The sequence below is a fragment of the Rhinopithecus roxellana genome, chromosome 11 (genome assembly GCF_007565055.1).
Source record: "Rhinopithecus roxellana isolate Shanxi Qingling chromosome 11, ASM756505v1, whole genome shotgun sequence".
Lineage (NCBI taxonomy): Eukaryota > Metazoa > Chordata > Mammalia > Primates > Cercopithecidae > Rhinopithecus > Rhinopithecus roxellana.
In genome coordinates, this window is record NC_044559.1 from 138,480,245 (window position 1) to 138,623,534 (window position 143,290).

Here is a 143,290-nt window from a genome sequence, read left to right on the forward strand (position 1 = left end):
AGTTGTCTTTCCGGTTAACTGTACTGTGAGATCTTGATCCTTCTGTTGTTGTAGCATCATAGTGCTCATTTGACAAGAATGGGATGCAGTGGAACAACATCAGGACCACTATGACAGAAACAAGAGCAACTGTCCCTATGACACGCTTAGAACGCAAACCTCAGCTGACCAATGCAGGCAAAGAGCAAATCCCATATAGGCCATGAGGATCAACCTTAGAAAGCCAAATAGCTTTTGCCTCAAGGTGATCTGTGGCCTGTTCTACCTTTCTGTTTCACTGGTCCAGGTGCAGTATTGGCAGTGGCAGAGGCCTTCACCAACCAACAAGAAATCTACAGCAATGAGACTGTCCATCACTACTCATGCCAATGAGTTGAGACTGATAGGTGCCCCATCTAGTGAAGAAGTGGCATTGCTAATGACTTCTGCCAGGGTTAATGATAAGTTTATGACAACAGGATTCCCACAGATGAGAACATTGCTCTGACTGTTTGCATAAACAATGAGTCAGTGACTCCCCAGTTAGAGTGCTGAATAACCAAGGGTGATGTTACGGTTTTTGTAGTTTTACACCAACCAGTTTGTGGTAAATCATTACAGCAATCCTAGGAAAACCAACGCACCATTTGTATGTATGGTTAATGCGTGGCAGGTGTTTAAAGGTATTGCAGGATACTGGTGCTTTTCCTTTCCCCAGTGCACCTCATTGATCTGAAGTGAGGGATTTTTCTTTTTGTCTTGATTTTTGTTTTGCAAGATTGAACAATCTTTTTTCCCAGTGTCCCTTCTGTTTACAGTATCTATAATTGCCCTTGTCAGTAGCTGACTGGTTGGGTAGGGGCCACCCAGCAGTTTGATCGGCAGGGCCACAAGTTAATTTTGAGTCCTGTCTTATTTTTGTTCTAAAGCACTTTTAAAATGTCTGCCAGGTGTTGTAGTTCAGGTTAAGGGGTTATTTCCCATTCTCATTTCTGTTTTTGATTAGGTCTCCAATTTCAGGTTTAGCTCCTTGAAAACAAGCAATGAAAGGGTTAATTTCTAGACTCCCAAATGGTACAATGTATTTTCTAGCCTATCCCAAAAAACATACTGTAGGTTCATTTTTTTTTTTTATTTGCATGACACTGGATTATGGTCTAACCTTTTTTTTGTGGGGGGGATGTTTGAGGTATGGCTTTTAGAAGACTTTGCCCTGTTTTGAGCCTCTTTGTTAACTCTCAGTTTTATTGTGGACGGTGCGATCCTAGGATCCCTTTTGGGGGAGTCTGGTCAACTTTTGCCATTCAGGATTTAGCATGCAAGGTTCTGGTCAATGTGTGTACAAGTTGATATGGGTTAGGTAACACTGGGTCACATGCTTCCCCAGCCACTTTTTTTGAGATAGGGTCTTGCTCTGCCACCAAGGCTAGAGTGCAGTGGTGCAATCACAGCTCACTGCAGCCTCGACCTCCTGGACTCAAGTGATCTTCCCATCTGAGCCTCTCGAGTAGCTAAGACTACAGGCACACACCACCATGCCTGGGTTTTTGTTGTTGTTGTTGTTTTCCATAGAGGTGGAGATCTCACTATGTTGCTCAGGCTGGTCTCGAACTTGTAGGCTCAGGCAGTCCTTGCTGATTCACCTTCCAAAATGATGGGATTACAGGTGTGAGCCATAGTGCCTGGCCAAAGTATTTTTAATTATTTTATGAATAGTTGCTGATCTTGCCCGGGTTTGGGGAAATCCTTAATTTTGGTTATTAATTTAGCTTGGGTCTAAGGTTTAAATTCCACAGTTGTCTGTATATGGGGCTCATGGAGGGATAGGCCTTCAGAGAGGCAGCTGGCATTCTGGGGTCATAGGAGGGTTGTTGTGAAAGGGCAGGGATCTGGACAAGAGAAAGAGAAGGGAAGTGTGGACAGATGTGTGGAAGGAAAGAGATCAGAAGGATAAGGGGGAGAAGAGGGAGAGCTGTATTAGGGAAGCAAATGGATGACAAGCAGGAGAAGGATTTACTAGGAAAATGAGTCTAGGTTGTTGCTGCTTAAATTTGCCAAATCGCTCATTAGCTTTAGCCAAAGAGTCTTTCAGGGAAGCACTTTTGAATCAGAATATCATTTGGAGACCTCTGACTACCAATCAAAAAAGGCTGCTCACTGGGCCTGAGAAATCTTATTCTCTTTCATTTCTTTTTTTGTTTGTTTGTTTTTTGAGAGGGAGTCTCACTCTGTCACCCAGGTTGGAGTGCAGTGGTGCGATCTCAGCTCACTGCAAGCTCCGCCTCCCAGGTTCACGCCATTCTCCTACCTCAGCCTCCAGAGTAGCTGGGACTACAGGTGCCCGCCACCTGGCCTGGCTAGTTTTTTGTATTTTTTAGTAGAGACGGGGTTTCACTGGGTTAGCCAGGATGGTCTTGATCTCCTGACCTTGTGATCTGCCCGTCTCGGCCTCCCAAAGTGCTGGAATTACAGGCAAGAGCCACCGCGCCCGGCCTGCCTTTCATTTCTAAGGTATCTCTCAAATGAGCAATTTTGTTCAAGTTAGATGTTCTCCAAATAAGATCTTCACCAAATCAACCTTGGTGAAGTTAATGCTTTTCAGAGATGGGCATGAGAATTGGAATTGTTAAGAGAGTATATGTAAGAAGCAGGAGTTTTTCCTGGAGGAGGAGAAGATTTAAACTTAGACAACACCATCAATGCTGGGTGGTGAGGCTGGCAAGAAATGGAATGTTTGTGTCTCTCAGGACATGAAAGTGAGATGGAAGAACCTCATTCAGTTTTACCGGAAACCCACAGCAAAGTTTGTCCAAGTAGGGCCGGTGTGATGAGAACTGCTAACTCATGGGCTGCGAGGCTGGCTCAAATAAGAGGCTTATGAGCCCCATGCCTGTGTCTTTTCCTATGGTTTCCTTATGACAAGCAGCACTTTTTGACAGCACAACACTAAACACTAACACAAAATACAGTGAAAAGGGATGAAAAAGAATGGCCTGATTCCACTAGAGATGCCAGACAAATGAGAATCAGTAACAACCAGAGTACAAAACTGAGAATAAGCCAGAGACCTCCACGAAGAGTGAGGTTAGCCCTAGTGCTGACCACATCGGTGCACTTGATAGGCCGAGAACATGGAGGCATGAGGGGCCTCTGGGTGGCACAACGGTTGGAAGCCTGGGGACCTCAGGTACAAGCAGTACAGACTTACCATGGGATCACCAGGAAAACTGTGGAAACCAGCAAAGGCTATTTATTCACAACTTGCTATAGCAGGGGAATCAGCCAGCATCACTTGCTTTTGGTAGAAATTTAAAAGGCCCGAAAGGGATGGGAAACTTTTTATAGTTTTTTTTTTTTTTTTTTTTTTTTTAAGTATCAGATTGGAAGTCGTTGGGAGGAAGAGGAAATGTTTTTAATTACATTTTTTCTGATATTAAGCCCAACACAGTTGTACTTTAATATTTTCCCTAGGGGAACTACTTATTTTACAACTATATCCCAGTGTATCACTCATGATCAGCCACATAATTTGAATCATGCATTATCTTCTCTCCACAAATTACATACATTAGTATTTGGCTACTTAAAAAAATCATTAAAAAGTAACAACGTAAATCCATTGATGCGAGAACCTCAGTTTAAAAACAACTGCCAGACGGGGTGACTCATGCCTGTAATGCCGGCACTTTGGGAGGCCGAAGCTGGAAGATCGCTTGAACCCAGTAGTTCAAGGCTAGTCTAGGCAACACAGGGAGGCCCCATCTCTACCAAAAAAAAAAACAAACCTAAAAGTTAGCCGGGCGTGGTGGCATGCACCTGTGGTCCCATGCACCTGTGGTCCCAGCTACTCGGGAAATTGAGGCGGGAGGATCTCTGGAGTCCGAGGTGGGGAGGCTGCAGTGAGCAGTGATGGCTCCACTGCACTCCAGCCTGGGCGACGGAGCGGGACCCTGTATCAAAAAATAGATGAATAAATAAATAAAAACAATTCTAATGGAAGATTCGAAGAGCAATTTAAAACATGTGGCAACTAACCCTGACCCTGCGGCTTCAGTCTGCTCGCCGCTAGCTGAGGGCTGTAGCCGCTGCACAGGTGCTTGGGAGGATTCGGGGATTCAGGCAGCGCCCGCCGCGCGTGTGCCAGACGTGCGGACACAGGGTAGGAGTACTAAGACGTATCCAGAGAGAAAACAAGTCCATGAATGAGAAAGGAAACCCAGCGTTTGTAGGACTAGGAGGACAAAGAAAACAATGCTGGCGGCGGAGTGAGAGGCTCAGCTGTGCGTGGCAGATGGGAATTTGCTCGGTGGCGGCTCCTCTTTCTGGAGGGCTTCCCAGCGTCCCCTCCCCCGCCAGCCCGCGGTGACGCGCCCGGCGCCCACTAGAGCCGGCTCTCGGCGCTGCCGCGCCTTCGCTCGCCCGCTTAGGCCGTGCTCGGGGTGGCGTGGGAGACAGAGTGCCCGGAGAGGACCCTGGAACACGCAGTGGCATGGAAGACGCCTAGAAAAGGGCTTCTCTTCCCACTCACGAAAATCAGTGTGTGAGCTCGAAGCCATTTCCCAGCGTGTCCGCCTCAACTCCCTCCTTTAACAGATCAGGGAACTCCTCCAGGGAAATGCTGTGATACGCCCACGGCTGCTGGCGGCCCAGCGCCAAAGTACGTTCCACAGCCCCGGGGCCCGAAGTCCTCGGCTCGGCTGCCACGCAGGCCCCGCAGCCCCGCTCGGGCTCCCAGGATCGGCTCCCGGACAGGGACAGCGCTGCGGTCCACGAGTCCGGGCAGTGGCGCCTGCAGGCCGGAGCGGTTTCCTGCCTCGGGCATTCTGCTGCCTACACAAACGGTTTTTGGAGGCACACACACAGATACTTTAACACGTCGGTGATGAATCGGCACCCAGCTGCCAGTAGCGGAGCTTCCTGGGCGGGGCCGCGGGCGCGCGGCGGTCTCATTTCCTCGCGCGCGCCGGAAGTGGCCGCTCTGGCGCGGCGGCGCGCTCGGGGGGTGGGGGGGCTGAGGCGTCGGCGGCGGCGGCCTGCCGCCCGGGTGTGCCCGCGGCGCAGGAGGCGGTGGAGCGCAGAGCGGGCGAGCGCGGTGAGTACCTGGCCCGGCCTCGCCTGCCTGCCCGCGACTCCTGCCGGCTCGAGCCTAGGCGGTGCGGGCGCCCGGGCTGCGGGCTCCTGTCTGGTCGGGTGGGGTCGCCTCGCGGACGGGTCCTGCGGGGGGGCCCTGTCCCTCAGGGATGAGCCTGCCGGAGTAGGCTCCGGTTTTGGGGAGAGCGCAGCCAGAGACGGTTGGTTCGCGTGTCAGTGTTGGTCTTTTTTTTTTTTTTTTTTTTTTTTTTTACCAACTCATCACCATCTCTGCTCCTCTCAGTGGATAAACTTTAGTCAGCGGTGACCTCGTCATCGCGTTAAAATAGTTCTGCCCGCAGCCCCTCTTTATCTGTAGATGGTAGAGCGAGGGCCGGTAAAGATGCTCGGTCGTGGAGGGCTCAGTGGGGTGGAGGAGACGGGAAACCTCTGGTGTTGTCGGAGAATGCACCTTAAAAATGACCCTACCCTTGAGCAGCGCAGGAAGCACGACAGTGATACTTCTGTTTGTGATGATGGTATTGGCGGTATGATAGTTTGATTATACATCTGAAGCTTTTCTTCCTGAGCCCTTGGCTTGTTAAACTTGGAGACATTTTCTAGCGTGCTTTTGAGATAGATGTGGGATGTCGTGACGTTTCACCGTCATTCAAGGCTCGCAGGAGCAGGGCCGTCATGTCTGGTAATTAATGTTGTTTTTTGAATGTTGTATTAAAATAGTATTTTCGATCTTGGAAGTAAAAAGCCGAGTATTTTAGGACTGAGTGTTAGCGTTCATTTTGTACTATTATTCTTGTACCATTTGTTTAAAGTTGTCCTGTAACTAAAAGAATGAAAAAAGATGTTGGATTTCCAGTATTTGTGGCTCAGAGGATTTTGGCCTAACTAAGCACAGTTCCAGCCAGTTTAGAAGCTGCATTTTTCTCTTTGTTTTTGTTGAGGTATACAATACATATGAAATCAGTAAGAGCACGAATCTTAATTGTACAGCTCAATGAATTTTTACTTACTTATTACCCTGTGGAACCACTAGATATATCAAATTATAACCGTAGAACATTTCCATCATCCTGTTTGCCTGTGCTTCTTCCAAGTCAGTTATATCCTTGTTTTCCCATCTGTATTCTAACTTCTCTTGTCAGCTTTTAGTTTTCTCTGTTTTGAGCTTCATGTTAATGGATTGCATAGTATTCTCGGCATATTGTTTATGAGACACACCCATGCTATTTCATGGTATTATATTATTATTGTGTAATAGTTCATTGAATAATATGTGACTACTCTTTAGTTGATGGACATTTTTGTTCCCAATTTTTGTATGTGATGTATTTTGGATATTAAGAATACTGTGGGCCCGGCATGGTGGCTGAGGCCTGTTATCCCAGCGCTTGCAGAGGCCAAGCGGGTGGATCACTTGGTCAGGAGTTCGAGATCAGCCTGGCAAATATGGTGAAACCCCATCTCTACTAAAAATACGAAAATTAGCCAGGCGTGGTGGTGGATGCCTGTAAGCCCAGCTACTGGGGAGGCTGAGGCAGGAGGTGGAGGTTACAGTGAGCCAAGATCGTGCCTCTACACTCCAGCCTGGGCGACAGAGCCTGACTCAGTCTCAAAAAGAAAAAAAAAAAGAATACTGTGGACATCCTTGTAAATTAAATGTCTTGGTGAGCATCTGTATGCATTTCTGTCAGCTGTAGAATGACTGAGTCATGACATAGGCAGAAAATTACCAACATGGAGTCATTACCAACCATACCATCACGAACCAAAGGCAGAAAATTTAACCAACATGGAGTCATCTTTTTTTTAATGTAATAGAATTAGTTATTTTAACTAATATAACATTCAAGATTGGTTTAAAAAAAAGCATAACTATTAAGAGTTCAAGATGTAAGTGATTCATTCATTACCATGTTATTATTTACCCGTTGGATTGCACATTTATGACCGTCTTCTGTCGGACTGTCATTGTTTGTTTAACTGTTAGACAAGTCTGTTAGAGCTGGTGAGGATCTGACTCTGAAGTTTAGCATAACGTTTACGTAAGAAAGAACTGTGTTACTCAAGTTAGTGGTTTTTTAGAGGAAATGAAATACCAAAAGGATATGACTGAAAGTGGATTGAAGAAGCGTGGGACTGCAAGTCAAAGAACTTAACATTGTTATTGTCATGCTACACAAGCACTAGGTATAAGTGTAAAATTGAATTATAAGGCTAGTTGCAAATGTGAATTTACAGCAGGAGTACAGTGATTTTCATATGGACTGAGATATTTACTAGCATATTTATAATGTGAACACACAACAAAAATCACTAAAAATTTGTGGGAAATCAGTAGCATCTAAGAGAAGCTTCAGACCAAACAAATACAAGAACTAGGCACTGAAGCAGTGGAGCTAATGTAAGACAAAAGAAAACTTTAAAATAAGTGTTAGTATCTTCAAATTTGTTAAGGTATTATGCCTACTGAACACATACAGGGTGACATGAAAAAAAGCAATCAATGCTTGAATATTTAAACATGGAAAGTAGGAAAGAGCCAGGTGTGGTGGCTCATGCCTGTAATTCCAACACTTTAGAAGGCCGAGGCAGGAGGATTGCTGGATCCCAGGAGTTTGAGACCAGCCTAGGCAACATAGTGAGATCCTGTCTCTACAAATAATTTTTTTTTTTTTTTTTGAGACAGAGTCTGGCTCTGTTGCCCAGGCTGGAGTTCAGTGGCATGATCTCGGCTCACTGCAAGCTCCGCTTCCCAGGTTCACGCTATTCTCCTGCCTCAGTCTCCTGAGTAGCTGGAACTACAGGCGCCCGCCACCACGCCCGGCTAATTTTTGTGTTTTTAGTAGAGATGCGGTTTCACTGTGTTAGCCAGGATGGTTTCGATCTCCTGACCTCATGATCTACCCACCTCGGCCTCCCAAAGTGCTGGGATTACAGGCGTGAGCCACCACGCCTGGCTACAAATAATTTTTAAAATTAGCAGTATGGTAGTGCACACCTGTCATCCCAGCTGTTCAGGCAGTGGAGGCTGCCACTGCACTTCAGCCTGACAGTGAAACTGTCTCAAAAAAAAAGGTAAGAAAGAAAGAAAAAGAAAGTGGGAAAGACTAGCCGTGACATGCAAAGTAGATCTAGAAGAGCCAATATACATCTAATAGGAGTTCCAGGAGGCGTTAGAAATCGGAAAAGAAGAAATAACCACAGAGATAACAGAGATCCTGAAGGTAGGAGTGTCCAGGCAGAGTCTTGGGCAGCCTGAGCCAGGGAGAAATAAGTATCAGGACAAAGGACTGGCAAATATAGATCAACCCTTCCCTCTCTGGTCTTCTTCATCTGTACAGTGGGGATGATCAAAAAGTATGCATTTTTCTGAGAGCTTATGGAAGGATGTGTTAGATTTGCTGACTGTTCCCCACTCTTCTTCCCTACCAGCTCACAGCAGGGATTGGGGTTGTGTGTCCTTATATGATGTTTAACCTTTTTATCACATGTATTTATTTTGTGAAATTTTTAAAGTGTAACAATTTTTTAGAAGTTAAAGCAGGGATTGCCAGTATGGCTGGCTACCTATTTTAGTATAGCCTGTGATCTAAGACTGGTTTTACACTTTTTATTTTTTTTATTTTGTATTTATTTATTCATTTATTTTTGAGACAAAGTCTTGCTCTGTCGCCCAGGCTGGAGTGCAGTGGTGTGATCTCAGCTTCCTGCAACCTCTGTTTCCTGGGTTCAAGTGATTCTCCTGCCTCAGCCTCCTGAGTAGCTGGGTTTACAGATGCACTCCACCATGCCCGGCTAATTTTTGTATTTTTAGTAGAGACAGGGTTTCATCATGTTCCTCAGGCTGGTCTTGAACTCCTGACCTCGTGATCCGCCTGCCTTAGCCTCCCAAAGTGCTGGGATTACACGCGTGAGCCACCATGCCCAAGCCCTAAGCACTTTTTAATGCTTTGGGGAGAAAAAGAAAATAATGCTTCATGACCCATGAAAATTATATGAAGTTCAAATTTCAGTGTCCCTTGGAACACAACTATACTCATTCACTTACATATCATCTGTGACTGCTTTTGTGCCACAAAAGCAGAATCAACTGGTTGTGACATTTACTGTCTGACCTAAAATATTTGCTGATTCCTGGTTTAGAGGTCAGAAATGGACTTATGCATATATAGGAATTTTGCTAATGATAAAGGTGGCATTTCAAACTAGTGACAAGAGCATGGATTACATGATAAATGGCAAGAATTAGCTATCTATTTGAGGGAAAATTTACTTTTATTAGGATTACTTCGAGTAGGGAAGCTAAAATCAAGAAGTAGGAAAAGATTGATAGATTTGAGTCTATTACCACTACCACCACCAACAACAAAACTTTGCTTAATAGGAAATAATACCTAACACTTACTGAGCACTTATGCTTGTCATGTTTTACTTGAATAAGTGTTATAATTATACTCTAAGGTAGGTTCTGTAATTATTCCCACTTAACAGAGGAGGAAACTGAAGTTTACATATATTATGGAATTTGTCTGTAATGAACAGTAGGAAACCATGATGCAGATCTTTGAATTCAGACCATCTGGCTCCCAAGCCTATTGTAGACAAGACAAACTGAGAAAAAATATTTGCAACATGTTAACACCATTTTGTAGGTATTATCTACATCAGCACATAAAGATGTATCTAATTCCTTTAAAATATTCTGTTGTATAAATGTCTTCAGTTAATTTAACCTTTCCTCTATTGATGAACTTTAAGTTGCTTCTGTTTTTATTTTGCTCTTACATATAACACTGATAAACATCCTATGTATGTGACCTTATATAGTAGTATGGATACTTCTGTACTATAGAATCAGGAAAGTGGAATTGTGAATTGCTGGATTAAATGGCCTGTGCATTTAAATCAAGTTTTCTCTACAAAAATTGTGTGTGTGTTGGCGGGGGGGGGGGGGGGGGGGGGTTAACTAAAGGAATCATAATATCTTGGAAGGGACATTGACTGTTCAGGCAAAACTGCCTCATTTTTTAGAGGAAGCCCCCCCGAGAGGTAAAGTGTTATGCCTAAGGTTACATAGCTATTAAGTAGCTGTTAACACTTGACTCTTTAAGTTGTTTTTACTGTGCCACAGTTTGGCACCTTTTTCTCCTTTGTCTTGCTGAAATCCAGGTGCCATGAGTATAGTTTTCTCCAGAAACACGCTGTCAAAAGGATCGATTTGATATTACTTCTCCTTGGTACTCAGCACAGTGCCTGACACACAGTAGGTAATCAAGTATTTGTTGAATAAGTGCTGCTTTCAGATGATCAGTACTTACAGATCACTTATTCAGTAACATATTGACAACCCATGCATCACTGTAATACTCATCAAGTAATCAAGAACTTACCAAGAAATAAAACATTCTAATCTCCTGCTTCCTAGATATTTACATTTCATAATGGTTTAGTTTTCTGACTGGTTTATGTTTTCCAAATAATTGTGTGACTTTGTTTTTGCTTTGTAAAAAATGAACTCAAAATTATAAATTTAGTTTTTGAAACTTTAATGAGAAATTGTTCTTTGCAGAAAATTTGGGAAGATTATACAGAATATGTTTTATAATAGACTCAAATGGATTGTATCCTTCAGAGGGCAGTAGATTAGTCTTGCAGGTTAGCTTGACATACTGCAATGTACATGTCCTGGAAAAGACGTGTAACATTTGTGTTCGTAGTAACAAAAATTGTGTATAATGAAGATTGAGTAGAAACTCCTTAAGGGTCATATTATTATGTAAGGGACTAGTGCTGTAGAATTAACTATCTTGAACACTTCTCTTGTCTCCAAGTCACAAGGCAAAGAGAAAAGATATGGTAAGACCTTTAGAGAAATATGTAGTACTCTACTTTTGGGGAGATGAGGGGCTTAGTTTTGTTTTTTAAATGCAAACTTGTAATCAATAGATCTTCATACCTCAGTAAACAAACTGGAGGATTTTTTTTTTTTAATTTTTTTTTACAAATGCCTTTTTGGCACTACTACTAAATCTGACTTGGCTTTATTTTTTAAACAGCTTCATTGAGGTATAATTGACATAAACTACACATATTTAAAGTGTGCAATTTGATAAGTTTTAACGTATGTGTACTCCTGTGAAATCATCACTACAACCAAAGTAATGAACAAATCTATTACTCCCAAAAGGTTTTCCATCCCTTTTTATAATTCCTTCTGGTACCACCTCCCACAGGAAATCATTGACTGATTTACCTTCAGTTAACCACAAATTACCTTGCATTTTCTAAAATTTTATATAAATAGAATCATATAGTAAGTACTTCTGTTGCCTGGCTCCTATTACTCAGAGTAATTGTTGATATTTATCCATGGTGAAGCATGTGTCAGAGTTTATTCCTTTTTATTGCTAAGCAGTGTTCCATTGTGTGTCTGTTTTACATTTTGTCCATTTACCTGTTGATGGACACTGGATTGTTTCTGCTTTTGGGCTCTACACATATAAGTTGCTATGAACATTTGTGTACAGGTTTTGGTATGGTTAAAATATAAACTGAGGCAGAATAAAATTTTAAAGAGTTTTATCTGAGCAAACAGCAATTCATGAATCAGGCAACAACAAATCAAAAGTGATTTGGGACTTCACCGAAGGAATGTGAGCGGAAGACTTCCATAGGATGAACAAGGAAGCAAGGCAAAGACAATATTTGATTAAAAGGAAGCAAGGCAAAGACAATATTTGATTAATTGCATTTATATAGTTGCCTTGTTTAGTCCATCCTATTGTAAAGGCCCTAGTTATATAAGTTAGTTGATGGCTTCTAATTGGCATAACATAAGTTTGTTTGTTTCTTTTTTTTTTTTTTTTTAAGAGACAGGGCTAGAGTGCTTTGGTGTGATCATAGCTCACTGCAGCTTTGAAATCCTGGGCTCAAGTGATCCTCCCACCTCAGCCTCAAGTAACCAGGACAACAGGAACTACAGACATGCACTGCCACGCCTGGCTAATTTTTAAAATTTCTTATAGAAGCAAGGTCTCGCTAGCTATATTGCCGAGGATGATCTCAAATTCTGGTCTCAAGTGATCCTCCTGTTTCAGCCTCCCAAGGTGCTTACAGGCATGAGCCACCATGCCCAACCTAATGTTTCTTTAATATAGGCACAGCAAAAAATAACCAAAGTTTACATTTGCAAACAGCCCAAATTAAGTTTTGCTTCTATTGCTTATATTTGCAAGGTCAGCGTTGTTTTAATGGCTTAACTGGCTTTGTCTGTTCAGGAGATTTACAGACCTAGTCTCCATCTTATTTTAATAGTATAAATATGTGCTTTCATTTATTTTGGGTAAATATCTAGGAATGGAATGGCTGGATCATATGAGTAGGCTTATTAACTTATTAAGAAACTTGGCCTGGACTACATAGCAAGACTCTCTCTCTAAAAAAAAAAATTTTTTTAATTAGCAACGTGTTTTAGGGTTCTCTAGAGGGACAGAACTAAGAGGATATATGTATATATGAAAGGGAGTTTATTAAGGAGAATTGACTCATTCCATCACAAGGTGAAGTCCCATGATAGGCCATCTACAAGTTGAGGAGCAAAGAAGCCAGTGGTGGATCAGTCTGAGTCCCAGAAGTAGGGAATCTAACAGTGCAGCCTTCAGTCTGTGCAGCCAAAGGCCCAAGAGCCCCTGGAAAACCACTGGTGTAAGTCCAAGAGTCCAAAAGCTGAAGAACTTGGAGTCTGATGTGCCAGGGCAGGAAGCATCCAGCATGGGAGAAAGATGAAGTCTGTAAGACTCAGCAAGTCAGCTCTTCCATCTTCTGCCTGCTTTATTCTACCCCCACTGGCAGGTGATTAGATGGTGCCCACCCAGATTGAGTGTGGGTCTACCCCTCCCAGTCCACTGACTCAAATGTTAATTTCCTTTGGCAACACCCTCAGAGACACACCCATGAACAATACTTTGTATCCTTCAGTCCAGTCAAGTTGACACTCAATATTAGCCATCACACCAGATGTAGTGGCTCCCACCTGTAATCCCAGATACTCGGGAGGCTGAGGCAGGAGGATCACTTGAGCCCAGGAGTTAGGCTGCATTGAGTTATAATATGATAGAGGCACTGCACTACAGCTCTGGTAACAGAGCAAGGTCCTGTCTTTTTTTTTTTTTTTTTAATAAGAAAGAAAATAATCTAACTTGTTAAGTTCATAACTTATTAACAAAACTATTTTATATTCCCATCAGCAGTGTATGAAAGTTCTAGTCCTTCCACGTTAACAACACTTGGTATAGTCATTCTTTTTAATGTTAGCTATTCTGTTTTTAGCCCTTGTGTGTAGTGGTGTCTCATTATGATTTGATTTGCATTTCCCTAGTGACTAACAATGTTGAGCATCTTTTTCAAGTGTTTATTTGAAGTGTTCAGGCCTTTTCCCACATTTTAATTGAGTTTGGTTTATTATTTCATTTTGATCATTTTAAAATATATTCTTGGTACAAGTCCTTTACAAGATGCATGCTTTGCCCATATTTTCTCCAGGTCTATGACTTGTCTTTTCATTCTCTTAACAGTGTCTTTGAAAGAGCACAGATTACTAATTTTGATGAAATTCAATTTATCATTTATGCTGTTAAATATCATATCAAATAAATATCATATGAGAAATATTTGCCTAACTCAGAGTGACAAAGATTTTATCCTATGTTTGCTTTTAGTTTTATAGTTTTAGGTTTTCCATTTAGGTCTAAGATTCACTTTGAATTACATGCTAGTGAATGTGGAGTGGTATCTAATTGTGCTTTTAATTTGCATTTCCTTTTTGGCTAATGGTGTTGAGCATCTTTCATGTACTCATATAGGCTGTTTATTTATCTTTACAGAAATGTCTGTTCAGATCTTTTGCTTGTCGAGTTATCTTTTGTTTTCGTTTTAAAGTAAAACAGACAAATGATTTACAAATGTCCTCTAAGTCTGTGTGTTATTTCTTCACTTTGTTGATGATGTCCTTTCCAACACAAGTTTTTTTATTTTGATGAAGTCCAATTAATATTTGTTTTGACTTTGGTTTCGTATGTAAGAAGCTGTTGCCTGATCCAAGGTCACAAATATTTACACATAGGTTTTATTCTAAGAGTTTTATAACTTTGACTCTTACATTCAGATCTTTGACCCATTTTGAGATAATTTTTGAATGTGGTGTGAAGTAGGAGTCTAGTTTCATTCTTTTGCCTGTAAATACCCAGTTGTCCCAGTACTATTTATTGAAAAAACTATTCTTTCACCCATTGAACTGTCTTGCCACTCTTGTTGAAAATCAACTAACCATAAATGTGATGATTTATTTTTGGGCTTTAAGTTCCATTCCATTGACTATATGTCTATTTTTATGCCATACCACATTGTCTTAATTACCTGTGGCTCTCTAGTAATTTTTGGAATTGGGAGGTGTTTTCCTCCAATTTCATTTTTCTTGTTCAATATTGTTTGGGTTATTCTGGGTTTCTTGAATTTGTATAAATGTTAAGATCAGCTTGCCAATTTCTGCAAGAAGTCCACTGGGATTCTTGAAGAGGATTGTGTTTAATCTGTATATTAATTGGGGAACGTTACCCTTTTAGCAATATTAAGCCTTCCAATCATGAGTGTGGTGTCTTTCTGTTTATTTAAATCTTAAATGTCTTCCAACAACGTTTTGTAGTTTCTATGGATACAAGTCTTACAGTTCTTTTGTTAAAATTATTACTATTTTATTCTTTTCAATGCCATATTGTATACAGAATTGTTTTTGTTAATTTCTTTTACAGATTGCTTATTGCTAATATGTAGAAATACAATTGATTTTTGTAGAGTGATATTGTATCCTACAACCTGGCTGAACTCATTTATTAGTTATAATAGATTTTTAGTGAATTCCTTAGGATTTTGTGCATACAGATCATATCATCTGCAGATAAGGATAGTTTTACTTCTTCCTTTCCAATCTGGATGCCTTTTATTTCATTTTCTTGCCTACTTGCTTTGGCTAGAACAATGTAAATAGAAGTGACAAGAGCAGACATGCTTGTCTTATTCCTGATCTTGGGGAAAGGCATGCAGTCTTTCATCATTAAATACAATGTTAGCTATGGGGTTTTTGTAGGACCCTTTTCTTATATTAAGGTCTCTTCTAGTTTATTGAATGGTGTTTGGTTTGGTTTGGTTTGGTTTGGTTTTTTGAGATGGCGTCTCGCTGTGTTGCCCAGGCTGGAGTACAGTGGCGCAATCTCGGCTCACTGCAACCTCTGCCTCCCAGGTTCATGTGATTCTCCTGACTCAGCCTCCTGAGTAGCTGGGACTACAGGTGCATGCCACCACCACACCCGGCTAATTTTTTTGTATTTTTAGTAGAGGCAGGGTTTCATTGTGCTAGCCAGAATGGTCTTTATCTCTTGACCTCATGATCCGCCCACCTCGGCCTTCCAAAGTGCTGGAATTACAGGTGTGAGCCACTGCACCCAGCCCCTATTGAATGCTTTTTATTAGGAAATGGTGTTTTTGTCCAATGCTTTTTCCATGTCTGTTGAGATGATCAAGTGAATTTTGTCTTCTGTTGATATGGTATATTGTATTAATTGATTTTCAGATGTTAAACCAACCTTGCAGTCCTGGGACAAATCTTAGTCATGATGTATGATTCCTTTTATATATTGCTGGGTTCGTTTTGCTAGTATTTTGTTGAGGATTTTTGTATTTATATTCATATAGGATATTGGCCTATGGTTTTCTTTTAATGTCTTTGGATTTGGTAGTAGGATGATACTGACCTTATAGAATGCTTCCTCCTCCTCTGTTTTTTGGAAGAGTCTGTGAAGATAATTCTTATTTAATAATAATAATTCTTATTTAAATGTTTACTAGGCTGGGTGTGGTGGCTCACGCCTGTGATCCCAGCACTTTGGGAGGCTGAGGCGGGTGGATCCCCTGAGGTCAGGAGTTCGAGACCAGCCTGACCAACATGGAGAAACCCCATCTCTATTAAAAATACAGAATTAGCCAGGCATGGTGGCGCATGCCTATAAGCCCAGCTACTTGGGAGGCTAAGGCAGGAGAATCCCTTGAACCTGGGAGGCAGAGATTGCGGTGAGCTGAGATTGCGCCATTGCACTCCAGCCTGGGCAACAAAAGCACAACTCCGTCTCAAAAAAATAAGAATAATAATAAATAAATGTTTGGTAGATTCCACCAGTGAAGCCTCTGAGCCTGGACTTTTCATTGTGAGTAGTTTTTTTTTTATTATTATTAATTCAATCTTTTGTCATGTAAGTCTATTCATATCCGGTATTTCTTCTTAAATCAGTTTTGTTTCTATCTTTCTAGGATTTTTGTCTATTTTATTCAGTTATCTTTTGAAGAGATTTAGATAATAATGAGCAAAAATCTTATGTTACCAATGTAGTTTAACATTAATGATGTTTTCCATTGCTTTGTATAAATCCATATTCCCTTCTGGTATTATGTTCCTGTGCCTAAAAGACTTACAGTACAGGTGTGATGGTGATGAATTCCTTTAGCTTTTTATGTAGGGAAAGTATTTTGCCTTTTTCAAAGATAATTTTTCTGGGTATAGAATTGTAGGCTGGTATATTTTTCTTTTCAGTTCTTTAAAGATAATTGTTCCACTGTCTAATTACTTGCAGCTTTCAAGGAGTAATCTGTCATTATCTTTTGTTCCTTGTATGTGATGTGCATTTTTCATGTGGCCAGTTTAAAGATTTTTCTCTTTACATTGGATTTGAGCAATTTGATTATCATGTGCCTTGCTACAATTTTCTTTATGGCTATTTGGGATTGGTTGAGTTTCTTATGTGTGTTTATAGTTTCCATCAAATTTGGGAAATTTTCAGCCTTGTTTATTTATTTCTCCTGACTCCTTCCCCCTTCTTTGGGGACTCCAATTACATGTATATTAGGCTGTTTGAAGTTGTCACAGAGCTTATCAATGCTCTGTTTAAATTTTTCATTCTTTTTTCTTTCTGTATTTTGCATAGTTTCTGTTGCTATATCTTTAGTTTACTAATATTTTCTTCTAAAATATCTAATCTGCCACTAATCCCATTCAGTGTATTTTTCATCTCAGACACTGAAATTTTCATCTCTTGAAGTTTAACTTGGATCTCTTTTATGTCATTCATACCTCTACTTAAATTTTTGAACATAAACATTTTAAAAATACAGTTATGATAGCTGTTTTGGTGTGCTTTTTCTGCAGACTCCCACATCTGTCAGTTCTAATCATTGGTCAGTTTTAATCATCGATTTTTCTCATTATGGATCATATTTTTTTGTGCGTGGTAATTTTTGTTGAGATGCCGGATACTGTGAATTTTATTTTGTTGAGTACTGGATATTTCTATATTCTTATTAATATTCTTAAGGCTTGTTGTGCTATTACTTGGAAATAATGTGATCCTTTCAAGTCTTGCTTTTAAGATGTATTGGCAGGATTAGTGCCATGTTTAGTCTGGAGCTAATTATTTCCCACTACTGAGACAAGACTTTCTTGAGTGCTAGTCTACCCAGTGCCCTGGGAATTTTGAGGTTTTCCAGTCTGTCTGGTGGGAACATGCACTAATCCTGGCCCTGTATGAATGCTGGGTTCTGTGTCCTCTAATTTTGTGTGTGGTCCTTTTCTTAGCCCGTTTGTTGCCTCATAAGCCTTCACTGATCAGTGCTCTGCCAAATACCCATGGGATATCCTATTCAGATTTCTGGAGTTTTCTCTCTCTGCAGCTGTATCCACTCTGGTACTATTTGCTTTAATCCTAGATATCTTGGTCTCCTCAGACTGTGAGCTGCATCCCATCAACTCAGGGAATCTGCTGGGCTCTGCTTAGGTTCCCCTCCTTGTGTGGCTCAGAAACTAAAGCAGTAAGCTGGCAACCACTTGTTTCTTGTTTCTCTGGGGATCACTGTCCTTTGTTACCTGATGCTAAATATCTTGAAAATCATTGTTTCATATTTTGGGTTTTTTGGCAGGAAGGGTTGTTTGTTTTTGGTTGTTTCAAGACAACCAAAGAGAGCAAATCTGAGAGTGAATCTGGCCCATTACTTCATCTTGGTTGTAAGAGGAAGTCAGTTTTTTAGTCAGTTTTAGAGAGTTAGAATTGATGGCTTGTAAGGTTTCTTTCAATCCTGAGATCTTTGGTTTCATGTTACATACGTTTAACAGCTTATTTTCCCATCTTCACGTTCGTTATCCTTTTCTCTCCTCAAAACACTTAACTATCTGCATTTGTGCTTAGAAGGCTTGTTGGGATTAACTCTGGGCTGTGAATGAACCGTATTCATGATCCAAACACATTTCATAGAATGATGACAATCAAGATGTAACAACAGAAAAATGTTTCCTATAATATTCTTAACATAATTTATATGATAGAACAGTTATAATGTAATCTTCTAGATTATGGCCATAGAGTTCCTTTCAGGAACTAGGCAAATAAAATTTTAATTGAAATCTTTCATTTTTAATAACCACAGAATTATGCAACTAACATTTACATTCTGAAGTAATTACAGTATCCTTTCATTTTATTGGAAAATATTCAACTGTAATATTAAGTAGGATATCTCAAAACCTGTATTTCCCTTAAAGGGAAGAGGAAGAAAGATGACCTTAGCGTTAACACTGCCACTGATATTTTCCATTCTATTTTATTGAAAAGTAAACCTTCAGTAGTGACCCATTGTGTGAGTTATAGCTCATTGTCTAAAATACATTGTGTATATAAAGAAAACATATGAGGTACCATATTAATAAAAGATAGTGGTAGTTCTGTTCTAGTTTCACTTCAGTTTTGAGTATAGTATGCTTAAGTATGTGTATCTTTATTAATTAAAGTATGTATATCTTTATTATACAACATTATGTCTCCACATTTTCAGTTCTTTTTCCTAATAAATGGACTAGTAATAATAGTTAAAACAGATACTGCTAGGTTTTGAAATTCAAGTGTTTTCTTATGCTAGGGATTATGGTTTTGAGGTATGGTTAAGTCCTGGAAATAATATTAGTTTCGTGTTCTTATTTTTTAATTAGATAGTATTTCTTAAAGCCAACTATTTTTTTCTGTTTTTCTCTACATCACTCAAACAAGATTTATAATCAGTAAGAGAGATGCTGTCATAGTAAAAGACTCCATTTGGCCGGGCGCTGTGGCTCATGCCTGTAATCCCAGCACTTTGGGAGGCCGAGGTAGGCGGATCACGAGGTCACGAGATCGAGACCACGGTGAAACCCTGTCTCTACTAAAAATACAAAAATTAGGCGGGCGTGGTGGCGGGCACCTGTAGTCCCAGCTATTCGGGAGGCTGAGGCAGGAGAATGGCACGAACCCGGGAGGTGGAGCTTGCAGTGAGCTGAGATCGCGCCACTGCTTTCCAGCCTGGACGACAGAGCCAGACTCCGTCTCAAAAAAAAAAAAAAAAAAAACAGGCCGGGCGCGGTGGCTCAAGCCTGTAATCCCAGCACTTTGGGAGGCCGAGACGGGCGGATCACTAGGTCAGGAGATCGAGACCATCCTGGCTAACACGGTGAAACCCTGTCTCTACTAAAAAAATACAAAAAACTAGCCGGGCGAGGTGGCAGGCGCCTGTAGTCCCAGCTACTCGGGAGGCTGAGGCAGGAGAATGGCGTAAACCCGGGAGGCGGAGCTTGCAGTGAGCTGAGATCCGGCCACTGCACTCCAGCCTGGGCGACAGAGCCAGACTGCGTCTCAAAAAAAAAAAAAAAACTCCCTTGTAGTGAACTAAATTTTCCAAGATACTTGGTTATCATTTGGTTTACTAAAATAATAAATGACTAAGGAGAGTTAAGACCATTATTTGTGGTATATTGGCCATAAGAAGTTTTCATCTGTCCTGTGTTTTATACAGACATGTTACCAAAAAAAAAAAAAACAACAACAAAAAAATATATTGCAGCATTTGCCACAGAAAGCATCCAGGTTTTTCTACTCATTAAAAAAGTGGCTAGGACTGATAATCTGTAGTGATCTTCCAGGTTTTGCTGCAGTGAGAAAACCATTACTGTTAAAAGCCTGCTGTCATATCACATTATCCTTCTCAACAAGCACTTTGTTAGGATGGAAGTTCTCTTTGCAGTGGAGGCCTCCTTGCCTCCCTTGTCCTAAGTTAAACCTCTATTTCTAGAGTTAAGAATCATTAAAGACATGGAGGAGTTTGCACAACTGGTTGTGGCATGAACGATGGCATGTAATTTTATAAATGTATAAATGGTTTTTGAATTTTTTTCTCTGCTGATAAGGATGATTAAATTCTTCATGTTTTTTCTTTGTATAGACTCCAAACCTTTCTAGACTTGTAGGAAATCTATTGATGCATAATACAGTGGAAAAATTATGTGATCTAATGTGCAAATAATCTACTGGAGGACATTGGATATAAAAATGTTTTCTTAATGTGTTTTTCAGATGTCTGTGAGCTTATGAAATTGTTTTCCCCCACTTAATTTTAAGGCTTCTAGATTGGCTGAGCTGAGCAGTAGAAATTAATGAGGTAGAATGCTTGAGTTGAATAAACTGGAAGAAAATATCTCCCCAGTAAATCATTATTACTATAACAGAAACAATTTCTATAAACTCAGTTCCCAAATGGTCATAACCTTTAGTTGGGAAATGGTGCGGTAATTGAAATACTATGTTAATAAAGAGTTATAGGCAATATAATTTTCAAAAAATTAGAGAATAGTAGAATATATGTAATACAGACTATGCTGAACGTAATTTTAATGTTTCTTTGACTCAAGTTATAGCCGTGTAGACATACTAGTTAAAAGTATTATACATAATTTATTGTTTTGTAAGGTTTTTTTTTTTTTTTTTTTTTGAGGTGGAGTCTCGCTCTGTCGCCCAGGCTGGAGTGCAGTGGCCGAATCTCAGCTCACTGCAAGCTCCGCCTCCCCGGTTTACACCATTCTCCTGCCTCAGCCTCCCGAGTAGCTGCGACTACAGGCGCCCGCCACCTCACCCTGCTAGTTTTTTGTATTTTTTAGTAGAGACGGGGTTTCACCGTGTTAGCCAGGATGGTCTTGATCTCCTGACCTTGTGATCCGCCCATCTCGGCCTCCCAAAGTGCTGGGATTACAGGCTTGAGCCACCGCGCCCGGCCAGGTATTTTTAAAAATTCTCCCAGGCCAGGCTTAGTGGCTCACACCTGTAATCCCAGCGCTTTTGGAGGCGAAGACAGGCAGATCACCTGAGGTCAGGACCAGTCTGGCTAACATGGTGGAACCTCGTCTCTACTAAAAATACAAAAATTAGCTGGGTGTGGTGGGCAGGTGCCTGTAGTACCAGCTACTCGGGAAGCTGAGATGGAAGGATCACTTGCACCCAGGAGCCAGAGGTTGCAGTCAGCCAAGATCGTGCCACTGCGCTTCAGCCTGGGTGACAGAGTGAGACTCCATCTCAAAAAAAAAAAAAAAAAAAAATTCTCCCAGTATTTACCGAATATGCTAAATTATATTAATACCTCTCATAGTTCTCTGCATGTAGTAGTCACGTAGCTAAGTTCACTGAAGCCACAAACAAATTTGATATCCTTAAGGGAACAAAATTCTGATTGATTCTGATCTGTGTCTTTCAGAAAAATCACTACCAATATAATGGATTTTATATATCAGATTGCTTTATTCTGGATATCATGGTAACAATACAGAAAGTATACATAACTTCCCATTTCTGCAAGTAGTCATGACTGCTGAAGAAAGAAAAACTTAAAGCTACGGCAGAATTATTTGGGTACCTTTTATGGAAATTCTGATTTTGTTTTTAATTTTTGATGACTTTTTACTAAAGGTATGAACACACAAAGAGCTTATTTTGTTAGGCAAATACACGTTAATAAGAATGTCTAGAAGAGGACTGATTCTTCACACCCGGACCCACTGGTTGCTGTTGGGCCTCGCTTTGCTCTGCAGTTTGGTATTATTTATGTACCTCCTGGAATGTGCCCCCCAGACTGATGGAAATGCATCTCTTCCTGGTGTTGTTGGGGAAAATTATGGTAAAGAGTATTATCAAGCCCTCCTACAGGAACAAGAAGAACATTATCAGACCAGGGCAACCAGTCTGAAACGCCAAATTGCTCAACTAAAACAAGAATTACAAGAAATGAGTGAAAAGATGAGGTCATTGCAAGAAAGAAAGAATGTAGGGGCTAATGGTGTAGGCTATCAGAGCAACAAAGAGCAAGCACCTAGTGATCTTTTAGAGTTTCTTCATTCCCAAATTGACAAAGCTGAAGTTAGCATAGGGGCCAAACTACCCAGTGAGTATGGGGTCATTCCCTTTGAAAGTTTTACCTTAATGAAAGTATTTCAATTGGAAATGGGTCTCACTCGCCATCCTGAAGAAAAGCCAGTTAGAAAAGACAAACGAGATGAATTGGTGGAAGTTATTGAAGCTGGCTTGGAGGTCATTAATAATCCTGATGAAGATGAGGAACAAGATGATGAGGAGGGTCCACTTGGAGAGAAACTGATATTTAATGAAAATGACTTCGTAGAAGGTAATGTGAAAAATACGTTGGTCAATATTATGTTAGTAAGACAAATGCTAGAATTATATGCTGGTAACATAAGTCAGTCATTATCCACAGTATTAAAACACTTAAAGTTTTCGCACTTTATTCCACCAAGAATTTTAAGTGGCCTTTTGGAAAAAGGTATAATGAGATCATAATAAAATTGGAGAATAAGGACTAGGGAAATAGAATAAAACAGCTCTTGTTGCATGTGTATGATTTATATTACACACTTATCTGATCTTGGTGTTTTTTATGTTTTTAAAAATGTGTAAACTAAGACTCAAAACTTGAAAACGGTTTGATAAAGAAAATATTAGTAGACTCTTAGCTATTTTTCGTATTGGAGGAAGGAGAAGTGCCTGTCTGAACAAGGGGTCATACATAATTTAAAAAGCATATTTGGCATTTGGAAAAGTAAGGAAATATCTCTTTTCCTCATACATATTTCAGAAAGGGTATGGGATTTTTATGTGTCAAGATGGGATATGACTCAGAGGTTGAAGAACACTGCTATAAAATTTAAGATACTTATTGGTTGATATTAACAGTAATAATTCTGTATCCCTACCCATCTCCTTTACACCTTTACACTCACTGCTAGACATTTAATTGCTGACTTAAACCATTTTGAAAATAAATGTTTCTTGAAAGTTCTCTTTGCTTGATTCTATAGACTTTGTATCACAGTGGTCCCCAGCCTTTTTGGCAACAGGGACTGGTTTCATTGGTGACAGTTTTTCCATGGGATGATGAGGATGGTTTTGGGGTGAAACTGTTCCACCTCAGATCATCTGGCATTAGATTCTCATAAAGAGCGTGCAGTGTAGATTCTTTGCATGCGCAGTTCACAACAGAATTTGCGTTCCTTTGAGAATCCAATGCAGCCACTGATCTGACAGGAGGTGGAGCTCAGGTGGTAATGCTTGCCAGGCTCCTGTCACTCACCTCTTGCTGTGCCGCCTAGTTCCCATCAGGCCGCGGACCAGTAGCGGTCTGTGGCCTGGGGGTTAGGGACCCCTGGTATAGCACATGTAGACTTTTTGACTCCAAATCATCGTGGCCATCACTTGCTGCACTGTAGCATTATTATAATACACCGAGGCCTTTGGAGGCCATCAGGGAGGGCATTATGGTTTGCAGTGGCATTGCAGCTGCCTTTCCTTGTGGCTTCCTCTTTTTTCTGCTGTCACTTCCTGCCATTTTTGATGGATTATTTTTCTCAAAACTCTTCTGATTTTTCTGCAAGCTCAGCTTTTTGTCTTCTCACTGTATGTTTGTAGCTTATGGCAGAATTGGAAGCTGCGGAGGAAATAAGATAACTAAGTAACATGCGTAAAATGTCCTCACATCAGCTCTACCTAAAAAGAAAGGGAGCTGTGCCAGTTTTATATTCTGCAGCTCCTGCTTTTGTCTTATAACTCTCCTTGGATTCTGATACTTCAGGATTTTTCTCTACATGGAACATATTCTGTTCCTCACCTTTCCTCTACTGTGCCACTGTTTGCCCACTGCAGGGAGAGTAATTACTAATAATTAGTGATGACAACTAATTCCTATCCCTCTTCTAGACTTTAGCTCAGATATCACTCTTCTGAGAAGTCATCTGCAACCTCAAGTCTAAGACAGCAGTACTTCTGTGTGCTTTTCTCACCTGTACATTCATACTGCTTGTCACAGTATGTGGCGTTGACCATTTCCTGGCTTGTGCTTCCTACTAAACTGTAAGCCTCAGGAGGGTTGGGACCAAGTCTAATTTATTCACCTTTTTATACCCAGATATTGACTGAGTGGCTCACACATCTGTAAGTGTAACCTTCACTCTCCTGAGTGCCACACTTAAAAATCAGATTGCGACTGGGTACGGTGGCTCACGCCTGTAATTCCAGCCCTTTGGGAGGCCAAGGCGGGCAGATTATGAGGTCAAGAGATCAAGACCATCCTGGCCAACATGGTGAAACCCCGTCTCTACTAAAAATACAAAAATTAGCTAGGCCACGTGGTGGTGCATGCCTGTAGTCCCAGCTACTCAGGAGGCTGAGGCAGAAGAATTGTTTGAACCTGGGAGGCGGAGGTTGCAGTGAGCCAAGATTGCACCACTGCACTCCAGCCTGGTGACAGAGTGAGACTCCGTCTAAAAAAAAAAACAATCAGACTGCCTTGTAGATACTCATGCTTTTCTCTCAAAGACATCTCAAATCACTGTGTTTATGTCTGTACCAATTTTTCTTTGTCTGACTTCACTCTAGTCAGTGATTTTATATGTGTGTATGTATAGACACATATATATACAGATATATATATCACATAGTACTCTATTGTTATTATTTGTCTATTTTTCTGTCTCCTTCACTAGATTGGCCCTGTCCTCAAAATTGAGACCACATGGCACTCTTTATATCACATAACTGACATGAAGGCACTAGATTTCTTTTAGTTGACCTAAACCAATAGAAATTTTGACGCTTGGGTCTAGATTTTAATATTGCTAGAAGTAATGTCTTTCATGGTTACCATATTGATAGGCTTTAGTATTTTTAAAAAGTCATATGTAAAAAGAAATAATTGTCATTTATAGTATATTTTATAGATTGAATAAAAGAACAGAACAGTGAACTTTTTTTTTAACCTTTTCTTTTAAGGGAGTAATTGTTACTGACTGTGCAGTGGGGATAAATATTTTCACAAATAGGTGAAAATCCTGCAGGTCTGGTTTAATAATCTTGATGTTTAAGTGAGTAAAATCTGTCTTCCCATTGAATTTGTAAACTTTGACATGGAGATGTCTTTGTTCCTAACCTTTAGGTTATTATCGCACCGAGAGAGATAAGGGCACGCAGTATGAACTCTTTTTTAAGAAAGCAGACCTTATGGAATATAGACATGTGACCCTCTTCCGCCCTTTTGGACCTCTCATGAAAGTGAAGAGTGAGATGATTGACATCACTAGATCAGTTATTAATATCATTGTGCCACTTGCTGAAAGAACTGAAGCATTTGTACAGTTTATGCAGAACTTCAGGTAACTGTCAGGGCTTTATGATTCAGCTACATTCTCCTAAAAAAATCACATTTTACTCAGATTTCCTTAATTTATCTTCACTGATTATAATTACTTAGAATAATTTTATAGGCTTTAGGGGAACTTTATTTTTTTATATTCTCTCTTTTTTTAAAGCATGTGTAGTGTATTGTGTTACAGACAATTTGAACTATGAAATAAATTGAGTGACACCTATTAGAAACTAAATTTGATGGCCTTGATAATTGTGAATTCATTTTAAGACAAGTTGAATTTTTAAAAAATCAACTTTACTAAGGTATAATTTACATGCAGTAAAATCCACCTATTTTAAGGATATAGGTATCATGACTCTTTTTTTTTTTTTTTTTTTTTTTGAGACAGGGTCTCACTCTGTCACCCAGGCTAGGATGCAGTGGAGTGAGCATAGTTCACTGCAGCCTCAACCTCCTGGGCTCAAGTGATCCTCTGCCTCAGCCTCCCAAGTAGCTGGGACCACAGGTGCATGCCATCTTTTTTATTCTGTACAACTTTGTAGAGAGGGGGTCTTGCCATGTTGTCCAGGCTGGGATTTAATGTCTTTTGACAAATGTACACACTCGCAAACCACCACTCCAATCAAGACATAGAATACTGGTGTCTCACAAGAAAATCCCCTTGAGAATGATTTCAGTTTTTTAACTGAAATACATTTAGAAATACAAACATTAAACTAAAAGTTGGAGAAAGTTATTTCATCTTGCAAAGCAGAGAATTTCTAAAGGTTATTTTTTTATTTTTTTATTTTTTTATTTTTTTTTTATTATTTTTTTTTTGAGGCGGAGTCTTGCTCTGTCGCCCAGGCTGGAGTGCAGTGGCCGGATCTCAGCTCACTGCAAGCTCCGCCTCCCGGGTTTACGCCATTCTCCTGCCTCAGCCTCCTGAGTAGCTGGGACTACAGGCGCCCGCCACCTTGCCCGGCTAGTTTTTGTATTTTTAGTAGAGACAGGGTTTCACCGTGTTAGCCAGGATGGTCTCGATCCCCTGACCTCGTGATCCGCCCGTCTCGGCCTCCCAAAGTGCTGGGATTACAGGCTTGAGCCACCGCGCCCGGCCAAAGGTTTTTTTATGTTATCAAATTTGGATATTTTAAAATGCTGAAGGGTTAAATAATTATCTACACATTATGAAAACTGTTTGTGGAAAATGCTGCTTTTTGATTTAACAGTTTCCATGTTTTTAATACTTTAATATTTTTAATGTTTTAGATACTTCGATATACTAGTTTTAATGCTTTGTGATCCTAGTCTTTTTTCTCATATTGAAATTGTTGGATTTAAAGGTTAATTAAAACTGTTCTGCAACTGAATGTCTGGCAGTCATACTTCCAAGTGAGATTTACTGTTCCAAATAGCTCACATGAGATCTGATTTCCTAAAGCATTTTTTTATTGCCTTTCTTGGAATTACTTTCAAAGGCCACATTATTTACAGTAAGTAATCTCAGTCATGGCAAATATTATTCCTTAATGATAGTTATAATTTTTGGAATTAGCCAGTCTGAAGACAAAATGACTCTTAATCCAAAAGGTCACTATTTATTTATTTGGTTTTGAACCAATTGAGTTTATTTCCTTGGACAGCTTGTGATTTGCTTCTGAAAGCAATCCAAAAGCAAAAGTTCAAAAAATGTTTTGAAATATGGCAACAATGTCAGACTGCTTCCATGGCCCTCCAAGGGGTGCACCCATTCAGGCATAGATCTTGTGCCTTCCATAATTCATCAGTATTGCCACTTTTATGTTTACTACTGTGTCAGTAATGCCTCATTTTCTTGTTAAAGCTTCATGTGGTTGCTTTCTGAATAAATAGTGCCTCGTGTTTTCTTGAATAAACTTTATTTTTCACTTCTGTTAGGGATGTTTGTATTCATCAAGACAAGAAGATTCATCTCACAGTGGTATATTTTGGCAAAGAAGGACTGTCTAAAGTCAAGTCTATCCTAGAATCTGTCACAAGGTTGGTGAACCACATCCACAGCGAAGTCCTTGATATATAATATTGCTAAAAGAGAATTTCAGATATGTAATGAGTTAATAATTTTTAGTAACTATTATTTAAAAGTTGGCTGAGCATGTGGGTGGTTGTGGTGATGATAAGTTCCTCATTTCACATGCAACCCTACATGACTCAACTTCCCTTCACTGCTTACAGGCAGCTTGGCATGATCAGGATGCTCTCTCTGGCCCACTCACCTTCTGTGTTTTTGCTGCTGCTTTCCCTTTGTTTAAATCTAATTCCTTCACTTTGACATAATCATCTTCTGAACTTGTCTCTTTTTTTGTCACCTTTCTTTCCTTCCATTTCCTCAGGCTCCTTCTTCTCCCCCTGCTAACAGTGCCAAGGTCTCCCATATCCTTAAGAAACTCCCACTCAACTCTGAAGTGCCCAGCCGCTACCATTACATTTCTGTCCTTTCACAGCTCAACATCACAAGACAGTAGTTCATAACTAAGCAAGTCATATAGTACTTGGCACATAGTAGATGCTCAGAGGTTTGAATGGATGAATTAGTAATCCCTTAGTACTTAATTATTATTTAGCTTCTCAGTCTTTTTCTTTCTAAATCATGGGCCCAAAAATACGACTTAACTGCCAAATTCTTTTCTGTTATTCTTTTTCATTGCTTTTTTACCTTTGACAACCTAACCAGTATTTCCATCTTAAAATGTTCTTCTTATGTTTGTAAAATGTAACTATTTTGTAAATGTAAGTATGATGTAATGTAAACTATTAGGTTGATCATCATCTCTAACCGGTAACACCAGCTCTATATCCTTTACTTGCTTCTTTACCTTTCTGCCAGTTGTGGCCATTTGCCAAGAGCCCAGATTTGATCAGCCGTTCTTCTCAAATCATTCAACTAACATTCATTGAGTCCTACCCACTGTGTTCCAGGTACACTGCTTGGGAGTCTGGGGTAGTTGGAAGAAGAGTGGGCATAGATGGGTGAATCTGAGTCCCTGACCTGCAGGGATTCTCAGAGCCTTGATATATATAGACACGACTCACTGTCTTCCCCTTCCATACACCAGCTCCTCCTCCTGATGGCCCTCTTTCAGTTCAGAGTAAAACCATTTTCACCATCCCCTGGGCATGACTTCTGAGAGCCACAGTCTTTTACTTATTCTTTGCCTCCAATTACCTCTAATTAGTTAGTTCCTACTTACTTCATAGGACCTCTTCTGTATCTCTTCCTTGCTACTGCCACCACCCTAACCCTGGCTCCCCATTCCTCCATTTCTTCCCTTCCTCTCCCTCCTTAGTGTTTTTAGATCACCTACTAAGTGCCACGAGCTCACACTGGTAATACTGAAGTATTGTCAAGACACTTCTGTGGCAAATGGTGTAAACCTACCTTGAGCTCACTTAAGGAAAATAGGAGCAGTATTGAAGAATCTTGCATACCTCCCAGAAATAAAGGGATTATTACAACCAAATTTGGGGAAGAAAATCAAAACAGCTCTGGTTTCTCAGGGATTGGAACCAGAGACTTGAATACCATCAAAATTCTCTTGTCTCCTTGTCTGTTTTTCTCTGCATGTTGACTTCATTCTCCTGTTGCAGATTGGCTTCTTCCACATGGTGAGGGATATGACTGTTGGCGGCTCTGGGCTCACATCTTCTCAGCTTTGCCATCAGAGAGGAAAGAGCTTTCTCCCAGCTCCAGTTGAGAAAATCCCAGGGAAGAACGTTTTGCCCACTCTTGAGCCAATCACTATGGCCAGGTGGGGTGGGGGTATTGGGACTGGCCCAGCTTAAGCCTGGTCCCCACCCCTAAGAAATTACTGTGGTTGGGGTGGGCAGAGAGTGAGGGGTATTCTTTGATCAGTGCCTCCACTTGATGCTGAGTATGTGGGGTGGCAGTGGGCAGTTTTCCCAACAGAGGAGAGATTTATAGTCCTTAAGATGGGGGAAGGAGTCTTAGGCACTCAGAGCACTTGGAGTCCACTCCATGTACTATTTGAGCCTTTTTCCCATCTCTCCATTACCCATTCTGTACTGTTGTAAGCATAATCCTCCTAAAATGTTACTTTTTTGATTAGGCTGCAGTAAGTGGTTCTTCAACTTCAGTGCCAGAGTTACCAGGAGGACTTGTGAAAATGTAGAGGCTTGGCTCCAGCCCTAGCATCTGATTCAGTGGGTCTGGGTATAGTCTAAGAGTTTGCTTCTCTAGCATGTTGCCACGGGAAGCTGATGCTGTGGGTTTGGGGGCCTCACTGTGAGAACCACTGCCCTAGCAGAAAAGCCCTGCTGATTCTCTTTACCATTAGGATACTGACCGATTTCTTTAACCTTGCATGGGAGGTACTCTTCTGTCTGACTCTTCTCTCATTGTTCCCATTTTAAGATTCCTTTGACCCTTATCTCACTGTTCCCATTTTAGGGTCCCTTTGTACCAATCTGATTTGTCTGATCCCTTTTCTCTAAAATGCTTTCTACATTCTTACCTCTTTGCCTTTGGGAATAATTTTCTTGAATGACCTTTACACTCACCACTGAATTCAACATTTTAACCAAGGCATAACTCACGTTCCACTTCTAACATCTTTTCTAACTACTCCAGACATGAGCGATGTATTTTTTAGAACTGCTGTTCATTCATTCATTCAGCAACTATTTATTGAACTCCTACTCTATCAGGGGACACTGTGTCCGTAGTAACAAACAAAACAAAATCCCTGCTCCCATAGAGTGGAAGAGACACTGGAACAAACATGTCTGACAATATAAAGGAAAACAGCTGAGGAAGAGGATGGAGATGAAGGACTGGGAGGTCGGAGCTGCTTCTCAAGTAGTATTAGGGAGGATCCCTCTGATAAGGGGACATGTGGGCAAAAACCCAACAGATGCATGAGGAGAGTGATCTTTGTGTGTGTTATCCAATTAGAATGCATTATTTATTAACAGACATTACAGCTATTTTTCCATTTGTGTATTTTTCATCTCCCCAGAAGGTGTTTAAGATTCCAAAGGGCAGTGGCCACTTTAACACTTTTGGAGCCTCATACCACCAAAATGTGCCTCAAATGTGGGCATTTGGTGAATATCTCTCCCTGATGATAATCATACACATGAAGCTGGGATTTTCTTTCCCTGTGTGAATGTAGAACCAATATAATCAAATATTTGAAGTGTAAAACATATTTTGTAAGCTGTGTTGAAGGAAGAAAGTTGGTAACTTTAAGTGGGACTTATCATTTGTTGTGTGTGCTTTCCTCATAGTGAGTCTAATTTTCACAATTACACCTTGGTCTCATTGAATGAAGAATTTAATCGTGGACGAGGACTAAATGTGGGTGCCCGAGCTTGGGACAAGGGAGAGGTCTTGATGTTTTTCTGTGATGTTGATATCTATTTCTCAGCCGAATTCCTTAACAGCTGCCGGTTAAATGCTGAGCCAGGTGCGTAAAATGTTGGTAGATGAGCTGACTATAGAATTTAGAACAGTGTCAGTATGTCCTGTAGTTTGAATCAAGTGATTTTGAGGGAGAAGTTTCAGTTCACCCCAGTTTTTTTTTTTAAGTTATATTAGGCATAATTTAACTGAAATACTAAATAGGAAATTGAAAATCTGACCCTTTGAAATTCATATCCTTTGTTCTCTTGGGTCCAACTTCCAGTGACTACATTTGAAGCCAAATAAAGAAATGCAGAGGAACAGGATATCTACAAATTGATGAGGCAGGAGCAGTGCAGGTCGAAAAAGAGCTAAGCAGATGGTATGGAGATGTATGTGAGAGTCTGAAGCACTCAACTTTGGGCATATAGTGTCCACACATGCAAACATACCCCCATGCATGTGTGCACACACACTCACATGGAAGTCTGGATGCAGATAGTGCTTGGTCTCCAGACTGCATTTTGAGGTGTTTTACTATATTTTGCTTTAAGTTGTAGATATTTTTTGAAAATTAATGAGATAGCCAGGTGCAGTGGCTCTTGCCTGTAATCCCAGCACTTCGGGAGGCTGAGGCGGGTGGATCATGAGGTCAAGAAATTGAGACCATCCTGGCCAACATGGTGAAACCCCGTCTCTACTAAAAATACAAAAATTAGCTAGGCATGGTGGCACACGCCTGTAGTCCCAGCTACTCAGGAGGTTGAGGCAGAAGAATTGCTTGAACCTAGGAGGCGGAGGTTGCAGTAAGCCAAGATCGCGCCACTGCACTCCAGCCTGGTGACACAGTGAGACTCCGTCTCAAAAAAAAAAAAAAAAAATTAATGAGAAGATGACATTTTTTTAAATCAAATTTTAAATGCTTTTTAGTTCATTTTAAAAAATTTAAAGTATTAAAGAGGCCAGGCGCTGTGGCTCACGCCTGTAATCCTGCCACTTTGGAAGACTGAGGTGGGCGGATCACGAGGTCAGGAGATCGAGACCATCCTGGCTAACACGGTGAAACCCCGTCTCTACTAAAAATACAAAAAAAGTTAGCCGGGCGTGGTGGTGGGCGCCTGTAGTCCCAGCTACTCAGGAGGCTGAGGCAGGAAAATGGCGTGAGCTGAGGAAACGGAGCTTGCAGTGAGCCGAGATCGCACCACTGCACTCCAGCCTGGATGACAGGGTGACACTCCATCTCAAAAAAAAAAAAAAAAAGCATTAAAGAATCTCAGCAGGATGAGTAAGTTCAGGAAATCTATTATACAAACGTGACTATAGTTAATAATAATATATTGTATACTTACAAATTGCTAAGCCAGTAGCATTAAAAAAATGTTCTTACCACCAAAAAAAAATGTTAATTGTGTGAGGTGATGGATATGGTTATTAGCTTGATTTAGTCATTTCACAATATATGAATGTAGCAAAACATCATGTTGTACACCATTTTTATTAGTCAATTAGAAAAACATTGTGGGGGCGCTGCTGAGCACAGTAGGTCACACCTTAATCCCAGCACCTTGGCAGTCTGAGACAGGAGGAGCACTTGTGCACAGGAGTTCAAGACCAGCCTGGGCAACATAGCGAGACCTCATCTTTAAAAATAAAATTTTTGGCTGGGCACAGTGGCTAAATGCTTTTTAGCTCATTTAAAAGAATTAAAAGTATTAAAGAGGCCGGGTGTGGTGGCTCATGCCTATAATCCCAGCACTTTGGGAGGCCGAGGCAAGCGGATCAGCTGAGGTCAGGAGTTCGAGACCAGCCTGGCCAACATGGTGAAACCCCATCTCTGTTAAAAATACACAATTTGCCGGGCGTGGTGGCTTGCTCCTGTAATCCCAGTACTCGCAAGGCTGAGGCAGAAGAACTGCTTGAACCTGGGAGGCGGAGGTTGCAATGAGCTGAGATCGCCAGCCTGGGCAACAGAGCAAGACTCCATCCCAAAAAATAAAAATAAAAAATTTTTTAAAAATCTAATAGCAAATTTTTTTTTAATGTGGAACTATTCATATGCAAATGATTGCCTTCTTATTAATTAGATTAGAGAGAGTTTTCAGGAACTCTCTGAACCTAATGAATAAATGAAGGTTAGGTTTATTTTACAGCATGAAATGCAAAATGTGAAAGTTGAAGGAGACATATTTGCTTAGTTTAAAAGAAATATTTTATATCCAGAAATAGATTTGCCTCTGGAAAATTGAGCTCCCCATCCCTAAATGTATTTGAACAACGGTAGAATGAACATCTGCTAGGGATCTTGTAATAAAAAGGTTGCCATGTTACTCCCACACTTCCTGACAATCACTGAACACTTCATGTGATCACATGTGATTGAAGCCAGCCATACTCTACTGAGGGAGATGGTCTAGTTAGCCTTTATGGTCCTTTTAGATCAGTCAGTTTGAATGCTGATGACAGGGTCTTCTCCAAGGGCTATTATATCAAGTAATTTTAATCCTTGTCTTCCTGACTGTTCCAGATTTTGGTTCAGATTTTTTCTATATTTTAATTATTCTCTGCATGTCTATTCATTGTACAGTATTTTTTGAATTTACTCTTTCTAATGATTCATTTTTGAAGGGTGGATTTAACAGACATTTCTAAGTTTCATAGTGATTGTCAGAGGTTAATCTACATTTATTACTACTGATTAGATGAAATAATGAGTAATAAATGACTCAGGTAATGAATACACATCTCCCCAAAGTCAAAGGGAATAAATGTGAAGCACCCTTTAGTTTGTTTTTTCCTCTGTTCTTTTGTAAGGTTGTAGTTAACCTACTGATATGTTACAAAATCATCATGATATTCATCAAATTAACATGATGTTCTGTAGCCTGAATATTTAAAAATATAGATAAAATCATCTTCTATGATAAGAAAGACTTTGATAAAGCTTAATAGATATTGCAACAAGGAACAGTTCTTCGTAACTTCTTTGTATGTTACAAACCTATATTTTAATTTGTAGGTAAGAAGGTGTTTTACCCTGTGGTGTTCAGTCTTTACAATCCTGCCATTGTTTATGCCAACCAGGAAGTGCCACCACCTGTGGAGCAGCAGCTGGTGAGACTTTCACATTTTCAGTTATGAAAGACTCTAAGATCTTTTCTAGATGTTTGTTGTGTAAGTAGAAAACAAAGTTTCAGTAAAAAACTGTATTCCCATGACCAAAGTGTTAAAGAAAAACTGTAGTTATTGTAAACACATTTCCATAGTTCCTCTTTATACCCCCAATAAAATGCTTTTCACATTTATTGCTTCAGAATTAAGTGTAAGGGGAGCAGAGTTTAGGTCATAAAGGAAAACCTCATGTCCCAGAATGTGGAAATGGTACAGTCATTTCTGCCAGCTTATTTTTACTAATACTAAAAATTTGATTTTAAAAACTCTACTAACTAGAAATATAAATCTACTCTGCTAAATAAGAGGGAATAGTATACTCTGGTAAATTACTTGGAAAGTCATGGAATATAAATGCCATGTATCAAAACTTACAGTTATTGCCAAAGCTAATCTTATGTAAGCTTTTTAAAATGTTTAAACATATTTTGTAATAATTTAGATTTAGAGAAGTTGCAAAGATAGTATAGAGAGTTCTATACTTCACCCAGTTTCCTCTAATGCTAACATCTTATGTAACCATGGTGCATTTGTCAAAGTGAAGAAATTAATATTGGTAAGTTACTGCTAAGTACTTAGGATTACACCAGTTTTTCTACTAACGTCCTTTTCTGTTTCAGAATCGAGTCCAGAATACCAAATTGCTTTTAGCGTAATCCTTTATTGTTAATACTAAGAAAAAGTAGAAAGTGATTAAGAAGTCACTTTAAGATGTTTAAAAAAAACGAAAAATAACTTCAAGGAACGCAATAAAGATAAAGCAGAAGTTAATAAAACAAAAATAGATTGAGAAATATAGAAACTTATGTTTATGTACAAAAAATTTAATCATAAGGCAGACACATTTTGGGTAAAAAGGAAAACATTGGAAATTAGAATGTGAAAACATTGAGATAAATCAATTTTATAGGGTAAGTTTTCTAAATTCTAAATAAAATGAAAGATTTGAAAATTTACAAAATATGGACACAGGCTAAGTTCATGTTAGTATTTTATGAATAAAAGAGGTGGAAGTGGGCCGGGCATGGTGGCTCACGCCTATAATCCCACCACTTTGGGAGGCCAAGGCAGGCAGATCACAAGGTCAGGAGTTCGAGACCAGCCTGACCAATATGGTGAAACCCCATCTCTATTAAAAATACAAAAATTAGTCAGGCGTGGTAGCACAAGCCTGTAGTCCCACCTACTCGGGAGACTGAAGCAAAAGAATCGCTTGAACCTGGGAGGCAGAGGTTGCAGTGAGCCAAGATCACACCATTGCACTCCAGCCTGGGCGACAGAGCGAGACTCCGTCTCAAAAAAACAAAACCAAAGAGGTGGAAGCTCTGAAGAAATTAAGAGCCATTTAAAAAACAGTTAACAAAAAGTTACCCTGTAGATACATAAATACAATATTTTAATTTATGAGCTTTTCCAAACTCTCAAAGAGCAGGTAATATTAGCACCATATGATGTACTTAACATATTTTATGAGGCCACCATTATCCTGATATCAACACTTGGCATAGTACACACAGACACACACACACACACACCCCTCTATCTTATCTGTAGGCCAGTATTATGAATATAAATATAAATAGGTTCAAAATGGCAAACTGAGCAACCACATGTGCCGTATCTGACAGTGAATTATTCTGAAGAAAAGAGTACATTAGTACTGGAAAATGAGAGAAGGTGTTAGCAGCCATAAGTTTTGAGAACTTTCTGTAAGACGATAGCAGCATAAGATTTCTGGAGGAGAGAACAGACTAGAATGTGTTCAAGAGAACAGTGAGTGAAGATGGGGCTGCTTTGTATCCTCTGAGCTCATGGCAGACAGAATGGAGGGAGCCTGGAGTAAACATGCTTCACTAGGTGTGCTGAGAAGCAGACATCACAGGGATTGACCCTCAGTCCAAGACAGTGTGTGTGGTCCCTGGAGCTGGAGAGGCTGGTCGGGGTGGCTAGGGAGCCCCTAGACTACAAAAGTGAGCTACTGTTAGCACCTTCCCCCTGAGACCCTGTTCTGCCTTCCTTGACTGTGACTGGAGATAGGCCATTTTAATCTTAGCTAACAGCCGTGAACTTCCGAATAATACTTGAAACAAAAATGAGTAGCAATTAACCAAGACTAACCAAACATTTGAGGAAAAACAATAGTGTGAAAGAGGGACCAAGTGTTAATACACAGAAAAATTAACACATGAGTGTATGAATACAGACAGAAAGCAATTTTAAAATATATCTTTAGGGAGATTAGAGAAAATGTTAAGTTCATAAAGCAGGATTTGTTGCTTTAAAACAGAATTTGGGAATTGTGAAAATATTTTAAAAATCAGTAAATGGTCTGAATAGCAGAATGGTTACAGGTGAGCCAAATTTGTAAACTGGAAGACAAGCCAACTGAACACGTAAAGTTCACGAGACAACATGAGAGAAAAATTGAGACAAGGAGAATCAAGCCAGAAGCTCCCAAATTATTAATAGGAGTTCAGAAAAGGGAGAATATTGAGTGGAGGAAATGGAAGAAAAGTTTCCAGAGCTAAGCAGAAACAAATCTTCTGGTGTTTGGAGAACAACAATAAAGGGACAATTCTAATAGCTTCCAGAGACACTAAAAATATCTAAACCCAGCTTGTTCACAGAGGAGTAACAATCAGATTGACATTCGCCTCCTTTTTGACAACACTGGTGTTAGAAAACAATAAAGCAATACTATGAAAATCGTGAGGAAAAGTAACTTTGATTCTAGAATTAATATTTGACCTACTATTTTAGGACAAAATAGACATTTTTGAGCTTTCAAGGACTCAGAATTTATTTCTCACAGATCTTTTTAATCAAGTCCAGCAAAATGATAAATGTATACATTGAGAGAGGAGGACTTGAGAATAAATAGTGGTGAACAACAAAAAAATTAAGTCTAAACATTTGTTGATGTAATAGTGTAAATAGTTATGTTGACATAATAAAAAGGCAATTAATAGCAATTTGGGATTAAGATGTCAGAGGGTTATGTGCATGGTATACTTATGTGTGTATTACCTAACTGTCAGCTGAAAGGGCCTAGAACCAGTGACACCCTAATAGTAACAAGCACACTCAGCTTCCAGATCTTAGTTTCTAATACTGTTCTCCAATCAAAGGAGCCAGAGGTCCACGGAGAAATGGTTGATTCCAGGGCAGGGGCAAAAAATATACAGGAAGACCCTGGAGCATCTTACAGCGCCAGAAAGTAAGAAAGCACTCAACAAAAAGACGGGAGTGTGTCAAAGGGGTACAGGAGCCAACAGAAAGAGCTCCCAGTGCCCAAACTGAAACAACCTGAATAATGACCTGGATTATAACCCAAAGCATCAAATAAATAGCCATGAGTCTATACAGATATAAATGAGTAAGTGAATGAGCAGATAAATATTAAATGACTAGACTAGATAGGAAAGAAAAGATAAATCTTCCTTACAGAATTCCATTTAACTTCCACCTCTTCCAGTAGGTGGAACTAGGGGACTCACTTTCAAAGAATATAGTATGGAAAGAAAAAACAAACTTTTCAAAGGAGAAACCCAGCAGACACCTTAACCAAGTGATACCATGTACCCCTGACATGATATAATGAGAACACTTTAGCTCGCAGTCCTCTTCCAAAAACGTAGAACCCCAGTCCAGTCACAGGGAAAGCTACAGCAAGCCCACATTGAGGAGCATTGTACAAAATACCTGACCATTCTTCCTCAAAACTGTCAGGGTCATCAAAAACAAGGAAGACCGAGGAACCATCATAGCCAAGAGGAGACTAAGGAGACATGACAACCAAATGCAATGTGGTGCCCTGGACTACGTCCTGGAATAGAAAAAAAGACAGTAAAGGGAAAGCTGGTGAAATCCAAATAAAGTCTGGAGTTGAGTTAAATAGTTAATATAGCAATGATGGTTCCTTAGTTTTGACAAATGTACCACAACAGTGTAAGATAATAACATTAGGGGAAGCTAAAACTGGATTAGGGGTATACGGAAACTCTCTTTACTGTTTTGCAGCTTTTCTGTAAATCTAAAATTATTCCAAAATAAAAGGTTACATATTAATTGAAAGCAAACAAGAAGAGGTAAATAAAGTCAACATATAAGTGTGAAGGGAATGTAAAAGCTTGCTAATACTTTTTTTTTGGAGACAGAGTTTCGCTCTTGTTGCCCAGCCTGGAGTGCAGTGGTGCGATCTCAGCTCACTGCAAACTCTGCCTTCCGGTTTCTCCTGCCTCAGCCTCCCAAGTAGCTGGGATTATATTCACACACCACCACGCCCGGCTAATTTTTGTTTTTTTAGTAGAGACGGGGTTTCACCATGTTGGCCAGACTGGTCTCTAACTCCTGACCTTGTGCTCTGCTGGCCTCTGCCTCCCAAAGTGTTGGGATTATAGGCGTGAGCCACCCCACCCGGCCAAAGCATGCTAATATGCTTGCCTGGCTTGGAGGGTTGTAGGAGAAGAATGATTTGAATGCCAATTCATTCTAGGTGTTGCATAGCAACTTAAGTTTAAGCACTTCAAGTTCTAGTTTCACCACATTTAAATAGTCAGCCTTATTAGGAATAAATTAAAACAGCAGTATAATGCTTTTTTTCTGCTGTTAGGTCACTGCTTTCAAAAAGGAAAGCCATGCGAGCAGGGCTGGGGGATGGGAGCTCCTCCATCGCTCCTGTTGGGGATTCAGGCCAGTTGTCTGGGTCGAGTTCTAAACAGATTCATCCCTCCGATCCAGTAATTTCCACTCCCAGCAGTCTCGTGGGGAAATAATCAAGCTACACAATAGTAATATGCATAAATTGATAACATTAAAAGGAAGCAAAACTAATAATAAAAGGATAAATTGAATTCTGGTGCATTCTGTGGTGGATATTGCATATCGAGGAAAATGTGAAATGTAAATACAGCAATGTAAATGTAGAGGAAACTGTAAAGCTAAAAAGTGGGAAATAGCTTATCTATATTTTAGGTAACATTTGAATGATGATAATAGCTAATATTTTTATGAACCCCTTACTATGTGCAGGGTACTTGTTCTGTTTTGCCTACACATTAATTCATTTAATCCTCCTAACAACCTCTGAGGTATGTACTATTACTGCCCCCTTTGTCACAGCTGTGCTGCAGTCAAGTGCCTGTCCCAAGTGCACACTGACCTGGGTAGGCCCAGGAGCCCGGGTGATATGGCTCCACAGCCTCCACTCCTGTCCACTGCACACACTGCCTCTGTTATATTAATTCATCAAATATTGAGGGTCCCTTTGATGCCAGGCATTATCCACCACTGGCACCCTGACATCTAGACCCTAACAGATACGGCTATTGCTCATGAGGACCTTTATTTATTAGGAGGTGACAGAAAGTAAAATCAGATAATACGTGCCATATGGATCATTAAAACAGACTGAGTTGCCAAGACTGACTCCGTGGTTTCTGTGACTTGTTTGGTCAGAAAGGCATTTCTGAGATGAAGCCGAGCAGAACTGTCCAAAGAACAGGAAAGAACCAGCTAGGCTGTGATTGGAGGATAGTGGTTTCAGGCAGAAAGAACAGCTACTGGGTTTCCTAGGGTGTTTGGAGCACAGCCGGTGAGGGGCATATAGCTGGGCCAGGGCATGTAGAGCTTGTTAAGCCTCTAGAAGGCGTTGGGATTTTATGCTAAGTGTGTTGGAAAGCCTTTGCAGGGAGAATGGATTGTGTATTGCTCTGGCTGGAGATGATTGTGGCTTGGGCGACAGTGTATTACAATTACGGAGAAAGGTTTGGATATGATTCAGAGATAGGGCTGACAGAGCTTGCTGTTGGATTAGATGTAGGAAATGAGTAAAGGAAAGGAATGGGAGAGGAGAGATCAGGATTCAACTGGAGCCATAGTAGGCATGTGTTGTTTATCAAACATCCAAGGGGAGGTGCCAAGTGGCTAGTTGGCTTCAGGGATCTGGCATTCTGTGAGAGGCCAAGGCTTAGGTATCTAGGTTATGTGTGGATAACTGCATCTCCCACATGCTTAGGAGGCCAGATAAAACAGTGCAAGAAAATATTAACAATGAGGATTATGGACAATTTGAGTTTCCTTCTACTTTCCTCTGTGAAAATGTGTTACTTTAAAAATCAAACAAAACCAATGATTCCTTTCTCCAAGTCTGATAATATTTGAAGAATTTTTAGAGAAACTAAGTTACAAAGTTATAGTACTTATAAAATCAGAATTGGCATGATGTAGAGATGTCAAAGTAGGTGTTTTGCTTTTTAATACTTTGTATCACAGTTATATTTTAACAAAGAGATAAGAATATTAGAGACAGGAGTGGTGGCTTACATGTGTAATCCCAGCACTCTGGGAAGCCGAGGCGGGTGGATCACCAGAGGGCAAGAGTTCGATACCAGCCTGGCCAACATAGTGAAACTCCGTCACTACTATAAATACCAAAATTAGCCAGGTGTGGTGGCGCACACCTGTAATCCCAGCTGTTCAGCAGACTGAGGCACAGAAATCGCTTGAACCCAGGAGGCGGAGGTTGTAGTGAGCCAAGATTGTGCCACTGCAATCCAGTCTGGGCAACAGAGTGAGACTCTATCTCAAAATAATAATAATAGAGTCTAGTCATAATTTTGCCACTAAAGTTTTGTCTCTCTCTATATTTATTTATTCAACATGTATTTATTGAAAGCTTGCCATGTGCCTTGCATTGTTCTAGGTGCTAGGAATACAGCAATGAACAGAATCCACAAGTCCTCCCCTCAGGGAGCTTTACATTCTAGAAGGGGAAGAAGTTCTCCCCCTCAGCTCAAAGAAAAACAAATGGAAAAGAAAAATGCCAACCTCATCCATCAGCTCCAGTCTGAACTGAGCCCTCAGGGCTGCCTGGTTCATTCTATGTTTTCCTGTTGAGTCTCCTATTCTGTACAGCAGCAATTTCAGGCTGTGCCCACTCTTCTCAAAATTTGTCCCCTCTACAGACCTTGATATTCCTGCTATCTGCGGGAATTTCTGTGTAGGGGCCATACAGATCACTCAGATTCATTATGGCCAGAACCAACTCCATGTTGTTCCTCTCTGGGCTGCCCCTTCCCCTGGGCTTCATCTTGGTGATGGCACCATTACATACCCACTGTTCAGGACAGAAACCTGCTGTCATCTTGGTTGATCCTTCTCCTTCACTCCCCACTCCTGCCCATTCAATCACTTGGGGACTTCTGTGAAGTCTCTGACCTAAATCTCTTCCACATTCCACATCCATACACTATTTTGCTTTCTGTACATACCACAGTAGCATACACTAGCAACTTTCCATCCCTAGTTATAGCTGTTGCCTCTTTTCTTTGTAGCATGTATCACCACCTAAAATGTATATTTATTTATTCACTATTTTCCCACCCAAACAAAGGTGGTTTGATGGCAGGGACTTTGTCACCTCTGTTCACTGCTAAGCCCCAGTTACTAGAACCATATCCAAAAGATTAAACACTTGTTGAAAGTATGAATAAAATAAAAGAGGTTTATCAGGCTTCAACTTGTAAGTAGAAGTGATTCCAAGGACTCAGTGTCATCAATGCCCTGGTTTTATATTTCTTTCTCTACTTAGACTTCAGTGGTGACAGCTTCATATTAAAGCTGGTTTCTCGCATGGTAGAAAAGGACTTTGGCAGTTCCAAGCTTCATAGCTGCATCCTGCACTAGAGGTCAACAAACGTTTTCTGTAGAGAGCCAGATAAGAAATATTTTAATCTTTATAGGCCATACAGTTCTGCTGCAACTATTCAGCTCTGCCACTGCACTGTGAAAGCACCCATAGACAATTTATAAACAGATCAACACAACTATGTTCCGCTAAAATTATTTACAAAAGCAGGCAGCAGGCCAGATTTAGCCAGAGGACATCGTTTGCTGACCCTGCCCTACGACCAAGTGTCCTTTCTAGGGAGCTTTGTTTTCCAAAGTTCCCAACAACCCCCCTGGTTTACCTACTTGGCCTGATTTTTTTCAAATACCTATTAGTGAGCCAGTTCCTATGGTAAGTGGGGAAGACTGTCTCACTAGTAGTATAGAGACTCATGGCCCACTCTGAATCTACTGGTGACAGCAGCTTCCCAGAATTCATGGGCTGCCCAGGGCCAGGTAATTACCAGAACAAAACTATACCAATCAGGAAGGGGGCTGGGGGAATGGATGCTGGGTAGGCACCAGAAAAGGTCTACTGTGTAAGGCTGATCATGTATGTTACAATTTGTTTATACAACTGTTGTCCTAGAATGTAAGCCCCTTGAAGTCAGGCACCGCACTAATTATTAGTAACCTCAGCTTGCACCTTGTACAGGCTTTGAGTTCTATTTTTATTTGTTTTGTAAAGATTTAATAACATAAGTGCATGTGATCCTTAAATCAGTCACATAAATGACAGGAAAAAAGTATACATTAGAAAATAATGTGTTTCATCATTGATTAAAACTTCTGCTTATGGAATTAAATTGATTTTTTTTTTTTTTTTTTTAACTAAGGTTCATAAAAAGGATTCTGGCTTTTGGCGAGATTTTGGCTTTGGAATGACTTGTCAGTATCGATCAGATTTCCTGACCATTGGTAAGTATACTTTACATTTAAGGATAGGACTTTATTTATTCCAGACTTAATGGTATTTTGCTAAAAGTTCTGAGATCTGAGTGTTTTCCTACTAAATTATGAGTGTCTAAGGTTAGCTGAAAAGAGAAACTGGATATACAAAAGGCAAAGTAAGTTTATAATTAATGTTTTGACTAGGAAAAAAGGTCATAAAGTATAATATTGTGCTTTTAAAATCAAAACATTTGTTTTTAAAAATACCTGTTTAACTTGTTACCTGTATTTGCAGTTGTTTAGAGTACTCTTACAAAAGCTTTCTCTATAACTTTACTGTTCTGCCCATGGGTTGTTACAGTTGGAAGTAATCTTGGTTGTCTAAACCAAAGACTTTCACAGTTTTTTGAGATGAAACCTCCTTTACTTGTCTAGTGAACTGTTACACAAAATCCCAGTATTTAATACAAATGAAAGAAGACCTGCTCTCTCTAGCACTGATTGGAGTTAGCGTCTTGGAATCACACCTTAGTCGTGCATTCCCCTAAGTCTAAAGATGGCCCATGAATCATTTGTTCCAACCATCCTCCATGCCAGCTTCAGTCTTTCTTTCTTTTCTTTTTTCTTTTTTTTGAGACAGGGTGCTCCTCTGTTGTCCAGGTTGAAGTGCAGTGGCGCGATCTTGGCTCACTGCAGCCTCTGTCTCCCAGGCTCAAGCGATCCTCTCACCTCAATCCCTAAGTAGCTGTGACCACAGGCATGCACCACCACACCCAGTTAATTTTTGTATTTGTTTTGTAGAGGTGGAGTTTCATTATATTGCCTAGGCTGGTCTTGAACTCCTGGGCTCAAGCGATCTGCCCACCTTGCCCTCCCAAAGTGCTGGGATTACAGGCATGAGCCACCATGCCCAGCCCCCAGCTTCAGTCTTACCCATCAAACAATAAAGTGTCAAAGAATAGTTTAATAAAGCAGGCTGAAACCTAATTCCATGTCTTCTGATTCATTTAGGGCTAGCTACCTTTCTACAGCATAGAAGTCATAGAATGTATTTTATATACATTCTAGGTCCATATCACATTCGTTTTTATAATCAACCTTTTGTTTTGGAAATTCCCCCCACCTTGTCTCCTTATCACTCACTGTAACACGTGAATAATGGAAAATCAGGAAATAACAATAAAAGGGGCGTTAAATTAAACTGATGCTTTTTTCCTTGATTTCTTGCTTAGTTAAGCAAGAAGCATTTCACTATTCCTCAAAAATAGATTTGTGTACATTTTTTTCAGCAGTATCTTAAATGCTTTGAGTTTCGTATCTCTTTTATGACAGTTTTATTGAGATATAATTTTCATATCATAAAATTTACCAATTTAAAATGTACAGTTAACCAAGTCATGTAGCTATCACCACCATCAAATTTAGAGCATTATAACCCCAAAAAGAAACCCCATACCCATTAACAATCACTCCTCATATCCCACCAACCCTCTTTTCCCCCAAACCTAGGCATCTACAAGTCTACTTCCTATAGACTTGCCTCTTCTGGGAATTTAATAGAAAGCAAATTATACAATATATGGCCTTTTATGACTGGCTTCTTTCACTCACATAATGTTTTCAAAGTTCTTCCATGTTGTGACATGTGTTAGGTACTTCATTCCTTTTTATAGAAAATGTTCTATTGTGTGGTTATACCACATTTTGTTTCTCCATTTGTCAGTTTATATGCATTTGAGTTGTTTCTGCTTTTTGGCTATTATAAATACTGCTGCTGTGAACATTTGTATTTAACTTTTTGAGTGGACATAGATTTTCAATTCTCTTGGACATATATCTAGGAGTAGAGTTGCTGGGTAATACGGTAACCCTGTGTTTGACCTTTTGAGAAATTGCCACACTGTTTTCCAAAGTGGCTACATCATTTTACATTCCCACCAGCAGTGTTTTAAGAGTTCCAGTTTCCCCACATCCTCATTAATACATGTTGTTATCTGTCTTTTTGTTTCTAGTATCACCCATGATAGTGGATGTGGTATTGGTTGTGACTCTGATTATAATTTTTCTTATGATTAATGTTGTTGAGCATCTCTATCACTCCTATTAGACTCCACTGACTGTTCACTAAGTGCTGTCTTGTTTTTGACAATGCTCTGGGGTCATAAATTGCTCCATAATCTACCCCTACTAAATTGGGCCCTCTTGCAGGGATAGTTTTTGCAGCAAGTCTTTGATTTGTTCAGACCCTGGGAGGTATATTCTTACTGTCTCTCTCTGTGGTTCTCTCTAGTAAATTAGCTGGCCTACAGTTTAGCTGTTGCCCTCCTGGAGTTACCAGCCTCCTCTTAATTGCTTACTACCAAAATCTCCATTATTTTCAAGAGGCTGGAACTTCTCTAAACTCTGAACTTCTCTACATTCTATTTTAAATAAAGTCAATTCCTTAGGGAAGAACTTTGGAGCAGTTTGTTCTTACGGACTGCCTCTCCCCCTGGGAAAAAAAATCCATGAGGTTTTGCCCTGAGGATGGGGACAGTGACATACTTATCATTAAGCAGAGTGACCACCTGTGTCCTAATGAGCAGGACACTGGGTAGGGGCAGAAGGACCCCCAGTATTCTCAGCTGGCCACACCTGGAAGTGGAACCTCCACCCTGTTGCTGTGGGCTGGGTGAAAAAGAGCTGTACCTGTTTGGAACTTAGACTCTTTATTTGGAGCTTCTGTTCCTTTCTCTGTTTCCTTTCCTCCTGGTATTCCCATTATGTGTATGTTACATCTTTTATAGTTGTCCCACAGTTCTTGGATATTTTGTTCATTTTAGTTGCTGTCTTTTTCTTTGATTTTCTGTTTTGGAAATTTTTATTGTTATATCCTCAAGCTCAGAGATTGTTTCTTCAGCTAAGTCTGGTCTACTAATAAACCCATCTAAGGCATTCATTTATTTTGCAGTGTTTTTGATCTCTAGCATTTTTTAAAATTCCTTCTTAGAATTTCCATCTCACTGCTTATATTACACATCTTGTGTGTTATCTGCTCTTTCCATTAGAGCCCTTAGCGTATTAATCATAATTGTTGTAAATTCCCAGGCTGATAATTCTAACATCCCTGCTGTATCTGAATCTGGATCTGGTACATGCTCTGTCTGTTCATACTGTGTTTTTCTTATCTTTTAGTATACCTTGTCATGTTTTCTGTTGAAAGTTGGACTTGATATACTGGGTAAAAGGAACTGCAATAAATAGGCCTTTGATGATGTGGTGGTGAAGTATGGAGGGAGCGGAAGTGTTCTGTAGTCCCATGAGTCTCAGTCTCTTAGGGATCCTGTATCCCAAACGCGGAACTTCACACATGCTTCTCAATCTCCCCTCCTCTCCTGGACAGGATGACTAGAAGGGGCTGGAGTTGGGTATATTTCTTCCTCCAAGTCAGTTAGGCACTGATAAAACCCCAGCAGGTTAGGCTCTAGTTAAATAACTTCTCCTAAGGACAGGCCTTGTTAATAATGACAACATGCTGTGGCATGCTTTAAAATGATTACCTTTTCCCCTTCCCCACTGCTGGACGCATTAAGAGATTTTTCTCTGATCTTCACCATCGAGGACCTGGCAGAGCTCCTAGAGGTAAAACTCACATGAATATGGGGGTCCCAATATGACTGGGTCCCCCTGGAGTTTTTAACTCTCAGACTTGCCTCCCCTGAGCCTCCAGCAATTTGTCAATTACAGTTCGGGTCTTCCTACCTGGGTACTGGTTCCCACAGAGATTTCTGCTCCAGTAAGTTGGCATTCTTTGTATCTGCCTGTCTCACCAGTTTTGAGGGCAGCGGTTTACCCTGTGACCTCACTTCTCTGTGAGAGACCTAAGAGGAGTTGTTGATTTTTCAGTGTTCAGCTTTTGACTTGTTAGGATGGAGTGATGACTTCTTAGCCCCGGACATACCAGACCAGAAACTGGGAATGCCCCATTTGTTTTAAGTATATGTACCATCTCTAATATTCTAAGAGCTTATATCTACAAGGAAGAAAAGCTGATATGTCTCAGACATAGCATTTAGTAAAGCTCTGATTGTTTAATACTTTTCAGAGATCTCCGGATTATTGTCCATCCTGTTAATGTGAAATTAAGCGGGATAGAATTATTTGACAGGAGCCAGGCATGGTGGCTCGAACTTGTGGTCCCACTTACTAAGGAGCTGAGGCAGAAGGATCACTTGAGCCCAGGAGTTGGAGGCTACAGTAAGCTATGATTATACCTCTGTACTCCAGCCTGGGCAACAGAGTGAGACCACATCTCTGAAAAATAAAAATTATTTGACGGACCAGGCACAGTGACTCACACCTGTAATCCCAGCACTTTGGGAGGCCAAAGTGGGTGGATCACCTGAGGTCAGGAGTTCAAGACCAGCCTGACCAACATGGTGAAAACCCATCTCTACTAAAAATACAAAAATTAGCTGAGCGTGGTGGTGCATGCCTGTAATCCCAGCTACTTGGGAGGCTCAAAAAAAAAAAAGTTGTTTAACAGATGGCAGGGCATAGTGACTAACACTTGTAGTCTTAATGTTTTCAGAGGCCAAGACAGAAGGGCTTAAGGCCAGGAGTTTGAGACCATCCTGGGCAACATCGTGCAAGCCTGTCTCTACAAAATTTTTTTGTAATTGGCCAGGTGTGGTGGCACACACCTGTAGTTCTAGCTACTCAGGAGGCTGAGGCAGGAAGATTGCTTAAGCCCAGGAATTTGAGGTTACAGTGAGCTATAATCATCCTACTTAACTCCAGCCTGGGTGACAGAGACCTTGTCTCTAAAAAAATAGAATTAATTTGGAAGCCTCACTCTTAAAGAATTTTTTTCTAGGTTTTTAAGAATCAGTTTTCTAGCTCTTCAAAAAAACTCTGGTTTGCATTCTCCCTGCATCTTTAAAATGTTAGTCGTTTAGCTTGAACCTGGCTTGAAAATAGTCTCAACTTTGTCTCCCGTTTTATGGGTCTGCCCACTCCAGTTAGCCTTCTGCCCCATCACTCTATCAAAATTGTTCTGGGTAAATTTGTAAGTAACATTTAGGCTGCCAGGTCCAGTCAGTTCTTTTTAAATTCTTCACTGAATAGCACACACTTGACAACTTCTTCCTCAAGACACTTTCTTCACATGGCTACTCCAATGGCACCTTTTCCAGAATTTTCTCCCTCACCTGGGGCCACTTCTCAATCTCTTTTCCTGACTTTCTCTACCTCTATTTAATCTCTAGAAATTGGCATTTCTTAGTGTATAGACCTAGGCCGTGTTTTCCTTCCCAATTCCTTCAGTAATTTCATTCATTCCTATAGCTTTAAATAATCTATGGACCCATTCTCAAATTTCTATCTCCAGCTTGGCCCTTTCTTCTTTTTCCTCTCTGGGGAGTTTTTCTATAGCCCAGAAAAGCATGTGTCTCAAAGGATAGAAAATGTGGCTGGTCTCAGTGGCTAAAGCCTGTAATCTAGCACTTTGGGAGGCCAAGTGGGCAGATCACTTGAACCCAGAGTTCGAGACCAGCCTGGGCAACATGATGATACATCTCCACAAAAAAAAAAAAAAAAAAAACCAGCCGAGTATGGTGGCATGCACCTGTGGTTCCAGCTGCTTAGGGGGCTGAGACGGGAGGATCACCTGAGCCACGGAGGTTGATGCTGCAGTGAGCCATGATCACACTACTGCACTCCAGTCTGGGTGACAGAGTGAGACCCTGTCTCAAAAAAAAAAACAAAAGAAAACATAAAAATTTAATGGTGGTGAGATTATAGGTGACTTGTATTTTCTTCTCCTTTGACTTTCTGTAGATTTTCTACAGGACTGTGAAATTTACAAAGTGTTCTTATATATTTAACCCCATTTTGATACTCTCAACAACCAATCTTGAACTCCTTGAGTCCAAGTGTCAGCTCAAAACTGAACTTCCAGTGATTGGAAGTCACTCCTCCATGCCAGGTGTCTCATGCTATCTTTGTGTCAAACGATCCCATCCCTTTTGAAGCAGAACATTTAAACATTTATATATATATCCTTGTGCTCTGGCTAATAATAGGCAGATATTTATAGTGTCAGTTTTGATCTTACAGGTGGATTTGACATGGAAGTGAAAGGTTGGGGTGGAGAAGATGTTCATCTTTATCGAAAATACTTACATGGTGACCTCATTGTGATTCGGACTCCGGTTCCTGGTCTTTTCCACCTCTGGCATGAAAAGCGCTGTGCTGATGAGCTGCCCCCCGAGCAGTACCGCATGTGCATCCAGTCTAAAGCCATGAATGAGGCCTCTCACTCCCACCTGGGAATGCTGGTCTTCAGGGAGGAAATAGAGACGCATCTTCATAAACAGGCATACAGGACAAACAGCGAAGCTGTTGGTTGAAATCATAATTAATGTGTTACTGTGTGAACCACAAACCAGCACTATTTATTTAGCCTTACTTCTACTTCCAGATACAGTGCCTCTTTTGGAAAAGACTTGTTTACATTTTCATATTCTTTCTGACATTACTTTAGCAATTCAACTTGATGTAAGAAGAAAAAGCAGATGTTTCAACACAAAATCTCTGTTTCGTGAGAATACTGCACTATGGAATAATTGACAAATTGAAATCTCACATTTGTCCCAAAAGTTGTTTTGAGTTCTACCTGGTGCCCATGTTCTGACTGTGTGTGGGATTGCATGGTGTCCTGATTGCATCTAGGTGGAGTGGATGGAATGTGCTGGGCCGCTGTTGGGTGGAGAACAGCACATTCTTACAGAGGAGATGGAGCATAGTGTGTGGACAGGTATCTTCACCTGCCACCCCTGAGTCAGCCTGCTTGATTTGATAGCTCGAAGAATCCTTTTCCACTGAAGTAGAGGATAATTAATTGACACATCTGAAATCCCCAATCAGTCAGTCAAGAGAAAGGTAGAAATAAAAACTCCTTAACTTACTGTTGCTTACACCCCTGAAAGTCTGTTTTTAAGCAAATGGGTAATAGTAGAAAATAGGTTAGAATCTATGGCTTGATTAAAAATATAATGTTATTACATTATCATTTTCAGGATTAGTAGTCAGAGTTGCTGTAAACTATTTTGAACAAACAGAAAAGAACATAGAAACATTTTTAACAGAGCATTTAATTATGTTGGAGTACAGGATCCTAGCTGTGTCTGGGAACATTAGTTTATGTTAGCCATCTACATCAGGGTCTTCCCATGGTGGGTCAGAATAGATGAGCATAGCATGGTTTTGTTTGTTTTTGCTTTCAGTTTTCTCATTTGGCATGGATCCATATGTATTTACTATCCTTTTTTCTAATGTATTAATATATGCTACATTTCTATTTGCATTACTATAATACTTTGAGTTGAAAAAGAGTTTCATCGTGGAGAGAAAAAGCAAATGTATGCCACAAGATCACTCTGATTTGAGAAAAGGGAGGAGGGGAAGATAGTCTGAATGGAAATCTGAAATATGGAATGTTTTAGAGAAATATATCACTTGTATATAGAATGTTTTAACTGAGGTATAAATTAATGAGACAAAGTGAAGAAGAAATTATATTCACATAGGACTGCACTACATTATTTGTCACACATGGATCTGTTACCATCAGGTCAATTCCTAGTATGCATAAATTTTTTAACCTTTGACTTTTAAAAGAGACCTATGTTGAAAACCCCTGAAAATTCACTGAAGAAAAATCATTATTCTTTTTCTCAGTAAACCATATAATCTGAAATATTACAAATTTCAAAATTCTAGGTGCTATATTAATTCAATATTACAATAACTCTTACCCATTTATTCTTACAGATATTAAGTTGTGGTAGTTTAGTGATTTTTTTTTTTTTTTTTTTTTTGATACGGAGTCTTGCTCTGTCACCCAGGCTGGAGTGCAGTGGGGCGATCTCGGCTCACTGCAAGCTCCGCCTCCCGGGTTCACGCCATTCTCCTGCCTCAGCCTCCCGAGTAGCTGGGACTACAGGCGCCCACCACCTCGCCCGGCTGGTTTTTGTATTTTTTAGTAGAGACAGGGTTTCACCATGTTAGCCAGGATGGTCTCAATCTCCTGACCTTGTGATCTGCCCATCTCGGCCTCCCAAAGTGCTGGGATTACAGGCTTGAGCCACCGCGTCCGGCCCGTGATTTTTTTAAAGATATGTGAAATGTTCTCTGCAAAATAATTCAGGCCACTGTCTCCTTTTATGTATTATTATAATTATTTATTATGAAAACCATTGAATTATGATATTTAAAGTGAGAGAACTTAATTATTTGCAAAGGTAAGTTACAGCTTGTTTTTTGAGAGAATCAAATGAGTTTACTTTCGTTCCTGTTGTTTTTAAACTAGCTTGTAGTTTAAAGATGGAAGCTAAGCAATGGAAATGTTATATGTTTTTGACATTTATTAAATGGTACCAATAAAGTATTTTATTATCAAAAGTTAAATGAAAATGTGATAAATTTATTTCTGTTGTAAAGTATAAAGACAGAACATTACACATGTAATTGTGTACTTTAAAAATAAAACAGCAGTGCCGCAGCTGTTCAGGTTAAAATATGGGGCATTACCAGGGGACAGGTCCCTTGTGCCCCTTCTTGATCACCTGCACTCACCCTCTCCATAATAGTCATGCTCTGATTTTTGTGATAGTTTTTACTTGCTTTTCTTCATAGTTTTCCCAGTTACGTATCTCCCAACAGACTGTTTTGCCTGGTTTTGAATTTATATACATTATTACTTCATTATATATTCTCTTTCATTCAGTGTTTCTGAAGTTCACTCATGTTATTCTCAGAATTAGTTAATTTTTATTATTGAATAGTATTTCATTGTACTGTAGGGAGGGGGAAAACTCCTTCCCATCTTCTCAGGGTCCCAGCTGGGCTTGAAGATTAAATTGGCATAGGATAGATTAACAAGAGAAAAGCATATAAATCTATGTAATACAAATTTTATGTGGCGCAGGAGCCCTCATAAAGAAATAAAAAACAAAAGAAGTAGAGTCAGTTACTTAAATACTGAATTGGGACAAAGACTAGTAAACTGTGAAAATGTGACTATATTTTGTGGGCGGCTTAAAAAATAGTTATTCTAACAAGGTCTATACAATATTCTCCTGGTCTCAAACTTCTTGTCATTGAAGGTAAAGATGTTTGATGCCTTTCCTTCTAGTATAGTGTCTTTCACACTGGAATCCATCTCCTGCTCTTAAACAGCACGAAGGTCAGTCACCTTTTTGTACCTGCTGTTTTTCATGTGTCTTTAATTTAAATAGTATGCCAGAATGGCATACTTTAACCCCTTCAGTATGAATGTACTACTATACTAAGATACTTCGGTTGTTTCCAGTTTGTTTTTATATTCTCTTGTTGGTAACTCTTTGGGTTCTGTGTAGACTTTTGTGGTTTGCTTTTGCTGTTAACATGAGTGTTATCGTGAACATCTCTTTTAAGTGTACCAGAATTTCTCCAGGAGTAAAAATGCTGAGCCATCAGTTGTGTGCATGTTTAACTTTCCAAAGTGGACCACCTTCCAGCACTGGGTGAGTTCATTTTGCATCCTTGACAGTACTTAATTTTGTTGGGCTTATTAATTCTTGCCAATTGAGTGGGCTTTAGGCATGAACTGTAGTTACGATTTATCTCTAGTCTTTTTGTTCATTTTTACCAGTTCCTAGGGATTCTTCATGTATTCTGGATACCAGTTCTTGTTGGTTTAATGTTTGCAGATACCTTCTCCCATCAAGACCAATGTGGTTTGTCTTTTCCCATTTTTGGTGGTACTTTTTGATGAATAAAAAACTAACTTTATTGTGACTATCTTTTTTCTTTATGATTTCTGCTTTTTTCAATAGAATTTATTTTTTAGAGCAATTTTAGGTTCACAGAAAAATTGAACAGAAAGTACGTGGAGTTTCCTTACGTCCCCCTGCCCACACACATGCACAGTTTTTTCCATTATCTACATCTGCCACCACAGTGGTACATTTGTTACAACCAGTGAACCCACATTGACACAAAATAATCACCTAAAGTCCATAGTTTACGTTAGGGTTCATTCTTGTACATTCTATGGGTTTAGACAAATGTATGATGACATCCAGTGTTACAGTATGATACAGAACAGTCTCACTGCCCCAAAAATCCTCTAGGCTGACTATTCATCTCTGCTTACCCTCTAACCCCTAGCAATCACTGATGTTTTCACTGTCTCCATAGTTTTGCTTTTTCCAGAATGTCATATAGTTGGAATCATACAGCATGTAGCCTTTTCAGATTGACTTCTTTGACTTAGTAGTATGCATTTAAGTTTCTTCCATGCCTTTTTATGGCTTGACAGCTCATTTCTTTTTAGTAATGAATAATATTTCATTGGATGTAACCACAGTTCATACACCTATTGAAGGGCATCTGGGTTGCTTCCAAATTTTGGCAATTATTAATAAAACTGCCATAAACATCCATGTGCAGGTTTTTGTGTGGACATGTTTTCAACCTTTAAACAAATAACAAGGAACACAGTTGCTGAATCATATGGTAAGAGTATGTTTAGCTTATTAGCTTTGTGGAAACCTGCCAAACTGTCTTCCAATGTGGCTGTACCATTTTGCATTCCCACCAGCAATGAATGAGAGTTCCTGTTGCTCCACATCCTCGCCACCATATGGTGTTGTCAGTGTTTCAATTTTGGCCTTTTAAATAGGTGCATAGTAGTATCTCGTTGTTTTACTTTACATTTATCTGATGACATATGATGTGGAGCATCTCTTCATATGCTTATTTTCCATCTGTATATCTTTTTTTTTTTTTTTTTTTTTTTTTTGAGACGAGGTCTCACACTTGCCCAGGAGGCTAGAGGCTGGAATGCAGTGGTGCTGTCATGGCTCACTGCAGCCTCAACCTCCTGGGCTCAGGCAGTCCTCCTGCCTCACCTCCTGAGTAGCTGAGACCACAGGCATTCACCACCTCCCCTGACTAGTTTTTTTTTTTTTTTAATAGGAACAGGGGTCCCCCTATTTACCCAGGCTGATCTCAAACTCCTAGGCTCAAACGATGTGTATCTTCTCAAGTGATGTGTATTTTCTTTAGTAAGGAATTGGTTTCTACTTTTCATTGATTTATGACCTCATAATAGGGAAGGATTTCTTTAAAAATACTGTTGTATAATCTCAGTATCTCCCATGTAATTTCGCTTTTCTCAGTTCTTTAACCTAAGTGGAAGAGATTTTTGTGTATGATGTAAGGATTGCATTTCACTTATTTCCAGCACTATGTACTTTACCTGCTGATCTGCAAAACCATTCTTATATCCCATCAGATGTCCCTGTATGCATGAGTCTGATTCTATGCTCTCTTCTGTTCTGTTAGGCTACCACTCTATCACTGACCATTAGCATTGCATGGTATAAGTTATTGTAACTTTATGCTAGTCAATATTTGGGACATGTAGTCCACTCAGCTTGTTCTTAAAGATTGTCACAGCTATCACAGGCTTTGTAATTTCATATAAATTTTAGAATATACTTATTAGGTTTCATGAAAATGTATGCATTTGATTAGAATTTCATTGAATCTGTAAGATCACTTTGGGGAGTCTTTATGATACGAAGTCTTCCAATCTGTTCTATTTGGCTTTATTGTCTTTCAATTACGTTTTATAATTTTTCACACTGTGGACTTACATGTGCTGTTTTTCAGATTCTTCCTAGTTACTCTGCATTTTTGATACCATTGTACCTTATCTTTTGTGTTACTGGTGTTTAGAAATCATTGATTTTGCATGTTAATTTTTGTGTTCAGAAACTTTGCCAAAAACTCTTAATTCTAGTAATTAGAATTCTTTTGCATTTTTCGTGTTTTACATCATATCATACATATGAATAGTGAGTTTTGTTTCCTTTCCATTTTTAGGTCTTTAGTTCTTTTTCTTGTCCTCCTATGCTTGGTAGGATTTGTTGTGCAATGCTGATGGAAGTGGTAATAGTGGGCTCCCTGCCCTGTTTCTAATTTCAAGGGCACTGCTTTCAGGGTTTCATCAGTAAGTGTGATGTTTGTTGGAGGTGTTTTCGTAGATAACCCCATCAACTTGAAAAACTTCCCTTCTGTTATTACTTAGTGAGTTTTTATCCACCTAAGAGCATTTATCAGATACTTTTACTACATCTGTTGAGATGTTAATATAATTTTTCCGCTCCTTTAAAGTATTAAATTGATGAATTAATAGATTTTCTCAAGTACTTTTGCATTCTTGGGACGAATTTCAGTCGTGATGTGTTATTTTTATTTTACATTGTTTGATTTGGTTTGCTTACATATACACACATGTAAGTATTCACATTTACACATCTCATATGTATTCATGTCGGGGGTGTGAGTATGTATATACTTCAGGTATTTTTAATCTATGTTCATGAATGAGATTGCCTATGACTTCCCTTTCTCTTCCTTGTCGGGCATTTTTGTTTATTTGTTGTTTTAATTGACAGGATCTTGCTCTGTCTCCAAGGCTGGAGTGCAGTGGGGGCGATCATGGCTCATTGCAGCCTCAACCTCCGGGCTTAAGTGATCCCCCTTCCTCAGCCTCTCAAGTAGCTGGGACCACAGGCACACACCCCTGCACCTGACTCATTTTTGTTGTTGTTGTTGTTGTTGTTTGTTTGTGTGTACAGACAGGGTCTTGATTTGTTGTCCAGGCTGGTCTCAAGCTCCTGATTTCAAGTAATCTTCCCACCTTGACCTCCCAAAGTGCAGAGATTACAGGTGTGAGCCACCATGCCTGGCCCTCGTTAGGCTTTTTTCTGTTGAGGTTATACTAGCTTATAAACTAAGTTACAAGTGTTCCTTCTTACTCTGTTTCTAAAAAAGTTTTGTAAAACTAGAATTCATTTCTTCCTTGAATATTTGGGACTGCCTGGAAGAACTGCCTGAAAGCCACTTGGGCATGAACTTTCCTATCTGGGAAGATTTTTGATCAGTTGTTCAATTTATTTAGTAATTATATAAGTATTCAGACTTTCTATTTTTTGTAGAATAAGCTTTCATTGAGTTATTTTGGGTAAATCATAATTTTCTAGGAATTTATACTGATAAATTTGAAAATTCAGATGAAATCAATATCCTCCTATTATCTCTGTGATATGTATAAGATCTATAGTGATATCCTTTTTTTCTCATTCCTGATATATTTATGCCTTCTATTTTTTCTTGATCAGCTTTGCCAGGAGTAGGCAGATTTTTTTCAATCCTTTTAAATAACCCTTACCAGCCATGTATGAGAGATCAGTTGCTTTACATCCTCCCCAACACAGTATTTCCAGTGTTTTTAATTTAAACTCTTTAATTATAATTTCTAATGGGTATGTACAGTTCTTTTCATCTTAGTTTATAATCAGGGAATGATATCAAGTACCTTAGCATATACTTATTGGCCATTTAGATATCTTCTTTTGTGAAATGCCTGTTGAAGTTTTTCTGCCTTTTAAAAAAAAAAAAAAAAGTTTGATTTTTTTTTTAGTTGATTTGTGGGGGTTAATTCTGAATTTTGAATTTGAGTCCTTTGTCAGATTTGCATATTACACATACCTTCTCCTAGCAATGGCCTCTCTTTCACTATGTTAATGTTATCTGTCAGTAAACAAAAGTTCTTAATTTCAATAAAAACCAATTTTATTTTATGGCTAGTGATTTTGGTGTCCAATTTAAGAAACCTTTCCTACTCTAGAATTTTTTAAATTCTTTTTTTGACACTTCATTGCATTGCTTTTCATATTTAGGTCTGTGATCCATCTGGAAATCGTTTTGTGTATGAGTTGCAGTAAGAGTCAAGATCCATCCTTTAGTTTTTCTTTTAGGGAAGGTCTGTGGATAGCAAACGCCATTGAGTTTGTCTGTAAATATCTTTATTATCTCTCATTTAGTAAATAGTTTTAAAAAGTAGAGAATTCTAAATTGGCCATTATTCGTCTTTTTAGCACATTGGAGTTACTACTCCACTGTCTCTTGGCTTCAGTTATTTCTGCTGTGAATCATCAGCGTAACAGCCATCATCCATTGAAAGTAATCCACTCTCTTCTTTTCTATTCTGTGTCACTATGATACATCTGTGTGTGGGTTTATTTTTTTTCTGGTCCTGCTTGAGATTCTTTGGGTTCCTTGGATTGTTACTCTGAAAAATTCTCAGCTGTTTTCTTTTCAAAAATGATTTCTGTCTCATTCTCTCTTTGCTTCTCTAACTCTGATAACATGTTAAAACCGTTGTGCCCTCCATGTCTCAACCTGTTTCTTGTTTTCCAATGCTTTATGTGTTAGATTCTGGTAATTTCTTCAGAATTATGATCAGATTTGGAAAAGAACCAAATAGAGCATCTAGAAATGAAAACTACAATAATTGAATTTTTTAAATACAACAGATGGGTTGAACAAAATTAGACACAGCTAAGGAGATTTTTTTAAAAAGCTGGAATATAGGTCAGAATGTTTGTTTCTACTGGATGTTTAGGGGCAGTACAGGTTCAGGGCCAGTTCAAAGAATTCTCAGCTTAAAGTTTGTTGGACCAGTGTTGATTTGTGCTGCAAAATTTTGTGAAGCTCACTGATTCATCGTTATCAATTATCAAGGTAAAATTTTCCTGCCTCCATTCAGTGCTGAGGTTCAAATCAGGGAGCTTTTCCTAGCTCCCTCTGTGGGGTTTGGATGGAGCGCCTTACGGCTGCACTGAGGGGTGGTTCTTTGAGATGCCAGCTTTATGGGCTGGGGTCTCCTATTTGGTTCTTCATCTTGAGGCAGGCCCTGGACGTTTTTCTCTACCCCTGTGGACTTGAAAACAGAAGTTCATGGTCCTTACCCTCAGGCAAAGCAGGCTTCAGAGCTTCCCTGACTTCTCTGGCTTCCTGCCTTCACTTGGATTTTTAAATTTGGTACAACTTTATCTATCATTTTCAGTGGGCACACACTTCATCTCTCACACTGCCAGAAATGGACAAGTGGTGCAGTTTACTTTCTTACACTCTTCCCTGCACTGTTGCTGAACCACTCAGCCCTGCTGCTGTAGAGTCGTACCTGAGCGTCTGCACCTGAGCATCCCGGTGCTGTGGGGTAGATACTTGTGAGGTGTTCAGTCAGCCCCTCACCTTCCTCACAGTATCCTGACTTCCTTGTTGGGAGTAAAGATTGAAATTGTGTTAACATCATCTAAACTGGCCTGCAGTTTAGTTTTGCCTCTTGAAGTTTTGAATGTAAATTTGTGGGAATTCTTTCCCATTTATATTTCTGTGCCAGTTGGATTGAACAGTGACTATGGGGAATGCTAACATGCTTCGTATTGACCAGGACCCCAGGTGTTCCTTTGAGAAGGGAGCCTTTGCTTCACTTTTCCCAAACGGTGCTGTGGCCTTTTGCAGAAGTGCTGCTTGGCGTCCCGAGCACCAGGGCCAGTCCACAGCAAGTACCGACTGTGCTGACAGTGGACCAGGTGCCTGTTCTGTCTGCCTTTGCTTCTTAGAAGACTTTGCTTCACTTTTCCCAAAAGGTGCTGTGTCCTTTTGCAGAAGTGCTGCTTGACGTCCCTAGCACCAGGGCCAGTCCACAGACAGCACTGACTGTGCTGACAATGAACCGGGTGCCTGCTCTGTCTGCCACCACAGCCCTGCAAGGGAGATCAAATGAGAACATGGAGGCTATAAGGTGAACAGTTTGTCCAAGCTTCTCCAGCTGGGGGCTGAAGACCAGCACTCACTCCAGGTTCCCCAGCTCCTTGCTCCCTCCCTGCTGCCTTGTGCCTCCCTGAGTAGCAGGGCCTATGTTCACGTATGGGCATAGTAGGTGTGTGTCACAAGCAAAATGTGTCACAGAAGTCTCCATGGCTTAGTACAGATCTTTAGCTTATTCTGCTACATCTGACACTCTGACATCCATTTGTTCCTGAAACATGTTTGAAGGGTGACATTCAGCCATCACACAGGGACTGTCACCCACTGAGTGCTTCTCGCACGTACTGTGCGGCCCAGGGCTTGGACTAGGTCCCCACCATGTTGCCAGTTCAGGAGGTGTGTGGAGGGGCCTAAGAATGGACATTCAAACAGGTTCCCAGGGACCCACGCTTGAGAGCCACTGCCCATGGCAGAGGATGGCCCGCCCAGCTTGAGGCTGTATGCAAGGCCAGGGCAAATTATGCACTCCCCCTTCTTCAGCTGAGGCAGATGAACACCCAAAAATAACTTCACCAGGAAATTAGGGATGCCATTGGATTTAAAGACCTAAAAAATATCATTCACTAAAAGCTCAAGCATCATCTCCATGTCCCCATTTCCTCCACAGACACCTGAGCACCTGTCCTGTACTGCCCACTGCATGGGCCAGTCCACAGACAGCACTGGGTGCATGGGGTGGCAAGGCCCCAAGGCCCAGCTTCCATCCAACACAGGGGCCCCTGGCTGTCCAAATTCACATCCCAAATTCAGCCCCTGGGTCACACTGGCCACATCCCAGTGGACAGGACCCACATGTGGTTGGCAGCTGCTGTACTGGACAGCACAGATACAGAACATGCCCGTACCCCAGAAAGGTTTCTGTGGGATGGCGCTCATCTCGTGGGAATGATGACACTCAGCACATAGTGAAAGATGAGCTGAGTTATCCCTGGGGTGCAGTCCCCACCTAGTCCGGGCCTGAGAACCGCGGGAATGGGCAGGTTGGAGGAGCAGATGGGAGTACCATGTCCTGGTTCTGGAGCCTTAGTTCTTTTTCTTCAATTCTTGAGCTCTCATGTGCCCCCCAAAGAACCCCTCTTCTCTGTTACTCTTGAGTATAACTCATGACACCAGAAGCAGCCCCTCCAGACCTGCTTTCTGCAGGCTGCCCTGCAGGATTGCGTCCACGGGTTCCCCAACCTCCCCTGCCCCAGAGAGGCCATCTGACTCCTCTGCAGTAACACAGCCCATACAGCCTGGCTTAACTAGGTATTCTGAACTTACATGACCATGTGACCATGCAATACAGCAGCCAGTGACATCTTTTTGGAGCTCACATTGAGGAAAGTAGGACTAAACATGCCTCCTATAGCTTTTTTCGAGTCTTGCCTTATTCAGTGGAAAGCCCATTGTCAGAAAGTGTTGCCAACTGGAGACAAAAGTCCCTTGCCCAGTCCCTCCTGGGAAGGCCACAGCAGGCCTGGCAGCCTCACCCTCCTCCCTGCCCCAGAGGACCCACGTCTCCAGCCAGCAGTAGGGCTGCCCCCTCACCGTACACACATAGCAGGCAAGGGAGGGGAGTGACGTGTTCTTTTATTGAAGCAAGTATGTCCAGTCACACCAAAACTGACATCCTGCATTATGGTACAGCTTCATACTCAGAGTTCATCTTAAATACCAAAACATCAGGTCAGGGTATGTATCAAATTGGGAAAATAAAGTAGCAAACATAGACACTGTTTCAAGTAGGTACTAGAACTGATCACCCGTGAAGTGCACGTGGATGTGTACAGAAACCGTTCTAAGGCTGTATTCCAAATATATATTCTCAAGTTTTAAGCCTTTCTCATCTCAAAGACATAAACAAAGCAATATGTACTATCAATATGCAATCTGTACTAGCTAGAACCTCAGAAAGTGCAAACACACTGTGACAATACAGTGGAACTATTCCTGCTCCACCCAGGACCAGAGGCATGGGCAGCGGGCCTAGGGCTGCCTCCTCCCCAGGCCCAGCCTCTCCCAGTGTCTTCAGGCTCTCCCAGGAGCTTTGGGAATTGGGACCTGGCCCATCCTCACCCAGGCTTCCCCATTAATCAAGGCTCCTGCAGAAGCCGGGAATGCAGAGAGGGACGAGGGTGCGGAATTCCTGCAAGGGAGACGGTCTGCGTGGATGGACCTCACGCTTTCTGAAGGACAGCTGTCCTGCGCCATGGTCAGTAGGGCCCAGGGCTCACACCAGGAAGTCAGACATGAGAAAATGGAGTGTGCTCCTCTAGCTGGGTGTAGAAAACACCTCTCAGTATTGGGCAGTTTTATCTGAATGGGCTCCAGCAGTATGGCCTGGCGAATTTTGTTTCCAATTCCAATTAGGGGCGCTGCCCACCCAGGTGGGAGGAGGGCTGTTGGCTCCCTCCCCTCTGTAGGTAGGTTTCAAGACTAGCTCTAAATGTCACCACCCTGGAGTCAGCCGTGTATTTTTCTTCATCACAGCTCAGTGTGTCTTTCAGTCGCAGCCCAAAAAACTGACAACTCCATGCTTCCCTCCCTTATTTTAGATTTCCTGCTTTCTAAAATGTAGTTGAAGAATGATTTGCTGGACACATTGTCACAGAAAATATGCTGCCAGGTGCCCCCTGCCCCTCCCTGACCCCACAAATCCCTGAAAGGAAAATGAAAATGTAAACTTTGGACAGCCTGTACTCAAAGGCTCACTTCCAGAAGTGTGCAGACGTGACCTCCCAGCCACAAGCCCTCCTGAGGGCAGGCACCCAGATGGAGTGGGACTCACCACAGCCCGAACCACAGAGCAGGAAGACCAGACCCCAGTACCCTCTAAGGCACTAACCCCGACGTCAGAGACACTGGCTGGAAAGGCGTCCGAGCAGGCAGGGCTCACGTTGGTTTTGGTTGGGTTTTTTAAAATATTTTTTTCATAAGATGTTAATAATCAAAAGTAGAAAATAAAAATCTACATTTCATTAGAATAAGATGTTATCATGGATGCCATCTCCCATGATACTCTCCCCTCTCCCTCCCCAAAGCAGGGCCCTGCCCTGTTATTTAAAATAAACAAAAAAAACTTTGTAAGTGCCAAAGGTTGATGCATGAAATAATTACCATTTTTTTCTCATAAAAGTTATATACAAAATGGACCCCAACCAGTGAGGCCTCCTCATCTCAACCCACATCAGTCGAAATTTAAACCCAGTTAGTGCGCGTGCTTCCTCTGGCGTCGCGGGCTGCATCCGCCTCAGGCTCTGTTCAGGAGGGTGGTCCTAGAGGGGGACAGGGGACAGGCAGCACTCAGGCCCGAGCAGGGCGGCGGGTCTAAGCCATCCTCAGCCTCCCACCAAACATGTCCGGCAGCCCTGCACCAGGGACGCGGCAGTGCCCAGGCCCCCTTTCCAGGAGGGTGACCCTTGTGCCCACCCTGAGTCCTCCCTCTTCCTCACAGACTCCCATGTCCCTGGCACTCTCCTACCTGAGGGTCTTCCAGCTGTCTTTTTCCATGTGGTTCTCAGGACCCTCACTTTCAAAGGAGGCGACGAAGAGAGCTGAGAGACAGGAAAGTCCCTCAGAGCCTGCGTCCCCATGCAGTGTCTGTCTGAACCCAGCTGTCCCTTCAAGGGTGCAGCCCAGGACAAGGGGACAGTGACCTCTGGCTGGACTGAACACAGTTCTCTGCTGTGTGGGGCTCTCAGGCTGCCTGTTGGGGACTCTAGGAAGGTTCCTCGTGTTGCAGCTCCTGCCCTAACCCCATGTGACCCTCTCCAGTGGCCACTGGAAACTGAGTCTCTTGTCCTTCTCTTCCATCCATCCCACGACCCACCCTCATGCACACTCGCCTGTGCGAGCAGAGCCTGCCCTGTGTGGCATGGAGCAGCCAGCAGGCCACCTACCAGGGCAACCCCAAAGGGCACCGGGCCTGGACAAGGAGTCAGATGGGGAGGGAGGCATGCTGCATTGGGAGGCAGCCCTCACCTTCCTCGCTGTAGATGGGCGCCGTGAGCAGGTAACTCTGAATCTTCTTGTCCTTCTCGAAGGGACACTCTACCTGTGTCCATGTCATGAACTCATGGATCTGTCTGGAGATCTCCCAAAATTTCTGAAGGGAACAAAACCAACTGATGTTCATCTGTCACCTTAAGCACCAAACACTCGGTCAGGGCAGGGGATGCAGGTTTTGGCCTCAGTCTCCTGCCCACTTCACTGGTCCCAGCGAGATGGGGCAGTGGCCCTGCACGCTGACTCTGTGGCAATGGTGGCATGCCATGCAGCCTCAGAGCCAGCAGGTGTCCCCCAAGGCCACTCTATCTAGCCCTCCATCTGGGCCATCAGACCGGCAGCAGGGTCTCTGCCTCTCTGTGCAGGGACCCAAAGAAGGCCCTACTGATGACTCCAGCCTGAGGCAGGCACCCCATCCACACCCAGCCCAGTGGCGCCAACCAGAACGTGTCATGATGTCCCTTCTCTGGGACCTTCGGAGGGATCCCTGCTCCTGCCCACCCCTCACCTGTGTGAGGTAGGCATCCAGCAGCCCAGAGTCGCCTACACCTGCCCTGCCACCTATGTCCCACCTTCCCATCCTCACCAGGTGCCTTCAGGCCCACCAGGTAGGCTCTTCACTTCCATCTGGAATTCTCTGCCGCCTCCTCCCTACTCAAGTCCCTTCCTACCTAAACCCCTCCTGACCTCCAATCCCACAGGGGTGGACAGGGCTGTCTCCCTGTTGGGGCCAGGCTGGAACCACGGTCCTGGATAAATACAATTCCCTGTGACTCCAAGCTCTGCAACTAGGCCATCCATCCAGAAGCATAGACGGGTACACCTCAAACCTCGCAGTCAAACAGCACCCCTGACCCACCATAAGGCTTTCGGTCTTGAAGGCCCTTGTGAACCTCAGGCACTGCTCAGGAAACCCACAGACCCTGACCCAGGGCTACTGCCTGGCAGCTCCAGTAGCTCAAGACAGTTTCCACCTGGCCTGCCCTGTGCTGGGACCCCACGGGGCTGAGCTCACCTTGAAGTTAATGTGCCCGTTGGGTAGGTGGTTGGTGTGGATTTTGTGCAAGAAGTAGATGTCCTTAACGAAGAGGTTGAACACAGGGATGACAATCTTCTCACGGCTGCTGTTGGCCATCTGGGACCTCTGCGTGGCCCCCTGCAGGGCTGTGCGGTAGTTGCAGAAGTTGCTAGACGGGTCCATGTGATGCTGTGGGCACAGGGAGGACCTAGTGAGCATCACAGCCCCATGCTCCTCTGACCTGCTCAGGATACCCCTCTGCAGAGCAGGAGGCAGCAGACAGAGAAGGCACCTGGCCCCTGGGCAGCCTGGGAGTTAGCACAGGGGAGGGGATGCCCAAGGTTGCCTGGCTGAACTCTGGGGCCAGGGCTTCTGAGTTCAGGTCCCGGCGTCCTCTGGAAAGCCATAAAGAAGTGTCATTGCCCTGCCTGCCAGGCCTGACCCCCTTGCCCTCCTTCGAGACTTCCCTCTGCTCCTCTACTTAGATCAACATCTCCCAGACCTGATCAGCTCTACAAGACACATGCTTTGCAAAAATGGACTCTGTCATCACACACATCTGAGGAAGGCTGCAGGTGATCCTGTCTGCCGGCCTCTGGGCCATCTAGACAAGGCAGGACCTGGAGACACTGACCAAGGAAAAGGCAGTGTCTTCCAACACAACCCCACTCTTGTCAAATTCTTGCTTAACCGCCTTCCACTCTGGAACTCGCCTTAGGCGATGCCAGGTCTGCCTGAAGTAACCGAGGACACCTTAAGTCCCCACTGCTGGAGGACGAACACGCCAGGCCAACTCAGCCAGCAGGTAGGTGCTGACCCCAGGGAGAGGGCAGCAGCTCCCCACCCCCACTGTCAGGGCCCCCTTCGACCTGTTGTGGGACAAAGTGGGTGCAGCTCGCAGCTGTGACAGGGACTCAGGTGCCTACCTCCAAGACATCAAACTTGGCTGTCTTGACCTTGGACCAAGTTTTCTTCAGCCTCGCCACAGGACTGAGGTTCATGCCAGCTGCAGAGGACAGCAGGTAGGGTCAGGGCTGGGGGGCGGGCCACGCAGCAGCCCCACCCTGGGTGCCCAGTCACTCACAGATGATGGCCATCATGGAGTTGAAGTTCCCGATGTTGAAGCACTCCCGGGCCACATCAATGAAAAACTCCAACATGCGGGTCCGGTGTTTCTTCTTCACCACCTGGAAGGTGGCAGGTGACCTCAGCACGGCGCTGCCAGGGGACAGCAGGAGCTGGGGCCACCGGGCAGAGGAACAGAGGGGCAGGGAGGACCTTGGGACTTAGCTTCTGGCCACAGTGGGCTGGTCCAGGTCTATGGCTGTGTCTGGGAGGCCCAGACATGCGCACAGCCTATGCTCAGGCTCCTCAGTCATCAAAGGGAGGGCACCATCTGCCCCAGAGGGCTGTGAGGGCTGGCAAAGCCTCACATAGGCGAGAAAAATGGTGCTGGGCGTGGGGAGCACTCCATGGACAGGGTGTCTGTTGTCATTGAAGGAATCGCTATATGTTGGGATTGGGGGACCACCAAGGCCCTGACAATGCAAGAGGGACTTCGTGCGTTCACTCTTAAAGTTCCATCATCTAACTTCTGGGGCAGGATCAGGGCCTCGCTGGGTGTGGGCACTTACCCGGCACACCTCAGTGGCCACCAGCATGCTCAGGCAGTTGAACCAGTTGTCATAGGCCTCCAGGCTGTAGGTCTTGGTCAGGTCCCCTCGGCACTGGAAAGGACACAGCAGGTCATAGGGGGCCTGGAGGACCCTGGCTGGACAACTCAGTCCCCACAGCTGGCCCTGGTCCCCAGCCATGGCTCAGCCTACACTGCAGCAGCCTTGATCATGCCTGCCGGCTCCTTGCTGCCCAGTGCAGAGCTGGCAGGCCAGGCTGGCTCCCCGGCCCAAGTCTGTGACCTTTCCCAGCACTCATCATCCATGACCAGCACAGCCATCTAAGGCCTCTTGGAGCAGGTGCTAGGAGGGCCAGTGCCATATCCATCAGGAGCTCTCCAGAGCTCCAGCACTCCAGAGGCGCTCGGGGCATGCTAAGTGAGGCCCACACCCACCCTGCATGGAGTGCAAGTGCCAGGCAGACAGGGCTGGCAGGGGTGCCACAGGCCTTGGCCCACTTACCCTGTGGTTGTCCAAGGAGTCCATGTGGCTGACGATCTGCATCAAGTCCTCAGGGTAAATGCTGCTGACCCTGTCCTGGGGTGGAAGACAGCAAAGGGAAGGTGACAAGCCTCCCCTGGAGAAGGGACAGCACTGCATAGGCATGGGCACAAGGAGGGGAGGAGCTGCCCAGGGCATAGGACCTTCACCTCCTTCCAGGACAGTCCTCCATCCTAGGGCCACTGCAGTCCCCACTGCAGGACAATGCTGCTCCAGCTCCTCCCACTGACACAGCACTGCTGTGCTCCTGAGGACGTGAATGCCAGGCACAGAGGTGCCTGCCACTCAGATAGACACACACCTGGCATGAAGTGTAGCAGTTGGGACTGGCAAGCAGGCTTCCCTGATGGCTCAGTGTGACTAGCAGGGGCCTGCAGTGCTGTGCTGAAAGAGGCACTGTGGTCCCGCAGCCCCCGCCCCCCAGTCAGGGCATGAAGCAGCACTGACCAGCTCAATGTGAGTCAGCTGCTGGGCCAGCACCAGGGGGTCGCAGCACACGCCCAGGATGTCCTTCTGGGCGGCTGGTGGCTTGGTCTTGAGGATGGGCCCCTTGTCTACAGCCGGTGGCCGGAGCTTCTCGCGCAGTTCCTGGAGCTGGCTCCGGGCAGCCAGGGACAGCAACAGGCTCTGCGTCATCTGGGCAATGGCCTTCTTCACTGTGCCATTCTCCTGTGGGGTTGAGGGCAATAAGGGTGCCAGCACGGGCTGGCAGCAAGGCCACCACCACTGTGGGTAGGATCCATCTCACCTCCAGGGATGTGCCTGACCAACGTGAGCCCACAGCTCCTATCTAAACCTCAGCCTTCAGGCCTTCAAGGACAAAGTGGGGCGCAGTGTGGGCTCCTCTGAGGACTGCTGGGGAGGTGTCTCAGTGGGCTGTCCTGCTGCAGAAGAAGGCCAAGGGCAGAGACAGGCTCAAGGCTGAGCTTTTGGGTCTGAAAAGCATGACTTTTTCAGAGGCGGCCCACTGAGGTGCTTCCTGCAGCAGGAGCGGCCCATAGAACAGTTCAAGGCATGGGAAAGGCTTCTGCCAAAGCCAGGAGTCTCTGCCCCCTAGGTGGGGGCAGCCTGGGATCCCTGGCTCCTCCTGGAGTACTCTGGGTGAATAGGAGCTGCTAAGCATAGGGAATGCTTCTACTGTGGAGGCCCAGTTGGCCCAGGCATCTCCAGTCCTCTCTCCACCAAAGGCAAGGGTGAAGACATTTGAAAAATGGGAGGCCTATTTAAAGGCTTACCCCCACCTCCTCTCACTAATCCAGGACAGGCAGAATCTTACAAACTCTCATTAGGCTCCCACTCCAGGGACAAGAACAGCAAGGGCCAGGAGAGGGTCGAGGCAATGATCGCCAGGCCTGCAACTGGGCTGCAAGGTCCCTGTGTGCAGTATCATGAGTGACCCTGGCCCACTGCTGGCCAGCTGAGCTGTCATCTGGGGGAAGGGAGGTTGAATGGGGCCACCCAGCAACTCTCCTGGGGGAGTAACATGGAAGGGGACCACATACAGAATTGTCCCCGAAGCCCCCACCCTCCCAAGGGCAGACCCTGACACACACCCAAGGACCCTGACCAGAGCCCAGGGAGCACTCACCTCGTCGCACTGGGTGACACGGTGTGTGATGGCTTTCAGCTCAGCCATGGCCTTCTCATCCTGGAAGTCATAGGGGAAGGCCTCCGTCCACTCCTTCAGGAGCTGCACGATCTTGGCTGAGAAGGACTTCAGCTTGGCCTGGGGCAGCAGAGGATACAGAGTGAGGCCCCACAGGGCAGAGCAGAGGACAAGATGGCAAATTGTGCAAGCTTCCCACATCCCCGAGCCACACCCCAGGCCCTGTGCTGGGCACAGCCCCCAACTGCGTGCCACCTGCAGTTTGGCCAGACCTGAACCACCACACGACTCCTGTTTGGTTCCTTCTTTCTTCCCCTTAAGTTGGCTTTCTTTTTCACTTAAATAAACTTATATTCAAAAAACCTACCCCATCTCTAAGGTGACAAAAAACTAATTCCATTTGCTATAATTAGAAGTCACCCATAAAAACAACACAGTAAAATAACCCAAGCCAAGCCATCTAGTTAGAGGAGAGCTCCCGTCTGCCCCCCGCGGTTGAAAGCAGGGCGACAGCGCTGAAAGCGGTGTGACCCTGAGGAGAGGCGACGTGCCCCCGCGCCCTAGTCCACAGGCACGCACAACCCAACCCCAGCCATGACCCCACCCCCTGGTACTACCCTGGACCCCACCCTACAACCCCAGCTAGGCCACGCCCAACTCTAGCCCTGACCCCGCCCCCCGACTCCACCCGGAACCCCGCCCCATGCCTCCAGCCCCTAGCCTTGACCTCACCTCCCGTCCCCTGACCCGACCCGTGCCCCAGCCAGGCCCCGGATCACCTTTTCAGGCCCGGCCTCCAGCTGCTGCTTCTGCTCTACACAGATCTGCCCCACACGGGCCAGCAGGTCATGAGGGGGCATAAAGACCCGGGAGCTCAGGAGAAAGGTGAAGATGTATGTCCTCTGAAGGCAGGAGACGGAGAGAGGGCGGAGGGAGGGTGAGGCTTGGCGGAAGCAGGCCCCCCGGGGGCTCACCGCGCTGCTTCACCTGGCCCGGCTGCTTCCCAGGCCCAGCACCGCCCGTCCGGCGGCCATGCCTTCGCCTGCCCGGTTCCCTTCGCCTTGCAGGCCCTTCCTCCTCTTACTGCTACCTCGGCCCTGCCTACCTAGGAGGCACAGCTCGAGCCCCGCCTCCCAGCAGCTCTCCGAGGGCTCCTAGCAGCCTTCCTCCACTGGGATTCTCCCCCTCTCTGCCCCAAGCCACCATAGGGCTAACCCCACCCTGGGACGTTGGTAGGGCTCCATGGGGCTCGCTGCGCCAGGATGCAAGCCAGCTGCTTCTTCAGATCCTCGTGGGCCAGGCTGGAGGTCAGCGGTGGGGAGGGTGGGGGATGCAGGGAGGTTGGCACAGGAGCGGGGCCTATCGGGAGCAGGGCTGATCCATGGGGCGGGGCCTCATCAGCAGGGCCGAGGCCCCATCAGCAGGGGCGGGGCCTGAGAAGCAATGGTGGTGGGGGTCCCTGCACTCTCTGACCATCTCCGGGCCTAGACCCTGACTGCCAGAGCAGGGCCCCTCCATACCACATCCACATGCCCTCCATCGAGATCCTCATGGGCTGGGTTCTTGGGCCTTTTGTCTAATGAGGGTCAATGTCTGTGGGAACTTCACTTTGGTTCCTGCTTGTGGACAGGGTAGACTTGCAGGTCAGGGAGACTGCCTGGGACTCCCTAGAGGGACTCTGCCCCACGTGGCTGCTGCACGTGGGCTGGGCTGCCCAGGAGCCTCTGCCCCTACTCCCAGCCCAAATAACCCGGTTTTTCTTGCCCTAGCCAGAAGCAAGCCAGGTTGTATTTGCTGGGAGTACAGGCCTCCTGGAGCAGGACTCAGGGGCCTGGGCTGGCACTGCCCACCGCAGCCCTCCCTGGAGCACCGGGGACTCCTCTAACATCCTGCAAACCTCCCACGCCCTGCCCCAGGCTGTGCAGCATGGGGACTTGGGGGGTCAGAGCCAGCACATCTCTCAGGGTCCACCTTCTAAGGAGACAACCAAGATGTGGAGGAAAGGCCCGCCATGGAGCTCTTGGCCAAGGGCAGGGCACCCAAGGGGAGATGCCTGTGCATCTCCAAGGAGAAGAACGGAGACTGTGTGTGTGTGTTTGTGTGCATATGTGAGTGTGTTCAGCTACCTGTGCACATGCGGAATGGTGGGGTGGCGGGGGAGGGGTAGATGCTTGGCAGAGGAGCCAATGCCCAACTGGACTCTCCTGCCCCTACCATCCCTCTGTCCTCTCCTGGGAAGCTGGTCAGATCCCAGGGCACAGGGACCACACTGGGTGACTGCCAAGTTGGCTCCTCTGGGGTAGGCCTCTGAGAGGGGCGGCTTCTCCAGCTGCGGCATGAGGCCCATGTCCCACAGATGGTCCTGCCCTGGACTACTTCAGGGCCTTGGGCCTCTCCCCTGGCTCTGCCCTGTGAGCACTCACCAGCCTGTCTGCACTGCCATCTCCGGCCCCAGCCAAACCCTGACAGGGCTTACTGGACGGACAGAAGGACAGATGGAGGAGGAGGAGGAGTGGGCAACAGAAAGGCAAGGCCCCCTCACCCAAAGCCCAGAAGGCAGAGGAAGCCTGGCAGGTGGTGAAGCCAGGCTGACTGCAGCCCCGTTCATTGGAAGCTAGAGGGCAGCATCCCTCCTGCCCACCTCCCTGCAAGCTGTCTGACTCCCAGGCTGACAAGCAGGGCAGGGAGGGAGAGGGGGTAGCATGACGTGGGCAGGACTGGCCCTCCCAGAGGGTAAATGCTCAGCTCACAAGAGGGAGCTGGCAGGCCCAGTGCCACTGCTGCTAAGAGACATCACCCTCCAGGGGGAGGGAAGCCACACTTGACAAGGGAACGCTTTCTCTGTTCCAAGACTGTATCATGCCACCTTGAGGTGAAAAGGGAGGATTAGGGTTGTTGCCTAGGAACAGTCCCCAAGTCAGCCTGAACAGTGCTCTGCTGACAGGGCAGGGCAAGCCGGGCCATCTCCTCTTCATTCTGGACCACCAGGGTTTATGTACAAACCAGCTTCCCAGCTCAGCCCTGGGCTCCAGGACCTGGGCTGGGCGTGCCCTCGCCAGGACCCCAAGTGCTGGCTTTGCCCTTTAAAACTCCTCTTCCTCCTTGGAGGCCCTGCTCAGAACTCAGGGCCTTGCTCGGCCCTTGTGTGTTTCTGCTTCCTGTGTCCCCAAGATCATCTCCTCCTGCCTGGGGCAGCAGCAGGGAAGTCACAGCAGGTTCCCCCAGGCCCCCTGCTAGCTGGGGGTGTATGCAGAGCAGAAGGCAGAGAAGGCCCTGGAGGTGGGCCTGGGCCCTCCACTGCCCTGCCCCTCCTGCAGCCCGGTCCAGCTCTACCATTCTGTGGGGGCCTCCCTTCCACACCTGACATCTGCTGGAGCCCAGGTCACCCCATTAGTCTCACTCCACAAGACCCCACGTACTCACATCGGGGTAATAATCCACTGTGGGAACAAGGTGCTCCATCAGGGCCTCCAGGGACCCAGAGATGAGGCGTCCATCTTGGAAGATGAGGTCCCCGGAGCCACCACCGGCCCCACCTCCACGCTCCCCCATGCCAGGCTGCACCTGTCCACTACAGCTGGGCCCAAGGATGCTGGAGAAGACAACGGACGTCTGGGGCATAGTTTCCTGGGAGAAAAGAGCAAGGACATGAGGCATCAAAGGCGCCTCCACAGCTCCACAGACCCTCCTTCCAGGCAGCCTACAGCCTGCATGCATGTGCACAGGGGTGCGTGGCAGGGGCACAGCAGTACTGGCAGAGGGCACCCGCATCCCAGGGCAGGGGCAGGCGGGCTCCTCAGTGGTCCCCCAGCTGCTGCACATCTGATCACTGTGTCTTCAGCTCCCTGTGGGCCAGGCCTCATTCCAGGGCCCTGGACACTCAGAGCCAGCAGAGAAGAGAAACTCTGGAGAAATCGTCCGAGGAGGGACAGGGAGCCCGTGGTGGGCAGTCAGGGCCGCCTGGGGTGAGAGGGCTGTGAACAACTGATGGGGCTGGCCACGCAGCTCCCAGGATAAGAAAGGAACACCCTAGGCATGAGGGACAGCGGGTGCTGAGGTCCTGACCCAGAGATGTGTGCAGCCAGGAGCTGGAGGGTAGTCTGAGAACTCGGGGCCGGACACACAGGCTGCATGTGCTGCTTCGTGAGGTGGGAGCCTGGGGCTCTGAGCACAGTAGTCTGACTTGTGGTGGCTGCCGCGTGAACGGTGGGTCTTGCCACAGCCCAGGGAGAGCTTGCTCAGGCAGGTGGTAGCAGGAGTGGTGAGCAGGGCCACTCCACACGGTGAAGGTCTGGGGCCGAGCGGCTGACCAATATGAGGTGGGCGGGGCTGAAGAGAGATCTGGAACTGGCTTTGAGTGAATCTGAGTGCTCCTGAGATGCAGATGTCTGAGCAGCGGGGCCTCCTGGCGGGCTCGGTGCCCACACTGGGACTGTCCTCCATGGCATGGCCCACTGTGACGGGGCTCAAGGTCTCACCACACCCTGCAGCTGGGAGTTCTTGTGAAGCCTAAGGGAGTCTGAAGCCCTCTGGGCCTGTTTCCCCAGTGCCCCAGACAGCCAACCATGCCTGGGAGAAGCCAAGTGGAGACTGGGCAATGCAGCATTTGCCAGCCTGAGAGCCAGGGGTGGCCTGCCTATGGCCTTGTCTGCACACAGAGCCAGCCTCACCCTCCTGGCCCTCAAGGGAAGGCAGCACAGGTGCCAGCAGCTGAGGTCAGGTGGAGGAACCAGGCCCTCCTGCCATTTTGGCCTTAGTTTCCCCTCTGGGCAGAGCATGTTGCCATGATTACTTCAGTGCCATGACAGGACCATGGGCCCCTGCCCTGTAGGGGCCTTACAAGCAGAGAGTGGACCACCTGCCCACCGCCCGCCGCCCCATACACACACACACACAGCACATCCCTGTCCCTGCCACCAGGGAAAAAAGGGCATCCGGCCCAGATGACACTGGTTTTCCCACCAAACGCCTAAAGGTTTCCTTGGAATTCTTAGAAAATCCTTAGCAAGGAGAGCAAGAACGCAACCAAAGGCCCCACAATGAGGCTGGGTGGAATCTCTAGGCCCCCAGGCTCAGTGCTGTCCCCATTCCAGGGCAGGGAGGTCATGGCTCAGACACACAATGCTCCCCTCAAACTCAGGCCAGCAGTGGTGCCTCACACAAGTTAGAATGCACATTCTCAGGCCTAGCCCCAGACCTGCTGGTCAGAAACTCGGGGTGGCTGCTTCTGTACTCCAACACACCCTCTACTCCAGTCCAAGAACCACTGATGTAAGCCAATCCTTCATTTTTCAGATGGTGAAACTGAAGCACAGTGGGAAGGAACTCAATTAAGGAAATTCCAGGAGTTCCAAGTCCAGCCTAGGTGTCACCACCTCCAGGAAGCCTCCCTGGGTTTAACCTAGACTGTTGACCCACAAAGCCAGAAGTGGCTATATCATTCACCTGTGTGTCCTATTGCTGGCCCAGGGTAGCACTCAGTGACCATTTGTGCAATGAAGTCATGAAGGTGGGCTCACAGACCTCTTGTTGCCCACAGCTACTCAGCACTGTCTCAGGCATCTTACCTGAGGCCAATGCACTCTGAGACAACTTCCCCAAGATCACAGTTCTGGGTTCAAAAGGTGACCAACAGGTGGTAACCTTGGTCAGCTGGGCCTCCTCACCCCAAGCTCTTGGGGTCATCAGAGAGGGCATTTGCCATGCCACTGGCCTCTCCCACTGCAGGCTGCTCTGATCAGGAGGTAGTATGTGGGGGATGCACTCTGACACCCCACAAACTCAGCCCGAGCCGATCCCCCACAGGGCAAGGCCACTCCACATCCAGCCTTCAGAGAGACCTGCCTCAGGGCCAGGCCTGCCTAGGAGCTGAGGAGCCAGCCTAGGGACCCAGCCCACTGGTCAGCAGCCAGAGAGGGGCTGGGAAGGCCACGTGGGAGCTGGTCACCTTCGAGGGTGGGGGCCTGGACGAGGAGCACGCAGGGATGTCCCAGGCAAGCAGGGGTTCTGCACATGCTCACAATCCTTTCGGGGAGTCAGCAGAGCCTGAGGGGGGCCGTGTGGAGCCTCACTGACCTGAGAGGTGGGGTGCTCTGGGTTCCTTCTGTCCTGCCTACCTGGAGACCCACCTGGGGACATGGCCCAATGCTAGGTCTCCTGCATTCAACAGTTTTAAACCAAGACCTTGCAGGTCTGGGGGATGCCCCATGAGCCTCTACCCCCGAAAGCTCAAGCCTAGCAGGGCCCACCCTGCCCAGCCATGGAGCACTTCGAGGAGGGTCTCCAGGGCTCAGTGCCAAGTGGAGAGGTAGGTTCACTACATGGCTTTTCCCGGGCAGGAATCCTGGCCCCGCAGCAGGCCCACTCCTTGTTCCTGGGTGCTTCTGGCCAGCCCTCGACCTTCCCAGCTGTGAAATGGTGATGATGACAGCACTTCCCCTGCGGGGTCCCCTGCCGGCCACCCCCACCCAGCCCTGAGGTCACTTGTTCTTGCATCTGCTTCCTCCTCGCCCCAACAGCAGGGACAGGCACTTCAACATGCAACTGCAAATCTGTGTATCTGAACAGCTGTGTCTACCCCCAGGCGGCCCCTTCCCAGGGAAGAACTGCACACTGGGCCCTTGGCTCCAGTCACAGCAATAGCGATCATAATACAGTGATGGCCAGGGTGCTGAACACTGAAAACGGCAATGCTAGAGTTGAAGAATCCCAGTTACTCCTCCCAATCACCCCCTATGCTCCCAGAGAACCCTTTATTCCCTTATGCAGACGAGGGCTGAGTAACTGCCCCAGGTCACAGCCAGAGGGCAGCAGTGCCAGGATTCACACCGAGCAAGCAGCAGGGGCAGGCAGGGAGCCCAAGTCTGAGCCTGGCTCCACCACCTGTCTTGGCTGTATCAAGATCCTCAAACCGTCGGAGCCTTAATTTGTCTATAAAATGGGCACAGGGAGCACTACTTTAGGGGTTTGCAGGGAGGATCAGAGGAGCCCCTGTGTAAGGTGCTGGGCACCAGGTACCTCCTCACCCCCAGGAGCTGACTCCCACCAGCATGATTGCTCAGCACCTCTCCAGCCCACACAGGAGGCACTGCTTATTCTAGACACACTGGCCCTTTGTGTCTGGGCACTGTGGAGAGCTCAGGAAGCCCCCCCAGGGCTAGGCAGAGACAGGGCTGTGGCGGGCCAGCTTGCTCAACCAGCATTTGTGGGAACCATCACTTCCACCCCAAGTCCAGCTGGGGCTGGCCTGGACAGAGCAGGCCACCCTGACCCCAGAGAACCAGATCCTGCATGGATGCTCTAAGGCCAAGTGTGGTCCCCGAAGCAGGAGCAACACCTTCTCCTGAGCCAGAAACTGGTGGAATTGGGCCCAGTGCTCCCCCTTCAGGTAGCTCATCTGCATACTAGAGTTCTAGACCCTTCCCCTACAGCCTCTCAGTTCCAAGTGTGGCCGCTGGACCTGCAGCTACAGCATGACCTGTCGCTTGTCAAAGTGCAGATCTCAAGTTCCAGGCCAGGCCTGCTGGGTCACATCTGCTGCTGAGCAAGACACCAGATGAATCATGTGCAGGTGAATGGAAGGCCTGGGAAGCCACCTGTGTGAGAGCCTCAGCCTCCAGGTAAGCTGCACTGGCTAACCCAGGGCAGGGGCAGGGTACAGAGGCTCATGCCTGTAATTCCAGCACTTTGGGAGGCCGAGGTGGGTGGATCGCTTGAACCCAAGAGTTGGAGACAAGCCTGGTTAACATATAGACCCCTGTCTCTACTAAAATTTAAAAAAAAAAAAATAGCTAGGTGTGGTGGCATATGTCTGTGGTTCCAGCTACTTGGGGAACTGAGTCAGGAGGATCACTTGAGCCCAGGAGGTTGAGGCTACAGTGAGCCATGATCATACCACTGCACTCCAGCCTGGGCAACAGAACCAGACCCTGCCTCAATCAATCAATCAATAAACAAACCAGGGCAGGCCCTCGGCTGTAGTACGTGCACACCAGCACCACGTGGCGACTTTTCAAAGACACCGTGCCTGACCCCCACCCCAACAACTCTAATTTAACTGGTCTCGGGGGCAGGAGAGGCACTGGCATCTTCCACAGACTTCCAGGAAGCACGGGGAGCCTCTCTCCTGCCTCAGCTGCTGCTGGCCGCATCAGACCCATCTCGAGGCAGCAGACCCTGTGAAGGGCTCAGGAAGCACCCTCCCCCTTCCCCCGGGATGTAGGCACAGATGGGGCCGGAGCCAGCCAGTGTGCCAGACCAATGTCTGTGGCAACCCTCACCTGGAAGAGCAGCAGCCCCTTGCAGGGAGTTGGGGACAGGCTTTCACCCAGCAGTCCCTCTGGCTCCTTGCAGCCCCTCCTCTGTTCAGGCAGGAAGGAAAGCGCCTCCTAATTATAGAGCTAATCAACGCAGAAGAAACGCTGCTCACAGTGAGGCGGGGAAGAGTGACTCACTGTCTCCTGGAGGACGCGCCTCACTCCCTTCTCACCTCCCACGCAGGGCCAGTGGGCACAAGGGCAGTTCAGAGGCCCAGCCTGCTGGTGAGAGGGGTGTCCTCTTCCATCTCGGGAGAGAGCCAGTTTCCATACTTGGCTTTACTTGGCTCTCTAGGAGCAACATTTGAGAAGCGGGTCCTCCCTGTATCTGAGCCCAAGTCGTCCTGGCTGGGCCTTGAGGGTCACACCCTTGCCCTGCACAGCCTCAGCAGCACTGTGGGAGGCCTGGAGTGGAGGCTGCCTGAGAGAGGCTGAACCTAGAGGCCCCTTGCCACCTGCCTGCCGGGATGTGCTGCAGCAGGCCAGAGGGGAGGTGGCAGACAACAAGGCACAGGGCTCTCCCCAGGCCTCCACTACTCCGCCTGATTGTGGCTGTCCCAGCCTTTTCAGGCTTGACCCAAGGTGCCCCACCTGGCACATGTGCTGCTGTCCCCCAGAGGATGAAGTGACTCATGGGGTCCTGCTGCTGTCCCGCCTTGGTCTGCCACAGGTGATACTATCCTGAGAGGCCCCCGCAGCTGCACCCCGGTCTCTCATGCCCTTGTCTGCCGCCCTGCACACCTGAGTCCGTTCCCGCAGTTGCAGATCCTGGGCCTGGGACTGCAGAGCACACCAGAAAACAGGCTCTGTCCCCACACCTGCGGGAAGCCTTTGGGTGGCCCTGAGCCTGCTTCCTTGGCCAGACACTGGGTGTGGAATGTCTTGTCCCACTTCCCTGCAGGGTTGCAGTAAGGTTGAAGTGAGAGATGGAAGCTAGTGCGGTTGTGTGCCTGGAGCGGAACCAGATATGTGGTTCTGTGCCACCCACATCTAGGCCTTGCCTCAATGGTGCCCAGTGGCCCAGCACTGGATGCCACTGCTTCTGACCTGTGGCCTCTGACCTAGGCCCTTAGGACCATGGGCACACACGACACCGCCAGCCCTGGGAAAGGTTGGGGCTGGGGCAGGTTAACACCTTGTAGGAATCCTCACCCCAGAGGCACTGTTTTGAGACACAGAAGTTTCACAGAGCCTCCCCAGAGATGACTGGGACGCCACCTGATGTTGGAACACATCCCAGCATCTCTCCACTCGCTCCCAGCCTCCTGCTGCCCGGGACTGTGCTTCCCAATAAAGCGAGCACAGCCAACATTTCCCTGAGCTCTGATCTCAGGTCTAAGATGGGCTCTGAGACCTTGCACACCACCCCGTAGAGTGAGTAGGGTAGAGGAAGGGCTGTCATCTGGTTTCTCAATCCCCTCTGACTCTAGAACAGCCACGTGCTGATGGCACCAAAGTGCCAAGAGGGGAGAGGCCAGGAGCCTGCATCCACATGTGGGCCAGGCCTCCCATCGGCGGTCAGCCTGGGGCAAGTTCCTCCGTCTGTGTGAGCCTTAGTGGCACTCGCACCTGAACCTCATGGTGGCTGTGGGGAGGGCGGGGGTGGCAGGGAGACACGTGGAATGTGGCTTCCAGCCTAGCACGAGTGCTCACACGCGGGGCGTGCTTCAGTGCAAGTGAACGCTGCTCTCGGGGCTCTGCTCAGCCTGGGTGAGGGACTGCGGGAACACAGCCCTGGATCTCTGGGACCTTTTGCAGTGGGTATGTTCTGGAGCTCGGCCTCAGTACAACTCAGGGGAGAGGCACTTTTAGGGGACATAGCCTAAAACTTTAGCTTCTGAATATTCACAGCTCCCCCCACAACACTCACACACACAGGTTCACACAGGTGCACACATGCACACACAGATGCACACGCCCCTTCACACCAAGGAATACACTGTGCCAAGCACGCAGCACTCAGAGTGGAGGGCACTATGTTAAGTGGAGCAAGCCAGGTACGGAAAGACTAATGCTGCATGTTCCCACTCAGGTGGGAGCTGAAAACCTTGCTCTCATGGAGGTAGACAGTAGAATAATGGCTACTAGAGGGCAGGAGCAGGAAACAAAAATAGCTTAGGCAACCAGTACAGACTCACGTTTAGATAGAAGAAATAAGTTCTAATATTCCATAACAGACTCAGGTGGCTATAGTTTGCAGCAATGTACTATATACTTCCAAAGAGATAGAAGACTTGAAATGTTCCCAACACATAGAAATGATAAATGCTCGAGATTATGGACACCCCAAATACCCTTCCTTGATCATCACACACCTCGTGCATGTAAAAAATACATGTACCCCATAACTATGTAAAATACTACATATGAATAAAAGAAAAGAATAGCCTGGGGAGAGGAAAAAAGCATAGAGAGCAAGAATGGAAGCAGCTAGACTAAGGGTCCAGGGTGAGAAGAGGGGAGGGGGCAGCTAGGATCTGAGAAACTCCAGCCTTTTAAGAAAGTAAGAGGAGGGACCCTATGCAGCCCCAGTGCCATGAGAGATCCTGGGAGAGAGAGGAAAAGAGGGATGTTTTTCCCAAAGAGTATGAATGACATTCATTTTTGCAGCCTCTTCAAGAGACGTTGGAGAGTTTTTTGTTGTTTTTTTTTTTGTTTTGAGACAGAGTTTTGCTCTGTGACCCAAGCTTGGAGTGCAGTGGCACGATTTTGGCTCACTGCAACCTCCACCTCACAGGTTCAAGCGATTCTCCTGCCTCAGCCTCCTGAGTAGCTGGAATTACAGGTGTACACCACCATGCCCAGCTAATGTTTGTATTTTCAGTAGAGACGGAGTTTCACGATGTTGGCCAGGCTGGTCTTGAACTCCTGGCCAGTCTCAAGTGATCTGCATGCCTCAACGTCTCAAAGTGCTGGGATTACAGGGTTTAGCCACCGCACCCAGCCTGCTATCCAGTTTTCTAATGTGGCCCATGCCTGCCCCCCAGGCAGCACACAGAGAGAGGCCATCTGCCTCTGTCCTCATGTGTGCAAAAGCTGGATGCACTCCTCAGGAGGGGCACCCACACAGCATGTACACCTTTCCTGAGCTGATGCACAGTCCTTCCCTCCACTCAAACTCCAGCCATGGGCTCTGAGAACTTGCACCCTGCCCCATCACCCAGAAGCCCCTGAGAGCTGCAGCTACGATGGAGTCCCAGTGGCTCCCAGCCCAAACCTGTGGCCTCACTGCAGCCAGGCCCTGATGTGTGTGTCGTCTTCCTGTGTACCCATTCATGTGTCCAGGCCTGGGCAGCAGCTGGGTCCCTTCCCACTCCCAAGTGTTCTTTCTGTGTCCTACACTGAGGATGCCCAGCAATGAGGAGACCCAACAGAGCCACGGGAGGCCTGACACCACTGTGGCCTCATAAAAGACCCCCGGGGAAGGGGGACGCAGGGGTCAATGAGTATTGACCCACCCTGCCCCCCTTCAGGGGTGTGTGCACAGAGTACGTCTGTCCAGCTCCCCAAAAGGGACTATGGGAGGAGCATCAGAAGGTGGCCCCATGGGGTAACTGGCCATCCTCCAACACCGCCAGCCCCACCACAGCAGAGAGTGGGGACAACAGGGCAGGAGGGGACAAAGTCTCCTGCACAGCCGGACAGGAACAGGGTCAGGCCTCCATTCAATTTCAAAGGGAAGAGCGGTCTAGGGCAGGATTCTAGCACACTGTCGGAATCTAGCACACTGTCGGAATTCTAGGACCCCTTCTGGATCCTGGAGTCTGCAGTTCTGGAAACTTCCAAAGCAGGGATTAGCCTTCACTTGACTAACCTTGCTTTGCTTTAAGTGTGCATCATTAGGAGTTAGAGTGAGCCGTGTGCTGCCATTCCATGACTCATCTTAATGCAATTCTCCCTCATCCAGGGAGGCAGCCCGGAGAGGCCCGTTTTTCAGATGGGAACACTGAGGCTCAGCTCACAGGACCCATGAGGCCATAATGTGCAGGTCTGCCCAGGTCTGCCCTGCTGTTCAGCATTGCCCCTGAGAGCGCCTGGTGGGGGCATGGCCCCCTGAGCATCAAGTGCAGGCTGAAGCCCTGGCCCAGACATGTGGACAAGCACACATTCCCATGACCTTCTGCAGATGATTCTGGGGACCGATGAGCTCTCAGAAGCTCATCCGTGGACCTCAAATTAAGAAACTCAGCTTCCTGGAAAACTGGGACAAAAACAGCCCTCAGGGCCCATCATGCATGAGTCCCAGGGATCTGCCAGGAGGTGGAGGAGGGGCTCGAGCCAGCCCCCTGCCTCTGCCAGCCTTGGCAGGGGGGCTTCTTTCTGAGGCAGCACGTGGGCTTCTATTTTTTAACCTACTCAACAAAAACGGAGACTATTTTTAGCTCAGCAAGCTGCAGGGCATCACAATTAGCAACTGAAAATTACACATCTCGCCTGTCTCCCCTCTCTTGGCTGGCGGAGAAAGCATGCTCCTGGAGGGAGCTGGGGGCAGCCCTGTGCCATGACACTGGTGGGCCTCAGGAGGGGAGGGACCCACGCACCTACCTGGGCTGGGCTGGATGCATGCCATGGACCCAACAGAATGGGCCCTTTGCCCTTCAAGGGATAACCGGCCAGTTCTCTGAAATTATCGGCACTGGGCTGGGGAAGGAGGTGGGTGTTCCCGGAGCCCTATTCTTTGCCCATTCATTCATTCATTCATTCATTCACAAGTGCTAATGATCCCTACTGGAGATACACCAGGGGAAAAAAAACAGGGCTCTCTGCCCCAGAGAGCACCCCACAGAGCCTGTGTGGTGCCACACATAATGGCCACAGATGGCAACATGATATTATGGGTTAAGAGAGAATCAGTGCTCCAACCGAGGAGAGAGAAGGTCAGGAATATGAGTGGGAAAGCAGTAACCTCTGCCTGGGCTGTGAGGTTGGCCTCCCTGCGGAGGTGAGGCCTCAGCCGACTGGAAGGAGCTTCTGGGAAAGGACTAGCGGAGTGAGTGGACAGAAGGGCTGGCGCCAAGGCCTGGGAGCTTTGGCCCATTAGTTCTCTGGCAAACCCTCCCTGGGGCACCTCCTGGCTGGCTCACTCGCTCCAAAACATGCACTGACTGATGATGTGTATGTCAGCCCTGCTAAACCTGGACTTGTGAAGTGCCAGGGTCAGGGTCCCCAGCAGTGCCAGGCTGCCCCCCAACCTGGCCTGGTCCCCACCCTGCCAGGAGCAGGGGCGCTGGAGCCACCAGCACCCTGGGCACATTCCACCGCCACCACCATTGTCATCGGTACTCAGGGTCTATGCCTACAGTGGGTGGGCCGCCTGTCCCACTCTGCGAGGGTCTGGGCTCTTCCCACCAGGACATCAGGAATGAGGCTTCCCTCCCCAGGAGGCTCTCCCAGGATGCAGCAGGTGATTCCTGATTCTCTTGGTGGACCATCTTGTGGGGGTCCTCACCTTACATAGCAGGGAGTACTCAGCAGGGAGTCAGGTGCAATTTGTAAGTGAAGTGCTTGTTTGAGTGTATGGGAGGCAGACACCACGGTTACAAGATTCATCGTGCAAATGCACATCTTTTGCTAAACCTTCAATGGGCCCTTTGCCTCAGTGAGGATTTGACCCCCTCCTGGATAGGAGACAGTGCTAGGTAGCTGGCCCAGGGGCTGTCCCCACCTAGAGAAGGCCGTCGGGATGTGGCAGTGGGCCACGTCACAGGGAAGAAGCTGCCCGCCTTGAGGAAGGTAGAGGGCTGAATGTGCCCACTTGGCTTGAAGGCTCAGCCACCCTCAGGGAGGAAAGAAAGCAGGGCACTGCTCCTGATGAGATAGGAACCTGCATGGGGTGGCAGAGGAGGGGGAAGGAGGTTAGGGGCCTCCTCCCTTCCACGCAGCATGCAGCAAGGACAGACTTCACCCCATCTCCCTCCTGAGCTCCATCAGCACTGGTCAGATGGCGGAGGCACCTGCACCTCCTTTGCCTCTCACCTTTCCCATCTTACACACCCTTCCCCATCCTCTGACCCTGCCAGTCCAGAGCTGCGTTCCCAGACCAGTAAAAAGAGGCCTCTGGGGTCCCACCTACACTGAGAGGCACGGTGGAGGGAAAGAAATGAGGTAGGGGCCACCCTCACCTCCTGGATGTCACTCACTGGCAGGAGAGCTCAAGTGAGGAGAGCCGATGGCCCACAGACCCACTGGGGCTGCTGCACCCTCAGCTGGCGGAGCACACTGGGACCTGGCCCATCCCAGCATGAGGCTGGGGGACCTGCATGGAGCTGAGAGGAGGGGTGCCTGCCCCAGGCAGCTCCCAACCCTTCCATCCCCCTTTGGCTCCCACTTCTCTATCACCCCTGTCCTGGTGACCTGTGTCCCTCGCTCATGCTCCCCCTTCCCACGCCAGGGCTACGGTGCTCTCTCCAAGCTGGTGCTGCAGTCCCAGGCGCTGGACGACCCATATCAGCGCCTCCATCCCCACTGCACCTAGGCCCTCCCGGCTCTGTGGAAGAAGGCTGGGTGACCAGCCACAGACCAGCCCCTCCACCACACCCAGGTCCTCCCAGCTCTGTGGAAGAAGGCCAGGTGACCGGCCATTGCCCAACCCCTCTGGACATCATCTATCCACAATGCGCAGGTGAGTGACACCTGCCTGGGAGAGTCTGGGGCTTTGTCTCCACCATTTCTGAGATTCTAGTGCCTGCTAGAGGGACTAAAGCCAGGACTCTAGAAGCCACACCCTGACTCTGCCCAGGTTGGCCCCAGGCCTGCCCTCAACAGCAGGTGGGTCACATCAGAGCCCCTTCCCTCAACCGGGATGCATCCACCTCCTACTCCCTGACGCAGGGCAGGAAGGGATCTCCCACAACCACCCAGCCAACACTCATATGTCCTCCCCACCCCCAAGCCCCAGCTCTCAGCCCGTCCTGATTGAGCTGAAACGTGTCTCCCTTGACTCCAGGGAGCCCTTGTCCCATCTGCTGAGGCCATGCACAGCAGATGGGCAGGGGCCGGCTGCAGGCCCAGGCTGGATCTAGGCATGGGCTGGGTGTCCAGTGGTAAGGGAGTGGGCCCCACTCCAGCTGGGAGCCGGCACCCTCCTCTGTGAGATGCCACCTCCAGCACCTTCTTTCCAGGTGACCGTGAGCACTAAGTGAAGCCACGAAGCTCAGGACAGGCTCAATGCCTGGTGGGCTCTGATGGCATCGGCACTGCAGAGCACTAGCGGCCCTATAGGTTATCCAGCTGCCTCCCTAGACACGCAGCTCTTGGGAGCTGGTGCCGCCCCCTCCCTCATCCCACTTCTGAGTCCTTCTCACCTCCCATGCAAGGGACAGCCAGTGCACCTGCTGCAGACAGCAACAAGCGAGGAGAAGCTGCCTCCTGCTTCGAGGCAGGTGGACCCACTGACCTGGTTGCACTGTCCTGTCCCAGGCATGGGGGACTCAGAGCTGGCTCTGGTCTAGGGGTGGGTGGCGTCGGGGGTGACACTTCCCTGCAAGTCACCTCTCCAGTCCTCACCCTCCTCTCTCTCAACCCCTGTGGCCTCTGCAGCAGCACAGTCCTTGGGAGCACATGCTGGTCCCATTCCTGCAGCAGGGCAGGGAGCTCCCTACAGCCCCTGCCTCTCCATCCTCCAGGCCAGGCAGGCATCAGAGGGCAGGGGCCACACTGTTTCACATAAGCCAAACTTCATGTACTGCGAAGAAGGGCTGGATTTACCTTGGTGAACCTTCCAGGCTGGCCAGGGCAGTCCCGGGACCTGGCCAAGGGCTGCAGGCCGGACTCCAATAAGGAGGCGGCTGCCATGGGAACCAGCACGACAGCCCCTCGCAAGGGCGCCCGCTCCAGAGGCCTGGCCACAGGCGCGACTCAGATGATTAAAGCTTTGTTACAGACACATGATTCATTTTTTCCTTCTGAATTCCCTTCTATTACCCAATACAATTTGAATTGACTGAAGGAATCTGGCTGTCTCCTCTTCACACTCCTCAGATTCTGCCCAGTCTGGGTTTCTGCCTCTCCCTTTTCCCTTTCTGTCTAGTCAGCTTCTTCTGGGCCTGCTCAGGGCACAGAACGTCATTGTCCACCAAGAACCATTCCATTCTTGAGACTCAATAGGCCCACGGATGCAGCAGGTGGGACTTCAGAGAACCCCTGCCCTTTCCCGGCAGGCGCTGGCAGCCTGGCTTCCCACTCTGGCTGCCTGGGGGTCCCTGTACCCTCTCCCCTTGGCCTCGCTCCCTCTTGGGGCGATACCATCAGATTCTGCAGGGGTAACAAGAGCCTCCTGCAGATGGGTGGGCAGCCCTGGGCCTCCCAGGGGCAGAGCTGGGCACAGGCTTGGATGGGGTCATGTGCAAACTCAGGCAACCTTGGTGGCCAGTTCTGTCCTTTCCAGGGAGACCCTCAGGGTGCCATGGAGGAGGGGGCTGGGAAGCAGTGTGCAGATTCCACCCCAAGTGAAATCAGCCCTCTGAGGTCCCTGTCCTAGATGGGTTATCCACTGACGATGGCAAGACAGAGTAGGGTGTCCTGCTGCTCATCAGTTCTGGGCAGTGGCCAGGGCACCTGCCGGCTCCAGTAGGAAGGCACCAGCAACCTGTCCTGCCCAGGCCCACCAGGGCACACTGCCCACATCCAGCCAGCCCTGGGGTCAGCCCCAAAGCAGCAGCCCATGACCAAGAGAGAGGGACAGTGAGCGGGCAGGGTCAGGGCTGAGGGCCTCCAGAGGCGGGAAGGGATGGACAGCCGCGCAGGCCACACACAGACCTGTTCCAGGTGAGCCACAGCCTCTGCCCTCCACAGCCACCTAGGGTGCTGGGATATAAAATAAAAACCATATGGTTCTTTTAAATGATAACTAATCCGGCTGAGAAAAGATCCTTCCTTTGTGTTTCAAAACAAATAAAAATCCATTTCCCTCACTTCAATTGTCATCCTCCTGGCAGATGACTGTGGGAGCAGGGAGCTCTCTCTGGGCCAGTCATGGGGGTAGGGGCAGGGGCACCCAGCTCCCTGCTGGGTCACAGAGCCATGGGGATGCTCAGCCCAGCAGCCTCTGGGAAACAGCACCCAGACACACGTCCTGACTGCCACCCCCATGCTGTGGACACAGGCAGCTCTCCTGTCACACGCTGTGTGTCTGTCCCCTGGCCCTGGGGGCTGGTAACCAGTGGTTAGACACTGGCCAGACCAGTACACAGGAATGTGTAATAATGTGTTGTGGTCCTTAGGGTCTCAAAATAAATGGCCAGGCACAATGGCTCACACTTGTAATCCCGGCACTTTAGGAAGCCGAGGTGGGAGGATTGCTTGAGCCCAGGAATTCAAGACCAGCCTGGGCAACACAGGGAGATCCCTGTCTCTACAAAAAAATTAACCAGGGGCAGTGGCATGCACCTGTAGTCCCAGCTACTCAGGAGGCTGAGGTAGGAGGATTGCTTGAGCCCAGGAGGTAAAGGATGCAGTGTGCCAAGATCGTACCACTGCACCCCTGGGTGACAGAGCCTGGGCAACAGAGCAAGACCCTATCTCACCAGGTGTGGTGGCTCACTCCTGTAATCCCAACACGATGGGAGGCCGAGGCAGGTAGATCACTTGAGGTCAGGAGTTCGAGACCAGCCTAACCAACATGGTGAAACCCCATCTCTATTAAAAGTACAAAAAATTAGCCAGGCGTGGTGGTGCATGCCTGTAATCTCAGCTACTCCAGAGGCTGAGGCATGAGAATTGCTTGAACCCGGGAGGTGGAGGTTGCAGTGAGCTGAGATCGCACCACTGCACTCCAGCCTAGATGACACAACAAGACTCTGTCTTAAAAAAAAAAAGAAAGAAAGAAAGAAAAGGAGTACTTATGACAAGCAACTCAGCTTAGAGTGAAGTTACTGAGCCCTCAGAGTGCAGAGTGACAAGCACAGGTGTGGTGGACTGCAATGATCAGGTGATATCTGCTGTGGCCAGGCACCCCTTTGCCAGACCCAACAAGAAAGTGATGCCAAAAGCCAAAAGGCAGCTGAAGATGATGGCCAGGGACACTCCTGCAGAGGGCCATAAATACAAAGAAGCTGCTCATGACCAACTCCTTTCCGGGGAGACCCTCAGGGTGCCATAGAGGAGGGGCTGGGAAGCAGTGTGCAGCCCTGCGGAAGCACTGCCCTCAAGAACTCTTGAGGCCTCTTTTCCTTTGGAGGCCACCAGATGCCCTGCTGGGAGAAGACTAGAGATCCCATCCCTCCACCCGGGGGTCTACGCTCCCTCTGCTCTGAGGGAACATGGACCTCGGGCAGTCAGCAGCTGGTCTCCCCCTCCCCTGACACTGTGGTTCACTCCCGCCTCTCTTATGACTGCCTGAGTGTGTGGAATATATTTGCATGATTGTTGGTGTGTGAAAGCGTCCCAATAAACCGTGAATTTGTAAGCATTTAATTGGCTACTGAGTCATCCTGAAACCTCCCTGCATCAGTTAGCGCCACTAGGCTGATTCAAACCTGAGCCAGACACAGCCACCTCCACGCCTCCCCAGGGTGGCTCTCCTGCTGCTCCCCCTTCTCCAGATGAAGGAACAGAGGCCCAAAGGGCCTCAGTCACCAGCGCCAGTCTGGGAAACTGGGATTGGAGGAGCTGGAATTAGAACCCTGTCTGACGTGCCACCCAGGGCAACCAGCACAGGGCTCGAGGGGAGGGAGAATGGTGTGACACGGTGACAGCAGGGGGAGCCAGCCAGGCCTGTGGGATGGACAGGGCCTGATCTAGGAGGAGCTGCCCTTGCTGCATTTGCGAGCTAGGCTGCAAGCGCAGGGCAGCAAGGTGGGATGGGGGAAATCAGGCTGGGGTCCAAGGGGCCTGTGCTGGATTCCAGCCCCCACAAAACTGCCCACAAGCCTCACCACTAATGAGTGCCGTGGGCAGAGGGCCTCCCACCTGCTGGGCCCTGTGACACCTTCTGGGGGCTTCTGAGGCCCTGCTTTCCACTTCCCAGATGAGATACAGGTGTGGGGCTGAGGACAGGGCAGGGCTGGAAGCAGCCCAGGCCTCCTGCCTGCAAGTTGGACCTTCCTGTCCGTGTGGCCCAGGCACAGGGAGGGGCCAGGATACTGTGATTTATAAGAAGACATACAGTCATGCGTCCATTCGCGACGGGGATACCTCCTGAGAAATGCATCTTAGGCGATTTTGTCATTGTGCAAACCCCACAGAGTGACTTAACACAGACCAGGATGGCACAGCCCACTACACACCCAGGCTCCGTGGTACAGCCTATTGCTCCTGGGCTCCCAACCTGCATAGTGTGTGACCACACTGAATACTGGAGGCAAATGTAACACAATGGTAAGGATTTCTACAGCTAAACATAGAAAAGGCCCAGTGACGATATTGTATTATGAATCTCAGGGGACCACTATGTGGTGCATGATGCTGTCTTTTTTCCCAGCACACTCTCCTAACACTAAAGTGGTAAGTGTGTGCTGTGTGCTGATGGACTCCTGGACAGCCTGGCTGGGGGCTGGTTGTCAGGGCAACCAACCATGTGATGAGCACTTTCACTCCCACCCCAGCTCTAGGGAGGAGAGAGAGGCTGAAGGTTGGGTCCATCACCAACGGCCAGTGATGCAGTCAGTCACGCCCACATAACAAGACCTCCACAAAATCCCAAAAGGAGCGGGTTCGGAGCTTCTGGATAGGTGAGCAGGTGGAGGGCCCTGCAGTGCAGTGCCTGGGAGGATGGGGAAGCTCCACGCTCCTTCTCACATTCCTTGCCCTGAGCATCCTTCCTCTGACTGTTCATCTGTGACCACTGTAAAAATCTGTATAGTAAATGGGTAAATGGAAGCAAGTGCTTCCCTGAATTATGTAAGCCGCTCTAGTAAATTAATTGAATCTGAGAAGTGAGTCCTGGGAGGGCTGATTTGCTGGGTAGGTCAGAAGCATAGGCCACAACCTGACACTTGCAAATGGTATCTGAAGTCGAGGGAGGGGGGCAGCCTTGTGGGACCAAGTTCTCAACCTGTGGGATCTGACTCTGCCTCCAATATTGTCCAAATTGAATTACAGGGCACCCAGCTGCTGTCTTAATGTTAGAGAATCTGGTGTCAGAACGTTGTGCTGAATGGCTGAGAGTGGAGAGTAAGAAAAACACTTTATGGTTTTTTTTTTTTCTCTAACCCTATTAGAGGTAAACTCCCAAGAACACAAAGCTATGCCCAGGAAATACAGTGAGCACCTCTTCATGCTGGATTCACAACCAGAAATTGCCCAGCAAGTGGTAGATGCCCAAGGGATGAAAATACTGCAGTTCACGCTCTCTGGATAGGGGACCAAGATATGTGAAAAACTGTGTCTAGAAACGGAAAGGCACATTCTACTGTCCAGAGTCTCTACCACATGGTCATATGTTATACCACTAATGAAACCCCATAAAGTCCCCAAACAGAAGTGTGCAGGTGAGAGAATGACATGAGCACAATGTACTATAGTTGGATATTAATACATAACTGATAAGCCAAAAAAAAAATACCCACTTCATAAAAAATTCCCTAAATCATGCCTGTGTTAAAGATTCAAGTTCCAATTAGAGATGTCAGAAAAATAACCTTTATAGGAAACTCTGGTTGGAATTTGATATGGCCAAAGCTGTACTCAGAGAAAAGATCATAGACTTCAATAACATACTGAAGTAAACACTAAGCACTTGTTTCAAAAAACTTAAAGAGCTTCTCAACAAAATAGCGAAACAAACTGGAAGAAGAAACTGCTAAAAGGCAAATTAGATGACTTAATCAAAAAATAAAGTAGAACTCCTTATAAACTTCAAGAGCTGATTCTTTGAAAACACAGATTTCAAGGATAACCCTCTTGCAATTCTAATCAACAAAAGGAAAGAAGAAAGGGAGGGAGGGCCAGGCACCCTGGATCATGCCTGTAATCCCAGGACTTTGGGGGGCTCTAGACACCCTGTCTCTATTTCTTTAAAAAAATTATAAAAATTTATTTAAAAAAAGAAAGGGAAGGAGAGAAGAAGGAAGAAAGGAAGGACATGAAAAATACATTGGGCATGAAAAAAGGAAATCTGCTGGGCGCAGTGGCTCAAGCCTGTAATCCCAGCACTTTGGGAGGCCGAGACGGGTGGATCACGAGGTCAGGAGATCGAGACCATCCTGGCTAACACGGTGAAACCCCGTCTCTAATAAAAAAAAAAATACAAAAAAAAAAAATACAAAAAACTAGCCGGGCGAGGTGGCGGGCGCCTGTAGTCCCAGCTACTCGGGAGGCTGAGGCAGGAGAATGGCGTGAACCCGGGAGGCGGAGCTTGCAGTGAGCTGAGATCCGGCCACCGCACTCCAGCCTGGGCGACGGAGCGAGACTCCGTCTCAAAAAAAAAAAAAAAAAAAAAAAAAGAAAAGAAAAAAGGAAATCTAACTCCAGATACGTAGAAGAAAGTTTAAAACAAACAACTACCTAAATCTCTGGTAAATGATCTGCAAGAACTTTGAATGGTTATATTATCTAGAAAATATAAGTAACCAAAAATAGACTAAAATGTTTAGAACCCAAAAAGACCAATAACCATAGTACAAATTAAGTTGACAGCCAACTAAGCCTCTAGAAAAAATAAAAGCAAGCCCTGGCTGAAATAGTTTCTAAAATGAATTATTTCAAGTCTTTGAGGATAAGATAATTTTATACGATATATAAACTATTTCAGCTACACAATTCATATTGAAAAGGCTTCCTATGCATTTTATAAAGCTAAAATAGCATGATTTATAAACGTGACAAATGTCTCCTAGTAGAAAAATACGCATAAATTCTTACTTCTGAAAATAGTGAAAAATACCCTCAGCAACATAGCAACACATCAGTAAAACGAACTCAGCAGCATTTTTAAGCACAATAGAGCCTGACCCAGTGGGCTTTATTCCACGAACAAGAGGATGATTTAGCTCATAAGAGTTAATAAGTCAACACATTAATAAGTCCAAGGAGGAAAGGCATTTGATGATTTTGGTAGATATAGGAAAGCCTTTGATAAAACTGAATATCCATTCGTGGTGTGCACTCTTGGCAATTAATGTAGGATTCCAGCATACTGTCCATGATGACAAATACCTATTGGAAATATAGGGCCGATTTCAGACTTAGTAACACATGAACGGCCTCCTCATTAAATGAAGATCAAGCCAAGGACAACTGCTATTATTTAATGTTGCACCTTTTAGAAAACACAGTAAGATAAGAAAACTAAAGATACATTAGAAATAAAGAAGTTGGCTGTTCCTTATGTGCAAGTAATATAATTAATTTCTTGGGTTTTCTGGGAAGCCAAACTAAAAATCTGTTCAAACTAGTAAGATATCAATAATCAATTACCTAACATAAACTTTTAAAAAATCAATAGCTTACCTATCTACCTCCCCTGGGCATAGGTTTCTGCACATTAAGTCTGTGTGGAGCTGGTATGGAGATGCCCACACCAGTGGCAGTAGGGGGAGGTGTGCCTGTGTGTCTCTGTATGTGTCTGTGTGTCTCTGTGTTAGTGTGTCTCTGTTTCTGTGTGTGTGTGCCTGCATGTGTCTATGTGTCTGTGTCTCCGTATGTGTCTGTGTGTGTGCGTGTCTTTGTGTCTCTGTCTCTGTGTGTGTCTCTGTGTCTCTCTGTGTGTGTGCCTGTGTGTGTCTCTGTGTGTGTGCGTGTCTGTGTGTGGGGGTCTGCTGAGGGGGGGTCTCTGTGTCTGTTTCTCTCTGTGTGTATCTTTGTGTATGTGTGTCTTTGTCTCTCTCTGTGTCTGTGTCTGTGTGTGTGCCTGCATGTGTCTGTGTGTTTGTGTGTCTCTGTGTCTGTGTGTCTTTGTGTGTGGGTGTCTGTGTGTGGGTGTGTGTGTGGGTGTGTGTGTGTCCAGGAATCTCTCAGCTCTCTAAGCTCCATCGCCATCACCCAGGAACACGATGTCCACAGTGGGCCTGCTCTGCCAACCAGCTCAGCTCCCCTAAAGCCACTTTTCCTGGTCACCCACCCAAAACACCCCACACCACTGCCCCCTCAGGCTGGGCACTCTAGGAACATGCCAGTCCCTGTTTTAAGGACACCTGTTGTATGTGGCCCCAGGGATGCCCCCAGAGAAGTCATACTCAGGTTGGGGCCAGAGTTGAAGGCTGAGCCTCCTCACCCACAGGGAGGGGGAGGGAGAAGAGTGCGGCACTCACGCACACTTACCGGCCCAAGGCGGGGCAGGGGTGGCTGGCGGCGGTCACAGTGACATTTGGGAAATGCCAGGGGCTGGGTTCTGGCCCAGAAGGCGGGTGTGGGCGGTGACATGGCAGGGGTGGGGTTATTCCCCAAGCCTGAGACTGCAAGACACCAGCTTTGCCAACAAAACTCCACTGGGCCAGTGGTGCCAGGGGCCACAGGGCCAGGGCCCAGCCAGCAGCAGGGGCCAGAAGAAGAAACAGGAGGCTGGGTTCGGTGGCTCATGGCTGTAATCCCGGCACTTTGGGAGGCCAAGGCGGGCAGGTCATCTGAGGTCAGGAGTTCGAGACCAGCCTGACCAACATGGAGAAACCCCATCTCTACTAAAAATACAAAATTAGCCAGGCGTGGTGGCACATGCCTGTAATCCCAGCTATTCGGGGGGCTGAGGCAGGAGAATCACTTGAACCTGGGAGGTGGAGGCTGCGGTGAGATCATGTCATTGCACTCCAGCCTAGGCAACAGGAGCGAAACTCTGTCTCAAGAAAAGAAAAGAAAAAAAGAAACAGAGAAGCTGGCGGGGGGGTCTTGGCTGCCATCCTCCTCCAAGACCCACACCATCCACAGACTCCCACCTGACTGTCCCCAGGGTTCCCTCAGGAGCCCCCAGGCCTCGTGTCCCATCAGCTTCTGAACTCCCCTTGTCCTGGAACCCACAGGGACCCAGGCAGCCGAGAAGCCACACAGTGGAGCCCTCATGACCCAGGAGCCAGCTCTGACTCCTGACCTCCTGGCTAACCTCAGGCAAGACACAGCCCCTCTGGACCTCAGTTTCCCCAGATGTAAAGCAAGAAGTAGAGAGCCTATACGGGCCACTTCCTGCCCTCATCTTTGTTCCTTCCTTCCTTCCTCCTTCCCTCCAGAACTTGTTCAGTCAAGTCAGCATCCCTTGAGGCCCTTGTGGTCTATGCCACACATTCAGAATGGAACAGCCCATGGACCTTAGTGTCTCTGGGGAAACAGACACAACTCCATGGCATGGCATGATCTCTTCAGGATTGGGGGTCCATGCTGGGTGTCAGGGAGGCACAGGGGTGGGGAACTAACTCTGTAGGAAGTAGTCACAAGGGCTTCATGGAGGAGGTGATTCTGAGATCAGCTTCCAAGGATAACCAGGGGTTTTCCAGTGGGTTAAGGGGGAAAAGGGAGGTTGATATGATAGTTTGGTCTCCTTCCTCTGGTCATTCACCAGCAGTTCCCTGGAGGGCGAGGCCCAAAAGCCCAAAAGTGTGGGGGATGCAGGCAGCTTCCCCTGTACTAAGTCAATTCTCATGCATCCCACCAAAGCCAGTGTGATACTCTCTCCCCCAGGCAGCCCTTCCTGACTGCCCGCCCCTCCCCCTCCAACGGATGGCACTGCTGTGGCCCATGCATCTGTGAGCGTGTGACCCTGGGTTGTGCTGTCCCCAGTGCCCCCTGCATCCTGGCCAGGCCTGGACTCCCAACACACAGAGGGGGCGGGCTAACATAAGAGGCCATGGGGCTCTGCTCTCCTTCCCCTGGCCTATACCCCGCTGAGGGCTAAAGTCCTTATCCCACCTCTCCTGGGGGAGCTGAAAGAAGGTGGCTCAAGTTAGCAGGCCCAGCAAGATGGGCTTTGGGCCTGGGCAGGCTGGGGCCCAGGGCTGTACTGTCCTGAGCCAGCAGATGCAGGTGTGGGCAGTGTGGCCAGGAGGCAGGGCAGCAAGGAACCTGCAGGGTGGAGCAAGCCAGGCTCTGCATGAGCACATGCAGCCTAGACCTCTCCCTGGACTCTAGACTACCCATACCCCTGCCAGGCAACACCTCCGGGGTTGGAGGTGTTGAACTGTCCCTGCTCCCACCTGCTGCACCTGCCATCTTGCCCACCTCTAAGGGCAACACCCTCCTTCCTGCACCAGCCTGACTCTTTCCCACCTCAATGAAAACAGCCTACCCAGCACGACCTCCAGGTTTTGCCTTCAGAATACCCCGAGAATCAGTCCTTCCCTTCTCCTCCTCTTCTGCCATCTCCCAAGGCTGGGACTCTCATCTGTCCCCGGACCACTGGGGTGGGACCTTGCTAGCCTCACCCCTCCCAGCAGCAGCCAGCAGTGCCATGGTAGCCCCATGGGGAGCACACCCTGCTCCACTACCTCCCACTGCAGCCCAGTCACCCCGCTGGCTCTCCCAGCCACGCCACCTCGCTGACCTCACTGTCCCACCTCCTCACGGGCTCTGCTCCTGATGCCCCAGTCTCCAATCTGGCCCCAACATGCAGGCAGCTTCCACTTCAAAGTTCTGCCCTGGCCTTTTCCTAGTATGCACCCCACATAGCTCCCTCCCTCCCCTCCTTCAGCAGGTCCTGTGCACATATCTCCTCTAGCCACTGTACCTAAGGCACAGACAGCCCCCTCTTCACTGGTGGTCAGCACGCTGGGCACCAAGTGTGTCAGACCCCTGGTTGCTGGGGGAGCAGGACTGTCATTGCAGGTCCGAATGAAACTGGGTGGGGCCGTGGGGTCCACCTGTTTCACAGCAGTGACTGGAGTACTGGGCTGGGGTATTTAAATGCCAGTGCAGGGCCCTCCCCCCTCCCCTACCATGTGATGCCGTCGGCCTGGGTCCCTGAATGAGGGTGGCCTGGACCAGGGCTGACACCAGTGAGTGGAAACTGCACCATGTTGTTGTGAGCCGAGGGACTTGGGGCTGCTCTGTTGCTGCAGAATGACCTGAACTACCCTCACCACTGAACTCCTCCCAGGCCCTGCGGGCTCTCCTACACTGCTTCTCCTCTAACCCTCAGCACCAGGCGGCGCTCCACCCATTTTACCTGCCCATTGTGTTTGTTTCTTTCCTGTGTGGGCACCGTGAGGACAACACCCTCCTTCCTGTGGTGTTCGGTTCCCTGCTGAACCGCAGTGCCTACACACAGCAGAGGCCCAATAAATGCGTGCTAAGTGAAGGAAGAAAGGGACAGATGAGTCCTGCATCGTTCACGTGGCCAGGGCTGGCGGGGGCTCAACTCCATGCTGTGGGCGCTCAGAACCCAGGGGGCTGCCGCACCCGAATCACACTGCCTTGCGCCTCTTGGAGTGGGTCTCCATAAACAGCGTGAGAAATGCCTGTGCTCCACGCTCAGGTCCTCTCTGGGGCCAGTTCTCCACCTGCACCCCACAGCGCCCTCGCCCTGGAGCGCACACTCCTCAAAGCCCCACGCTGGGCTCCATTCTCCCTAAACGCACAGGCGCGCGTGGGGCTCACAAGGCACAGGCACGGCCGCCTCCCTCCCACGTGCCATGAATAAGCGCGCCCGCGCTTCCGCAGCCCTTCCCTGCCACCACTTCACACAGACCACACACCGTGGACCACCCCTCGCCCGGCACATCCTTCTCGGAGCAACAGGTGGTTCTGCGCCCCTCAAGTAGTCCGGACTCCTGTACACCCGAAAGTGCCCGTCCCGGGCAGACCCCTCCGGTGCCTGCTGGGGCGCCTGTCCCCACCCCTTCCAGGCTCATAGGAGAGGCTGTGCTCTCAGCGTCTGCGGGCCGCACCGTGAAGGGCAGGGCAGAAGAAGGGGCAGGCTGGGCGCCGCCCACCTGGCAGCAGGTGCTCCAGTGGGGACGCACAGAGGAAGGCGCGTGGGTCCTCAGGACGGGCTCCTTCCCGCGCGAGTCGAGATGCAGGGGACCGTCGCACCCCTCCCGAGCCCGATAACGCAAGAACCCTGCCCCGCGGTCCCGCCGCAGCCCTACCTCGGGCTCCAGGAACATTCTGGCCGCCGCCTCCAGCGAGCGGCGGTTCCTCTGCCCGCCAGTTGAGCAAGCGCCCACTCCTGCGCCACCCCCTGCCGCCGGGCGCCTCCGCTGGAGGGGTGGGACCCGGGATGCGGGGAACCGAGGGACTGGGCTGGGGACCGCGGGGTCCGGGCTGCGCAGAGGGGCCGCGAGGCCAGCCAGGAACGTGGGGCGGGGCCGAGGCTAGGAGCACGGCGGGAGGTGGTGCAGGGACCTGGGGCGGCCTGCACTGCTGTCAGGGGGCGCCGCCTGGGCTGGGCGCGCGCCTGGCACTAAGGGTGGGGGCGTCGTAGGTGCCGGGGTGTGGGGCTGGGCGGGGCGTCCGGGGTCGGCTGTGCTGGGGGTCAGTGCTAGCGCGCGGAGCCGGCGAAGGGGCGCAGCGTGGGTCGGCGCTTGGCTCCAGGAGGGGACGCCTCTCACCCCGCCCCGGCCTCACCTGATCGTAGACATCCACTACGGAACTACAGCAGGTGCTCCGCCAGCGTTCGGCTTGAATGCCTCCCCTGACGGGGAGCTCACTCCACACATCTCTGGCCTGAGACGGGCGTCGCACAGAACTCCCTGTCCTTCCATTTCCTTGGAACGCGGGGGACACGGCAGCTGCTTTTGTGGGAGGACTGATCTGAGCCGTGGCGAGGGGTGGGCCGGGCACATGGCACAGTGAGGTGCCTCCCGCCCCCAGAGCCCCAACCTCAGAAGGAATCTGTCAGATGACAGGGCTCCCCCTCCGCGAGTCCCTGTGGTGGACCCCACTCCCTCAGAGGATGTGGACGGGAAAGATTCGCGGAACCGAAGAGCGCCCTCTCCTGGGGTCTGGATTGGAGCATCCAGCACCTGAGCTGGGTGAGAGACCCACTGGCTCTGGGGGAGTCCGAGCTGGGCGGCGGGGCGGCCTCTAGGGAGGAGCTGGGTATGCTCAGGTTGAACCTCACAGAGAGGCTCTGACAACCCCGGAGAGCTCGTAAGCCACGGGCTGATGGACAATCGTGACCCTGACGACATCCGGCCGACCCGGGACGCCCATATCCTCACCCCACCTCCACCCCACAGCTCTTGCCCAGGCCTTGCCAGAGGCCCTCTGCCTCCCAGCTTATTTGCCTGCTCACTTACTAGCAGCAAGAGTACCTACCAGGCTGGTTGGATGGGCAGTTGTCTCTGTCTTGGGAAAGTAGGGGCTGTGCTGGGTCCATTCACTGGGCTCCCTCAAGCCAGCTCAAAGGCCTGGAGACAGGAGTTCTTCTCCCGGAGCACTGCCCTCTCACCCGCTCTTCTCTACCAGTGAGTGTTGGCCTGGCCTGGAACCACTTCCCACTGCTCAGAGCATGCACTATACATTACTGCGCGGTACGCAGTGCTTCTGGGTGGGCAGTGCAGGGAGTACGAGGCAACCAGGCAGAAATGGCATAGTGGCCCTCCAGCTTTCACAATGTCCTCCCCCACTTTTGCTTCTGTATCTTGTTTCAGGCCAGCCAGAAGATGCAAAGCTCATGGTGACCTTGGCAGGTGGACAGGTGGCATCAGGATGGTCTGGGCCTGCAGGGCCACCCTGTCCCTTCAGGTAGCTTCATGGAGAGCACCAAGAAGGTGAAGCCTGGTGTCTTGCTCCTGGGGAAGCCTTCCAGGCACCTGCCCCTGCCTTCCTCAGCCCTGTACCATGGCCCTGCAGAACATCTCGGCCCTGGGGTGACCCCAGTGTTGTCTCAGGAAGTCTGTGTGAGCAGTTGGCCCTGCTGCCGCCTGACTCCAGAGCGAGCATCATCCCCTCTGCCTCCCTGAATGTGACACTCTAGAGGAGGTGGTGGATGGGTGGGCAGTCCCACAAGCCTTCTTATGCAGTCACAGGGTCACTTCCCATCGTGCTTATCCCAGATTGCACCAGTGTCACCCAAGGACCTTGATAAGGCAGACATTTCCCCAGGAGGAATGGGGCCCTTGCCCCCGTCTCTGGCTGACACAGATGGTGCTATCTCCTCTACCCACCAGTGTGACCTCAGCATTCATGTGTGACCTGACCCACATCCTTCCTGGTGCCTGAGGATGCGAGGAGGCTGCTGTGCTGGGGCTGAGCCCTGCCAGGCGTCCTGCTTATATCCCTGCAGCTGGGACTGAGGCTGTCCTGCAGGGAGGGCCGGTGGGGCCTGAGGCAGAATCCCACTGCCACTTCAGAAAGCAGAGAAAAAGCCAGGTGTGGTGGGGCCAGTGGCCATCTGCTGGGGCTTCAGGGAGACCAGACACACAGGAAGAGGCACTTTCTCCAGATGCCTCCTCTAGGGGCAAGGCACAAGGCCTGGAACAGGGCTGCCTCTGACCAGAGCAACAGATGCTGCTCTGAGGATGGCGAAGCCTAGAGCAGGCAAGCTGTCAAGGTTCTGAGTTGAGGGTCTCAGGACAGGAGGCTGGACTCCCATTGATATGATTTGGGTGTGTGTCCCCACCCAAATCTCATGTTCAATTGTAATCTCCAGTGTTGGAGGTGGGGCCTGGCGGGAGGCGACTGGATCATGGGGGCGGAGTTCTCATGAATGGGTTAGCACCATCCCCTCAGCACTGTTCTCTGTTAGTGAGTGAGTGAGTTCTGGAGGGATCCGACTGTTTGAAATTGTGGGGCACCTCCCCCTTCTCTCACTTGCTCCTGCCATGTCAGACCTGCCTGCTCCCACTCTGTCTTCCACCATGAGTGAAAGCTCCCTGAAGCCTTCCCAGAAGCAAATGCTGCCACGATTCCTATACAGTTTGCAGAGCCATGATCCAATTAAACCTCTTTTCTTTATAAATTACCCAGTCTCCGGCTTTTTTTTTTTTTTTTTTGGAGATGGAGTCTCCCTCTATCGCCCAGGCTGGAGTGCAGTGACATGATCTCAGCTCACTCCAACTTCCACCTTCTGGGTTTAAGCGATTCTCTTGCCTCGGCCTCCTGAGTAGCTGGGATGACAGGCGCACACCACCATGCCCGGCTAATTTTTGTTTTTTTAGTAGAGACGGGGTTTCACCATGTTGGCCAGGCTGGTCTCAAACTCCTGACCCAAGTGATCTGCCCACCTTAGCTTCCCAAAGTGCTGAGATTACAGGCATGAGCCACCGTGCCCGACCAAGGCCCTTCTTTATAGCAGTGTGAGAACAGACTACTACACTCGCAAAGGCTCCCTCTCAGAGTCTACCCTTGCTGTCTCCACACAGCAGCCAGAGGGGATCTCTTAGAACCTGAGTCAGAAGCTCTGTGACTCCCACCTCAATCTCAATGAAGGCAGAGTCCTAACGAATAGCCCCATCAGGGACCTCAGTGCTCCCTGCTCAGCCTTGACATGCCCTGCCCACCCTCGCCTGAGTGCAATGTGCTCTGCAGTGTCTGTGTCCCCCACCCCGACAGGCCACCTTCCCACTAACACAGCTGCAATGCCACCCTCTGCCCCAGCAGGTTCCCGCCATGGAACGGTTTTCCTCAAGGTTACTGGATCCAGCAGAGCCTTTCCACCTCCTGGTTCGTTCATCTGCTCTCCTGAGAATGCGACCTCCATGAGGGCAGGATCTTTGTTTTGTTTACTGCTACATCCCAGTGACTGTAACATGTCTGTACACAGAGGCACTCAGAACCTATGTGTGTGCACGTGTGTGTGTGTGGGTGTGTAGACAGATATAGAGACACAGGTGTGGATACGGATTTGGTTGTATATATCCAGCACAGGACTCATATTGAAAATATATAAAGAACTCACGTAAATAAAAAAAAGTCAGAAGACTCAATATTTTACAAATGGGCAAAAGACTTGAAGACATATTTCACTGAAAGAAGGCTATCCAAGGGGTGACAGGCCTAAGAGAGCACCCAGTTCCATGACTCATCTGGGGAGGGCGCTAAACTGCAGTGTGGCACCCTGCACACCCGGCAGCATGGCTACTATCAAAAGCCAGAAAATGCCACGTGCTGACAAGATGGCACAACGCAAACTCTCAGCTGCTGGTGGCACGGCAGGGTCAGCTGGTGCAGCCAGGCAGGAAAACAGCCCAATCATGCCTATGAACACCGACCACACCAGGACCAGAAATTCCATCCTGGATGGAGGTCGGGCAGAAACACTAGAGACTCACACCAAAGGACACACACAGGAGTGTCTGTAGCAGCCCTACTCACAAGGGCTTCCAACTGAAAATGACCCAAGCATCCCCCACAGGAGACTGGGTTTCCACCAAGCTGCGGTATGTGTCACTCAATGGAACGCTCCAGGCCGAGGATAACCCGCCCAGACAACCACAGGCAAGGGCAGGGAGTCAAGGACACCATGCACAAAGAGCATCTAAGGTTGGCCCCACGCGGAGCCAGCTCAGGGCCAGGGAGGGCACCCTAGGGGTCTGGGGTGCTGCCCTGGGGCAGGGGCTGAAAGGGGCTGGATCTGAGTGTCCCCGCGGAGTCACCCTATGAAAAATCACTAAGTGTACACTGTGGCTCTGGCTCAGGCATGTTTCTGTGTGTGTTACACTTCAATCGCATGAAGAAAACTGAAGGAGAGAAAAATAAGAGAGAACATCTGGGCCAGGACAGGCAGAAGCTGTTGGCACCTCAGGGCCTATCTAGGTCAGCTGTGGCCACACCTAAGGGAAGAAGGGATGTGGAGGAAGGGGCCTAAGCCTCCCTCTGCTCATCCCCCCAAGAACAAAGGCAGAGTTGGGGCAAACCCTGCTCCCTGTTCTAAAAGGCACAGCCTACAGGGTCAAGCAATGGCAAGTGAGAGGCGTCCACTGGTTTTGGAGAATGGAAGGTGGCCTGAGGCAGGTGACAGACCTTGCAGAACAGAGAAGCAGGAGCCCAGTGCTCCACGGGGGCTGACGAAGACCACACCGGTGCTGCAGAGGCCCTGATGAGGCTCAGCCCACGTGGCCTTGGGTTCCAGGAGGAGGGTCAAGGGACAAAAAGGCTGTAGCCCCCGACCCTGCCCTGCTGGTGCCACCTCATTACCGGACCACACCACATTGTCCAAGAGCTTCGGGTCCAAACCCTGAGGGTGATAGCGCATACCTCTCTATCCTCTCCAGGGCATGAAGTGGGGCCCATGATGCCAATTCACAAGGGTGCTGGCAAAACACGAAGCAAAATGAAGCAAGCCCTCAGTGAGCTCCAGAGGCTCCTCAGACAGCCCCTGCCTCCAGTGGGGTTTGAGGGCTCACGCTGTCCCCAGGCTCAGGCCTGATGTCTGCCAGACTCAAGCCTCCTGCACACACAGCTACAGTCTGCAGAAAGGCCTCTCCAGGCTCCTCCAAGGCTGGTCAGCACCCCTGGGCAGAGGCCACTGATGGCCCCAGCCGAACCCTCACCCAAGCAGACCCACAGGCTCCAGGGAAGGTTGTCTGGCAGCCAGCCCTGTCCCTTGGGTCAGTGGGGAACCCCTAAGCCTTCTGGAATTTCCCTCAGGCCATACCATTAGTGCTCCCTTTTGGAGAATAATGTTCCATGTACTGAAACACTCATGGCTTTAGGCAGAAGGCGTGAAGGAGCGGGTGAATGGGAGTCAGCTGAGCTTTCTGATGTGCAAGGCAGCATCCTTCCAGGCACCAGCATACCTGGGCAGGAGCCCATTGGCCACAGTGTCAGGCATACCTCTCCCCAGTCATCTGAGTCAGAGCCTCCACCCTCACACATGGGCACCCTTGAAAAGCACTTCAAGGTACCATAGTGGATTTAGCCCTTCCACATCCTCTTCTGCCTCCTGGGGTCCATGAGTCTTTCCTGAGGCTCTTCCTGGGGTCCTGTATCCATGTCCCTTGGCCACCCCTCCTCAGCCACACTCAGAGCATCCAGGGTTTCAGCAACACAGGAGTGTGGGAAAGGCAGGAATGCCAGGCTGGGAGGCTTCCTCCAGATGGGGCTCTCAAGCCTGACCACATTGCCCAGGAGCTTGCTAAAAAGTCAGCGCACAGGCACCGTCCTCAGAGATCCTTCCTGCCCCCACTGGTGTGTGGGACTCAGGGCTCAGGGAGGTGGCAGCAGTCAGAACTCAGCTTGGGACGCAGGGCCTCTGGTCCAGGGGAAGGGAGCCCACCACACTGAGCGCCAGCCTGCCATATGCACAGGGGACAGTGGAGAATGCATCCAGGGATTGGGGGGACACAATGCATGGGGTGGGGACACAGCATCATGCCCAGCACAGTGGGACCCAACAAGGGAGGAGGCTGCAGCTACGCAGGCAGGATGGGTGAGGGCCCAGGAAGTCACTTCCCCAAGATGAAGCAGGTCATGACCAACAGGGACCCCTCCCGTCACAAGGCTCTGGATACCCACCCCATCATATGAGCAGAGACCTGCACAAAGTGAGACATAGAAAATACCCCTGACACCCCAATGAGAAAGACAGAAGAGGGACAGCACATGGAAATAGGGCAGGCCCAGCCAGGAGCAAACTACTTCATGGTGACAAAAAGCTTGCAAGTTAAAGCCTTGAGTCATCACTTGGCACCTGTGAAATCTGCGAAACTAGTGTTAAAGGTAATACAGAGTGTGAGCTTAAGTGTCAGGGAAAAGCCAGGGTCACTGGCAGGAAAAGGAGAGAAATGGACAGCAGGTATCCCCAAGCACCTCCCCGGAGCAAAGACATGGCAGCAGGCATCGTCTAGGGCACCGTGCATCCATGTGTGTTTGTGTGACCTTGTGTGCGCACATGTTCATGTGCTTGAGTGTACGTGTATCTTAGGAGGTGTGCGTATGCACATGTGTGCTTTGTGCATGTGTGCAACAGGCATGGGTGTGTGTGTACATAGTTGCACGTGTGCATTATGAGTGTACATGCCTGTGCATGTGTGCATGTCTGCACCTGCGCCTATAAAACAAACAAGCATCCACACACCAAAAGTCTAATCAGGGTGCCTCCCTCCACTGGCCGGCATACACCCTCTCTCCATCTCTCCTGCCCTCCCTCCTCCTCTTCTCTCCATTTAGCCTTGTCAGGTGCTTCCCAAGTTCTCTCCAATTACTATGAATGGCTTCATGATAGCATAACACAGTGCATGCTCATCTTCTAAAACTAGGACATGAGGCATCCCTGCTCCCACTAAGACTGCACAAAGTTAAGGCTGGAGCAGCAGTGGCCCACTCAGGGCTTGCCCCTCCCTCAGAGCCCTTCACAGGCTCCTGGAGAAGGGAGACTCAGAGGAGACCCTGCCTGAGAGCTCACACCTGAGATCCCCTGGTGTGTGGGGAACAAAGCGGGGATGCTTAGGACCACAGGAGGGTCTGAAGGCCAGCCTGGCCTTGTGGGAGGGTCTCAGGGCCAGTCTAACCTTGTGAGGGTCTTAAGACCAGGCTGGCCTTGTAGGAGGTCTTAGGACCAGCCTGGCCTTGTGGGGAGTCTCAGGACCAGTCTAACATTGTAGGGTGTCTCAGGACCAGTCTGGCCTTATAGAGGGTCTTGGGACCAGGCTAACCTTGCAGGGGATCTTGTGACCAGCCTGGCCTTATTGGGGGTCTCATGACCAGCCTACTCTTATAGAGGCTCTCAGGGCCAGTGTGGCCTTCTGAGGGGGTCTCAGGGCCAGCCTGGCCTATGGGAACTAGAGGCACCAGGCAAGGAGAGGCTTCTGTCTCCCTGGGCCCTTGGTTTCCACCTATCCTTGGCCAGCACCCTTACTCCTCCCCAACCCCGGAGGCTCCTAGTCTGTTCTCCTGCTTCACCTGCCCTCCAATGGAGCCTCCGGCCATCATGGGCCCAGGTCCCTGAGCTGATCCCTGACCCCACTGTTGTGCCCCTAACTCCCACTCTCCCCCTCCTCCCCTCCCTTCTACTCTTTGCCTCCATTTCCCCTCAGCCTCTGCCCTCTCCAGACCACAAACACAATCTTCCTGACCCCAACTCCTCCTGAGCTGCCTCCCAACCTCTCTTTTCTTCTCACCTACATTTCTAGAAAGAGTTGCCGCATCTGCTACTTCCCAGCCAATTCCGCCCCCTCCCTCCAGTCCCTGCTGTGTTCATCGGAGGTACCAGGCTAATGCAGGGCATGGGTTCCAACCAAGGCCAGGCCTGAACGCACTCATGCCAGGATGCCTCGCTGGCTCCGCTTTCCCCAAACTCGGCTGCTACTCCTCAGGGACCCCATGACACCCAGCCCCATAGAAGTCCCAGGGACCCTCCCAGCATGGCCCCAGCACCTAGACCACAGAGCTTCTCTGCCTGAATGTCCCAGGACCGCCATGGGATGCCTCCTCTCCCACAGGGAATAGAGCCCTGTCCTGCAGACACTCAGGCACAGGCACACGGAGACCCAGCCATTGTATCTGTGGGCGGGGATCTGGGCTCAGCACAGCCCCTGACGTGCCCATCAGGGGAGTGTGCCGCACAGGCCAAGGTGGCCGGGCCTGATGCAGGTGTGCCTGACACCCGCCTTCAGGAGGATTAGCCATCACAGATTGAGACCTGCCTTCAGGAGGTTTAGCCATCGCAGATTGCGACTCGCCCTCAGGAGGGTTAGCCACTGCAGATTGAGATCTGCCTTCAGGAGTGTTATAGTACAGATTGAGACCTGTCTTCAGGGGGGGTTAGCCATGCAAAGTCAGCACTGCCTTCAGCAGGGTTAGCCATTGCAGATTGTGTGGCTTCCTACCCTTGAGCTGCTCAGTGTACTTCACCGAACTGCAATACTTTGGATAGCTCTACTACTACCGTTTTTGACCGTTTACTTATATTTTATTTAAGTTTAGTGGAGAAAGCCTGGGTTCCTCTTCCAGTCTCCTCGTTCACTGCCCCAACCCCATGTCCACATACACTCCTGCAACTCTGCAAAGACACCAGGGTGCTGTGAGGGTCCCATGGGTTTCCCCCGCTCCTCTTTTGGCAGGTCCCTATAACATGTTGTAGGGCAGGTGAGAGGCTGTCTGTGATGGGCAGGGCCCCAACTGCCATTCGGGCAAGTGGGGATACTGGGGGACCCTGAAAGATATCAGAGTGAGGCTGGTCAGGCTGGTAGGGCATGTGGGCAGCAATGCATCTCAGGGAGTCCTGCCCCCTCCTCCCTGGGGAGGGCCCACAGCTGCCATCCCCATGAGCCAGAGAGGATGACACTCTAGGCTGGTGGAAAGGGACCTGATATGAAATGGAAATGAGGCAACCCACAAATACACAAGTCTGCACGTGCTTCTGTGCATGTGTCTATTCCTAGAGCAGACACAAATGTTCCAGAAGTTTCTTTCTTAGTCATTCCCAGAATCACAGGCTCTCGAAGGAGTATTATTCATTCTAATCGGTGGTACTTGGAATGATGCCCCTGTAGTTTCTTCTCTTGCCCCAGACACCTGCAGCTCCCTGGACAGAGCCCCTCAGTTCCTGGAAACTCCACATGTTCTGTAGCAGCTGCAGGATATTCCGCTGGGTAGGTGGGCTGCCACACATGTAAGAGGTCCTGTAGCAAAAGACACCGAGGTGTTTTACAGTCTTTGGCAACTAAAAACACTCCTGCAACGGGCATTCTTGACTTGATGAAAAGTTTTTATTCAAACATGTGATCATATATAAAAGATGAACTCCTAACACTTGATGTGCTGGGTCAAAGGTTATAAGCATGGTAAGTTTAAAGAGACATCACAGAAGTGCTTTCAGTAGAGTCTGGCCAGGTAGTGAAAATGGTGGAGTAAGGACCTCTAAAAACCCTCTCTTCCATAAAAGCAACAAGAAAACCAGCAAAAAACAAAAAGGTCAGAATCTACTTTTTTAGAACTTTCAAAATTAAGCAAAAGCTGGCAGAAATCTTAGGAGGATTTATTCAAAAAACAACCGAATCTCAGTAAGAACTGCAAACTTTGTAGCACTTGAACTTGCCCTAGTCCCATCCCTGACTCTGTATCCCAAGTGCCTTGAAAAGTAAGACCCCACATTCATCATGAAAACCACTAGCACAGCAGCCCCTGGTGGGAGAACAGCAATGGAACTCTTTAAGGCTTCATTCTCAGAAACTGTCATTATTTGACCTGTCTAGTAGTTCCCATGGAGACCCCACTTACCCCACTTAAGGATGTCTGTATTTGACCATGCCTCAGAGGTCTCAAGCACAAAAACCATATTCCCCAAGGTTCATTGTCAAAAACAATTACTGGTATTTAATTTCACAGATGCCTGAAGCAGTAGATAACAGTGAAGTAAGCAATAGACTAACCAGAAAGCTTAAAAGGAAAGTTCAGTAATGACCCAATCATAGGGGTTTTGAAAAACTGCAGTGCATTCCTGAGAATCTAGAAGGTCAAGTGCACGCTCAGGGCTGTGCACATGCTCAGAAAAGTACTTGGGAAACCCTAAGCACTCACTTCTGGCTGACTTCAAGGCTCTGTGCAAGCAGGAAGAGAAGACTAAAGCAGAGTTATCAACTGCTTAGCTGAGAGCTGAAACCATACCCAAGCACACAGAGCCCCTTAGTGAAGACTGAGAACTTACTGGCTCCAGGCACTTAAGAAAATTTCTTTCCAATCGTTATTTGACCACTAAGATAACTGAGCAGAGATTTCAGTGCCACGCACAAAAGAATACAGGCTTTGCAGAAGTAATCCAGAGATGTCACAAAACAAATAACCATTACTACAATAAACAGCAGCAGCAACAAACCCCAAAAAGTGGGGAGAATCTGATTTCCAGACTTGACTTACTAAACAAAAACTTTCAATCAGCTACTTTAAGTATATTTTTTAAAGATTGAAGGAAATGATGTTTAAAGAACTAAAGGAAAGTATGGAAGCAATATATCAAACAGAAAATATCAATAAAGGAATACAAATTATAAAAAAGAACCAAGCAGAAATTCTGGTGTTGAAAACTAAGTAAATGAAATGAAACATGAGCAAGAGGGGCTCAACAACACGTTTGAACAGAGAGAAGAAAGAATCAGTGACGTGAAAAAACATCCATTGAGATTATCCAGTCTGAGGCACAGAAAGAAAAAAGAAAGGAACAAATAAATAGAGCCACAGACACCGTAATGGACACTGTCATATGTATAAGAAGAGTCTCAGAAAAAGAGGAGAGTGAGAAATAAGGCAGAAAAAAAATTAGAAGCAATAATGGCTAAAACTTTCTAAATTAGATGAAAATATCATCTCCATATCCTAAAAGTTCAACAAACTCCAGGTAGATTTCTTATCAGAAACCATGAAGGGCAGAAAGCAGTTGGGATGACATGTTCAAAATACTGAAAGAAAAGAGGTGTGAACCATGAATTCTTTATGCAGCAAAACTGTCATTCAAATATGAAAGGGAAATTACCTGACAAATAAAATAGAGAACTCATCAGTAGAAGACCTGCCTTATAAGAACTACTAAAGAGAGTCCTTCAGGCTGAAACAATAGGACAATAAACAGCAACTTGAAATCATCTGAAAAAATAAAGAGGACCAGTAAAGATAACTTTACTAGTTTTATATTTATTGCTATATATTAGTAAATATAAAAGATAGTATAAACACATTTTTATGCACGTAACTCTATTTTTCTACTATTTGAATTAAAAGACAACTGGTCTATGACCATACTACTCTGAATGTGCCTGAATTAAAAGACAACTGCATGAAACAATAATTTTAAATATAGACTGATAAGCACATAAGGCATTTGTAAATTTTATGACAATAACAGCACAAAGGAGAGGAGAGGAGCAAAGTTTTTGCATACTGTTGCAATTAAGTTCGTATTAATCTGAACATTGATATGTACATATAACATATACATAGCTATATGTTAAGATGTTAATTATAACCCTACAGGCAACAGGTAAGAATATAACTCAAAAATATATAATAAAGGAAAAGATAGAAATTAAAATGGTATACTAGATAATATCTAAATATCTAACACAAAAGAAGAAACTAATGAAGGAACAGAGGAACAAAAATAGCACAAGACATAAAAAACAAATAGCAAATCCTACCTTATCAGTATTTACATTAAATGTAAACGAATTAAACACTCCAGTTAAGAGTCAGAGATTATCAGCATTAAAAAAACATGATCCGGGCCGGGCGCAGTGGCTCAAGCCTGTAATCCCAGCACTTTGGGAGGCCAAGACGGGCGGATCACGAGGTCAGGAGATCGAGACCATCCTGGCTAACACGGTGAAACCCCGTCTCTACTAAAAATACAAAAAATTAGCCGGGCGAGGTGGCGGGCGCCTGTGGTCCCAGCTACTCGGGATGCTGAGGCAGGAGAATGGCGTAAACCCGGGAGATTGCAGTGAGCTGAGATCCGGCCACTGCACTCCAGCCTGGGCGACAGAGCGAGACTCCGTCTCAAAAAAAAAAAAAAAAAAAAAAAAAAACATGATCCAACTATATGACTTTCTAAAACAGACCCACTTTAGAGAGAAGAACACAAATAAGTTGAAAGTGAAAATATGGCCGGGCGTGGTGGCTCACGCCTGTAATCCCAGCACTTTGGTAGGCTGAGGTGGGCGGATCATGAGGTCAGCAGATCGAGACCATCCTGGCTAACACAGTGAAACTCCATCTCTACTAAAAATACAAAAAAATTAGCCAGGCGTGGTGACCGGCGCCTGTAGTCCCAGGCTACTCGAGAGGCTGAGGCAGGAGAATGGCATGAACCCAGGAGGTAGAGCTTGCAGTGAGCCGAGATTGTGCCACTGCACTCCAGCACTCCAGCCTGGGTGACAGAGCAAGACTCCATCTCAAAAAAAAAAAAAAAAAAAAGTGAAAATATGAAAAAAGATATTCCATGCAAAAAGTAATCAAAAGAGAACCAGAATGGCTATATTAACATTAGAGAAAATAGACTTTAGGACAAAAATTGTTACTAGAGACAAAGAAGGATATTTACAATGATTAAAGGGCTAATTAATCAACAAGATATAACAATTACAAACAAATATGTACCTAACAACAAAGCCCCAAAATTCAAGAAGCAAAAACTGATAGAATTGAAGGAAGAAATAAGACAATTCAACAAAAATAGTTGGGGAATTCAATAGCCCCACTTTCAATAATGAACAAAAACACTAGACCGTAGATCAGTTAAAAAAAAAATCGAAAGACTTGAACAACACCATAAGCCAACTAGACCTAATAGACACCTACAGAACACTCCACTTAACAACAGCAGAACTACATACTCTTCTCAAGTGCACAGGAAATATTCTCCAGAATAGACCTTACGTTAGGCCATAAAGCAAATCTCAATAAATTTAAAAGGACTGACATTATACAAAGTATGTTCTGTGACCACAATAAAATAACAGAAGTCAATAGCAAAAAGAATCTGGGAAATTTACAAATATGTGGAAATTACACAACATATTCTTAAACAACCAATGGAAAAAGAAGAAACCACAAGGGAATTCTCAAATTTACTTAAGTAAAAATACTATGAAATAAATGGACATGAAAACATAACATGCCAAAACGTATGGAATGCAGCAAAAGCAGTGCTGAGATAAAAAATATATAAAACTATAAATGTCCACATTAAAAAACAGAAAGTTCTCAAATCAATAACCCAACATTCCACCTTGAGAAACTAGGAAAAGAGAAGCAAATTAAAATCAAAAATAACAGAAGAAAATACTATAGAGTGGAAGTAAATGAAATAAAGAGTAAAAAAATTTTGAGAAAATTAATGAAAAATCAAAAACTGGTTCTTTGAAAACTAAAATTGACAAACCTCTAACTACAATGAACAAGAAAAAAATAGAAGACTCAAATTAGTAAAATCAGAGAGGATATTACCATCAGCTTTACAGACATAAAAAGCATTATAAGGGAATACTATGAACAGCTGTTTGCCAAGAAATTAGATAAACTAGATGAAAGGGGAAAATTCCTAGAGAAACACAAACTCTCAGACTGAAACTTAGGTCAGAATAAACCTATAACTAGATATTGAATACTAATCAACACTAATCAAAAAACAAATCAATACTAATCAAAATACTAATCAAATACTAACCAAAAAACTTCTCACCCACAAAGAAAAGCCCAGGGCCAAAGTCACTGGTGAATTCTGCCAAACATTTAAAGAAGAATTAACACCAATCCCTTACAATTTCCTTCACAAAATAGAATACAGAGCACCAATCAACTCATTCCATGAGGTCACTATTTGCCTTCATACTCAAACCAGGAAACAAAATCACAAGGAAAAAAACTATAAATCAATAAAAACCATCTATAAATATAGATGTAAAATTCCTCAACAAAATATTAGCAAATCAGATCCAACAGCATATTTTGTAAGTATTCATCATGACTAAGCTGTAAGTATTCAAGGAATGTAAGGTTATATCAACATACAAAAATCAGTGTAATATACCATATCAATAGACCACATAATCACAATAGATGCAGAAAAATCATTTAATAAAATCCAACATCCTTTGAAGATTTAAAAAAATGCTCAACAAACTAGCAATTGAGGGGAACTTCATCAATCCAATAAAGAAGGGTATCTGTGAAAAATCCAGAACGTCATACTTTTTTTTTTCTTTTTTTTTTTTTTTTTTTTTTTGAGACAGAGTCTCGCTCTGTCGCCCGGGCTGGAGTGCAGTGGCTGGATCTCAGCTCACTGCAAGCTCCGCCTCCCGGGTTTACGTCATTCTCCTATCCTCAGCCTCCCGAGTAGCTGGGACTACGGGCACCCGCCACCTCATCCGGCTAGTTTTTTTGTATTTTTTAGTAGAGACGGGGTTTCACCGTGTTAGCCAGGATGGTCTCGATCTCCTGACCTCATGATCCGCCTGTCTTGGCCTCCCAAAGCAGAACATCATACTTAATTGTAGAAGATCAAAAACAACAAATATATCTGCTCTTGCAGATCTTTCCTTCTAAGATCAAAACAACAAATATATCTGCTCTTGCCACTTCTATTTAACATTGCTCTGGAGGTTCTGGCCTGGGCAATTGGATAATGAAAAGATATAAAAAGACACCCATATTGAAAAGAAGAAGTAAGACTATCTCTATTTGCAGATGACCTCATATATAGCAAGTCCTAAGGAATACACACAGACACACAGACGCACTATTAGAACTAATAAATAAATTTAGCAAGGCTGCAGGATACAAGATCAATATATGAAAATCAATTGTAATTCTATATGGTAGTAATGAACAATCTGAAAATAAAATTAAGAAAACAATGTAATTTGTAACAGCATCAAGAGAATAAAATAATTATAAATTTAACAAAAGTATAAGACTTATACACTAAAAACTACAAAACATTGTTGGGAGAAATTAATGTAGACTTAAATAAGTGGAAAGACATCCCATGTTCATGGATTCTAAGACAATATTCTTCAGATGGCAATACTCCCCAAATTGACCTACAGATTTAATGCAATCCCTATCAAAATTCTAGCTGGCTTTTTTGTTGTTGTTTTACAAACTGACAAGCTGTTCCTAAAATTCGTGTGAAAATGAAAGGGACCTGGAACAACCAAAACAGTCTTAAAAAGAAGTACAAAGTTGGAGGACTCAAATTTCCTGACTTCAAAACTTACTACAAAGCTACAGTAACTAACTGTGTGGTAATGGCATAACAACAGACCTATAAATCAACAGAATAAAGGTGACAGTCCAGAAATAAACGCACACCTCCATGGTCACTCAATTTTTGTCCAGAGTGTCATAATAATCTAATGGGGAAAGAATACTCTCTTCAACAAATAGTGCTGGAACAACCAGAGAGCCTCACACAAAGGAACACATTTGGACTTGTACCTCATACCACATACAAAAATTAATTCCAGTGGATCAAACAAATAAATGCAAGACCTAAAACTATAAAACTCTTAGAAGAAAACAGGTATAAATCTTTGTGACCGTGGATTAGGTAACAGTTTCTTAAATATGACACCAAAAGCACGTGCAGTAAAATTTAAAAAGAGATAAATTGGACTTGATCCATTGAAAAATGTGTGCTTCAAATGACACTATCAAGAAGAAATGGAAAACACTACCCTCGGAATGGGAGAAAATATTTGCATACCAAATATGTTATAGCATCTAGTATCCAGAATATATGAAGAACTCTTACAATTCAATGATAAAAAGATAACCCAATTAAAAATGGGCAAAGGCCCTCACAGACATTTCTCTAAAGAAGATGTACAAGCCGGGCGCGGTGGCTCAAGCCTGTAATCCCAGCACTTTGGGAGGCCGAGACGGGCGGATCACGAGGTCAGGAGATCGAGACCATCCTGGCTAACACGGTGAAACCCCGTCTCTACTAAAAAATACAAAAAACTAGCCGGGCGAGGTGGCGGGCGCCTGTAGTCCCAGCTACTTGGAGGCTGAGGCAGGAGAATGGCATAAACCCAGGAGGCGGAGCTTGCAGTGAGCTGAGAACTGGCCACTGCACTCCAGCCCGGGCGACAGAGCGAGACTCCGTCTCAAATAAAAAAAAAAAAAAAAAGAAGATGTACAAATGGCCAATAGGCACATTAAAATTGCTCAAAATTATTAGTTATTAGGGAAATGCAAATCAAAACCACACCGAGACACTACCTAACACCTACTGGGGTGGATATAATAGAAAAGACAGTAATAACAAGTGGTACTGAGGATGCTGAGAAACTGAAACTCTCATACTTTGCTGGTAAGGATGTAAAATTGTGCAATCCATTCAGAAAATGATCTGGTATAGTTGCTTAAATTGTTAAACAGAGTTACCATAGGACCCAGCAATTCCACTCTTTGTATTCCACAAAATATTTAAAAACCTCTTTCCACTCAAAAACGTGTACACAAATGTTCGCAGCAGCATTCTTCATATTAGCCACAAAGTGGAAACAACCCAAATATCCATTAACTAATGAGTGTGGTTTATCCATAGATAGAATATTACGCAGCAATAGAAGGAATGAAATACCAACATGCTACAACATTGAAGAACTTGAGAACAGTATGCTAAGAGAATGAAATCAGACAAAAAAGGCCATGTTGCATGATTCCACTTATTCAAATATCCAGAATAGGCAAATTTGTAGAGTCATAAAATAGATTAGTGCTTACCAGAGGCTGGTGGGTTGGGGAAGGGGAAGTTTGGGGGATAATTAAAAAGTTCTGGGCTGGGCGCCTGTAATTCCAGCACTTTGGGAGGTCTAGGCAGGCAGATCACCTGAGGTCAGGAGTTCAAGGCCAGTCTGGCCAACATGGTGAAACCCCGTCTCTACTAAAACTACAAAAAAATTAACCAGCCACGGTGGCGCATGCCTATAATCCCAGCACTTTGGTAGGCTGAGGTAGGAGGATCACTTGAGCGCAGGAGTTTGAGACCAGCCTGAGCAATATAGTAAGACCCCCCAGTTCTATTTATAAAAAATAAGATAATTAAATTAAATTAAAAAAAAAAAAGTGACCGAGTGCGGTAGCTCATGCCTGTAATCCCAGCACTTTGGGAGGCTGAAGTGGGTGGATCACTTGAGGTCAGGAGTTCGAGACCAGCCTGACCAACATGGTGAAATCCCGTCTCTACTAAAGATACAAAAATTAGCTGGGCATGGTGGCATATGCCTGTAATCCCAGCTACTCGGGAGGCTGAGCCCAGAGACTCGCTTGAACCTGGGTGACAGAGGTTGCACAGAGCCGAGATGGCACTACTACTGCACTCCAGCCTGGGCAACAGAGTGAGACTCGGTCTGAAAAAAAAAAAAAAAGAGTTCTGGAATTAGAGATGATGGTTCCATTTGTGGATACACTAAAACCCACTAAATTGTGCACTTTAAAAGGGTAAAATTATGTTATGTGAATTATATATTTCAACTTCTTAGAAGAAAAGATGATGATGGCCAACATCCCACTACCAGGACAGCACTCAATGCCCCTCACAGGCACCACAATCTAACAGGTGAGAATGGTCTCACTGCAGGCTTAATTTGTATTTTGTTAATTATGAGTGAGAGTGAGCTAATAAGGCATTTTTTTCTTGAATGGTGTGTTTGGGGTTTCCCCTTTATTCAACTAGTCTGTAGATTTTTTTCCTTTCTTTTTTTTTTTTTTTTTTTTTTTTTTTGAGACGGAGTCTTGCTCTGTCGCCCAGGCTGGAGTGCTGTGGCCAGATCTCAGCTCACTGCAAGCTCCGCCTCCCGGGTTTACGCCATTCTCTCGCCTCAGCCTCCCGAGTAGCTGGGACTACAGGCGCCCGCCATCTCGCCCGGCTAATTTTTTGTATTTTTTTAGTAGAGACGGGGTTTCACCGTGTTAGCCAGGATGGTCTCGATCTCCTGACCTCGTGATCCGCCCGTCTCCGCCTCCCAAAGTGCTGGGATTACAGGCTTGAGCCACCGCGCCCGGCGATTTTTTTCTTATTCATTTCTCTTTGGCCTGAGTACAAGGCTAGGTAATGGCATTCATTCATCCAATAACTATATCTTGAGGGCTCAGGGTTGCCTCTCTCTGTTCTAGGCAGTGGGATATGGTCATAAACACGACCCACAGAGTCCTGGGCCTCATGAGGCATAAATGGTCAAGGGGAGACACAAATACTAAACAGGGAAACTCATACCAGCTGGCAACAAGCGCTGTGGAAAAAACTAGAGCAGGTGGGGAGAGCCAGGAGTGGATGGGGGCGGGGCTCTCTTGGTGATAATATGGGCCAGCTGGAGAAGGCTCCTCAGATGCAGTGACTTCTCACCCGCATGAAGCAATCCACATAGGGAAGAACTGACCCCAGAGGAAACAGACACTCCAGGCAACAGAAGAAAGCATAAAAAGCAGTTGTGAGGGAGAGAAACCTAGGCAGCTGTGTCCATCTGAGGAGCAGGACGCCACGGCTAAGAATCAACCAGACTCTAAGAACAGTAGCCAAGACCCGCGGCCATCCCCTCACTGCCCCACACCTACGCCATCGCCAGCTCCCACCTGCTGGTATGCTACCCACTTCCCACGTCTGACCATCTGTCTGTCCATCCTCCCTGGTAAGCCCTCATCCAAGGGGCCATCCGCTCTCCAATGCGGGGTTGTAGGGCCCCTACTCTACCCCAGCTAACCATGCTCTCCTGAGTCAGGGTCCTGGGGGAAAGGGGGTTCTGTTGGCCTCAGCTGCTGAAAGCACTTCCGCAGCTCCAAGAAGGAAGACGGTGCTTGTGATTTGGCCAGCAAGGCCCAACCTCACTCTCCCTCCCCATTGCTGTCGGCTGACTCTGCTCCCCTAGGCACACAGCGGCACAGGGTCCTGCCCAGGTCAGCTGACATCACTGCCAAGATGGGACTGAAATGTCAGTGTCTGCACACAGCTCAGACCAGCAGGGCGTCCTGGCCCCTGGCTGGCCCTGGGGCTTCCTGTTCCCCTTACCTGCCGACCAGGGCCAGTTCTGTGTCCCTCGGAAGGAGCCAGCTGGGAAGACCCGTGGGCAGGAGGGGCTAGGCCCCAGAGTGTCCCCCGATCCTCAGAGTCCAAAACAGAGAATGCTCCTGCCCCCACCACCGGCCCCCACACCAGGAAGCTGCTGCAGCCACCAGGGTCTGACGCTGCCTAATCAGGGAAGGTGCTCCTGCAGGGACTTTCACGTGTGTTTAATGTATATTTAAAAGCAAGATTATTCAGTGCCGTCCTTCGGGGAAAGTCCCCTGGGGAGAGGGCACAGTGCTCACAGCAGGGTCCAGCGGCCAAGGCAAGCACTCCACCTCTGTGTCTCCCAACGAGGGAGCTGGCAAAAGTCCTTCACCTTTCTGACCTTCAGTTTCCTCTTCTAGAAAATGTGAATGACATGCGCCTGAGGGACCAGTGCAGCTCCCTGAGGGGCACCTCCTCCGGCACTGTGTACCCTTGGCCAAGGCACAGTCTCTCGGCTACCGAGGAGCACTGCCTGGAAGCCAGCTGCCCAGACACTGGTTTCACTACATCTGGGAAGAGGAGGGCCACTTGGAATGGGGGAATGAGGAGAGCCCCTGTCACGGACACACCTGAGCAGCTATGATGGTTTCCCTGTTGGGGGACGCAAAGACCACCTCCCAGGTCCACGTGCCATCACCAGCCATAGGACACAGTCTAGCTGACTGTGAGTTCTAGCTGACTCAGGACAGTGCCAATTTCGCCTATTGCTTGACATAAGTCACTCTCAGAAAGTGCCCCACCCCACCCAAGACTGCTAGAAACACATTCCTGGGCTCCGCCTCCAGGCCAACAGAATCAGAGTCTGGGGGTGTGGTTCTGAGGTTGGAATCATCTGCCAGCTCAGTGGGAGACCCCAGCACACAGCCAGACTTGAGAACCCCCAAGTGTGGGGTGTGCTGAATGGGTGGGGGTGGGTCAGGCACCCTAGGGGGTCCCTTCCACGCTCCATTCCACAGTCTCCTTGCTTACATTTGCCCCTCACCTAGGCCCAAGGTCAGGTCAAATGTCAAAAGCACATGAGGGGCATCGTGGCTCCGCTGTTTTCCCACCTGTCACCTGGTCAATGGCGGCTTCCCAGCTGAAAGGGGCAGAGAGGGCTGGATGCTTGGGGGTGGTGGTCCTGGGGATCAAGGCTCAATGGACTCAGGCACCAACCGGCAGCCCTGCTGAAGCCAGAGTCTCCCGGGTGGAGGTGGGGACGTGCAGGCAGGAGCTGCCCAGGGCCAGGCAGAGGCTCCAGCAGTGAGCCTCACAGCTGAAGGGAATGTGTGAGGAGGCGCCTGGGCCTCGCTCTAGGGAGCGCCTCTGAGGCTGCAGGGCATGGGAGGCAGTGCCTATCCCCTGATGGAGGCCGGGAAGGTGCCAGAAACCCAGAAATCCAACAGGAAGGGCTGCAGGAAGAGGCCTGCTCTGCTTGCTGGGCCCTGATGGCACTCTTCTGCAACCCAACTTCTGAGACTCAGTTTACCTTCCTGCCGCAGTCCCAGCATGCAGCACTGATCAGCCAGCAGCATCCGCCTGGGGCCCTCACGAGAAGCACCCCGTGGGTTTGGCACTAGGTCCCTAATATCCCCCCAACATGAGGACTGCGTGCTTCTGCACCCCGCTGCTGCCTGAAGCATCTTGTGGGGCCCCTCACCATCCTGGGATTTGCCCTTCAGCTGGAACCCCCTAGGAGGCACAAAGGCTGGAGCAGGAACAGTGTGGCTTCCAGAACACACCCAAGCATGCCCAGGAAAGAAAAAGACACACAGATTGATTTACTGCTTCTGCTTTGCCACTGAGCACAAAGTGTCAGTGTGTGTAACGGACGCGGGTCACTGTGAAAATTGAGATGTCAGCCCAGAGCCCACAGCCACACCACCTCACCTCCAGATGCAGTCAAGGGTGGCACAGTACTGTTAATTGCGAGCCCCGAGCAGACTGCAAAACATGCTTGTTGAGCGCTAGCTGGGGAGCTCGCACTGTCCGGACTGTCAGGAATCCGCACTCTCTGGCTCATGGGACACCTCTGCTTCTGCCTCCCTGCGCACAGCCACTCCTCCAGGACTATGAGGGGGACCAGGTGCTGCTGGACAAGGACCGGGCCTTCATCTGGCCCTTACAAGTACCAGTTCTCTCCTTGCTGTTGTCAGGTTCGGAGGGGACAGGTGAAGGTGCTGTGCCACAGGGAGTCTTCCCAACAAGACGGAACCCTGGTGATGCAGAAGCAGGCAGACGGAGAGGCCCTGCTGGATGGTAGCGGCACCCTGAGGATACACAGGGTGGTGTCGAGCTCCCACCTGGCCCTGGCCACGGGGAGTGTTGTCAGAAGGTGAGGACACAGAGGGCACCTGTTGCCACTGATGCTGGGATAACCAAGGGCAGCGCCTGGGGCAGGCCCCCAGAAGCAGAGGGGGCTTGGGGGCATAGAGGGCTGACCCAGGCACTCCTGTGTGTACACGGCACTGCCACCCACCCACATGGGTGTATATACACAGGCACACTCCATATCATGGACACATCTTTAGTTTCAAGGGTGTCAGCAGGCAGGGCACAGAGCAGGCACCCCAGAAGGAGCAGACAGACCAGCAGACCCACCTCTCCACAGCCAGGCCTAGGTGGGCAGGGGAACCAGGTCAGGAGTCAAGGGCCTGGCCAGGCACTTGGAGTTGGAAGGTAGGGAGGAAGGGGTGGGCTACGGGGCTGCAGGACAGGCCGGGGCTCAGCGTCCAGCAGCCCTTTCTAGTAGGCAGGCCTGCCTGGGAAGGGATGGCAGGGCATTAAACCATGGTCAGAAGACCACCAGGCAGGCCACTGAGCAGGGGGACCCTCCAGTGGGGCACGGCAGCCCAGGCACACAGCCAGAGGCAGGGAGGGTGGATGGGAGGCCTCGGTCTGCCACCAGGCAGGGCTCAGATCCCACATCTGCCATCTGCTACCTGCTGTGAGTCCTGAGTCCTGCTGTGTAGTCAGTGGTTCTGCCTTCCAACCCCAAGTGCCTGGCCAGGCCCTTGACTCCTGCTCAGCCATGGACTCCCAGGAAGGGAGGGGACCTGACTGTGAGGCAGGCACAGTGCACTTTCTTTTTGGAAGGTCTGATTTCCCCTCACCTGTCCCAAGCTCAAGGGCCTTTAGCAGAGGCAGAGGACCCTGTTTCACTGTTCGGCTGCCAAACTCACCTGACTCCCACTGGCAACAGAGCCCCTCTGCAGAGGCTTGCAGGCTCCCTCTGCTGCATGCCCAGTGATTGGCTGGCAGGGGGAGGCAGGACCCGAGAGAGGCCCCTGTGCCTCCTGCTCAGCCTCAACACACACCCACTGGGACCAACCGCTCCCCTGCACCCTGGCACTCATCATCCGTACCCCACTGGAACCCACAACCTGCTGCCAACAACCCCAGCTCTCCTCACAGAGCACCACACCCCACGCCTTCAGGACCATCAAGTTCAAAGCAGCCCATCATGGGCAGACCCCCATGGTCTCCTCTGTCCATGCCCCAGACAGAGGGGTTGTGCACACCCAACCCAGGGAGGGCCCACAGGCAGGGGTGCCCCCAAACACTCCCATGCCCGCCATAGCAGGCCACCTGCAGGAGGGGCCCAGCCAGGTCCAGCCTCCCTGACACCCACCCCCACACTCCCCACCACCCCATCCTGATGTGTTCAGTGGGTGCCGCAACCTCCAAACTGCCCTGTGTGTGGATTTGGGGTCCTTGTAGCTCCCCAGACTGTAAACCCCTGGGGAGGGCTGTCTTGCTCACCTCATGTGTGGGATTAGGCTCTCAAGAGTGGGTGTGACCCCAAAGATGCCACACCCTGATCTCCGGAACCCGGGAATGTTCCCCTATTCAGCAAAAGGGACTCTGTAGGTGTAATTAGGCAGAGGCTCTTGAGGCTGCTGGGAGATTCTCCTGGGTGGGTCCAATGTATTCACAAGTCCTTAAAGTTGAAGAATCTTTCCTGGCTATGGTCAGAGAAAGTGTGACGACGAGGCAGGGTCAGGGAGATGGTGGCGTGAGGGGACCCAACACCTGTGGATGGCTCGGAGATGTGCGGAGCCTCACAAAAGGCCCAGAGGGAGGCTCTAGGGGCCCTCAGGGGCCAACAGCCCACAGGGGACAGAGACCTCATGGAATGAGATTCTGCCTGGAGCCTCCGAAGAGGCAGGCCAGCCAGCGCCTTGACCTCGGCCCCTGAGACCCGACCCAGCCTCTGACCTACTGGCCAAGATAAGCAGCATGTGGTGTGGAAGCAGCACGGCTAACCCCCACCCCCAGGCCTGGTCTACTCTTGCAGGCCCCGGAACTGACACCTTCACACCCAGGTCACAGCGCACTGACACCCGGCCTCTGGGCCTCAGCTGCAGGCAGAAGGCTGGGTGGGGCTGGGTGGGGGCTGGGAGTTCATAAGGCTGTGTTCCCTAAGCAAGTGTCTGTGGTCACAGGCAAGGATGGAAACCACTGCTGTAGCTCAGAGGTAAAACAGGTCTCTGTGGGGTGAGCTCCAAGCAGGGGTCCAAGCAGGGGCTCCTCCTAGGGTCCCCAGAATCTGCGACTAAAGGGAGGGAACAAAAGAGACAGTCCCTTTATGGCACACAAGCAATGACACCAGTGACTTCATTGGGTCTGACATTGGGACCTCCTTGTATAGCTGGTGGCCCCAGGGCCCACTGGAGAGCCCTCTATCCCTACACTCCTGACATACTCAGCTGGGAAACTGGCGACTTTCCTCCCGGGCAGAGGCTCCCCATTCCCAGGCATCTGGAGAGGAAACCGGGAAGTGTGAGGTTTCCAGCACCTCCAGGAAGCCCCAGCCACCACCTGGTCACTACCTGGCAGAGTTCAGCCCCACCCAGCCCCACCCCTCTGGCCGGTGTCGGGCTTGGCTGCAGTGGGAATGCCCAGCAAGAAGGAGAGCAGGATCCAGGAAATCTCCCAAAGTCACTACGCTGCATGGCCCCACCCAGGCCCTGGCGCCCTCCAGGCCCTTCACACCACCTGGGCCAAGCTGCCCACCTAGGCTGCCCACACAGCATCGCTCCTTCCTGCCTGGCCCACTGCCATCTGGGCCTGGACAGTGGAGCAGGCTGAGGTGAGAGAGCTGACCACCGTCCTGACCCAGCCCCAGGGCTGCACCCTCGTCCAAAGGCTGTGGACAGTTGCCCCCACCTCCTCTTAGGCTGCAAGCTCTGGGGGCAGGCACACTCCTCACTCCTTGTCTCACAGCCCTGCCCAGAGCCTGCACCTGGAGCAGGACAGGAACATCACAGCTCTGCCGTGTACCCTCTGCAGCCACCACTCTGAGGTGAGGAGTGCAACTGGCATTTCATAGCAGCACAGACTGAGGCCAGAGACTGTAATTGTCTGTCCAAGGACACAGGACACTGGTCAGGGCCAGAGTTAAAACCAAAACCCAGACTCCCATATCAGGGGAACCCTGGAGCAAGGGATGGGGGTGCTGGGGTGGGAGTAGGCACGAGTGTTGGCTCAGGACCACCAGGTGGTGGGTGTGTGGCCCTTCCTGGGCACCCGTCACCCTTGGCTTCTCTGGGCTGGCTCCTGGCCCTGTCTGCCCACTGGTACCCCACTCCCCCAGAGGAGGACCAATCTAGAGTGGGGGCACAGTGTGGTCTGGGCTTCTCCGATGCCCTCCTTCCTTTCTGGTTGCCAAACAACGTTAAAGCTGCGCATCTGTGATCAGGGAGACCATCTCGGCTTGACTGCTCTCTCCTGCCCCCTAGAGCTGCCACAGTGTTTAGACAGAGGCTGTCCCCAGCCTAGGGGGAGCACTCTGCAGGAGGAGGCCCCTGGGGACCCAGAGTGAACTGTCTTCAAGGAGCCCACGCTAACGACTGTCCTGGTCACACCGTGCCCCACATGCCACAGGTGGAGTGAGGATGCTGAGGGGCCCTGGAGCCAAGACAAGGCAGGCCAGGCAGGGGCAGGTGCAGTAGGTGCTGCTGGAGGCCCCCCGGGACACACAGCAGCCTGCATCCAGGCAGCCAGTGGAGAGCTTGGTTCTTGATCTGGCTGCAACTGGCTGTGTCCTCCCTGGACCATGTGCTCAGGGATGGGACGAGGGCTGAGGGGCTTGTCACAGGCAAAAGAACGGGAATAGGAACCTCAAGGAAAGAAAGGGCTGGTGGGCTGGGGGGTAGGGGTGGGGGGGCGTGGGGAATCAACAGCCAAGGGAGGTGGGTGAAGAAAGTGAGGTGCAGCAGGTCAAAGACACAGACCAGAGTGGCCTCTCCGGGGTCCCTGCCCATGTCATAATGCATGGGCTACCCCTCTCAGCTTCCAGGGCACTGCACACTCAGTGCGACTCTGGACCTCAGTCCCTTCCCCCACCCAGTCTCCCGTCCTTGGTTCTCTCCACATTGGGGCTGAGGATGTGTTTGGTGTGGACCAGCGCACACCACGGCCACGCAGCAGTGCTCCCACTGGCACCATCTGCACACTGACACAGATGAGTTGTGAAGGTGGCATGAAACCCCAGGCCTGTGTCCCCCGGCTTTCTTGCCATTCCCTGGTTACTGGCATGAGTCCATCTTGGGGCCCAGCTGGACCAAGACGGGGTTTCTCTATGACCAGAAACCCCCTTGCTCCTTTCAGAGTTTTGCTTGAACCTGGCCTTCCCAGGGTGGCTGCTTTCACTGCTCCCTCCTGGCACCTCTCCCTCCTTCCTATGAGCCGAGTCATTAGGCTCGTTTCTGCCTATTTTCAGGTTGTGTCTGCACTCCCAGAGTCTGGGCCATGCCTGGCGTGCATAGTCTGCAGCGGGTGGGATTGTGATCTGACATATCTCTCCAGGTCAACTTTCCGCTGTCCAATGGTTCTGCCTGAGTCCATCTCTCAGGTGGAGGTGAGGATGAGTGGCACCTTGCAGTGTCCCTCACATGGCTCCAGAGGTCACAGCAAGGGGGAGGAGCCATGAGGCCTGGGTCTACACCCTGGACTGGCCACTCCTTGGTTATAAGCACCGGCAGGACTCTTGACCCCTCCAAGCCTCGCTGACACACTGGTGACAATTTGCATGCCCGCCCTGGGCCCACTTGTGTCTAGACACCGCTTACCAGGTGGGTAGCTCATCAGCCACACAGGGCCTTGCCCAGCGAGTCCCACCAATGCGGTGTTTGGTGGGGAAGGAGGAGCACAGGTCTCACCCAGGAGGCAGGATTCTGGGACTGGGCATGCCTCTGCCCCCCGGGGGTGCCTCCATGGGCCTCTCCACACCTCAGTCCCATCTGCCCTGCAGGCAGGTTCCACCAAGTGACATTCTCCTTCCTAGGAGGGTGGGGATGTTCTCGGATCCCATAGTCCCCTGCACTTCCCCCAGGCCTCCCCAGGGGTTAATGACTGCACACAGCGATGGGCAACAACAGGGTCCAGGGTCCCATCAGCAGTGCCCAGCCCTGGCACTGCATTACGCTGCACTGACCATTTTTACATGTGCTGTATAATGTCTGGTTGAGGCCAGGGGTTCTCCCCTGGGCTCCCACAGGGGTGCATGGCTGTCCCCACTAGCTGGGGAAAGGTGTGCCCCCTAGGACTGACAGACACTCCTCCCACCATCCAGGCGGCCAGTGCTCTGGCCAAGGCACACAGCTGCAGCCTGGAGAGGGCAGACAGGGTGAGGCAGGGGAGGGCAGCTGGCTGGGCCATGATATGAGGGCCTCCAGTGTTACAGTTATGGAGGCTCAGAGACCAAACCAGGCTGGGCAGGTTTCCAGTGGGCATCTGGGGTGAACTCCTTCCTCACTCAGGATCCCAGGCGAAAGCTGCCTCTATACTACATGGCTCACTGCTACAGGGAGGGGTACCCTCATGGAGGCCTGCGTGCCGGAGCCCCTAGAAGCCTGCAACAGTCAGCTCTTCATTGAAAGATAGGGAGGCACAGTTTCGTTTAAGCCTGCATCATCTGAGTGGGTGGGTATGGAGTGTCTCATCTTGAAGTGAGGGATTCTGTGAGCGGGAGGACCCCATGGCTGGCCTGGCCAGTCAGGAGGCTGAGGTGAGGGGGCTGTGGAGGGTGAAGTCACCCCTCCTAGCAGGGCAGCAGGAGGGTGAAGTCCAGCCTCGGTCACCACTTCCCCTGCCCCATGCCACCTGCCCTCCTCTTTCATGGCCAACCCAGTGCCCCACCTCCCTCAGGGCCACCTGCCACTCTGCGCTTAATGCCAGAGGGCAAGTGCATTTCCTTGGGGCAAAGCTGCAGGCCACACCAGGTGGCAGGCCCTTTGGGAGGAGGAGAGCAGCTCAGTTTCGGTAGGCCGAGGGGCACTACCCGCAGGGAGCCTTAGAGAGCCTGGCAGGCTTGGGTGAGCTGCTGAGCTGCAGGCTTGCTGGATGGATGCCCCACAGGCCAGCCCCTAGGAACGGGACCGCCTCTGTCTCCTCTTTGTGCCACCCACACCCACCATCCATCCACTCAGCACAGCCTCTCCATGCCTGGTGGGCTCTCTAGGCAGCTCATGTGCTGCCACCTGGGCTGGCCCTCCTGGCAAGCTGAAAGAGCTCACTGGGCACATGGGCCTCCTGACCACCAGGCCTGGGCAGGACAGCTGGGGACCAGAGTGAAGAGAGGGCTGTAGCAGGGCCTGATGTGCAGGCCCCAGACTCCCCGGTCAGCGCTCCCCACCCTGCACTGCCTTCACTGGCCTGGGGTTGGCCCTGGTCTCTGGTTCCCCCATCTCTGGCCCATCCAGCCTGAGCCCAGGGTTGACAACATGACCATCAGTCAGTCCTTCCCTGGACAAACAGACAAAGCTCCTCTGTGTGCCATGCCAGCACAGCACTTGGTCCCAGGGCTGGCAGTCAGGAGCACAGAGAAGAACCCGCAGACACTCACAGTGACCCCAGGAAGACAGACATCCATGCAGGGTGGTGATGCTGTGGGATGCAGGAGCAGGCTGGACCTGAAGTTGCATTCCAAGCCCCCCAGGGACCGGCTGAGGGCCTGTAGGCACAGCAGGTAGCCTCTTGCCTGGGGGTAGGAGCAGCGCCCCCTGGGACTTGCAGCTGGGCCCTACCCAGACTTCCCTAGGGCTGTGCAGCGGCCATCCACACTTGCAGCATTCTGCAGAAGACTGGAGTGCCAGCATCCAAGGGTTGAGCAGTGCACAGGCCTGACTCCAACTCCCCTGCCTCAGAGGAAGGCTGGATGTAGGGTCAGTTGACACTCCGGAGTCCCCATGGAATCAGGCTAGACTTCCGCTGCAACTGCACCTCTATCCAGCCTCCTCCCCTCCCTGCATGGTGCTTGTCATTCCCACACAGACATCTCCTGAGAGCATACCCTCTCTAAGCCCCTTCTATCAGAATCTCCAGCCCAGGCACTAAGTCATAGCCCTCACAGGCAGGAACGAGATGAGAGGACACAGAACAAGCACTCAGAAGCCAGGTGCCGCCGCTGCACGTTCAGGGGCTCAATAGCCCAGAGGAGGAGGGGTGTCCTCAACTCCAGGAGGTGGAGGTGCTCCCCACTGGGGCCGTCCAGCTGAGCCCCAAGGTGGCAGTGTGCGTTCAGAAGGCACACAGGGAGGGGAAACCACTCACAAAGGCAGGAAGGGAGATGGCCAGCTCAGGAGCTGGACGGAGGGGCAGGGCAGGGACAGCAGGAAGGCTCGGGGAGATGAAGGGAGGCACCAGAGAAACACACCACCTGCTCTCTAACATGCTCCCTAGAGCACGGGAGCGACCTGGCCTCAACCTCTGCCTCCGCCCCTCTCTGCAGACCCCAGAGGCTCATTGGCAAAATCGGTGTAATGATGCTGGCATCAAAAAGAGGTGCATTAAGTCACATGTCAGTGAAACACCCAGCAGAGCCCTTGGACAGTAGGCTGGTCAGGGGCCCTCCCAGCACCTGGGTGTGAATGCACACACCTGGAATGAATGTGTATACCCAGAGCCCCCAGGCACATGACTGTACACCACACCCAGGCGTGGGCACCAGCAGGGTGGGCCAAGGGCACCGGCCTCCCCATACCTGCTGCTCCTTCCTCTCCACTCTGTAGCCTGGGCCCTGCCCTGCCTGGCACTGGTGCTGTCCTGGAGATCCCCTCCTGTGTCTTCCCCTGACAGCATCCCCAGTCGCCTCACATAAGACAGCTCTGCACTCGGTGCACCTCCAGATGCATCTGGCGTCCTGCTCTGCAGGGCTGAGAACACCGTGCTGCCCTGGAGTCCAGCCCTGGGCACTATGGCAGGCCAGAGAGACACTGTGGAACCCCAGTCCCCACAGGCAGGGCCAGGCGGCTCCCCAGACCCAGACCCCATGGAGAAGCCAGGATCCGCCACCCTCTCAAGACCCCAGCAGGGAGACTCCCGTGCCCACAGGAGGCCTGGCCACTGTCCTGCCCCCTCCCACCTTTCCCACTGTGGGAGCCAAGGAGGGCACCTGGGTGTGGACTTCTCCTGTACAACTGGGCTTTCCAGAAGTCAGCAGGCAGCAGGGCATGTAGCCCTTGACAGCCATGACCCAGAGCGCACAGCATTCTATTTTTTATCATTTAACCCCAAACTTTCGATTCCACTGTTTCTTTGACCCATCATTCAAACATGTGTTTCAAATTTTCTAAATATACGCTCTTTTAGAGCTATCCATTTTGTTATCACTTTCTCTCTTAATTGCACTGTAGTTGGAACACTTGGCCTGAATAGCAGCTTCTTTGACATTTGTGCAGGCATCTCCGAGCCAGCACTGACTGTGCAGCCTGTGCGCACCTACCAGGCTTGGTGGGTGCCTGGTGACCACAGCTGTGGGTCTCCCCTCCAGGCCCCACCAATGTGGGAGTGTCCTCCCCCTCAGCCCCACCCCCTCTTGGAAGTGGTTCTGGCTGCCATGGCCTTTCCATGAAGAACAGCTGAGACCCCTGGCCACACCTGCCAGGGCAGTTTATTATCAGCCCTCTCCACCACCACCACTCCCCATAGGGCAGTCGATCTGGCCCAGGTACCCACAGGTCACCTCACAGCAGGTCCAACTCACTCCAGCTTGGTTACGGTGAGCTCGGCTCCCAGAGACAACCAGGCCAGAGGAGGGAGGGGCATGGGGCATAGAAGGCCCTGTCCCCCTAGTGGGACCGAGCAGGAAGGGCCCTGCCTGCAATGGACAGTGTGGGCAGGACCTGGGCTCTCCCAGGTGCCACCAGTGCTCACCTGGCCTGGCCTGGCCTGTGGGGGACTCCACTCCTCATCCAGCCACCCACTGCTAACAGCAATAATAAAATGAATAATTGATGCAGCCCCCTACCTGCTCTGAGTAATTAACTCATGAAAGCATCAGGGCACCGCCAGAACTCCCCAAGCTCCAACCTCATCCAAGCCCCATCCTCCCAGCTGGTCCACTTGCACTGCCTCTGACCCATCCTTCCTCCCCCAGCTCTGAGGGCAGAGGCTTGGGTACCAGCAACTGGGGCCAACCCTCCGCTGCTCAGCCAGCAAAGCCAGGGCTGCCCAGCTCTCACCCAGAGCCTGGCTCAGGGCTACACATTACCTCCATCCAGACCACAGCCCTGGGAGAAGCAAGGCCCAGAGGGCATGCTCAGAGCACTGGTCAGAAAAAGCTGGGCACAGAACTAGCCTGCAGAGAAGTCCAGGCAGGAGAAATCTGGACCTTAGAATCTGCATCTGTACAGGGACAAAATGCAGATCCTCACCCTGGGAAGTACCTGGTGCTGTGGCTGGGCATGTCTCCCCAGGCCCCAAAGAGGAGGCCTGCCCCAGTGCCCCAGCTGTGGCTGGGGACCAGGACACACCCGGATGCACTCAAGGCTGCCTGACATTCACATTCGGTGGGTCAGGGTACCAGAGACCTGGAGAGCCCCATAGGCAGAGAGGGTGGGGGAGGGTCCACCAGATTTGGGCAGCCTTGGTGGGGGTGGGGAAACAAGCCCTGCTGGTAAACCATCAGAACGCGCCCCCTCTCCTCTCCCAGCTCCCGCCAGCCTCCTCCACGGAAGCTACTCTTTGTTAACAGTGTTGCCATGGTAACCAGATCCAGGGAGAACTCTCTCTTCAAGGTAGAGTCTAAGGGTGACACTTGGAGAAACAGAAGTGGTGGTGACAACAAACAGGGTGCTGGCCTCCCAGCCCCGCCTCCCAGAATTCCTTCCTGGTCCAGGACCCCAGACACCATCCCCCCAGACTGTCCCAGGGCTCTCAGGTCGGCTTCCCTCTCCTCTCCTCTCCTCTCCCTGGTGTGGGCGCAGCAACATGGCCCAGGCCAGGCACCTCTGCCCCACCACACACGGTGGCTCAGGCACTTCCGTGCACCTCCCATGGATGTTCGCTGAATCTGCCAGCATAGCCACTGTCTCGTGGCTGAGCTCCAACAGGCCTCGTGCAGACTGGACCCCAGGAGATCATAGACAAGTACACCCAGGGCGGCTGCTGCAGAACAGCCCTGGGCCCCCTGCACAGCAGGAAAGTTCAGGAAGGCACCCGAGGAAGACTGGGAGCCTCCTGAGAGGAGGGAGTCCCAGCAGAGGCCATGTCCTGAGTAGGGGAAGAGACTGCAGGGTAAGGAGGCCACTGCAAATGTCCTGGCCAGGGAATGGCAGCCCGGCCCATAGAGGTGGCATTGAGCAGCGAGAGGCAGAAGAGAGATCTGGAGTGTGGTGTGCCAGACTAGCTGACAACTCCAGGCAAAGGGAAGCTGGCAGAAGGGGCGAGGGAGAGCCAGCTGCCCACGTGCTCAGATGGGGAACCTGGGGCAGGCAAGGTTAAGGGGCATGATGATGTGCATCGTCACCTGGGAAGCGTCCAGCAGGCTCACATCTGACAGAGCCCAGAGGACAGGTGGGGGCTGATGGGAGCTGGAACCGGATGAGCACGGAGGAGGGAACAGATGCTGTGGCTGGGTAAAGGATTTGAGCCCAGGTCCTGAGGAACAGGGACTTTGAGTGTCCCGCGACAGGAGGAGGAGAACCAGGGGCCAGCCAAGCCCAGGAAATGGGTGTCTGGGAGCAAGGCAGTGGACGTCCACGGCCTCTCAAGAAGACATCTCTGGACTGAAGGAGGTGTGTGCAGATTGGCGTGGGTGGGAGTGAGTGGGAAGTGAGGATTCAGAGTGAGCAGAGAACATGTCTTCAAAGTCAACCCGCACAGGCAACCAGGGTGGGGACGGCTGAGCAAGTTTCTCGTTGTCTTTAAAAAAGGAAAAGCACCTGTCAACCGAGCAGCCACATCTTTGCATCCCACATATGAAGTGCCCGCCCTGGGCTGTTCTGTCTAGAGTCCCAGCCCAGGCCTCTCCTCTTTGAGCCAGTGCTGGCCTCTGCTCCCTGAATTCACAAAGAACCCCACAGCCAGCTCACAAGAGACAGGCAGGTCTTGGAGCCCCTGCTGGCTGCCCTGGGCAGCACAGGCCCACAGCCCAGCCCCTACCCCAGCCCAGGCAGCGCCCAGGGCAAGGCAGAGGAGCTTCCCAGAACAGGATCACTGGGTGTCATCCTGAGTCATGCCCAAAGGCACCCATGTGCTTCCTGGGAAGCGCTGCAGCAGAGATGGGGCCACCTGACTACTCTCCCTGCCTGACTTCCCTCTCCACAGTCCACCAGGCAGGGATGGCCATAGCAGCAGTCACACCCCCACCCCGTCCATCACAGCACAGGCCCCACTTGGGTCCTCAGACCTGTCCACTCCTGCTCGGACACTCCTCACAGCCTTCTGTCACGGTGCCTGGAGCAGCCTCTACCAGCCTGTCCCAGGTGGTGAGCCCTGAGGCCAGAGCCCCTCTCCCACTCTGAGCAGGCCAGGACCCCAAGGGGCTTTCAGGCTTCCCTTCACACAGTGCTCACCAAGCCACTGCTGGCCATACCAGTTGACCTTCCCAACCCCTGCTCCCAGGCTGCTAGCTGGGGAATTCCTGGTGTCCCAGCGCGCAGGGACATTCTACATGGGCTCCTGGCAGCTTGCCACTCTGGGCCGGCCCAGAGCCCACTCTCACACACCCACAGCCCCAGGTTCTGTGCCCAGAAAGTGGCAACAGGGATATACCCAAAAAGTGGGCAGTGAGCCCTCTCTGGACCCCCACAGGTCAGGCTGACAGCCATAGGGAAGGGCCTCTGACACCCCCAGCAGTCCACCAGTGGGTATCAGAGGCCCTCCTCTATGACTGTCAGCCCACCAGTGCCACTTCAGTCCCCTCCCTCCGCACATCACACCCTTGCTAGGTAAACACTCATCCTCCCCAGCAGGGAGTGGGCAGGGGAGGGCAGAGGAGCCGGGAGGCAGGCTGGAGTGGGTAGGAGTTCCAGGAGGCAGATTGGAAGCTCCAAGAGAAAAACAGCCAGAGCGCTGGGCCCAAGCAGATGGCCTCAGGAGAAAAAGGGGGAAGGGGAGGGAGGGGCCGTCAAGGGGCAGCAGGGAGGGGTCGGGGAGATGCCTTGAGTCTCCACCCCATCTGCTATCTGCTTGCCCCAGGACCTACCCCCAGCAGCCCAGCGCCCCTCCCCTGGGGTGGGCCATGCAGAGAAGAGCATCCCTCCACCAGCCCCTCTCCTGAGGACAGTGGGGGGGCCGAACCCCCTGCCCCCATCCCTGCCTTGGCACAGCACCTTCACTTGATCTATTTGACAAATACGGCTTCTGTGAAACCCACGGTTCTGTTGCCAAAAACCAAAGGCCAACCAAAGCTGTCCCATCCTGCCCCGGGCATCGTTCTACAGGTGGGGACCGGCATGCTCAGGGGCTCCTGGCCATACTGTGTCCCAGTGTACACTCACTCTCCTCCCTGGCTGGCCCCTCCCACTGCCGGGGACCACTGTGTGTGTGGCTCTCCCCACACCAGCCACTGTCCAGCACAAATGCCATTTATCCCTCCTCCTCCTCCTCCCCTGTCTGCAGTTGCTAAGTTACACCAAAAAACCCCTCTGCTCTGTGTGAACTGTTCCATTTCCACGATTTGCCAGGTGGAAGGGAGCCATCCGGCTGGCAGATCGAAGATGTCTCCCAGAGAAAAACAAACTCGCTGGCTGGCCTTCAGGCCAAGGCACACCTGGGATACCTGCTTGGTTCGCAAACCCAGGGGCATGTGCAGGAGGACACAGCTTCTCCACTTCGCCAGAGAGCCAGTGGGATCCACACAGCTCACATCCTTCTCAGGAGTAGGGCCTGTAAGCCTGCTGCACCCACCTCGCTGGGTCACTACCAACCACAGCCCTAAGGACACGCATTGGCTGGAGAGGCAGAGAAACCACTCACGTGTCCCTGGCCACCCAGCCAAGGTCCTCCATGTCCCCCTGCTCCGGATCTCCCCTTCCTGGGCTGGGGTCCTGAGGTTCCAAAGCAAAGTGTCACTGGACACCAGGATGGAAATGTCCTCAGAGGTCATCAAAACTGTGTCAGTCTACAGATGGGGAAACTGAGTCTCAGAGGCCTGCAGCCTGCCCGTGGTTCACTAATCAAGACCTGTGGCCTCTCGGGTGGAGGCCCCCTAGAGTCCCTTAGAGTCCAGGGCACCGAGCTGGACAGGCTGGGCTGGCAAGACTGCATCCGGAGGGGGCAGGAGAACCCTGGGAGGGGGCAGAGGGAAGCAAGGCCTCCGGGAGGCTCCCCTGCACCCAGCCTGACTCCTGTGTTTTGGGATCCTGCGGCCGAAGGCCATCGGGGCCCTTCCTGCGCAGGACAGTGGGAGAAGAGTGGCAGTGGTGGGGAGGGTGAACCAGGGAGGTGCTCGCTGCTCTGAGCAGGGAGGGAGAGAGCGCTGACCACCACCAGGTCTCTGCCCCCAGGTGGCTCCCAAGAGGCAGACTGCGGCCTCCCTGTAAATATCCACCAGGTCCAGCACCCAGAGGCAGCCAGAAATGCAGGGCACATGAACCTGCCAGCGCGTCTCTCCACACACAGCAGGGGACTTCCGCCCCCACCTCTCACTCACCGACCCTCAGACCAGAACCAGCTGCACCTGCCCCGTCCCTGGGGCCGACAAGGCCCGGGGCAAAGAGAGCGTGGTCCTTCAAATGACCCTTGCCCAGCAGGGAGAGGAAGACACCTGGTATGGCCCTGGCCCTCTCCCCCAAATGCAGAGCTCAAGCCCCAATTCCTCGCCAAACAGCAAGGGCGTGAGATACCACGGCGGGGCCCAGAACGCAGAAGAGCAAATGGAAACTTCCAACTGCGCAGCCCTGAGCTCCTCCGATTCCCCAGCCCCCACCTCCACGCCAGGCTCCGGGCAGCGGACCTGCCCGCAGTGCCCACGCCCGCCCGCCGCGTGCGCTCCTGCCACGCCCGGCCCGGCACGGCCCGGCCCGCCGGGTGCACTGCAGGGGCGGAGGGCGCAGGGGGTCCTGGCGCCGTCCAGCCCCGGGCGGAGTTCTCAGCAACTCCGCGCGCCGGGCTCCCGGTCGCCCTCCCCCGCGCGCGTCCCCCGCCCAGCGCCCGGAGCCTGCGACCCGGCCCCACGACGGCCGCGCCGAGCCGGGACCCCGGGCCCGCGCACGCCCCGCCCTGCCCGCGCCGGCAACCAGAGGGCACGGCCCCGGGCGCGGGCGAGGGCTCCGAGGGACTGAAGGTCCGCGGCCGCTGCCTACCTCGGTCCGGGCCAGCGTCGCTCCCGCGCCGCCCTCGCGCCGCAATCGGGCACCGAGCAGCGCGCGGCCGGCGCCGGCGGCGGCTCATGCTCGGCGCCCGGGCCCGCGGCACCCGCCCACCCGCGGCCGCCCCCGCGCTGCGCCAGCTGCGGGCAGAGCAGCTCCCTCCGCAGCCGGCGCCGGGGAGCGCGAGCGAGCGAGCGCGGAGCGAGCGCCGAGCGGGCACGGAGCGGGCGCGAGAGCGCGGTGAGCGGGCGAGCGCGGGACGCGGGGCGCAGAGGGAGGAGGGTGCGGGGCAAAGGTGCAGGGGAAGGTAGGGCGCGAGACGGGGCTCGGGCAGAGGGCACTGGGACAGGGCAGGCGCCAGGAGAGGGCGGCCAGGCTTTCATTTAAAAAGGATAAGGTATCACGCCTGTAATCCCAGCACTTTGGGAGGCCGAGGCGGGCGGATCACGAGGTCAGGAGATCGAGACCATCCAGGCTAACACGGTGAAATCCCGTCTCTACTAAAAATACAAAAAAAATTAGCCGGGCGTGGTGGCGGGCGCCTGTAGTCCCAGCTACTCGGGAGGCTGAGGCAGGAGAATGGCGAGAACCCGGGAGGCGGAGCTTGCAGTGAGCTGAGATTGCGCCACTGCACTCCAGCCTGGGCAACAGAGTGAGAGTCCGTCTCAAAAAAAAAAAAAAAAAGAATAAGGCAACAGACAAGCTAGGAGGCGATGCGGCCACCGCATTTAAAAGGCCCCTGGGGACTCCCGCAGAGCTGACAAAATTTTTGTCAGTGGCATCAGACCGTGAAAGTCCTTCTGTGGGCAAGTCCTGGCCCCTTGGGTTACTCCCCTTAACCATCACAATCGCCCTGTAAGATCGGTGGCGGGTTTGTTCCCATTGGACTGGTTAGTAAACTGATGTACAGGGAGTGAGGTGACCCTGCAGGGTCTCAGAGCCAGTAAGTCGCAGAGCGAGGCTCCAAAGCCACCTTGAGAGATTTCAGAACCACTAAAGCAGGACACAGGTCTTCTGGCGTCCAGTGGAACTTCCTGTCACTCTGAAGGGTCACCTTCTCCTGAACGGACTCCCCGTGGCCTGACCTGAGGGTAGCCCGGAGTGACTCTTGCAGGCAGTAAGACGAGAGCCAGTGTGAAACAGGTCTGGGGCCACGAAGCCCCCAGGTGGAGGGGTCTGTGTGAAAAAAATGGGGAGGAGCCCTACAGCACCCCTTGAAGAGACTGAGGACCTTGCTTACTCAGTCTTGTGTCTTGAACACCTGTATGCCAAGTGTAAGATGGGGCACTGGGATTCGGCTGTGAATGTCTCTGTCTGGTTGGAGTTTGCATTCTTTTTTTTCTTTTTTTTTTTTTTTTTTGAGACGGAGTCTCGCTCTGTCGCCCAGGCTGGAGTGCAGTGGCCGGATCTCAGCTCACTGCAAGCTCCGCCTCCCGGGTTTACGCCATTCTCCTGCCTCAGCCTCCCGAGTAGCTGGGACTACAGGCGCCCGCCACCACGCCCGGCTAGTTTTTTGTATTTTTTTTAGTAGAGACGGGGTTTCACTGTGTTAGCCAGGATGGTCTCGATCTCCTGACCTCGTGATCCGCCCGTCTCGGCCTCCCAAAGTGCTGGGATTACAGGCTTGAGCCACCGCGCCCGGCCTGGAGTTTGCATTCTTGTGGGAAGTAGGCAGTGAATAAAAACACACGTAAATAGTCCATGTGTCAGATGCTGCAGATCCCAAAGAGAGGCACAGCGGGGAGAGGGAGCGAGCGAAGAGCCGGGGAGGGGAGTTTGTAGGGTGGGGGATTCTTTTTTTTTTTTTTAAGGGGAGTTCTCACTGTGTGGCCCAGGCTGGAGTGCAGTGGCTATTCACAGGTGCAATCACTATGCAGCCTGGGACTTCCTGACTCTAGTGAGCCTCCTGCCTCAGCCTCCTGAGTAGCTAGAACTGTAGTCTCTCACCACCCGCCTTCTCTGCTGTGTTGGGGATTTTATTTTGGGTGATCAGGGAAATCTTGGCAGAAAGGATCATATTTGAGCTAAGACCTAACTGGGGCAAGCTATGCTAAATCTGAAGAATGAACATTTTCAGCAAAGAGAACAGCAAATGCAAAGGCCCTGAGGTGAAGGATGCCTTAGAAGGAGGCCAGGTGGCGATGAGTGAGTGTGGTAGAGAGGAGCCTGCAGGAGCTGCCAGGTGGACCATATCGCGAAGAGCCTGGCCAACCATCAGCCCTCTGTGGTTTTGACTCAGAGGGAGGTGGAGGGTTTGAACAAAGTAGTATGATCTTACTATTTTTTACAAAAAATATTTTATTCGGGAAGATTTCAAACACTTATAATAGTAATGGCTAAAAAGGTATATACAATAAACTCAATGGCCCAACTTCAATAATTATCAATACATGGCCAATTCTGTTTCATCTGTATGCCCATCTACCACTCCCCATATTATTTATTTGTTTACTCATTTTAAGTAAACTTTTATAGCTTTTTTATTTTTTTGAGACAGGGTCTCACTCTGTCTCCCAGGCTAGAGTGTAGTGGCACAATCATAGCTCATTGTAGCCACGAACTCCTGGACTCAAGCAATCCTCCTGCCTCAGCCTCCCAAGGATAATTTTTTGTAAGTATAACATACATAGACAAAAATCATAAAGTTATGCTCCATGAATTTTCAATAAGAATACACCCATTCAATGAGAATATTAATAGCTCTCTGCACCTGGATTTTCACTGTAGAAAGGTTTTTAATGACAGATTCATTTTCTTTAATATATATAGGACCATGTAGATGATTTGCTTCTTCCTATGTAACTTTTGGTAAATTGTGTTTTTTATGGATTTTGCCCATTTGTCTAAATTTTCAGATTTTCTGACATCCTTATGTTGTTGTTCGTAACATCGCTATATTAACCCTCAGATGTTTGTAGAATCTGTAGCTATGTCCCACTTGCATTCTGGTATTGGGGACCTTTGTGTTTTTCACTCTCTTTTTTTTGATCAGTCTTGCTACGGTTTTGTCAACTTTATAATTTTTTTAAAGAAACAACTTTTGACTTTGTTCAGCTTTCTCTGTTGCACTTTCTATTTCATGAATCTCTGCTCTTAGTTTCATTGTGTTTGTAGCTCTCCTTTGGGGGAGTACTGTCTTTCTATCCTTCCTTCCTTCTCTTTTTTTAGTTTCTGAAGTTGGAGGGTAGGTTCATTGGTTTTCAGCTTTCTTTCCTACTCTATGGACTTAAAGCTATTTATCTTTTTGTTAAGCACGGCTTTACTCTCTCTCACAGTTGGTTTGTTTTCTCATTATCATTTTGCTAAAGAGACTTTTAAATTTCCATTTTAACTTCTCTTTTGGCCCATGACTTATTTGGGAGGACATTCCTTAGTTTCAAATATTAGGGGATTTTCTAGCTACCCTCCTGCTACTGGGTTCCAATTTAATCGCACATCAGGCAGAGAGTGTACTCTGTGTGATTTCAATTTTCTGAAATCCGTTGATACATTCTTTATGGCCCAGAATATGTTCTGTTTTGGCAAATGCCCTATGTGCCCTTGACAAAGAGTGAATATTCTGTATATTTCAGTTAAGTCAAGTTGGTTAATCAAAGCCAAATCTTCTATATTGTTGTTAATGAATTGGATCTCATATTCTATCAGTTCCTGAGAGAGGTGTCTGAAAATCTCCAGTATGGTCCCAAACTGGAAACAACCCAAAAGTAGCTGAATGGATAAACTAACTGTGGTACATCCATACAATGAACAACTACTCAGCAGTAAAAAGGAGCAAGCCATTGTTCAATGCAACAACTTGAATGACTCTCAGATGCATTAAGCAAAAGAAGTCAGACTCCAAATAATCCATTGGATTTTTTTTTTTTTTTTTGAGACGGAGTCTCGCACTGTCTCCCAGGCTGAAGTGCAGTGGTGCAATCTTGGCTCACTGCAACCTCTGCCTCCTGGGTTTAAGCAATTCTCCTGCCTCAGCCTTCCGAGTAGCTGGGATTACAGGCTCCCACCACCACACCCGGCTAATTTTTTGTGTATCTAGTAGAGATGGGATTTCACTGTGTTGACCAGGCTGGTCTTGAACTCCTGACCTCGTGATCCACCTGCCTCAGCCTCCCAAAGTGCTGGAATTACAGGCATGAGCCACCACACCCAGCCCATTGGACTTTTATATGACATTCTAGAAAAGGCAAAACTATGGAGATAAAGAACAACTCAGTGGCTACGAGGAACGAGTAGTAGGGGAAAGTGTTGACTAGAGTGTTGGGAAATGTTTAGGCACCATGAAGAGTGTCCCTGTATCTTGATTTGTAGTGGTGGTCACATGACTATGCATTTGTCAAAACTTAAAGTAGCTGCACAGCAACAAGAATGAATTTTACTGTGTGTAAATTGAAAACTAATTTTTTTTTTTTAAATGGAGTCTCATTCTATTGCCCAGGCTGGAGTGGCGTGGTGTAATCTCGGCTCACTGCAACCTCCGCCTCCTGGGTTCAAGCGACTCTCATGCCTCAACCTCCCTAGTAGCTGTGATTACAGGTGTGAGCCACCACACCCAGCTAATTTTTTGTATTTTTAGTAGAGATGGGGTTTCACCATGTTGCCCAGGCTGGTCTCGAACTCCTGACCTCAAGTGATCCACCCACCTTGGCCTTTGAAAGTGCTGGGATTACAGGCGTGAGCCACCATGTCCAGCCGAAAAATAATTTTTAATCTCCCATATAATTAGGGGCTTTTGTGAATACTTTCTCATTGCTTTTCGTTCAGGTGTTGCCCATGAGTTTTTGGCTTGCAACTTCCTTTTGCCACCTCTGTTTTTACGGGGCAGGCACTCTTCCGCAGGAGGGTGTTCTGGCCACCAGATCCAGGGAAAGTGGGGCTGGGAGGCACATCTCCAAGGATGTCTCCCCAACAGGACGCAGCAGTACTTTGAGTCTTGCTTCCTTTGGGGCTTGAGGTAGAGGAACTTCTGCAGGCTATGGAAGCTAAAACCTGTACATCAATGACACTTCAGACACCCACTGTTTACTGTGACACAGACATTGTCCTGCCCAAAATGTGTTCCCCCTTCAAGATCTCTCCAAGGTAGACCCATCACCACCATGGCACCGGTTGGCAGCATGGATCATTGATCGTACCAGGTCCTCTAGATTGCTGAGCCCCCACAAACCAGCTCTTCCTGGGATTTCAGCTTTCCCCCTCTTGATTCCACATGCCAGTTCATTCAGCTTTGTTTCCACAGAATGGATTTTCAGTTATTCCATACCAATACCCTACATTTCTCTGTTCCTTTTACCTTCATGTCTTCCACCTGGCAGAATTCCTGTGACAGAGGAATCCAACTCTGCCTTCTCCAGGTCTCCCATTAGGTTTTCAGCACTGTAGAGCAGTGGTCCCCAACCTTTTTGGCACCAGGGACCAGTTTCATGGAAGACAATTTTTCCACAGACAGGGCAGTGTGTGGCAGGGGAGTTGGGGGTGGTAGTTTCGGGATGAAACTGTTCCAACTCAGATCATCAGGTATTAGATTCTCATAAGGAGCGCACAACCTTGATCACTCATATGCAAAACTCACAATAAGGCTAGCACTCCTATGAGAATCTAATGCCCCCACTGATTTGCCAGGGGGCAGAGCTCAGGCGGGACTGCTCCCTTGCCTGCCTGCTCACCTCCCACTGTGTGGACTCCATTCCTAATAGGCCACAGACCAGTACCAGTCTGTGGCCTGGGGGTTGGGGACTCCTGCTGTAGAGGATATCATAGGGTCCTGCTATTATGCCAAATTCACGATAAATTCTTTAGTGGAACTGAGAACTCAACACTACTCTGTCATCCTGCTATGTTCCTGTCTCTCTCTCTCTCTCTCTCATTGTAAAATGTGTCCTACATACTGAAGAACTGTGAAATGTAGATGTGCAGTCTCAAGAACAAACCCACCACTGGGGTGAAGCAGTGAGGCACAAGCCCTCCCCACCGCCTCCTCCCAGAGGTAACCACTATCCCAATGTTTATTTCCCTAACCCCTTAAACTTCCACCCCTAGATAGGTATGCCGGGTTTTGAACTTTTGGAAGTAGAATCATACTCTTTCTACTGTCACTTGTTTGTGTCGTCAATGTTACATTTGTGAAATCCACACATGTTGATGGGTGTAGCTCTTGTTCATTCATGCCAACTGTTGTTTGGTACTCATTGGAAATATAACACCTCCCCCCGCCCCCACATCCAGGGTTTCACTTTCCATGTTTTAGTCACTGGCAGTCAACTGGAGCCTAAAGATAGGTGAGTATAATACAATTAAGATATTTTAAGAGAGAAAGACCACGTTCACGTAATTTCTATTTTGGTATATTGTTATAATTGTTCTGTTTATTATTGGTGATTGTTGTTAATCTCTTACTGTGTCTCATGTATAAATTAAACTTTATCATAGATATGTATGTATAGAAAAAATAGTATATATAGGCTTTGATACTATTTGCAGTTTCATGCGTCTGCTGGGGGTCTTGGAGGGGACAGCTAAGGGGAGACTACTGTATTCTGTAGTATCCCACCACCAAAACAGTTGTATATGAGGTAATGCATATGTTAACCAGCTTGATTTCACCATTTCACAATGTATACATATTTTAATACAACACATTGTACACTATAAATACATACAATGCTTATTTGACCATTTAAGCAACTAATTAACTTTTAAAGGCGCACTGTAATAGATTTATCCAATCTGCTGCTAATAGACATTTGGGGCATTGACACATTTTTGCTATTATGAACAATGCTGTTATGAATATTCATCCATCCACTGAACAAATGTTTCTTGAGTACCTACTGTGAACTGGCCACTATTTTAGGCATGGGGATACAGCAGTGATCAAGACAGATGAAAATTCCTTCCCACAGGGGTATTCTAGAGGTAGCTGACTACAATGAGCAGGAAAAAATAGGGAAATTGTGTTTTATGTTAGAGGATGGTAAGCACTCACTGGGAATGAAAAGCAGAGAAGGTGAAAAGTACCAGGGTAGAGGCTACACAGCCCTGAGTTGATATATAGGCGGAGACTTGGGGTGAGGACAGTGTTGTGCAGCTGTCCAGTGATAGCTCCAGCAGAGGGAGGGGCCTGTGCAAGGAGGCAGTGGGTGGGGCCACACTGAGACCAGTGGAGAAGGGCCTGGGCAATGCAGGGCAGCCTGACTCCCCAGGCCGAGGCCAGACCTCACAGGTTAAGAGTGCCCTCACTGAGATACACACCGCAAACTTGGAGGCCCCAGGCCACCTGAGCTTCTGACCAACTGGCTCCAAATTTAGCAGTTCCCCCTCAAGTGGAATTCACTGGAACATGCTCGGAACTCAGTCAGCACTCTGCTCACGACAACAGCTTCACCACAGCAGAAAGGGCCAAGTCAGGACCAGCCACAGGAAGAGTCTCAAAAAAAACGAAGAAGTCTCAAAGGATGAGGTCTGGGAGGGTCCCAGATGCAAAGCTTCCATGGCCTCTGCCAGGGAGTTCAAGTACATCACCGTCCTGACACATCCATGGGTAACAACATGCAAAAGGCATTGCCGATGAGAAAGGTTCATCTGAGCTTGTGTGTCTAGAGTTGGGTTTCTGCGTCCAGGGCTTTGTTGCACAGGCATGACTGAGCGACCAGCACCACGTGCTTTGCGCTGCAGCTCCTCTCCCCAGAAATTGGGATGATAACGTGTGGCTCCAAGGCCCACCCTCTAATCACGGGGTTGGTCTTTCGGGCCCCACTCTGAGCCATCTTGGCATAAATTCAGATGTGGTCCGAGGTGCCCACCAGGAATAACAAAGATGTGGTCCGAGGTGCCCACCAAGAAAAACAAAATAACATTCCTGTCACTGGGGAAATTCCAAGGATTTTGAGGCTCCCATCCAGAAACCAGGACAAAAGCTGGCCCAATTCCTCATTCCACAGCAGCCTGTATGGCTGGAAAACAGTAAGTGTGGCCAAGAATAAAAGGAGGCGAGATCAGAGGGTTATGAGGACTAGACCCAGGAAGTACTGGGTACCTGTCTCCTGGTGCCCAGGTGCAAGAGTTCCCCAAACATAGGCTGGAATTTGCAACTCCTGGGTCATAGGCAATACACATGTTCAACTCTTGGGAAATGTCCTATTGTTTTCTGTAGAATAAAGACCCCCCAAAGTCTGTGTCCGAATCCCTGGAATCTGTGAGTATGTTTCCTTATATGATAGCAGGGACATTACAGATGTGATTAGTGGAGGATCTTGAGATCATTCAGATGGGTCGTCTCATCTCAAGGGTCATTACAAGAGGGATACAAAGGGGTCTGAGTCATGGAAGGAGATGTGATGACAGAAGCAGAGGCCCAGAAAGAGTGAGACTGGGTGCAGTGGCTCACACCTGTAATCCCAGCACTTTGGGAGGCCAAGGTGGGCATATCGCTTGTGGCCTGGAGTTGAAAACCAGCCTGGGCAACATAGTGAGACCCTGTCTCTACAAAAAAATACAAAACTTAGCTGAGCATGGTGGTGTGCACCTGTGGTCCCAGCTACTCCAGAGGCTGAGGTGGGAGGATCACTAGAGCTGGGGAAGTTGAGGCTTTAGTGAGCCATGATTGCATCACTGTACTCCAGCCTGGGTGACAGAGCAAGACCCTGTCTCAAAAAAAAAAGAAGAAGAAGAAGAAAGAGAGAAAAAGTTTGAAGTTGCTCCACTGCTGGCTTTGAGGATAGAGGAAGGGACTAAAGCCAAGCAATGCCTACAGCCTGTGGAAGGCGGAAGAGGCACGGAGACAGCTTCCCCTCCAGCCTCCAGAAACAACCAGCCCTGCTGGCACCTTGGTTTTGTGAGACTGATTTTGGACTTCTGACCTCTAGAACCATTAGATTGTGGATTTTTGTTGTTTAAGCCACAAGATCGTGGTAATTTGTTATAGCGATAGGAGACTAACACACAATCTTTGCCCACCCCTCTAAGTGATGACTTCCCTACTTTGGCCAGTCTGTTGGTTGAATTGTATTGTCTCATTGTGGATTTCATTTTTACTTTTCTGATGATGCAAGATGTTAGGCATCTTTGCAGATATCTGTTAGTAATTTGGGTTTACCCCGTAGCAAAGTGCCTGCTCAAGATTTTTGCTCAGTTTTCTTCCTCCACGGTTTTCAGCATGTATACAGAGTTGTGTAGCTATCACAATTTTAGAACAATTCTGTCACCCCAAGAGGAAACCCCAAACCATCTAGCTGTTCTTCCCACTCTTCCACCCCCTCCCAGTCCTTTGCAACCATTGATCTACTTTGTCTTTATAGATTTACGTATTCTAGACAGCTCATGTAAATAAGCAGCATACGACATGTGGCCTTTTGTGTCTGGTTTCTTTCACCTTGCATAATGATGATTTTCACTTTTTTTAAACTGACAAATTTAAATTGTATACATGTATTGTGTACAACGTATTGTTTTGCAGCATATGTGTATTGTGATATGGCTAAATCAAGCTAATTGACATAGGCACTGCCTCACATACGTGTCATTTGTGTAATGAGAACACTTAAAATCTACTGTCTTAGCAATTTTCTTTTTTTGTTTGTTTAATATTTATTTTTAATTTATTTATGTATTTATTTATTTATTTATTTTTGAGACGGAGTATTGCTCTGTCACCCAGGCTGCAGTGCAGAGGCGTGATCTTGGCTCACTGTAACCTCCACCTCTCGGGTTCACGCCATTCTCCTGCCTCAGCCTCCCGAGTAGCTGGGATTACAGGTGCCCACCACCAAGCCCGGCTAATTTTTTGTATTTTTAGTAGAGTCAGAGTTTCACCGTGTTAGCCAGGATGGTCTCGATCTCCTGACCTTGTGATCCACCCACCTCAGCCTCCCAAAGTGCTGGTATTACAGGCATGAGCCACTGCGCTCGGCCTATTTATTTATTTTTAGAGACGCCTTATTATGTTTCCCCAGGCTGGTCTCTAATGACTGAGTTCAAGCGATCCTACTCTCTCAGCCTCCCCAGTAGTCTCTTAGCAACTTTCAAGAATCAATACATGGTTATCAACTATAGTCATCATGTTATACAATAGATCTCCTGAACTTATTCCTCCTGTTGAACTGAAATTTTGCAGCCTTTAACCAACATCTCCCCAGCCTCACCCACCCCCAGCCCCTGGGGACCACTGTTCTACTCCCTGCTTCTATGAGATCAACGTTTTTAGATTCCACATATGAGTGAGATCATGCAGCTTCATCTGCCTGTCACTGCCTTAGTTCACTTACTGCAAGTCTTCCAGTTTCATCCATGCTGTCCAAATGAAGGATTTCCTTCTTTTCTAAGGCTGAATAGTATTCTGTTGTGTATAGGTGCCACATTTTCTTTACCCATTCATCTGTTGATGGACACTTAGTTTGCTTCCACATCTTGGCTTTGTGAATAGTGCTGAAAATAACATGGGTGCAGACACCTCCTCAGCACACTGATTTCATTCCCTTTGGATATATACAAGGTAGTGAGATTGCTGGATCTTTGCTCAGTTTTCTGTTGTTTATTCTTCTCATTGATTTGAAAGATTTCTGTATATTCTAGATGCTAGTACGATGAGAGTTAAATGTGTTAAAATATCTTCTCCCCCTTTGTGGCTTATATTTTACTCTCTTTGCGCTGTCTTTCTATGCAAGAATGTCTTGACTTGTATAATAAAGTCCCCCGTGCGACTCTCTTCCTTTACAGCATGAGCTTTTCAGCCTCCTCTTCTCTAAATTCTCCAAACATTCCCAACAATTTCAAATCCTCCAGCCTTCCCCCAGCCTTCTCTCTATTCCCCTCCCTGTCAAAGAATGACTCTCCCTCTTTTACATCCTAGGGAAATTTGAAACCACTGTTAGGAACCGTCTCAACTCTTACCCCCAGTTTCATACACTTACCTGTAGGCTTCCCTTCTTCCTTCCCTGTTGCGGGAAGTCAGGGACCCCGAATGGAGGGACCGGCTGAAGCCGCGGCAGAAGGACATAAATTGTGAAGATCTCATGGACATTTATTAGTTCCTCAAATTAATACTTTTATAATTTCTTATGCCTGTATTTACTGCAATCTCTGAACATAAATTGTGAAGATTTCATGGACACTTATCACTTCCCCAATCAATACTCTTGTGATTTCCTATGCGTGTTTTTACTTTAATCTCTTAATCCTGTCATATTCTTCGTAAACTGAGGAGGATGAGTGTTGCGTCAGGACTCTGTGATTGTGTCAACTGCACAAATTGTTTGTAGAGCATGTGTGTTTGAACAGTATGAAATCTGGGCATCTTAAAAAAAGAACAAGATAACAGCGATGTTCAGGGAACAAGAGAGGTAACTTTGAACTGGCCACCGGTGCGCCGGACGGAACAGAGCTATATTTCTCCTCTTTCAAAAGTAAGTAGGAGAAATACTGCTGAATTCTTTTTCTCACCAAGGAATATCTCTGAGAAAGAGAATGCGCCCTGAGGGTAGGCCTATGAACAGCCCCCTCCAGGCGTGCCATCTTTTATGGTTGAAGCCGAAGGGAGGAAATAAGCCCCGGTCTCCTGTAGTGCTTCCAGACTTATTAGAGGAGGAAAATTCCCACCTAATAAATTTTGGTCAGACAGGTTGTCTGCTCTTAAACCCTGTTTCCTGATAAGATGTTATCAACCACAATGCGTGCCTGCCCAAAACTTCATTAGCAATTTTAATTTCACCTCATCCTGTGGTCCTGTGATCTTGGTCCTGTGATCTCGCCCTGCCTCCATTTGCCTTGTGATATTTTATTACCTTGTGAAGTATGTGATCTCTGTGACCCACACCCTATTCGTGCACTCCCTCCCCTTTTGAAAATCGCTAATAAAAACTTGCTGGTTTTACGGCTCAGGGAGCATCATGGATCCTGCCGACATGTGATGTCTCCCCCAGACACCCAGCTTTAAATTTCTCTCTCTTGTTCTCCTTCCCTTTATTTCTCAAACCAGCCGAGACACTTAGGAAATAGAAAAGAACCCACGTTAAACATTTGGAGCGGGTTCTCCGGATACTTCCCATCATAAAGGAGCATATGATCTCTTTTTTCTCATAGGTCACCCTATCTCCCTCTGCCCTGGATACCATCCCCACCACCCCATTCTCTTTAATATTGTGCCATTAAGTATACCTTTCTAGGAGAGGGAAAAATAGTTTTCCTGTACCCTTTTATGTTCTCAGCTGGGGCCCCTATTACAAAAGGCAGATTGACAAAAGAAAAACAGACAGAGGCTGATTAACAGTACATCTCATATATACATCGGAGATATATATATACATATATGCATTGTATAGATATATACACTTATTGTGTGTGTATATGTGTGTATATATATACACACACACTTACATACATTGGAGAAACTCAGGGATGAGTAAACTCACAGAGGTGGTTAGAACTTGGGCTTACATACCATCTTCAGCTAAAACAAAGGAAGAAGAGTGTCAAGGAGGCTAGTTATAGGGATGTGACCAGGAAAAGCACCGTAGCAAGCATAAGGTTTGGTATGCAGATTTAATTCAGTGCCTCCTCCATTGATAAGAGTCTCATGATTTAGAGCCATCCTTTTCTTCCTGGTATAGAGACACCCTTACAAATTGACATTTTTTTTTTTTAGTAGAGATGGGGTTTTGTCATGTTGGCCAAGCTGGTCTTGAACTCCTGACCTCAGGTGATCCGCCCACCTCAGGTCTCCCAAAGTGCTAGGATTACAGGCATGAGCCACCGTGCCCAGCCGACATTTTTTTAAAATAAATTTGCCTTATAAAGAGGTAATTATTTTATTATTTATTTATTTATTGAGATATGGTCTTGCTCTGTTGCCCAGGCTGGAGTTCAGTGGCATGATCTCAGCTCCCTGCAAACTCTGCCTCCCCT

General features: G+C 48.2%; 2 protein-coding genes across 8 annotated transcripts; one reads left to right on the forward strand and one right to left on the reverse strand.

Moving 5' to 3' along the window:
• The first annotated feature begins 4,955 nt into the window (after positions 1-4,955).
• CSGALNACT2 (chondroitin sulfate N-acetylgalactosaminyltransferase 2) lies at positions 4,956-50,737 on the forward strand. 5 transcript variants are annotated; one of them, XM_010352975.2, is made up of 8 exons: positions 4,956-5,071; positions 21,715-22,638; positions 25,459-25,675; positions 27,571-27,672; positions 30,940-31,118; positions 34,071-34,165; positions 42,727-42,808; positions 48,878-50,737. In XM_010352975.2, exons 2-8 carry the CDS (start codon positions 21,978-21,980, stop codon positions 49,168-49,170), a joined length of 1,629 nt encoding a protein of 542 aa, XP_010351277.2. In that variant the 5' UTR covers positions 4,956-5,071; positions 21,715-21,977; the 3' UTR covers positions 49,171-50,737. The 5 variants fall into 5 exon arrangements, with proteins under 5 accessions (XP_010351277.2, XP_030796478.1, XP_030796480.1 ...); XM_030940617.1 differs by lacking the exon at positions 4,956-5,071 and adding an exon at positions 5,308-5,752; XM_030940618.1 differs by lacking the exons at positions 30,940-31,118; positions 34,071-34,165.
• Positions 50,738-60,046: 9,309 nt separating this feature from the next.
• Positions 60,047-96,056, reverse strand: RASGEF1A (RasGEF domain family member 1A). 3 transcript variants are annotated; one of them, XM_030940895.1, is made up of 14 exons: positions 95,708-96,056; positions 95,015-95,181; positions 70,701-70,904; positions 68,057-68,179; positions 67,260-67,397; positions 66,119-66,340; positions 65,633-65,707; positions 65,132-65,224; positions 64,582-64,684; positions 64,424-64,503; positions 63,495-63,686; positions 62,456-62,579; positions 61,956-62,028; positions 60,047-61,749 (listed from the first exon to the last, which is right to left on the reverse strand). In XM_030940895.1, exons 1-14 carry the CDS (start codon positions 95,766-95,768, stop codon positions 61,725-61,727), a joined length of 1,680 nt encoding a protein of 559 aa, XP_030796755.1. In that variant the 5' UTR covers positions 95,769-96,056; the 3' UTR covers positions 60,047-61,724. The 3 variants fall into 3 exon arrangements, with proteins under 3 accessions (XP_030796755.1, XP_030796757.1, XP_030796756.1); XM_030940897.1 differs by lacking the exon at positions 95,015-95,181 and having other exon boundaries at positions 60,048-61,749; XM_030940896.1 differs by lacking the exons at positions 95,015-95,181; positions 95,708-96,056 and adding an exon at positions 94,537-94,836 and having other exon boundaries at positions 60,048-61,749.
• Between the last annotated feature and the right edge of the window lie 47,234 nt (positions 96,057-143,290).

Bases quoted from the DNA above. Each gene is read 5' to 3' on its own strand.
- CSGALNACT2 (XM_010352975.2), top strand. From the start codon at position 21,978: ATGTCTAGAAGAGGACTGATTCTTCACACCCGGACCCACTGGTTGCTG. The intron at 22,639-25,458 runs GTAATGTGAAAA...CCTAACCTTTAG, and splicing joins TGAAAATGACTTCGTAGAAG to GTTATTATCGCACCGAGAGA. The intron at 27,673-30,939 runs GTTGGTGAACCA...CTTTCCTCATAG, and splicing joins ATCCTAGAATCTGTCACAAG to TGAGTCTAATTTTCACAATT.
- RASGEF1A (XM_030940895.1), bottom strand. From the start codon at position 95,768: ATGGACCCAGCACAGCCCCTACTTTCCCAAGACAGAGACAACTGCCCA. The intron at 68,180-70,700 runs GTGAGTACGTGG...TCCTGCCTTCAG, and splicing joins CAGTGGATTATTACCCCGAT to AGGACATACATCTTCACCTT. The intron at 62,029-62,455 runs GTGAGGGCTGCC...CCTGTCTCTCAG, and splicing joins GCCCATCTACAGCGAGGAAG to CTCTCTTCGTCGCCTCCTTT.